Source organism: Gymnogyps californianus, chromosome 16 (genome assembly GCF_018139145.2).
Source record: "Gymnogyps californianus isolate 813 chromosome 16, ASM1813914v2, whole genome shotgun sequence".
Taxonomy (NCBI): domain Eukaryota; kingdom Metazoa; phylum Chordata; class Aves; order Accipitriformes; family Cathartidae; genus Gymnogyps; species Gymnogyps californianus.
The window spans coordinates 15,930,641-16,066,604 of NC_059486.1; the positions used below are offsets into that span (position 1 = coordinate 15,930,641).

At 58.6% G+C, this 135,964-nt stretch overlaps 8 protein-coding genes across 9 annotated transcripts; 4 read left to right on the plus strand and 4 right to left on the minus strand.

Annotated features, from left to right (window-relative positions):
* Positions 1 to 810: 810 nt before the first annotated feature.
* SEZ6L (seizure related 6 homolog like) lies at positions 811 to 19,914 on the plus strand. The gene is given in 16 exon segments (XM_050906521.1): positions 811 to 1,684; positions 1,945 to 2,078; positions 8,744 to 8,936; positions 9,523 to 9,708; positions 10,170 to 10,335; positions 11,185 to 11,351; positions 12,412 to 12,606; positions 12,698 to 12,836; positions 15,331 to 15,527; positions 16,805 to 16,999; positions 17,124 to 17,315; positions 17,556 to 17,750; positions 18,469 to 18,501; positions 18,652 to 18,766; positions 19,026 to 19,128; positions 19,460 to 19,914. Coding segments are annotated over 16 exon segments (3,114 nt in total). The 3' UTR covers positions 19,490 to 19,914.
* A 10,678-nt stretch (positions 19,915 to 30,592) lies between these two features.
* Positions 30,593 to 36,264, plus strand: ASPHD2 (aspartate beta-hydroxylase domain containing 2). Its single transcript, XM_050906853.1, has 3 exons — positions 30,593 to 31,478; positions 34,146 to 34,259; positions 36,085 to 36,264. The coding sequence occupies exons 1-3, from the start codon at positions 30,593 to 30,595 to the stop codon at positions 36,192 to 36,194; spliced, it is 1,110 nt and encodes a 369-aa protein (XP_050762810.1). The 3' UTR covers positions 36,195 to 36,264.
* A 3,744-nt stretch (positions 36,265 to 40,008) lies between these two features.
* Positions 40,009 to 55,592, minus strand: HPS4 (HPS4 biogenesis of lysosomal organelles complex 3 subunit 2). 2 transcript variants are annotated; one of them, XM_050906810.1, is made up of 14 exons: positions 55,519 to 55,592; positions 54,382 to 54,472; positions 53,685 to 53,828; positions 52,560 to 52,667; positions 52,050 to 52,166; positions 51,826 to 51,920; positions 50,084 to 50,156; positions 49,350 to 49,383; positions 48,610 to 48,706; positions 47,219 to 48,131; positions 43,962 to 44,094; positions 42,941 to 43,049; positions 41,148 to 41,359; positions 40,009 to 40,598 (listed from the first exon to the last, which is right to left on the minus strand). In XM_050906810.1, the coding sequence occupies exons 1-13, from the start codon at positions 55,557 to 55,559 to the stop codon at positions 41,188 to 41,190; spliced, it is 2,127 nt and encodes a 708-aa protein (XP_050762767.1). In that variant the 5' UTR covers positions 55,560 to 55,592; the 3' UTR covers positions 40,009 to 40,598; positions 41,148 to 41,187. The 2 variants fall into 2 exon arrangements, with proteins under 2 accessions (XP_050762767.1, XP_050762766.1); XM_050906809.1 differs by having other exon boundaries at positions 40,009 to 41,359.
* Positions 55,593 to 55,716: 124 nt separating this feature from the next.
* SRRD (SRR1 domain containing) lies at positions 55,717 to 57,738 on the plus strand. Its single transcript, XM_050906586.1, has 7 exons — positions 55,717 to 55,841; positions 55,911 to 55,951; positions 56,097 to 56,233; positions 56,320 to 56,418; positions 56,595 to 56,749; positions 56,998 to 57,043; positions 57,317 to 57,738. Exons 1-7 carry the CDS (start codon positions 55,717 to 55,719, stop codon positions 57,539 to 57,541), a joined length of 828 nt encoding a protein of 275 aa, XP_050762543.1. The 3' UTR covers positions 57,542 to 57,738.
* An 871-nt stretch (positions 57,739 to 58,609) lies between these two features.
* TFIP11 (tuftelin interacting protein 11) lies at positions 58,610 to 67,192 on the minus strand. Its single transcript, XM_050906584.1, has 12 exons — positions 66,990 to 67,192; positions 66,558 to 66,711; positions 65,718 to 65,874; positions 65,046 to 65,173; positions 64,405 to 64,557; positions 63,076 to 63,585; positions 62,343 to 62,449; positions 61,944 to 62,112; positions 61,496 to 61,739; positions 60,688 to 60,830; positions 60,245 to 60,410; positions 58,610 to 59,064 (listed from the first exon to the last, which is right to left on the minus strand). Exons 1-12 carry the CDS (start codon positions 67,184 to 67,186, stop codon positions 58,709 to 58,711), a joined length of 2,484 nt encoding a protein of 827 aa, XP_050762541.1. The 5' UTR covers positions 67,187 to 67,192; the 3' UTR covers positions 58,610 to 58,708.
* A 450-nt stretch (positions 67,193 to 67,642) lies between these two features.
* Positions 67,643 to 77,702, minus strand: TPST2 (tyrosylprotein sulfotransferase 2). Its single transcript, XM_050906583.1, has 6 exons — positions 77,640 to 77,702; positions 73,668 to 74,575; positions 71,867 to 72,065; positions 69,899 to 69,949; positions 68,773 to 68,821; positions 67,643 to 68,008 (listed from the first exon to the last, which is right to left on the minus strand). Exons 2-5 carry the CDS (start codon positions 74,501 to 74,503, stop codon positions 68,792 to 68,794), a joined length of 1,116 nt encoding a protein of 371 aa, XP_050762540.1. The 5' UTR covers positions 74,504 to 74,575; positions 77,640 to 77,702; the 3' UTR covers positions 67,643 to 68,008; positions 68,773 to 68,791.
* Positions 77,703 to 88,984: 11,282 nt separating this feature from the next.
* Positions 88,985 to 92,673, minus strand: CRYBB1 (crystallin beta B1). The gene is made up of 5 exons (XM_050906772.1): positions 92,533 to 92,673; positions 91,625 to 91,743; positions 89,724 to 89,856; positions 89,448 to 89,590; positions 88,985 to 89,165 (listed from the first exon to the last, which is right to left on the minus strand). Exons 1-5 carry the CDS (start codon positions 92,671 to 92,673, stop codon positions 88,985 to 88,987), a joined length of 717 nt encoding a protein of 238 aa, XP_050762729.1.
* Positions 92,674 to 97,846: 5,173 nt separating this feature from the next.
* Positions 97,847 to 99,102, plus strand: CRYBA4 (crystallin beta A4). Its single transcript, XM_050906844.1, has 5 exons — positions 97,847 to 97,885; positions 98,011 to 98,129; positions 98,355 to 98,496; positions 98,640 to 98,782; positions 98,955 to 99,102. Exons 1-5 carry the CDS (start codon positions 97,847 to 97,849, stop codon positions 99,100 to 99,102), a joined length of 591 nt encoding a protein of 196 aa, XP_050762801.1.
* The last annotated feature ends 36,862 nt before the right edge of the window (positions 99,103 to 135,964 follow it).

Genomic DNA, 135,964 nt, shown 5'->3' on the forward strand with positions numbered 1-135,964 from the left:
CGAAGGGGAGCACGTGCCCGGGCAGCCCCGGGCCAGCAGCAGGGCTGGGGGCTCGCAGACCCCCCGTGCCCGGCTGGGCGCCCGCCCATGCCGAGGACAGAGACCCTGCATTTCGGGGTCTCGGGCTCCAAACCCTCCCAGGGGAGCTGAGGGGGCTGGAATTACAGTCTTTAAGTATCGCGCATTAAGCGCCTTCCCCTGGCAACTGCTGTTTCCATGGAAAATGTTGACTCTCTGCCTCTCGGAGCTTTCTGCAGCGTTTCGCAGAGCCGCGGTGCTGCTTACAGCTTGTTTTACACCGTGCACCGCAGCCCAATCAGACCCATTGGTGGTGAATAAATCTGTATTTCATGCAATTAAACTCCCTGGCCATAAGCGGTGGCAGTGCAGCTTTGATTACTCTTTCTTTCCCGCACGTTGCTTCGCCCAACACAAAAGGTTAGTGGCTGCCTAAGGAGAGACTTTGCAGAAGCGGGTGGTGTTTTGCCGCGGGAGGCCGGAGGAAGCCGGTTAATCGGCGTCTGTTCCCCGCCAGGCAGCAGCGTGGGGAAGACAATGGGAAAGAGCCGTGGCCTAATCAGGCGCTTTGAAATAGCCATATTTGCTGATGACAATTGCAAAAATAAAGGCTTTTCACAGAGACCGAGCCAGAGCAACAAGCTCAGCAGGAGTGAGTGAACCTCCCTGAACAAGTGACCTCTAGATAAAGAGACCAAATAGCAGCTCTGAAACGGCGAGATAAGGCCACTGAGTTTCAGCAGAAACCCAACTTTCAGGGAATCGGTGCAGGCTCATTATTGCTTTCCCATAATGAGCCCGTTTGGGAGAGCGGCAGGCGTTCAATCAGCCGCAGCTCCCCAGGGGGCTGATTTCGTGCCGCCGGCATAGCTATAATTTCATGTCCAGAATTGCCCAAGTCCCACTTTTCCCCACTTTTTTGCAGACAGCGGATCAGGGGCAGCGCTGGTCCCCACCAGCCCGGACCCTCTCGCTGCGGACGAGCTGGTGGACAAGATGGTCGGCGGAGCTGGGGAGCTCAGGCACGCCACGGGTTCGGCCGGCGGAGCCGGGGATCTCGGGCACGCCACTGCCCTCAACCTGCTGCCGGCAGCGGAGGACGGCACCGAGCCGGCGGCGGAGGAGACGACACTGCTGATGCAGAGCCACGTCCTGCCAATGCCCACCGCCACCCCTGACGCTGATGCAAAACAAACTTTCCCTGTTAAGAAAAAGCCACCTACTCTAAAGCAAGTAAATATGGCAAGGAAGCACCCGAGGCCCAAGCCCACCCTGCCGGGGCCCCCCAGGGCTGCCTCCCCAGCCAGCCCGCTGGGCTCCAGGCTCCCCATCGCCTCGCAAGAGCCGCACACACCGGCAGAGGCAGTGGCCGGGGCGGGGGACGCGGAGCAGAGCCCCCCTGAGCTGCCCTGGGGGGGCCAGGCCACCACCAGCCGCCCCACGCTGCAGATCTCCCCATCCACCCTGCCACCGGCGATCCCTCGTCCCTTCCCCGACAGCACGGGCGATGCCGGCGAGGCTCCGACCATGGCTCCCGCCAGCGCCGCTGTTAACTGGACAGACGGCGCAGAGAGAGAGGTGCACGGCTCCGCGTCAGAAGAGAGCCAAGAAACCACCACGTCCACCATCATCACCACCACCGTCATAACCACGGAGCCCACCCCGGGTAAGCTGCACCGCCCGCACGGGGCCGGGGAGCACGGGCATGGGGTTACGGCAGCTGATGGGGAGCAGCTCTGCGTGCGGTGCCGGCGGCACCGCCTGGCTTTGTGAGGCTGCCTAAAATCTTCTGCACTTCAGCGGGGTCGGCCGCTGGAGCAGGGATGTGGGTGCTGGGTTTTAGGGCAGCGGGAGCCCCCGGGTGCGGGAGGGAGCTGCCGGGTGAGCCGTTCCCCTGGGGCAATCGCTGACGTGCGTTCCCCCCAGTCCTCTGCAGCATGAGCTTCCACGACCCCGAGGGCTACATCGACTCCACGGACTACCCGCCGCTGCCCCTGCACAGCTACCTGGAGTGCACCTACAACGTCACTGTCTACACGGGCTACGGCGTCGAGCTCCAGGTGAGAAGCATGTTGGGGGGGGGATCGCCACGGCCTGACCCCCCTGCTCTGCAGCCGCAAATGATGCAAAGCACCCACGGCCTTGGGCACGGCTGCCCCGGGCACCTGCGCTTGCTAAAAAAACCCCTTCCCAGGGAAAATCTAGATTTTTCTTAGGCTGTGTAATAAATAAACTGTACGAGGGAACTGGTACATCCTGAACGTCAGCGATGATCAAAGTGGTAAAATGCCATGCAATTAATTTAACAACGAGGCACTGGCAGGCAATTTGCAAAAAAGGCACTCAGCCTTCGTGGGAAGGGGCGAAGCAGCAGCGCTGTCTCCAGCGTGGCCACCGGCCCTCTGTCCTCGCTCCCCAGCCTGCCGGGAGGTGTGCAGGCAGCCCCGAGGTGTGCGGGCAGCCCCGAGGTGTGCGGGCAGCCCCGAGGCACTTGGGTGGGCTGTCCAAGTCTCCTCTCCAGCCAGCACTTGCTTTGGACGGGTTTTGACAAACGGCTCCTACACCGAAGCAGGGCCACGTCCCTGACAATTGAAGGATAAAAGCCACACAGACAAGCAGGCATTTTGCAGCAAACCCCAGCAGCAGCAAGTATGCACGCTGCGGCAGAGAGCCAGGGATGAGTTTCTGCAGGAAGGCATCTGTAAATGCCGTGAGCTGGCATGCATGGGAGCATGGAGCTGCGGGCACGGCCGGCGTGGGTGCAGCACTCCGTGGGCCAGGGCTGCCGCCGTGCCGGCGCCGTGCAAACCCATCAGAGCGGGGGGTCTGGCCCAGGCAGACGTGCTCAGTCAGCTCTTCCCAAAACGCCACGTCCCACAGCCTGGCAAGGCTGGGAGCAGGGCAGGGGCCTTGACACGTTTCAAACACTGTCAGTCCACCATCTCCATGCTCTGGTGTGCAATCCTTTCTTGTTCTTGCGTTTTCCCCATGTCACCATTTGCATCCAATTAAAATCCATTAACTTTTAATCTGTGTAATTAAGAATGTGCATTAAAAAGAGTAGTAGTTCCAGCGAGCTTGTTCCCGCTGTCCCTCCGGCAGGCACGAAGGGCTGACCTCCATGGCACGACGTGGAAGCGAGCCCCGGTGCGGAGGTTGCCCTGGGAGCCGGCAGAGCCGGCACAGGGGCGAGCACTGGGATGTGTGCCTCTCTCGGACACCTTTCCGTGGCAGTAACTCTGTCTCCCCAAATCCGCAGGGTGTTAAAGACAGGCTGCTCCACTGTAAATTCGCCTCCGTCCATAATCCATCAGGTGACACCACTCCTGACCTCGCTCCATTGTAAGCTGAGATTTTAATGGAGCATAAAATTAGCCTCTCCACCCCCGAGCTTTGCATTTCACTTTGCTGATGCTTCTGAGCATTTCAGACAAATTAAATCACAACAGCAGGTCCGCACTGGCTGAGCATGGCCTCATCTGGAGCTGGCTGAGCATGCACCGTGCAGCCTGTCCGGCAACGGCTCCTGGGGTGCCCGAGATGCCCGCGGGCGGCCGGGCAGGGCTGAGCCACCCCAGCTGGATGGGCACCGGTGGGACCTGGAGGAAGATGGGCCCTGGGGCTGCGGGCAGCCATGCTGAGCGCTCCGGAGCTGCTGCCTGCAGCTGAGTGCAGCAAAACGCCTGCCTGTGCCCTGCCCCAGGGTGGGCAGCAGCTCAGCAGGGATTACCGAGGAGGGAAGGGGGCTGCCAGTCCCTGCCCTGCCACCCCAGCCGCTGCAGGGCAGCTCTGCCGGTGCCCACGGACAAGGACTGATGTGCTCCAGCATGGCAGCATCAGTGAGTGCCTGACCCGCAGCTGCAGGCAGCGAGCTCTGCAGAAGGCTTTTTAACCATTTAGGCAGCAGCGGTGACATGATTTATGTCCCAAGGAAGCTAGAAATAGCATTCATGGCAAGCAAGACAACAGATTTATCCCCTCTCTTTAGTTCGCGCAAAGGATGTCACACACGATACATGCTGATGGAGGAGGCAGACAGTGTGGTGCAGAAACATTGTCTGTGTTTGCATGCAAACCTGATCTTAAAATGCCAAGTCCACCCTGGACATCATCCCTGACCAGCGGGGCTGGTGCAGAAAGCTCTGGTCCCACATCTCGGACTTTTCCCCACCGTCACGGACAGGCTTTGCCGTAAGGACCTGTGCCCAGCTGCTCCCAACAAGTCTGCGAGACCAGCACGAAAGACCAGCACCCGAGGGAGCCGAACCTGGAGGTGTCCCTGCACAAGCTGCCAGCTGGCAACCAGCCCCGAACGCAGCCAGCCCCCGGCAGCATCCCAGCCCCCGGCAGCGTCCCAGCCCCTCACCCCAGGGCTGGGGAAATGGGGCACAGCGCAGCGGAAGGGCCAGTAATCATGGGGTTTGGGCTATCTCTAACCCTTGCCTCCCCTACCAGGTGCCAGGACCCACAGCAGCGCACGGGGAGAGCGTAGGGCCCCGGCGACCATCCCAGCACCGTGCCTCAGTTTCCCCACCTGTAAAGCAAGACCAATGGCCTCATTCTGTGCTGCTCTCCAGCTTGCACTTTGGGGAGTAATTAGCACAGACATGCTGGAAAGTGGCAGTCCTAATTCTGTATTATTTCCTACCAGAAGGGCTGGGACTGGAGGTGGCAGGGAGGACTGGTGACTGCAGGGATGGCTCGCAGGTCCGGGGTGCAGAGTAAGGGGTGTGCTAGCTGGCACGAGCGGCTGACGGATGGTGGGTACCGCTGCTCGTCCCCGATGTATCAGCCTGACTGGGGGCAATGCCCATGCCCCAGCCGGGTGGGACAGCCATTACCTCCCCGCTGCTCCCCCTTGCTTTGCCTGGTGCTGACAGACTCTTTCCCATCACTTTTTAATTATTTCACCTGTAGAAGCGCTGCAAGCTTCAGTGGCTCTGAGGCTAATTGCATCAGGCAGGTGCTGGAGTAACGCAGTGCACCTTCCTCAGCTGCCTCGCCGTGATGGGGATAATTGGTTAACATCTAAGTGACTTGGATTTAACTCACAGCTCCTGTAATGGAGATGGGCAGGGGAGACCTTGCTGGGTGAGGAGTGGGGCTGAGCTCTCCTGCCAGGATGGTGTGATGCAGAAGTGACCCACGGGGGATTCCTTTTTCTCACGTGGGTTTGCTGGGGCTGAGCTGGGAGCTCTGGAGGCCAGACCTGCTCGGGGATGCTGGTTTGGGAGAAGCTGGGCTGAGCTGGGAGCTCTGGAGGCCAGACCTGCTCGGGGATGCTGGTTTGGGAGAAGCTGGGCTGAGCTGGGAGCTCTGGAGGCCAGACCTGCTCGGGGATGCTGGTTTGGGAGAAGCTGGGCTGAGCTGGGAGCTCTGGAGGCCAGACCTGCTTGGGGATGCTGGTTTGGGAGAAGCTGGGCTGAGCTGAGGGCTCTGGAGGCCAGGCCTGCTTGGGGATGCTGGTTTGGGAGAAGCTGGGCTGAGCTGGGAGCTCTGGAGGCCAGACCTGCTCGGGGATGCTGGTTTGGGAGAAGCCAGGCTGGGCTGGGGAGCGGAGCTGTGCAGGCACTGCGTTGCTCTGTGGTGGGGTGGCGTGGGGAGCTGGGTTGGACGGGCTCTGCGTGGAGCCTGGGCTGGTGCACCCCTCTGTCACGAGTGGTGCACGGTCTCAGTGGGTCCTGCTGGAGGCTGGCCATGAGGAAGGATGCTCTGGAGAGCATGGGGAAGGTCTCCCCCAGGATTCAGCATGCGGCATGAGGAGGGCAGAGCAACTGATGGTGAAGCACTACCTCGTACCTCTGCGAATCTTGTTGAAGGCATCTGCAGGAGAAAAGAGAAGCCCCTGGGACAGGAAGGCGCTGACCCCGCATGGGGGGGGTCACCTCTCAATGCAGGGGCCATGGGAGAGCCTGGTGGTGGCAGGAACGATTGTGGCATTGCAGCCTTGCCCTGAAACAGAGACCGGGAATGCAGAGCCCTGGGGCTGCTCCTGCGCAGCACTTGGAGCCATTCAGGAGGCCACGAGGACCCTCCGCTTCCTTCCCTTGCACCCTTTGGAGTCAGACCCTCGCTTGCTGCAGGGGAAATCTGCCTTTGATGAGGAGCGGGCGCAAAGCCTGGATATCAGGCATGGTCTCAGGAAAGGCTGCCAGCAAACCTGCCTGGTGCTGGGAGCTGCCCAGGGCAGTGAGAGCTCGGGGTCCCCACTGGCTCGCTGCTGGCAGCCCCCCGCATCCCTTGCAGCATCCCGGAGAGAGCTGTGCCTCAGCCTGCCTGCCCCCGTGCCAGCCGGGCTGCACCATCGCAGCCCTGGGAGCCGCGGAGCAGCCAGCCCTCCGAATGCTTAGTTAAATTATATTTATTTTTAAAATTCTTGAATCTTCTTGGCAGGAAATAGAATTTCCCTAAAGAGATTTTCTGGTGGGTGAGCAAGGCTGGCAGCCTGAATCAAGGATCCCTCCTGTCTTCCCAACAGACTCTTTAGGAGCTGACATTGGTGCAGTCTTTGATTAAAGTAAGAACTTGTCCTCCCCAGCCCCTGGCAGGAACTCGCGCATATGGTCCCTCTCGCAGCGGCTGACGGTCCCTGGCGTGAGGCCACTGCATCCGTCTGTACCCACCGGTTACTCCGGAGCGGACGAGGTCCTCTGAGGATGCCTGCCTACCTGGCACTGGCACGGGGAACGGCGGGTCCTTCGCAATGACATCCCTGCTCCGGGCTCTTCTGAGCCTGGGTTTACAGGAGGGGGAGGCTGACAGTGGAGCCGAGCGGCGTCCCCACCCTGCAAAGGGCCGGGGAGATGCCGCAGCGTTCAGCAGCTCCCTCTCTTTTGCAGAGCTCTGCCTGCTCGAGCTGCTCCTCTGAAACTCCTTCCCAGCGGCAGAGCTGGGATGGCACCCCAGAACGTTTCTCTTTCTAATTTGCCAGAGTGATTCGGTGCTAGATAGCGTGCTTGATGCTAGTCATCACCAGAGGAAGCTAGCTGGGGAGCAGGTTTGTCTTTGAGTGATTTCAGAACAAAATGTGTTAGAAACACCCTGGAAATGTCTCTGCAGTGATTCAGACCCAGCTTGGGAAGCAAAACTCTGCCCCAGTGGGAGCTGAAGGGAAGTCACTAGCATTGTAGGTAGCCCATTTAGCATCCCTGGATCCTGCGCTCCAAATAATTCATCCCTAATAACATTTAATTCATTCCATTTATTAATAATTAGATCTGAGCCATCCCACCAGACGTGATGTGTGCACGCTGTGCTGGGGAGGCACGTTTTCAGGACAAAACCTGGAGAAGAAGACATGCCCCGGGGCAGGTCGGGGTCTGGGGCACACACTTGGCCCATGTTTCCAATGTGCTGTGCAGCGCCCATGAGGACCGAGGACTGCTTTCCCCTGCAGCGAGGACCGGAGACTCTCTGCAGTGACCCAGCACCCTGCTGCAAAATAAGGCAAAATCAGCTCCTCCTGGGTTAAAAGCGTGGGCTGGGGTGAACCCAGGCATGCTCTGACCCAGCCTAGGGGCTGCTCAGCCCAGCCCCGCAGCGAGGACCAGGCTTTTCCAGGCACTGTTCAGGGCTTATGGACCTTTGGTGCAAGCAGGGAATTAATTGACGGGGCTGGGGTCGCTTCTCCCGAGGAAATCTGGCTTCTTCCAGCAGAAGGTCAGAGGATGCCAAGTGCTGCGGGTGGCTCTGTGCGTGGTACCAGTGGCCTTGGAGCCGGGCACATCTCTGCCTCGTGTGCCGGGTGGGGGGGGACGGGCACGGTTGTGACAACAGCAACAAATCCTTCTAGTCACAACATCGTCGGGAGCGCTCGCAATTACCGGCTAAGGCTGTGGTGTGTGCTAAATATAGAGCCCTGGTCCTCGCACACTTAAGGAAACAAATGATCTGATGAGCATCTTTCTGCAGAAATATGAGCCCATTTATTAAGCTAAATGGACGTGAAATGCAAATGTGAGGTTACTTTTCAGCTATTTCCAAATAATAATTAAAGCCTTTTGGGACTACTCATTAGACGCATTTGCCGTGTGACTCCCCATCCACTGCCCGGTGTGGATGAGGGATCCTGGGGAGGATCCCTGGTGCATGGGGTGGATGGTGAGCACCAAGCCCTACAAAAGTACCCTGGTTTGGTTGCAGACCTGTGCCAGAGAGCCCAGCCCTGGCTGGGACCGGTGAGCTCAGGCCATGGCCGTGCTCCGTGCTATGGTGCCTCAAGATGCAGGTCGGCTCCCAGGGCTGATGCGGGTGCAGTTGGGGCCCCACCACTACCCTGACCAGCGACTCATGGTACCCCTCCATCTTCCTCCTGTCTCACCCTCACTGTCTCTACCCGCCTGCCCAAATCCCCCAGTTTCCGCAGGAAAGTAGATGTGGGTCAACTTGTGCTGCACAGGAGTATCCAGCTTTGAAACGTGCCTCAAGCGAGCGGCTCTAGCTGCCTGCGCCTGCTGTCCCAGGGGAGGGAGAAGGGGTGAGCGGTCACGGGGGTCCCTCGGGCTCGTGCGGGGCACAGATTGCTCCATCGCCGCTGAACAAGCAGGTCCTGTCCCCAGTGAGCTGCCGGTGCTCAGAGCAGTGCAGAGGGAAGGCTGTGGTGGTGCAATGCTCTGTGGCTGCGGGCTCTGTGTGTGTTTGGGGCTGGGACATGTCTGCTCCCCTGGCACCCTGCCGGGATCCCCGCCTTCGCCGCTACAGCTCACGGGTCTCTGCTCCCACCCAGGTGAAGAGCGTGAACCTGTCGGACGGGGAGGTGCTCTCCATCCGCGGGGTGGACGGCGATGCTCTGGTGGTCCTGGCCAACCAGACCCTGCTGGTGGAGGGCCAGGTGATCCGCAGCCCCACCAACACCATCTCCGTCTACTTCCGCACCTTCCAGGACGAGGTGGTGGGGACCTTCCAGCTCCACTACCAAGGTGGGTACCTCCCCGCCGCGGGCGCGCAAGGAGGGGTGGGATGGGGCATCAGTCCCGCAGGGCTCAGCCCCACCGGGCTGCAGGGGTGGAAGGATGCCGGGCTCTGCACTGCCAGACCAGCCGGGTTCCTGATTCACCGCGTGCCTGTGCTCAGAGCATCGGCTGGGGCGGGGGCGATCAGCAGCTCGTGTCGTGCCCTGGGCAGAGGGTTCAACGTGCACCGACGTCCCGGACCCCAGCGCTGGCTGTGCTCCTCACACCCGCCTTGCCCTGTTTCTGTCCCCATGCAGCAGCTCTTCCTGCACAGACTCAGACTGCAGGTCTATTTTTTCCTTGAAGAGCTATAAAAAATAGATGAGTTCAAGCAAATTCTTTTTGAAATAGAAACTAGGTCTGGGCAAAAGCAGTAACAGGTGGAGAAGCAGCAGCGTGGTGGTTTGTCGGTGCGCCGCGGCCAGCACCCGGCAGCGGGGTCTGTCCGTGGCACCATGGGCACATCCAGCATGTCCTCAGCGCTCCCCCCTCGACTGCGGGGTGACTCGGAGCAAACAAGCCCTAAGCTCTGAAATGTGTGTGCTTGTTCCAGTGTTTATGCTGAGCTGCAACTTTCCACGGAGACCTGACTTCGGAGACGTCACCGTGATGGATTTGCACTCAGGTGGAATTGCTCATTTTCACTGTCACCTGGGCTACGAGCTGCAGGGTCCCAGGGTGCTTACGTGCATCAACGCGTCGAGGCCACACTGGAGCAGCCCAGAGCCGATCTGCTCAGGTACGCTCCTCGTTAGTTAGCCTTAGTGCTAAGAAAAACTAGCATCCCCAAGGAACAAAAATTAGAGTTGCTTTCTTTGTGCCATGAGTTGAATGCGGTCCTGGGAGCGAGTGAAAGCAATGCCCAGCTCTGCACACAGTGCAGCCCGCGGTACTGCAGGTTTTCACATCGGTGGCAGCAGAATCTGCCTCCTAATTAGACAGGTAAGGAAAGAGAATGATAGATTTTATGTGTATGTGTGAACATATACGTTTATGCATAAAACAAAGCAAAGCCAAGCCAGGCAAGAGGTTCATGAATTAAAGACTGGTGAGAAAAGCTGGGCAGGCATCAGTTCTCCGTCGAGCAGAGTGCTTCATCGCCTTTGCTGTGCAGAAGCCCTGGGTGCAAACGCCTGCCCGCACTCTTTGCCTTGCCCTGTCACCTCGCCGTCTCAGCGGGGCTGTGCTCTGTGTCGGCAGCGCCCTGCGGCGGGACGGTCCACAATGCCACCATCGGCCGCGTCCTCTCGCCCAGCTACACGGGGAACCAGTCGAGCAGCATGTACTGCGTGTGGGCGATCGGGGCCCCCCCGGGCCAGAAGCTGCACCTACACTTCGAGAAGCTCCTGCTGACCGAGAAGGACAGGTGAGGCCCCAGGAGCCGCTCGTGTGCCCGGGTGCTGCTGGCCGGCGGCGAGGTCTGCACCGAGCCCGTTTCCCTGCACCCCCGGCACTGCAGAGAGCTTTGCTCTGCCCGGGGTGAGGAGGGGGGAGCTTTGCTGGGTGCTCAATATACCACAGCTTGGAAGCTCCCAGTGGGTCTCAGCTCCCGACCTGAGCTCGGGATGCAGCACAGGGGAGGCTGGCAACCAGGGGATGGTGGGGATGGAGTCAGAGAAGAGTCCCGGTGCAGAAGAGCCGGTCCTTGATTTAGGTGTTCAAGCGCTCAGGAGGCATTACAGGTCTTGGAGCAAAAAGAGCTGCAAGAGGCAGGCGCAGAGCACCGGCCCCTGCTATCCCGAGGCCCTGCGCTTCGTGCCAGGGGATCTTGCCGGTCTCCTGATCCCACTAGCTGCGGGGTGATGCAGTGTGCTGTGTCACACCCGTCCTTTCCTCCCCCCAAATACCCAATGCCCAGCACTGCTCAGCACCACAGCGCAAGAACCTGCAAGTCCCATGCTATCAGCATCCGTAACACAAAGCACAGGCTTATGGTACTGATGCTTGTGTTTAAACAGCATTAACATTCAGTCTGGTAACAGACAGTAAAGCAGGTTTATGGTTTGCAGTAAAATCAAAGAATAAAGCCCCTGTTTATGACACAGTAAAAGAGACTTATCTGGTTGGTGAATTTTTGTTTGCACAATTTCTTTAAAATGCCATAGTCCGGGATCACCAGAGAGCGGGCACTGGTGAGGAGGGGGGGGCCGGGCAGTGCTCCGGGAGGGCTGCGAGGACACTTCTCCCATGTAACGTGCCGTGTCCTCTCGTGCAGGATGGTGGTGTACAGTGGGGACACGAACCAGTCTGCCGTCCTCTACGACTCACTGCGCGCCGACAGCGTGCCCTTCGAAGGGGTGATCAGCGACGGCTCCTCCATCAGGATCGACTTCCTCGCGGAGGAGCCCGCGGCCGCCACGGCTTTCAACATACGCTTTGAAGGTGATGTGCTCTCATTTCAGTACCCCTGAGAGCAGCAGGCCAGCCTCAGCCAATGCTCCCGGGCCTCGGGATGTTTGGGCAATTAACAGAGATACGGCTGTAGGAAGGGTCTCGGCTGCCCCCGGCACCAGCAGACCCGGTGCTCCACTGTGCCACTGTCCCCGCATCGCTGTAGGCACCCATGGCAACCTAAACCTCTCCTGGGGCTGGAGCAGCTTTGGGGAATATGTTTGCCTAGCAAGAAATAGGAAAAGAAATAGTTAAATGCCATTTATTCCAACAGAAATGTTTGTTAGTGAGCTGAGTGTCTCCTGTGCCTGCTGCGGGCCAGCCCTGGGGCAGTGGGTGCTGTGTCCAGGATGGGGCCCCTCCAAACCCAGGCTGAAAAGGCCATTGGTGCCATGGGAATCGCACAGCCTGCGGTGACCATCAACACCAAAAGCCCAGTCTGTCCCCTTCCCTTAGTCCCCGTAGCGCGGCACCACTGGGCACCGAGCCCACACCAGCCGCAGGGACCGGGGCTGTCCCGGCTCCTGCCCTCACTGCACCGCTTGCTCACCAGGCTGCCTTCCTCCGGACCCACCAGCAGCTCCTTCGGGGACGGGGCACTGGGCAAGCCCTGGGCAGCTCACACAGATTTGCTCCAGTTGTCATTTAAGTGCATCCCGCTGCCGGGATCAGTCCCGCGGGAGCCCCACGCCTCTGAGCAAGCTCAATAATGCGCAGTAATCCCAGGGGAGATTGCTCAGCAAATACAGCAACTGGCAACACAGCAAGTGCGTTACTGATGCTGATACACAATGGAAGTGGGGTTTGGTTAAGCCTGCATGGCTTAGGACAGATAAACTGTTGTTAATCCTAATTGCCTGTAAAATACGCCATGGAAGAGGCCAACTGTGCACAGCAGGAATGGAGGGATGGGTTTCTAGCTGGGGATGGCGGCAGAGCCCACGGCTCATCTAGCAAACCCCCAGAGCTGAGGGTGTGCGGAGCAGGGGAAGGCAGAGCTCCCCCCAGCCAGCTCCGTGCCCCTACAGCTAACGGGGGGTTTCTCTTCCAGCCTTCGAGCGGGGCCACTGCTACGAGCCCTACATCCAGAATGGGAACTTCACCACCTCCGACCCCACCTACAACCTGGGCACCACCGTGGAGTTCACGTGCGACCCCGGGCACTCCCTGGAGCAGGGCCCAGCCATCATCGAGTGCGTCAACATGCGGGACCCGTACTGGAACGACACGGAGCCGCTGTGCCGAGGTCAGTCCCCGCGCCACGGGGCGATGCTGGGCAGCGGGTGCGAACACCCCTGGGAGCCCGGCTGAGCCCTGCCTGCCTCTCGCTCCCGCAGCCACGTGCGGGGGGGAGCTGACCGCCGTGGCTGGGGTGATCCTGTCCCCCAACTGGCCGGAGCCCTACGCGGAGGGGGAGGACTGCATCTGGAGGGTCCACGTCAGCGAGGAGAAGCGGCTCTTCCTGGACATCCAGCTGTGAGTAGTCCAGACCTCGGTGCCTGTCTGTGCCCCACCAGTGCTCAGCCCACTTCGCTGCAGTATCCCGACTCCCCCCCACCCCAGGGACCCACACCGTTTCCCTGTTCTCCCCCTCGGAGCTTTCCTAATCCCCTATGACGTACTCATCACCCAGGGGGAGGTCCAGGGCAGTACCGAGTGCTGCTCCCTGAGTTCACAGCGCTGTTACACCATCCATTGCAGTAGTTAATTGCTCCTGAGATGGCTTCTGAACTCCTCGGGAGCAAAGCCGCAGGGAGCAGTGCCACAGCAGCACGTGGCCGCGTGCAGCTCGGAGTGACACGCAGCACTGTCACGAGCTGGTTCATACGGGGCTAGGAAAGCCTAGGGACATCCATGAGCTGGAAACCTCTGCTTGGTCTTTGGGCTGAATGCGATACAGGCACTAAGGGAGGGCGAGGGGCAGGCGGAGGCTCTGCCTAGCCCTCCCTCCTGTGCCCTGCCTTCTTTCTCTTGTGGGACCAATATGTCTTCACAAAATGCATCGGTTCCCCTCCTGACTGCCAGCCCACTCCCGTGCCGTTCAGCGACACGGCTCAGAAAGCTGCAGGGAGCAGAGCAGAGCTGCGCAGCAAGCCCTGGCTGCACTGTCCAGGCACGGCAGCGCTCGCTGCATGTGCCAGGGGTCAGAAGGGTACGGGATTTGATGCCAGGCTGGGAGCCCTTGGCATGATAATGCTGCCGATGCAAAGGGAATCTCCTTCGATGCTATTTTGGGTTTTCAAGAGGAGGGCGTGTTTCAAGCAGGGGCTTAGACTCATAAAGATTTTAAAGCTTTCTGTAAAATCACAAGTCAGAGCTCCCAGTGCACCTCTCCCAGCTTTGTGGGTGCTTGGGCCGAGCAGAACTGGAGGCCAAGCAATTTGAAGTCGTCAAACATAAATGTCACTGAGAAAATCATGTTTGACAGAAAGCAGAGATTTACTACAAATGTCAGCTTGCCATGGGGATTAGCTGGGCGCCTTCCAAGAACATTCTTAATAAAACATTTGGGGATCGGCTCAAGCGTCTCCAAACAAGGCTGAATTAGACAGGCCGACATGCAGGGCAGGGGTCCCGCAGTGACCGAGCACGTCCTGGGCGCACAGGTATTGTGCACGCACAGCCGGCCGGATCCTGCCCATGTGCAGGAGTCCTGGCTTGGCTGGGAAAGTTACTTCAGCCTCAAACCTGATGGAGACTCTTCCTGCGGGGCTGGGAGCATGCTGGTGCTCTCCCCCTGCCCCTCTCCCCCATGGAGAAGGGGAGGACGCCGTGTCCCTGCCCCAACCCCTTGCTGCCCCAACCCCTTGCTGCCCCAGCCCCTTCTGCGCTGCCTGGTAGCAGAGCACTGGGTGCTGGCTGTGCTCCCCAGCGCTGGTGAGCCTTGCCGGCACGCAGGATGAGGCAGGGTGGCGAGCAGGGGACGGCGATGTCCGTGCCCATCCTTGGGGTTGATCTGACCAGTTCACCCACGCTACCAGCACGGAGCAGGCAGCCGGCGGTGGGACTGCAGGGGCTGCAGAGGCAAGAGAAACAGCCTGGCAGCAGGGCTGGCAGCCCCGGAGCAGTGTTTCCCGCGGGGATGCGCAGCCATTGCCTGCCCTTTGCCTGGGAGCAAGGCGAGAGGGAGCCCCTCGTCCCCTCCCGCTCAAGGGGCAGCCGCATCCCTGCTGCAAGCGGGGCGGATGGAGGCTGCTGCCGGTGCTGGCCCTGGCTCTGGAGCCGGGTTTGCTGCCTGCTCGGCGGGATCCCAGGCATCCCCGGCGGAGCCGCTCCGGTTCCCCGCGCCATCCGCGGGCCGCCACTGCTCTCTGCTGGCCGCGGGGGACGAGCGCCGTGCCGCCGCCGGTCCCGGCCGCTCCCGCCCGCCGGGGCCGCTTCCCGGAGCTCACCGGCTGCCGGCCGCCGCAGGGGAGAGCCCCGGGGGGGGGGGGGGGGGGGGGCTGCAGCAAAGGGGGGCCGCCGCGGTGGTCCCGGGCTTTTCCTGCGCCGTGGGGCAGGGTCCCGGTGAAGCCGGTGTCGCTGCATGGCGGGGCTTTGGGCCGCCCGGCCCCACGGAGCCGCCGGCATCTCCCCGGCCTTCGGGGTGGTGGGCGAGGGCTCGCTCCCTCCTGAGCCACCCCCAGCTCTCAGCGGGGAGGATGGAGCCGGGGCGAGTTACGGGCTTGCCGGTTGAAAACCAGCGCTGCTGACCCTCTCGGTACAGGCCAGCACCACAGTGCTTGCCCAGCCTGCCTGGGGGATGGGATGGGATGGGATGGGGATGGGGATGGGGATGGGATGGAGATGAGATGGGATGGGATGGGATGGGATGGGGACGGAGATGGGGACGGGAATGGGCCATGAGGCAGGCTCACTGTACCGCAGTGCTGGGGCAGGTGCTCACCTCACCGCCCCTTGAGCCCGGCACCATCGCGTCCTGCCCGGGCTCCCTGCCCAAGCTGCTCTCTAACCAAGCTCTCCTTTTCAGGCTGAACCTCACCAACAGCGACATCCTCACCATTTACGATGGGGACGAGCTCACCGCTCGCATCCTCGGGCAGTACATCGGCAGCAGCGGTCCCCAGAAGCTCTACTCCTCCAGCCCCGACCTCACCATCCAGTTCCACTCAGACCCTGCCGGGCTCATCTTTGGGAAGGGACAAGGATTCATCATGAACTACATAGGTAGGGAGAGCAGGGTGCTGGGTGCGTCCCCTGCCCTGCCACTGCAGTGCAGGTGGGCACCGTGACACGCAGCCGGACCAGGTTGTCCAGGTGCCGGGTTTGGAAGCAGAGAGAATTGCTGTGACACCAGCGCTCCTCTCCACATCCCACCGAGCTCCTGAAACCCCCAGCCCCACTGCAGGTCTCTGGGTCAGTCAGTTCTGGGGTGTCCCCGAATGTCTCCCCTCTTCCAGGCTGGCAAGAAGGCAGTGGCATTTTTGGTCCCTGTTAGCCCTGGTCTGGCCCAGTGCAACTACGGAACAGAACAGGGAAAGAAATTGCTGGAAATAGGGATGCAGGATCCCCCCACACTCTGTCAGGCATGAAGCTGATGGTACTGAGGCACTGCAGTGAGGTGTCCTCCTAGGAGAGGTCACTGAAGCCAGTCCCCGGGTGGGCTCCTGAGATGGATGTTCCCAGCTCACAGCTCCTTGTTCCAGAGAGGCTTAGACTACATCTGGAGACGTCTGTTTGCATCGTCCTTCGGTGCAGCCATGTCTGCCAGACTGGGGTGGCTGATGCCCAAGGAAGGGACAAGGACTGGGAAGGGCACTTCTTCCCCACGGCTGCCTGTGGTCTCGCTGCCTGCCTCTCCCCTCACCTGTCCTCCCCTGGCAGACTTCTTCCAAGCGTGTTTTCTTTCCACTGCTGACAGCTCTGGTTACGACAAACAGAGAGCAAGCTGCAATGCAGATCACCTGCGAGGCTGCAGGTCCCCTCCTTGGCACACTGCAGCACACGCGGCCAGGCTCAGCCGTGGGCACAGCGCTTGGTGGGCACGGGCACGGGGCTGGGGTGAGCAGGGCAGAAACCCCTCACTGGAGCAAACCAGCCGTGCCGTGACTGTGACATCTGCATCGCTCCACTCCTGCGCCTGCAGCCAGAGCTGAGCCTGGTGTTCCCAGGTTGCTCTTTTTATCCTGACCCCAGCAAAGACACTGCCCTGTTTTCATCAGCACAGCCCTCCGCCTGCTTTTAGGGTCAGGGCTGGTGAGGCTTCAAAGAGCCCCTGTTACCCACTGCTGCCCTGCTGCCCCTTCCCTCTGCCCAGGGGATGCCGCTCGTGGACCGGGCTGCTGGCTGTGGCCGTGCTGTTTGCGGTGTGTGGGGCTGAAGAGCTCTCGGGGAGGGACAGGCATTTGGTGAAGAGCAGCATGTCCACGTGCAGCGGCTCCAAGGAGGGCTGTGCTGCGGGGTCTCACTCAGTGGGTGACAGCCAGCATCTCTCTTGGCTGCAGAGGTGTCCCGCAACGACTCCTGCTCCGACCTGCCCGAGATCCAGAACGGCTGGAAGACCACGTCGCACACGGAGCTGGTGAGAGGGGCCAAGATCACCTACCAGTGCGACCCGGGCTACGACATCGTGGGGAGCGACACCCTCACCTGCCAGTGGGACCTCAGCTGGAGCAGCGACCCCCCCTTCTGCGAAAAGAGTAAGTGCCCCGAGCAATGTGCTGCTGTCCCCATCGCATCCCCGTCACCCACACCACTTCGTAACGGCTGCTGGTCCCCGCTGCCGTGCTGGGGCTCCCTACTCAGACGGCCTCTTTTCCCCAGTTATGTACTGCACGGACCCGGGTGAGGTGGAGCACTCAACCCGCCTCATCTCCGACCCGGTGCTGCTGGTGGGGACCACCATTCAGTACACGTGCAACCCCGGCTTCGTGCTGGAAGGCAGCTCGCTGCTGACCTGCTACAGCCGCGAGACGGGGACGCCCATCTGGACCTCGCGGCTCCCGCACTGCGTCTGTAAGTTCGGGCAGCTTCTCCTGCTCTCCCGCAGCTCGGCTCCTCTGCTCGGGGGGGGTGCCGGGAAGCCCTTTCCTGCGGCCAAGACCTTCCCCAGCCGCGTGGGGTGGTGCAGAGCTTTGAGCTACCTGAAAGCGCGACGGGGTGAGATCTTGGGTGCTTCCCTGCTGCCTCCCACGCTCCTTCTCTCCCTCGGCAGCCCAAGCCCTGGGGCTCACCCCGGGATGTGTTCCCTTTCAGCCGAGGAGTCGCTGGCCTGCGATAATCCAGGACTGCCGGAAAATGGCTACCAAATACTTTATAAGCGCCTCTACTTGCCAGGAGAGTCCCTGACCTTTATGTGCTATGAGGGCTTTGAACTCATGGGGGAGGTTACCATCAAATGCATCCTGGGCCAGCCGTCCCACTGGAGCGGACCCCTGCCCATCTGCAAAGGTAACGGCGGGGGGCGGCTGGGGGGCACGGGAACCTCAACCCAGGACAGCCTGGGGACCTTCGTCCGGCTGCAGACCCCCAGCGGTTCTCTAGCTGGGAGCTAAACTCATCTGAGACCTGGGTGCTTTTCTGGATTTGTGCTGAGCAAGCTCTGCTGCCCCAGGGAGGGGGAGCAAACCCTCTGGCCACCGTGCTGGCGGTGTGGGGCATGCTGGGCGTCGCTTGCTTTTCTTGCTTTGTTGCTTCCCGTAGCGGTTTGCCCAGGCTCAGCAGGGATGGTCTCCTCGGGCACCCACTGAGATGGGAGAGCTCAGCCCCAGGGAACCTCCTAGGCGCTGGTCTAAATAAGGCCTGGGTTTAGTGCGCTTTCTGGACACAGGACAATCCTCCCGTTGCCACTAAACTGCAGAGATGAATTGTTCTTAATTACTACTTAATGGGAATCCGTGGAGACCTTGTCTCTTGGGCAGTGGGGCTCTCTGGAGGGTACCACCGCCCCAGGCAGAGCCGTCCTGCCGGTGTCTTGCTTGCCCAGCCCGCTTGGTCCCGTGCATTCGCTTACAAAGACTGAGAGTTTATTCAAAACCGAAAATTGGCAGCGTGGCTTGGGACCAAATCGGGCAACGAGACCCCCGGCGTGGGCTCCCCACGCAGCCAACAGCTGCCGGCACCCAGTCAAACCCAGTTATGTGCCAGTAACTCTCCATTTCTCTTCCAGTGAATCAAGACAGCTTTGAACATGCCCTGGAAGGTGAGTGACATGCATTTGCTGGATGAGCCCTGCGCAGGGCCCTCAGCCCGAGCCTGTGTGGAGCCTGGGAGGAGGGAGGGGAGAAGCAGAGGCAGACAGGGGATGACAAGGTGCTTGCAGATGCCAACATAATAGATCTTGTCCTTTTAGTAGCAGAAGCTGCTGCAGAGACATCGCTCGAGGGGGGAAATATGGCCTTAGCCATATTCATCCCGGTGCTGATCATCTCCTTGCTGCTGGGAGGAGCGTACATCTATCTCACAAGGTGGGGCGTGCAGTCGGGCTGGGGGGCCGGCGGCAGAGCCCCGTGGGGACATGGCCAGGGCTGGCTCAGCATCGCCGTGCCCTCACCGGCCACACGCCCCGGGCACGATCCTGGGGAGCCGGGCACCAAGCTCCCACTCTGGGGTCCCTGGGGTGCTGACGGGGAGCCGGGATGGGGGGGACGTGGGAGGACGGGGCTGGCCGTGCTTTGTTCTGGGGTCGTGCCGTGCAGCCCGGTGACTCTTGCGTCTCCCCCACAGGTGTCGGTACTACTCCAGCCTCCGCCTGCCCCTCATGTACTCCCACCCCTACAGCCAGATCACGGTAGAAACGGAGTTCGACAACCCAATTTATGAGACAGGGGTGAGTCCTGCTGCACCCGTTCCTCCCTGGGGACTGTCCTAACTGGGAAGCGCGGGTTTTGCCGGGCGTGCAGCAATAGGACGAGTCCAGCCATCCTGATGCGGGAGCACTGAGTCATGGGGCAGGAGGCTCCATCCCTGTCGGTCGCTCCCGAGGGGCCGGGTGGGCTCCAGCAGGCAGGAGGAGGCAGAGGGGGCTGCGGGGTCCTGGCAGGGAGGGCACCGCTTCCCTGGGAGCAAAACAACACCCGGGGCCTCTCTTGCCGCCCGGGAATGGCGAGATTATCCTGAAATGCAGGTGCTGCCCTCAACTGGCTTTTCCTTCTTTTCAGGAAACAAGAGAATACGAAGTTTCGATATAAGGACAGCGGTAAGAGAGTCTCCGGCTGCGAACTTAATGTGCTCTCATAGAACTTCCTCAGTAACTAATCCAGAGACCACGTGGAGTTTGGTTGGACCCCCGGACCTGCTGTTGTCTTTCCTTTTGCCTCTTTATTGAAGATTTTACTGTTTTCTTCACTGTATTTATTCTATTTAAACTGCGATAGGTGTGCTGCAGAGCCCTGGGCGCAGGCAGCAGCGGGAGCTGGGGCAGAGCCGGGTCCCGGCGAGGCCAGGGCGGCGTGGGGGCACCCGCTGTCCCCCCCTGCACGGCGGCACGTCCCGCGGCACTGCCCGCACACACGCAGGGGGGATTTTTGCGGTTCTGATGTTGTTAAAAATTAAAAATGTCTCCATTGCAAGAGCCTGCAGTTGATTGCTGGGAGCTGAGGTAGGCGCAGGGTTTGCCGCAGGGTCCTGCCGGCGCTGCCAGCCCTCCCCAGCCCGCAGGTCCCGGCTCCCCTCGTCCCGAGCGGGAGCTGCAGCCGGGGGCTCGGGGGCTCGTGTGCCGCCGGCGCAGGGACCGTCCTCACTGTGGGGAAGCGGAGCACGGCTCAGGAAAGCTGCCGGCCGGCGCGGAGCCCTGCTTGCCGCACCGGGGAGCAGGGCATGGCCTGGCACGCACGAGGTACATGCCGCTTTCTTTTCCCGCTTTGCTTTGGATGCTGGAGAGGCAGCAAGCCAGGACTCACAGCTCTACGGAGAAGCATTAACCAGTGACCTCCAGCAGCCCAGCCTGGCCGGGCACTGTCGGGGAGCCATGCGAAGCCTCCCTGCAGTGAAGGGGAGCTCCGCAGCCCGTGCCTCTTTGCTCGCGCCAGTTGTTCCTGTTTAGTAACACTTACCATGACCCTTGCCAGGAAAAACCCGGTCCCGCTAACGGCTGGAGGTCACCCTTTGCCCCCCGGTAGCATCTCAGGGTAAGCAGGACGGACTGGGCTCCCTGCCACCGCTCCCGCCGGCTGCGGAGCTCCCCTTTGCTGCAGGAGAGTCCGCTGCCTACTCCGGTGTGCGGGCAGCCACGCCGGCACGGCGCCGGGCAGAGATCGAGGCAGCGCAGCCCACCCGGTGCCTCCCGCCCAGACCCCCAGTGCAGCTCCCACCCAAAGCCCCCCGGGGCTGGCACCTTGCTGGGGCTCGCAGCTGGGCGGGAGACGGAGAGGGGCAGGGGATGAAGGTGGCGGTTTATTGGGGAAGTAAAGGCAGGCAGGCAGCGTGGCCGGGCGCCGGCACAGGATACCAGCCCGTGGGGAGCAGAACAGGCAGAAATCAGCCCATCAAAGCTGGTCCCACCGCAGGCGAACCCCAGTTGGAGCCTCAGCATCCCCTGTGCTCCTTCGCTGCCTTCACCCCTGCCAGAGCCGGACACCGGCAGGGCTGCCCCCCTGTCCGTGGGGACACAGACCCCCAAAAAGGCCATCTCCTCCCCGGGCCCCCCACACCACTGGCCCCCCAGTCAGGCCCTGGGGAGGGCAGCGAAGCCACCGTCGTGCCCTTGGCTGCTGGTGTCTTTCTTTTGTCCTTGTAGAACAGCAATTGTAACCACGGGAGGCTGGTTTAGTTTTGGGATGGTTAGTGCATCTCTGCAGTGTACAGCTGAGACTTAGTTTTTTTCCTTTAAAAACAATGAATGCGTGTTTGTAATTTGTAAAGGTTAAAAAAAAAAAAAGAAAAAAAGAAAAAAATGTGCCAAAAATGTACTAAGCATTTCATTTCCCTTCATACATGTCTGTTTTTATAAGAACAATGTGAAAATTGCTGGGATTAAATATTTTTGAACATGATAAAGTACTTCCGTGGGAAGATCCAGCGTTCAGTATAACCTCAATACAAATTGTTCTGTACTTTTAAATGTCTGAAGTAAGTTTGCAGAGCCTTGGACCGCAGGCAGGCCCATGCTCTGGCCTGCTGCACAGATGTGGGGGCTGCAGCGGTGCAAGAGAGGGTGAGTGCCGGGCAGGTCGCACGCCTCACTGCGGGATGGTGGCCCGATGCCTCTGGCTTGGCTCTGAGTGTGGTTCCCAGGGGCCAGATCCTGCCCTGGTGCAACCCCATAGTGTCCCCCTGCTCCCGTGGGATGGAGCCGGCCGAGCCCTGCTGGGACACGGCGTGAGCTGGCACGGCCCTGGGGACATCTCTCTTCCATGGGATGCCCCGCGGGAGCCAGCACCAGCTCCCCCTGCACCCTCCTGAACCCAGCCTCACCCCTTCCCCGAGCATCGTCCATGCCAGCCCAGCCGCAGTGATGCCTCGCGGGGTGGGTGGGGGTCTGGGTCCTGCCCCGAGGCACTGGGACCCCACTGGAGACCTGTGGCCGTGTCACGGAGGATGTGCAGAAGGTTTGGGGGAGCCCCGCTAGCACAACCCCGCAGGGCAGAGGGCCTTTGGGGACCCATCCTGCCCATGCCCTGCTCATCCTGATGACCCATGGCCATCACCCGGCAGCTCCCATGGGACACAAGCCAGCTGGGGCAGGCCAGCTCCCCGAAACCACAGGGAGAACATGGGGGGGGTGCTGCATCACCTGCCCCCCGTATGGCTCTGCACCAGCCACATCTTGCGCTGCTGCAATGCACAGCAGATGGGCACGGCTTGGCTCGGGGAAGATCTTGGGGCTGGGTGGGAAACCCCCCCCCTGCTGCTCCTGGGAGCCCCTCTGGGCTGAGCTGCTCCGGTGGGGGCTCGTCTCTGCCCCCTGCCCCCCCCATCCGCAGGAGGTTTCCCTCCCCGCGAGCAGCCCTCCAGGAGCTGACCGGGCCCTGCCACATCCCTGGGGAGCAGGGAGTATAAAAAGCATCAGGCAGGCGCAGGGCAGGGTCCTGCCTGGGGGGACCCCCGGGTGCCTGCGGGTCGGCCCCGAGCATGGCCCCACTCCGGGAACGTGGTGGTGGGGTGGTGGGCATCACCGCCTCGCCAAGGAGCAAGGCCACGGGGAAATCCCAGGTTCAATACCATTTCCCGATGCCCGCAGAGTCCCAGGTTTCTCTGGCAGTGGCAATGGCCAGCGGGGAGGGACGGGGACGCACAGCCCACCCAGCGCCCCGGGAAATGCCCTCTCCAGGGGCATCCGCCGCCCGGCCGAGGAAACCTGGGGCCTCCCATCCATCCCTGCACCTCCCCACACGAAACAATAAAATAATCCTGCACTCTGCAAATGTGCTTTTAAAAAAAGCTTATGATGTGACATAATAGCTTTGTTTAGCAACTGTCAGGCTAATGCACAGGGGGGCGAAGGAGCCAAGGCTCTGATGCAGAGCATTCCCAGGGGAGGAAGCTTGGGTTATTTTTGGACAGAGATTGCAAGAGAATTAAAGTGAAGGGGGGGGGGAAATCTTAATGCTGCCGTTCCTCCTTGGTGACGTAAAGCAGGAGCCAATCTCTGGCCTCTTGCTTTGTGCCGCGGATCAGCCTTTGTCTGGGCACAGCAGCCACAGCCATTACCCGCCTCTCCCCTGCAGCGGGTGCGAGCAGGAGGATGCAGCATGCTCGTCCCCTGGCAGTCACGTAGCCGAGGGACCCCTGCGCCCACCCACCCGAGCTCGGGGACAGAGCAGCGGGGACCCCTCGCCTCCTTTCCAGCCGCATCGCAGGGCGGCGAGGCAGAGCATCCCTGCCCAGCCCCGGCGCAGGGGCTCGCGCTCCCCAGCAGGATTTCATGCGGCTGTTCCCCGGCCGCATTCCCGCACCTTCTCCCATCGTGAGGTTATTTCTCAGCAGGAGCCAAAAGCGGTTTGGGGGGAGCCGTACCGAGGATGGAGGGCTGGGGCGGCGGCTGGCCCCCGGCCCCCCAGCTCTGCTGAGGGCTTTGCTCGGCGCCGGGAGGCAGGAACCGGCCATGGGGTGCGCACAGTCACTGGCGTCAGCGGTGACAGAGCCCTGGGGCCAGCGCTGGCACCCTTCAGTGCAGAGTAGGGAGACAGCAGGAGGGTGGAATATGATTAAAGAGCCAAGAGCTGGGGGCTCAGGGCTGGGCTGGCAGAGGGGGCTGGCAGCAGAGCAATGCCCAGGGGCAGAAATGCAGCGGGAGGGACGCAGGGCTGAGTGACAAAGCCATGCTCAGAGGATCCTGCACATTGCCGGGGCACAAGCTGGTCTGGCGGGGACTCAGGGACAGGAGCCTGCGGGGTGTGGGTCTCCTCGGCTCAGGGAGCACAGGGAGGGCCCCTCCAGGAGCACTGTCCCAGCTCCAGCCTAAACGCTCCGGGAAATCCTGGCCCTGCCAGAACACAAGTGCAGTTTTGGCTGCAGCCGCGTCCTGGCAGCGGCTCAGGGGAGGACACGGGGCAGTGCCTGCCCCAGGAGTACATCTCGGGAAAAGGGAGAAGGAACCACTGGAGCCAGGAGGCTGCCACATAGACAGGGCTCCTGCCAGGGTGTCGCTGGCAGAGGCCATGCCAAGCGCATCACAGGGCTGTTCCCAGCCCTTTTCCCGTGGGATGGTTCCTGTGCCTGCTCTTGCTGCCCGCTTGGCCCCTGCCAGACCCTTGCTGTCCCGGCCTCAAGCCCAGTGAGCCTTCCTGGTGTCCAGGGGCCGGCAGCGGGGCTGGGCTCACACCTCCATCCCGCAGCCACCCCATGGCCGTAGGCACCGGCAAGGCGGGGGCTGCAGAGGCAGGGCTGTGGGGTGGGTGCTCCCCCCAGGCTGGGGTCGTGCCTGCAGCGCTCCAGGAGATCCCAGCTGAGCCATCCCAGCCCCGGGACCTGACTCACAGGAATGCCATCTCCCCTGAGCTCCCCAGGCTGGGTGAATCACCCAGGCCGAGGAGGGACCTGCGGAGCACAAACCCCAGAGGGGGCTGGCAGCAGGATGAACCCTCCGGCATCCCACAGGGCAGAGGCATCGCGTCCCTGCACCCCCAGCGTGGGGCAGGCATGGGTGGGGCAGGCCGTGTTGCAAGAAACCTCTGTGCTGCATGCTATGGGCTTAGCATTATTGGGGGAAATGCACACCAGGGAGTCAGGATGAGACCCCAGTCCCTCAGATCTTCCCCCTCCTCTCCCCAGAGCTGTGGGAAAGCTGCACAGCAGACCAGTTGCTCGAGTGGGTGCAGTGTTGAGAAGGGGATTGCTGCACTGGAGGGTGAAGAGCACCAGGCAACATCCTAAAGGCAGAGGAAAGAGCGGGGCAGCTCGCCCCGCAGGGAAGAGACGAGCGGCAGAGCTGAGGAGCAGGGCCTGGAGGGGCCCAACGGGGAGCAGAGAGCAGAAGGCAGACGGAGGGGAGAAAGGATGGGGGAGTCCAGAGCCCAGCACCGAGAGCCAGCAGACTCTGTGACTGCTGACAGAAGGATGCTCTGTCTGCCAAGAGCAGGCAGGAGGTGCGGGCTGAGGCTGCGAGGGGTCTGGGAAAGAGCAGGAAGGAATAAACTCACCCTCCTTTCACCCTGCAACATGCAACGCTGCCAGGGCCCTGCAGGAGCAACTGAGGGGCGGGCTGGGGTGGGGAATGTGCTCATGGGAGCACAGGGAAACAGCGGGAGCAGGCAGGAGGCAAAAATGTGCCAGGACAGAAAACAAGGTGCAGCTTAGGTCTGCAGTAGCCGGGGATGAGGTTGTTCCGGAGCAAGCACACGTACCTGAGGGGCTGAGCAGCGCAGCCCTTAGTTCACTTCTAAAACCCAGCTCGAGCTGTGACGGGGGGAGGACGCGCAGGCTGGCTACCCACAGCACGCAGGCACCGGGTGGCAAAACCTGCGAAACAAGGCAGGGCTTCCCCCGCGCTGGGAGCGGTGACACGTGTCCCACACAGCTCCACGTGGCACTCTGCCACAGGGCAGGGCAGCGCTGCCAGGGCTCTGCCTGCACCCGGGCTCTGCCTGCAGGCAGCTCGGCCCAGCACTTTCTCTGGCACCAGGGGGAATGGTGGAGGGAGGGCTGGGCCCTTGGGGCTCCTGGATCCCCTGCATTTGACAGTATTTGCTTAGGTGAATGTGAAATGGGTTGGGGAGGAAAAAAGCAAGCCAGCAAGCAGGAAGCAGAAAGGCTGAAGGCAAACTGTTTCTCCACCAGCACTTAAGAGTTGTTAAGGGACACCCCAAATTGCTAAAAATTTTACTTCCTCTACAGCCAACTGGCAAAGCTGGTCTCCTCTTTTCCACAGGGCCAAAGCCTGGACGCGTGCAAGGTCAGCTTAGAAAGGGAAGGTTTTGTCAGCCCCCTTGGGCTGGCTGAACTAGCTGGATCCAAGTGTGTGTGGGGCGGCTGCACTTACAGTGTCTGCTCCACGTGCTGAGCTGCTGCTGTTAGACACGGCCGTGGTCTGCTGGGGCTCTGCAGCTCCTGCACCCACTGCCTACAGGGCTCTCAGAGGGAAATCCCAGGAGCTGAAGCTGCCACAGCCCAGGAACCTCAGCCCCAACAGTGCCCACAGCTGAGGGAAGAAGCGCCTCGGAGCAGCGGGAATGGGAACAGGAGACACCAGCAGACAGGTTGGCATTTACCAGCTGAGGGACTCTCCTAACTGGAGGGGCAGGAACTGGCTGTGAGCATGGGGGGGGCTCACACACTTCTGCCACCCCCTGGAAGTGCCCGCATCCCGGGGGGCTGCCTCCCCAGGCGTCTGCATCCATGGTGCTGCATCCCAGGTGCCCCCAACCCCCCAGGCCAGCATCTCCCGCATCCTGGCAGCCAGCACCCCTGGGAACAGCCTCCCCCCCATCCCAGGTGCTGCAGCACAGCCTCACATCCTTGCGGAGGCATCCTCTGGCTGCCTGCGTCTCAGGCATTGCCTCCCTGGGTGCTCCTGTCCCCTGCATACTAAATGCGTGCATCCTCGGGGACCAGCAACCCCTGCATCCTGGGTGCTGCATCCCCAGGTGCCTCTACCCCTGCAGCCAGTACTCCCTGCATCCCTGGGTGCCTGCATCCCTGGAGCCAGCATCCCGCACATCCCAACTGCTGCATCACTAATAGTCTGTGTCCCTGGAGCCAGTATCCTGTCTCCTGGGTGCCTGCATCCCCGGGTGCTCCCACCCCTGGGGCCAGCAACCCCGGGGCCAGCATCCCCTGCATCCGGACTGCTGCAGCCCCCAGTGCCTGTATCCTTGGAGCCAGTTTTCCCTGCGTGTCCTCCTGCATCCCCCCCCCGGGTGCCTCCGCACCTCCTGCATCCCAGCTGCTGCAGCCCCAGACGCCTGTGTCCCCGGGGCCCGTGTCCCCGCGTCCCGGGGTGCCCGCAGCCGGGATGGATGCTCCCCCGCCTCCCACCCGCTCCGTCCTCAGGACCCCCCACCCCACCCCCCCAATCCCGAGTGCCGCAGCCCCGCTGTTCCCGCCCGCCCCGCCCGGCTGAGCGCGGTGCGGGAGCGCGGTGCGGGGGCGCGCCGCGCCGCCCCGAGGCCGCGGCGAGGGGCGGGCGCGGGGGCGGGTGCGGGCCCGCAGCGGAGCGGAGCGGAGCGGAGGTGTGGGCGGGCGGGCGGTGCCTCGGCCCGGGGCCCGCAGGCTGCCGCCCCGGCGCGGTCCCGGCGGGGGCGGTGCGGGCCCCTCCTGCCCGGGCTGCTGGGAGTTGTGGTCCGCGGCGGCGGCGGCGAGAGGAGCGGAGCGGAGCGGAGCGGAGCGGCGGCCCCGCACGGCCCGGCCCGGGCAGCAGGTCGGTACCGCCGCGTCGCATCGCACCGCATCGGATTGCGGGGGGGGGGGGGGAGCGGCGGGGCGCGGTGCCCTCGGTGGGGAGCGCAGCCCGGCTCCGCCCGGCCGGGGCAGCGGGGCTCGGCGTCGGCCAGGCGACACGGCCGCCACCGGGTGACACCGCGGCGGCAGGTGCCACCGCCACGCCGGGTGACGTGACACCGGGGGATGCAGCCACGACCGTGACACCAGGTGACGCCGGCACCGCCGGGTGACACCGGCACACTGGGTGAGACCCGTGCGCTGGGTGACACCGCCGGGGTGGCACGCCGGAGGAAAAGGGCGAAGCGAGCGCCCGTGGATGCCTGGCCGTGCTCCAGCTCCGTAGTAGCAGCCGGCACCCTGCCTCACCCCAACGCTCCTGCATCCAGAGGAGGCTCCTCACGCCGCGCCCGAAGGCGACGTCGCCTGTCCCAAGCCGAGGACAGCCCTGCCACGCGTCCTCATCGCTGCGGGGCCCGCGGCCTGGGGATCCCGGCCGGGCTGAGCGAAACCCGCCTCCTCCGGGAGATGCCCGGGGCCCCCGCCGAGCCGCCAAGATGCAACTTTCTGCTGCATCGAAGCCTCTCTGCCTTCATTATGTAACGCCGCTGCTGCCTGGCACGGTGCTCGCCTCCACGTCCTGCACAACTTCAGTGCAATGTGGAATTGATTTCCACTCTTCTGGACTGGCTCCGCTGTTTATTATTAGCTGACGAGCCTTTTCGTGGACCTCAGGCCAGGGGTGCTTTATGCGACTACCCATCTCGGCGCAGGGCCGCAGCGCTGCATGCAGCCGGGCTGCAAGGGTGACGGCACCGACCGGCCCGGCAGCAGGTCCCGACCACGCAGCGTTCGCCGGGATCGGTGCCGGTGTTTGGGGCCCTGCTCTGCCGCCGCCGGCACAACCCTTGCGGAAGGCGGGTTTGGGCAGGTTTGCATGGGGGCTGCCTGTGCCAGCGCAGGAGGCAGCTGCTGGGCTGGGTCCCCGCGGGAGGCTCTGCCCGAAGCATCGCCGTGCAGGCCAGGGCTCAGCAGCCCGAAGGCTCCCTGGCTGCGAGGCTCTGGGGAGCCTTGGTCTCTTACTGCTCTGACGGTTTCCCCCTGATTTTCTCCCTTTGAGGTGTGGACAGCAGCCCCGGGGCAGCAGTGGGGCTGTGTTTGTGCTGTGCCGCCCTTGCAGGGGTGTGAGTGACTCCGGCTCGGGGACCCCGAGGCTGTCGGACCCCCCAGCTCTGCCCCCGCTGTGCACTCGCTTTGTCAGTCGGCTTCTGAACGAGCCTGGCTGCTGCGCTGAGGCGGCTCCCTGCTCGCCTGTCAGGGTGAGAGCCACCCTGAATACAGATCATGCCAGGGCTCTGCCTGCCTTCCCGGCCACGCTCCGGCACCGTGGAGGAGCGTGGGGGGATTGTGCCGGCCTCGAGGAACACCCCGGGGACCGGCTCTGCAGCTGCGCCCCGGGAGCCGAGGCCTGGGCTGGAGAAGTCGGCGTGTCTGGAGGGATGCCAGCCGGTGGGGATGGAGGAAAGTTATCTTAAAATTCCCAGGAGGCTGTGACGTGCCACGTGGATTGCAGATCCCGGGACGAGGCACGCAGGCGACATGCTACAAGGAAGTAGGATGGAGGGAGGTCGGCTGTGCGGATGTCCCTCCCCGGGGTGTAAAACTGTGTCCCCAGCCCTGCACAAGGTCCACAGCTGCAGGGTCAGGGCCCAGCCAAAGCTCCACCAGCGGAAGCGCATCACCATTGCAATCAATAGGGAAATGCACATTCATTAACAGGCTGCAGGACCTTGGCAGGGAGGGCTGGGAAGGGTTTGGATGGCTTCCCTGGCTAATAAACCCATCCTACTCCTTCAAGTCAATGCTCTTACAGATGAGCTCCCACGGCATCTCCCTTCCCCCTTACCTGTATCATCATCCTTGCTTCACTCCTCCCAGATGGAGAGCTGTTTGCCCTGCAGCTCCTGCCAGCCTGCATCCCCCTGCCCGGCCCCTGCCCGGCCCGGGGCTGTGCAGCGGCTGACGCGTCCAGGAGGTGCAGTCTGGGCGCAGCCCTAGCACAGAGGAACCGGCTGAGAGCCTGTATCCTTCATTCTGCTTTCGGTGCTCCGGGGTGGGCTGTGACCCTCCACACGTGCCCAGCCTGAGCATCTGCTTGGTGTGGAGACCTGACCCACGGACACTCCTGTTCAGCTGCCTTAAATGCCGCACATCAGTAATTACAAGGCTCTCCTTCGGTGCTGGCAGTGTGCCGTAGGCCGGGGTAGCTCTCAGCATGCTTCCCAACCTGGTTTGTGTTTCCCCTCCGTTTCTCACCCATTGCCTTGCCTGCCCCTCTGCCTCCGCTGCCTGCTGCTCGGAGGTGCCCAGGGATGGAGTTTGGGGCGAGCAAACATCGCTCGTGGTTGTGAGGAGTTGGGGCATCTTCTCTTTTCGCCAAGCTGCTTTCCCAAGAGCTGTGATGGTGAGGCAGGACAGAGCTGCCCGGAGGTCATTGAAGAAGGGACAGGCAGCGGCCGCTGGTTGTCCAGCGGAGCTGTCCCCTGCCCGGGGAGGGAGGACAGGCTCTGCTTTTCAGGCTGGGTGTGCGGGGCATTGCAGCGGTGCTGGGAGCCGTTCAGCTCCTGTGACCTGCGAGCCGGTAACCTCTCGTTGGTGAAATCAAACGAGCCAACCCCGACCTGCCACCATCGCCGCCGTGCCCTCGCCAGGCCGGCCGAGCGCTGGGCTCCCACGTCCCCCGAGGGCAGAGCCACCAGGCTGGCTCGGGGCTCTCAGCTCCATCTCTGGAGGGAGAGTCATTTCAGAGCATTTAGATCGAGGCGATAAACTGATGTGCTGCAAGATAGGGCTGTTAAGTGTCTGTTGCCAGCTTTGCCCTGCTGCCTTATCAGCCAGATTTCAGACATGATCAGGCAGCAGAGGAGGAGAGAAATGGGGGGAAGAGCAGGAAGGGAGATGGTCGCCCTGGGGCAGTGGGAGCTGAGGGGCCTGGCTCTCCCCCCTCACCTTCCATTTGGATATTTGTGGAAGGTGCTGTTGGGAGGGGTGGGGGTTTTTCTCAGCATGGGATGATGTTGGGCTCCTGGGCAGAGAGGAGGGCTCCTCACCCTTCATCCCCCCACGAGGAGCCGGTGCCCCGCACAGCCCCGGCACACGGCCCCGGCTGCACCCTGTGCACTGAGCCCCTGCAGGGACCCCAAGGGGAAACTGCCTCCCTAACGCCTCTGGGTTTCTTTCCCCAGAGCCTCCCTCCAGCGCTGCCTTTCAGGATGATCGGCCCGGGAGCACCGGTGGGACCCTCCGGGCACGTCACTGCTGACCCGTAGCACTGGGACCCCCGGGCAGCCTGGCCGCCCACCTTCCCGGGAGCTGCCGGCTGCTGCCGCCAATGCAGAGCTCCCGGGCGTGCAGGGCAGAGCCGCAGCTCCGCTTCCCCATGGCAGCCCCTTCCCCCTGCACCCCGGCCCAGCTGCATGGTGTGGGTGCCTCTGAGGACCACGAGGACTGACCGCCGGGCCCCCCTGCGCGCACCCACCACCCGCTGCACCACCATGTCTTTGGAGTGGCTGATGGACTGGAGCTGGTCCCTGGACGGACTCCGGGATTTCATCGCCACTGGCATCCAGTCTTTCCGGGATTGCGACGCCACCGCCCTCGCCGCCGTCGCCTGCCTCCTGGTCCTCTTCGTGTGGTACTGCTACCACGTCGGGCGGGAGCAGCCCCGCGCCTACGCCACCGTCAACGCCCTGATGCAGAGCGCCGAGGCCAACGGCGTGCAGAACGGGTACGTCTACTGCCACTCGCCCGAGTGCGTGCGCTGCACGCACCACGACGGGCTCAACCAGAAACTCTACCACAACCTGCAGGAGTACGCCAAGCGCTACTCCTGGTCCGGCATGGGCAGGATCCACAAGGGCATCCGCGAGCAGGGCCGCTACCTCAACAGCCGGCCATCCATCCAGAAGCCAGAAGTCTTCTTCTTGCCGGACTTGCCGACCATGCCCTATTTCTCCCGGGACGCTCAAAAGCACGACGTGGAGTTGCTGGAGCGCAACTTCCAGACCATCCTGTGCGAGTTTGAGACCCTCTACAAAGCTTTCTCAAACTGCAGCCTCCCGCAAGGATGGAAAATGAACAGCACGCCCAGCGGGGAGTGGTTCACCTTCTACCTGGTGAACCAGGGCATGTGCGTGCCCAGGAACTGCAGGAGATGCCCACGGACGTACCGCTTGCTCGGGAGCCTTCGCACCTGCATTGGCAACAATGTCTTTGGGAACGCGTGCATCTCCGTGCTGAGCCCGGGCACCGTCATCGCCGAGCACTACGGACCCACCAACATCCGCATCCGCTGCCATCTAGGTAAGTGCCCAGCGGGGTGCTTCATCCTGGCTGGGGGTCCCCCCAGCCCAGAAAAGGCCTCTTGCACCCCATGCTCTCCGAGTTCAGCCACTAATTGCAGCCCCGGGGCCGGCTCAGGCGCCTGCTCTGCTTTGGCCTGAGGGAGATTTTGGGGCTTTGCCGGCAGCAGCCTCCCCAGGAGAGGCCGGCGCTCAGTCCCCCCGGGTGCCTGACCTCCCCGGGGTCCCCAGCTCAGCACCGGGAGCGTTTCGCCTCCTCCTCCCGCTGACCTGGAGGTGTGGGCTCTCGCTGGTGCGAGATATGGGGCTGATTTTGTGCAGGGGTCTCCGAATGACCCCCGCTCTGCAGGCAGCCCCACCTCCCATCACGGAATGCGGGGCAGCCTGGGGTGCTGCTCCAGGGACCGAGCTGTCTCCCAGCGCTGCCCCTCGGGCAGCTCCCCCTCTCCTGGGATTTCGGGTGCTCTACGCATGACACAGGCAGATGGGAGCGAAGATGCTGCTTCGGTGCAAATCAGGGGGTGGGGGGGTGCCGGGGTATCCCCTCCGGTGGGCGAGCGCTGGGCTGGCAGCGCGGTGCTCCCCCACCCCGCGAGCACCCGGGATGGGGAGAGCCCACGCGGCACAGATGGTTGGGACTTTGCCGCGCTGGAAGCGGCGCAGATCGTGCCGGGGGAGGCACCGCACGGGCCCTGCTGGCAGACACCGAACGCGCTTGTTCAGCCAACTCCTCTTGGGTAAACACACTCAGGCGGCGACTGGCCATTTATTTAGAATGGGAATCGGTCTTCAGAGCTGATCCGAGGAGCTCTCCAGGCCGGGGGAGCCGCTGGGGAGCCAGGACCTGCCCTTGCTGGTGCCAGGAGGCAGCCCGCCGCCCGGCCGCCGGCTCTTCCCTCTCTCTGGGGTGCTGGGGAGATGCGCTCTCCTTGCAAGGGGCTGAGAGCGGTTCCTGGGAGGGGGCCAGTGAGGCGAGGTCCAGGCTGGCTCAAACCCACCCTGCGCTGGCAGCATCGAGCTGAGGCCAACCCTCCAGCTGGAGCATGCACGCCCCGGGGAGACGAGCGATGCGGCTCATTCCCTTGTCCTTCCACGTTTTCCAGCCCCATCTGCTCCGCGGTTGCTGGCCCTCCAGCCAGGACACAGCACCGTGCCTGAGGTGTGCCAACGGGGCTGCTCCTGCACTCACCGACATCCCCACCTCGGTGCTGGGGACTCGGTTCTCACTGCGCCCAGGGCACGGATGCGTTTAAGAGACAACCAGCCCTTTCAGGCCAGCTTGCTCTGAAAAGCCAGAACAGCCGTCAGCGTAGCTGAGTCGCTCTCTAGGGTTTACCCCAACCCCGCTGCTGCTCTGCTGAACACACAGGGCCAAGCACAGGCACCAGCTCTGCCCCTCCAAGGGACAGGGCAGCGTCCCCCGGGGTGCGGGTGCGATGGAGCGGCTGCAGGCTGCTGCCCGCCGCCTCCCCCGGCTGCTCAGCTCCCCCTTTCCAGCTGGAGCATCTCCAGCTGAGGCCGTTGTGCAGGGAAATGGCTTTGGGTTTTGTAGGCTTTGAAACCTCCGTTAGAAAATCAGAGCGGCTTTTTGCGCTCCCAGCTCTCCTGGGCAGCTGGGAGTCCCTGCTGCGCTCGCTTGGTTTCAGCATCGCCATCAGATCCGTTCCTGCTCGTTTGCTGCATCGTTACTATTTGCAAGCCACGTGAGCCCTGACCCCTTTCTCCGCCACGGCTGCATCCTCGGGGCAGGTTGACTCTGCACCAGCTCCGGCGGTCCCCGGCACTGCGGGGGGTGACACTCCTGGTGCAGGGCGTGATGGGATCGACCCTCGTTAAACTGGCCTGACTTGCGCTAGTATTTTAGGAAGAGACCCATTTTATTTCTAGGATTGTCCTTCTTCATGTGGCCTTCACAGAGCCTCTTCCCTACGAGGGTTTTGCGACACTCCCCCCCCCCCCCGAATTTCTGTCCTTGCAGCTGCCTGGTGGGTCACCATGTGGCAGCATCTCGGGTGCGGGACCGGGTGACAAGGCAGATGCTGAGCGATGCAAGGTCAAATGGGGAGCTTGTGGCAGAGCCAGGAATTGAGCCCATTTCTCGGGTCCCGGTGCAGCATTTCCTCCTACCCCAGCCTTGCAGTGGGCAGGGTAATTGCAGCAGAGCTGGAGGAAGGAGAGGGCAGGCTCTGCCTTTGGTCTTGAAGCTAGAAAATGCACCAGGAAACTGGTTTCCTACATACACCCCGTGTTTGTAGGCTCTGGGGACTTGGCAGCTCTTCCAGATACAAAAGAGAGTGCCCACGACGCTGAACACATCGGGGTACAGCGAGCGACTGCAGGGGGGTGCCCTGCAGCAGCTGGGGACGAGAGGGGCAGGAGGGAGCGGGCAGGGGAGCAGGCAGGGGCTGAGCTGCATCAGGCTCGGAGTTCAGCTTGCAAATGCAGTGCCAGCTTTGTGCATGTTTTGAACCCTGGATTCTGCCATGCGCCGAGTTCAGTGCAGCGTCTGCTGCTGCTGCTGCCGCTGCTGCTCTCTGGAGGGAAGCGACCCCTCGGCAACAGCGTGGAGCTCGCGTGGAGCTCGCCGGTCGCATTTCAGGGCTGCTCCCTTGTCCCAGGGAGCGCAGCACCGCCTGACCCTCCTTGTCCTCTCTCTTTGTGCCTGAAGGTCTGAAGACGCCCAGCAACTGCGAGCTGGTGGTGGGGGGCGAGCCTCAGTGCTGGGCTGAGGGCCGCTGCCTGCTCTTCGACGACTCCTTCCTGCACACGGCGTTTCACGAAGGTAAGCCAGCCCAACACGCGGCTCGCGGGGCCTCGCAGTCTCATCTCACGCTGACGCCAGCGCTGGGGGGCCGGGGAGGAGCGGGTGGGCAGGGTGACTGCGCCCAGACCCTTCTCCTGCCAAGGCGTCTGCAGGGCTGGAGGCACCTGCATCCCGCGGGGGTCAGACCGCTGCTGCCCTTGGCTTGCACCAGGGAGGGCAGTAGCCCCGTTCCTGGCATGGTGGGGCTCGCCCATCACGCATGCTCCCTGCTACTTCAGGGTGGTGGAGCATCCCGGTGCCCCTTGCCCGGTGGAGCCCCTGGAGCCCCCTCCTCAGCCTGCCCCAGGACTCGCTCCCGTCCTGACTTGCTTGCAGCCCTGCAGCGCTGCCGCAGCACTGCCAGCCCAGCACGGGGCCCGGTGATCCTCTCCCTGCCCTGACAGCCAGCACGGAAAGGCTTCCCTCGTCCCCCCAGAGCTTTGCAGAGCAGCTCAGGCTCTGATGCTGACAGCCTCGGCATCCTCTTGCCCTTGCTTGCGGCAGAGCTGCCGGCTGCAGCAGCCCTGTTGCAAGGCAGCAGCTCAGCGCTGACGTGCCAGAGGCGCCTTTGTCTCCCGTGCAGGGAGAAAAGCTTCGTGCCGGCCTGTTTTGTTGCCTCTCTCCGTCACTGACGGAGGCTGTTCCGCTTCAGCTCTCCCGGATTAACCGGCATTAGTCACTGATGGCATAAAAGCATCAAGCAGAGCTGTTTTACGCAGGGGAGCATGTGAAGAGAGTGGGAGAACAAAAGCTGTTGCTCCCACATCAACCCTGCTGTGGGATTGGGAAGCGCAGCTCAGTGCAGAGCCGCGGGGCCGGGAAGGCTGGAATAGCGCAGCAGCAGCAGCAGCAGCAGCAGCAGCAGCAGCTCCCTGCACGGCTCTGAGACGCAGCTGCAAGGAGGGTGAGCTCAGCATCGTGCAACAGGAAACCTTTGGGTCTGTCGTGGTTTAACCCCAGCCAGCAGCTCAGCACCACGCAGCCGCTTCCCCCTCCCAGTGGGGTGGGGAGGAGGAAAGGAAAAAAAGTAAAACTCATGGGTTGAGATAAGAACAGTTTAATAACTAAAGTAAAAATAAAAATACACTACTAACTAAGAATAATAATAATTGTAATGAAAAAGAATACAACAAAACAAAAGAAATAAGAGAAGACAAGTGATGCACAGTGCAATTGCTCACCACCCGCTGACCGATGCCAGAGCCGCAATCCACCCCCCTGGCCAGCTCCCCCCTGTTTATATACTGGGCATGACGTTCCATGGTATGGAATATCCCTTTGGCTAGTTGGGGTCAGCTGCCCCGGCCATGCTCCCTCCCAGCTCCTTGCACACCTGCTTGCTGGCAGAGCATGGGAAACTGAAAAGTCCTTGGCTTAAGATAAGCGCTACTTAGCAACAGCTAAAACATCAGTGTGTTATCAACATCATTCTCACACTAAATCCAAAACACAGCACTGTACCAGCTACTAAAAAGAAAGTTAACTCTGTCCCAGCCGAAACCAGGACAGGGTCTGATTGCCCAACGCAACCCCGGAGCCCTGGCAGGGAGGACCCTGCCCTGCACCAGCTGCTGGAGACACTGGGCTCCCAGTAAGCAGCAGTTCAGGTGTTTACTGGGCTTGCACTGGGCAGGTCCCTTCCCGGTGCCCGGTGCAGCTGCAGGCTGGCCCTGCTGCGGGTGCACGCTCTGCCTGGGGTGCAGGCATCAACCTCCCGGGGTGCAGCCCGTCACCCACACGCCGGGGCGAGCACTGGCCTCTCCCACGGGAGCGCAGCCTCACCCCGTGCTTGCATCCCACCCAGGTCCCCTGGAGGAGGGTCCACGCGTGGTCTTCATGGTGGACCTGTGGCACCCCAACGTCGCCGCCGCGGAGCGCCAAGCCCTTGACTTTATCTTCGCCCCGGGACGATGACGGCGCTGCCCGGTGTCGTGGGTTCGAGGGCAGCTGGCGGGCGGGTGGGCGGCCGTGCCGGCTCGGCTCCGCCGCGGGTCCAGCGCCGCACGCGGATGCCTGCCACACTGGAAGCTTCCTCCCAGCACACAGCCTCGGGGTCCTCCCTCCCGGGGCTCTTGTAAATGGAAACTGCGACGTGTATCAACGCCCATCTCTTTCCTTCCATTGTTGGCTTCAGGGATTATTTTCCAACATGACAGCGCATCGCCTTCCCTCCGTGGTTAGCTGCAGCACCACTCTCGTACGTGTTATGTTGCTACTGTGTTTTGCGGTGTTCAGAAGTAGAGTAACAAAACCAAGGGTGTTTGTTTGAATGTAATAATGTAAAACTTCTCGTGGTCATCAAAAGAACAACACACACACACACACACACACACCAAAACAGCAAACCAGCCAAACAGCCCAGCGCTGCACTCAGCCTGCCCCTGTCTCGCTTGCAGTCCCCGGATGGACGGACAGACGGACGGACGGACAGACGGACGGACGCCGGGGGCTGCAGCGGGCACAACGCACCCCCGGGGCAGGGGCTGCTCAGGCTGGGGCAGGCAGGGCAGCGCAGGCAGGGCAGCGCTCTGCCCGCAGAGAGCTCTTGCACCACAAGCCCAGGGGCTCCCGCTTCCTCCCTCGCATGCCAGCAGGGCCCCGGCACGCCGCTCCCCGGCCCTCCTGCCTTGGGAAACCTTTTTGCCGCAGGGGCAGGGAGAAGAGCAGCATGCCGGCGCCCCGGCCGCCCTCGCAGCTGCAGGTGCCCCCAGCCCCAGCAAGGCAGCAAGCCCAGGAGCGCCCTGACGTACACCCTGTCGAGGGGACGGCACACGTCGAGCCCTGCTCTTTAATCCGACCAAGGGCGTTATCAATTGCCTAAATCCCCTCCTTGCTTTATCTGCAACCTTCGGTTTTCACAGCTCAAGCTGGGAAGCCCCTGCGGGGGCAGGGACACTGCTTGGGAATGCAGCGCAGGGCTTTTGTTTGTCCGTAGGCAAAGGCCAGGGAAGAAAGGAGGTCAGGCTTCCTTCTGCTGCTCGATCTTCTCCTTTCCTCGAGCCAGGGCAAGCGTACAGAGAGGCAGCTCACGCGTACCTGACGGCAAAGGAAAGGTTTCCAAAGGCAGGGGTTGTTTAATTCTGCAGCCCAAGCAACAAGCCCTCCACCCCCCGGGACTCCTGCCCGCCCAGCAACCAACACGCTTCTCCTGAAGTCGCCCAACATCCAGGGTTTGTTTGGGGGTTTCGGGGTACAGAGCTACCGTACGGTTTATAACATGCTACACGCGAAGCACAGCATGTCGTGGATGCTCACCGCTGTCCTTGCACCTCTGGTTAGGAAGTGGCTGCACCGGGCTCGGTGGTCTCGGCACGGCTCTGGGGACCACTCGCCTCCGCACCCTGCCCGGGAGGGAACGCAGCCCCACTCCCCTACGATTTCTTTACAGATTTTTCAGTGATTAGATTGCAAGATAAGGCAGAGATTTCAAATACATCCGAGATATTTTTTACACCTGTCTTGTTACAGAATATCTGAAGTGCATGATTTCTACACGCATTGACTACCTGGAACCAGACCCTGAGGAAGCAGGCTGGCTTGGTAACTGTCTTACAGTTTGGTAACATTCATACAGTGGATAAGCAAAGATTATCAATAAACAGTTGTGCTGAAAACAGAACGGGCTCTGCCTGCTGGTGTAACTAGTCCAGGGTCAAGCAAAGCACTGAGGGGTTGGGTCCTGCTCACCCCAGCTGGTCCCGGCAGCTCAGCCGGCTGCTGGTGGGGAGAAACGCGCTGGAAAAGCTGGAGGGGATGGGCCCAGGCTGAGTTTGTGGGCGATACGGTGAGCGAGGGTAACGCTTTAAAATACCCAGCCCCATGGCACTTCTGTCCTCCCCAGATACAGCCTCCCTGGCCCCGATTTCACCCGCAGCCCACGCTGCCAAGGAGCACAGGGAATATCTGCTTTGGATCTCCCTGCATCTACCATGCCCCTCCAGTGCAGGCACTGCAGAGCCAGGCAGCGTGCACAGCCCGCAGGTCACAGCAGCGCTGCCTGCACCCAGGGCAGCACAGACCCTCACCAGTCAGCAACAGAAACACCCGCAGCCCTGCCTGCCCCCCAGCTCAGCTCTCCAGGCTCCGCAGCAGGGCCACCAGCCTGCTGGAGAGCCTTCAAACAAACCATTTCTGAAAACGCTTCCAGCTGCCTGCACTGACGCATCAAAGGCAGCAGGCAGCTTCACCAGGAGCAGCTCTCGGGCCGAGGGTGCTGCGCTGCCACTCAATTCCTGCCCAACGGCCCGAAAGCCAGTGCCCGACATCACCCTGAGCGCAGAGCCAGCTTGGCAACGCAAGAAATGGCTCCACGCAAGGGCCCTGGCCCTGGTTAGCAGCGCTCTCACACGCTCAGCCAGGACACAGCCAGTGCAGCAGCTGCTCCTCATCTTGTCCTACTTGAAACGACCAATTTTTAAATATCCTCTCTACAACACAACCATTAAGTCAAGGGCCTGGAGCTCTTTGCTGTACTACCCGAAGACAACTTTCCTCTTAACGATCAAAGGACACAAATAGGTCTTGGTGGCCAGATGCAGTTCAAGAAGCAAAAGGGAATGAAGCCGCCCCAGCTGTTCCACTGCAGACAGACGGCACAGCAGATTGTAGCGGAAGATTCCCAATGACAGCAGGCAAAAGCATCTATTTTGTGCTTTGCTGCTGTGCCAAAACTCCCTCCTGTCCCTCTCAGGCTTTTCCTTCAACTTCTTCGTGTTTCCTGATAGAGCACACAACCACTTCCCAAAACACCCAGCTAGGAGACAGCAGGATCTTCCTCGGGGAGCAGAGCAGTCTGGAGCTGCCTCGCAGCCCTGCCTGCTGTCTCGCTGCTCCTTCTGGCAGTCCGAGGCTTCCTCGCCTCCTGAGCATCGCAGAGGAAACCTGGATCAGGGCTGCCGCCTGTGCAGAGAGGAGACAGACAGAACAGCATCTAACAGAGGGACCCTCTTGGCTCAGCACGCCAGAGGAGCCCAGAGCATCGCAAGAGGGCTGGAGCACACAACCGTCTTTCCTCCTGCTTTCTCCCACCACCTCATCCCTCACCTACACGGTGCCTCTCTGCGCTGCACTCCAGAACCAGAGCAGCTTGTCCGTAACTCGGGGAAGCAGCGCCTTACTCTGTGCCCCCTTCCGCGTGGGTATCAACCAAGGCAGGAGGTCTGCTGGATGGCTGTAGCTCAGGCTTTCCAATGAGGTTTCACATCTACACTGCCGTTAGCCGGCTGACAGTACTTCAGTGCAGAGCAGTTTCAGTGCTACAGTCCCCGCGAGGACAGCAGCAGCAGGGACCAGCGCCACACGGCTCTCCTGCCGCTGAAACACCTCCTCAGCTGCCAGAGCTGGAAGCCAGATGGCAATCCGTGCCCAGCCACCCCCTGAGCAAGCAGTGGCTCTTCCTCCGGAGTCCACTGAATTTCCCAGCCAAGGGCTGCAGAGGAGCCCTGCGACAGCAGAGCTTCCTTGGGAACCGTCTGTCGTCAGAGTGGAACAAGCAGCGGTGACGATGGTGACTTGACCGTGTCCAGCTCCTGGGGGTGCCCTGCTAACACTGACACAAGCCTGCTCACCATTTCACAGTGAAGCCAGTAACGCATCTACCTTTACCAGTCTTCTAAGACCCTGACAAGTAGCCACTTTGCAGGAGTGATGGAAGCAACCCCACCAGTGCAGGAACTCGCCCTGGGCAGGGAGCTAACGGGTCACCCAACCCCAAACCCTCACACCAGGAATCACAAACACGACGACCAAGCAGTAAGTGGGACTCTGGCCGCTGACACATAGTGCTTGGATGAGTCTTGGAGACTCTCTTTTATTTTCACAGTCACAGTGAGGTGTGTGCATGTAACAGCAGCAGGCTTTGAAACGCGGAGCACAGTCAGACGCAGGTATCCATCACTCGGGTTTAAGGAGCCGTCACCAGCAATCCCCCCAGCCCGCCGCTGACCGGGGACACGCCGTCTGCCCGAGCAGAAAGAGAACAGCTGCCGAGGGGCTACCAGGTCTCTTCGGTCCCGTTAGCTTAAGGGGCTCCCACTTGCCTTTTCTGTCAACAGAGCGTAGACAAATTGAGCAGCAAGAGCAAGGAGGTGAAACAAGGAGGGAGGGGAGGAAGCAGGCAGACGAGGAGCAGGCAGGAGGTGTCGTGCATTCATACCATCATCACCATCACCGCGGCCCCTGCGAGAGGCCAGCAGGTTATGGCTGCGTCAGTGGGCAGTGGGGAAGGCAGCGCTGTGCTGCACAATCACCGACCAGGCAGGCGTGGAGGGACAAGGGTCTCCCAGATTCAGCTGCAGTATAAAAGCCTCCTGACAGCACCTGTAGGAGGATTATGAGTTTTGCAGCACTTGTTCTATTCCAGTCAGTCTGAGAACATGCAGGCGCTGTTAATCAAGGTAAGGCGTTACATCGTGGCAGGGGATCATTTCTATAGATTAAGAGATATAAATAAAGCCCAAGTCTGACCAGGGCAAGTGTGGGCACAGAACTCCAGGCAGATGCGGTGTCTGACTGACATCTCTGAAAGCCAGGACTGCCCAGTAGCCTGGTGTCTGTGTAGCTTAGAGCAAGAAGAGGTTTTACTTCAGGTCAAGGCACTCCAGGAGTCTCTGCCTGTGGTGGCAGAACACCACGAATAGTTCTAGAGTCAATGTAAACCAAGCACCCCAACGCAGCTATTTTCTATCTTCAGTCTTTGGTAAGTGCTAATGTCAACAACACTCTGCGCTAGCACAAAATGTGCTGCAGGAACAGGGCAGTAAGGGTGCCCCTTCCTCAGGGCTGGAGACCCCACAGACGTAGCACAGAGCCTCGTGCCGCCTACAGAACAAATGGCTTTGAGATTTTACTTATTGGAGATGAACTAACTTGCAGCACGGGCCGAGACACGTTGCCTCAGTGCATCAGTTCAAAGCAGGTTCACTCCATGCTTCAGCAGCTTTTGCTTGGCCTTGCTCGGCAAGCTGAATGCGCTGTCGTGAGGGTTGGGAACACCCGAGTTGCGGAGCGGAGCACCCAGCTGCTGGAAGTAGGTTTCCTGGACGGGATTCCGGCAGGCGTACACGGCCGTGGAGGCGTTCCTAGCAGGGCAGGAGAGAAGGCAGCGGTCAGGATTTACAGCTTTGTGCAAGATCCACTTCAACTCACCATGCTGGGCATTGGGATGCTTGCGGCACTGGACTCCCAGCTATTGGAGAGGGACTTTTAGGTGTCTCTCAGCAGAGCAAAGGAACACAGAGCTAAAGTGGGCACCAAAACCCTGAGATGCATTGCCAGAAGGCCGCAGGGCACCAGACCTTCCTTCTCAAGGGTCCTGGCATCCTAAAAGAGAAAGTGTCATATGTCTCATCCTCTGGGACCTACTCAGCAGCATTAACACCCACGCATGTGGCCATCCTCTGAGAACTTCCCTTGCAGGCAGACCAGCCCAGTACATCAAGAGCCGGTAGTTAAACACCCCTCATGTTTAACACCCCTTCTTTCCTGGAGGAACCTGTCTCACTGCTGCTGTCCGTAAGCAAATCCCAGCACAGCACCCTGGCAGCAGGAACCATAGGAGGTTGTTTAGTCACACGTGTGATGAAGCTCAGACAATAGTCAGATACTGTAACCACGAAAGCTCAAGTCGTTGATTGAAACCCACCACTCAGTATTTACCTGCAAGAGGGCTGGCAGGGAGCAAAGCAAAGGACTCTGTATTCCTCCTTGACGGAGGAAAGCAGCAACTGATATGTTTGCTGACACCCTTCTGTGACAACTCTCCATAAAATAAAGCAGTTTAAGTCATCTTGTTACTCAGTCTGATTCACACATGGAGTTGCTTTTTTTGGGGCAACACAGAATACGCCAGCTTAGCCGGTATAGGATTTAAGGAGTCAGTCAAACTAATGCTAAACAAGGAGTTCTCCAGCATTGAAGCGTATGATTCACATTCCCTTGGCAAGCTGTGTCAGGGAAGTGAAACAGTGTAATTCCCAGAAGCATCTTTATTTCATCATGTTTTGGACAAACAAGCACGGCCAGGCAAGCAGAATCTCTGTGCACTCACAACGTCACCATCCTCCCCGAGATCAGCTACAGGAACGGGGAGTGCTGTAGCACAAGATCAGCTTTAGCCACGGCTGCGGGGAAGGGCTCTGGCTGCGATAAGACCATCTTGCTTGGCGCATTACAATTGAGTTTGCCACGCACATTACAGTGTGTTTCCAACCCGACAAGCCGTGCAAGAAAACAAAATCTAGGTTGCCAATTCTGGGCGCCTTTGGCTCCTAGCCGAGACACAAATTTATTAGGAACAGCTATATTTAAAACTGCATCTTAGAACCTTATGGTGCCAGGAACTGGCAATATTCTAGCATTACATCTTAATCCAAACCAGTGGCACAACTCAGCTCTGCCTTCAGTTCACTCGCCTTGGTGCCATCCTAGCCTCTCAACACCCAGATCACACTGCAGGCAGAATATTAAGTAGCCCACATCTAAAGAGCAAACTTCAGGGAATACGGCGACATGACTGACCCTTGGCAAGAGACACCGGTGTGATTACAACACGTGCCAAACCTCAGCCAGCCTTAGAAAAGGGGTTCCCCCCTTCTGCCTATCCTGTGCACCACACAGCACTCCTGTGCCTGGAAAAGGAGGGAATTATAAGCACACCTTACCTAATTATCATTTCCGAAGCGGTCGGGAGCTGGTTGAAGTCGGAGTGGATGAGCGTAGCAGCTCTCAGGAAGTGCCGATCCAGAGGGCCAGGCGTATGGGGCAGGTTGGCTGCAGAACAGGAGTAAGGGGGGGGTGTTAAAAGCCCACTCTGCAGAGGAACGTGCCCCCATTTACTGAGCAGGAAAAGGCTGCGGACCTCTCCCACGGACCCTGGATATCTACAGGAGAGCGGCTGGGTGACACCCTAAGCCCCAGCGTGACCTCAATGAAATTAGTCAGTGGCTTGCACCGTGCTCAGCCACGCACAAACAAAAAGCCTCGTGTACCTTTCCACCCCACACATCAGAGGGGTGACAAAAAGGCCCGAGACCTGGGTTACCGAGAATCACTGGGGTTTCTCTCTTTCCCTAAAGCACTTCTAAGCCAGAGAGAGGTGAGACACAGCCTGTGAGGCTGCCAGAAAAAGGGAAACATTAGAATGAACTGGAGCAATACGTGCACAGGGCTTTCTGCATGTCAATGGTCCACCCATCAATCCAGGGCAGCAGTCTCCGAACTGCTGGCTCCTACCTGTTCCCAGTTCCTGCTTCTCGTAGCCAGAAACGACTGACAAACACTCTGTTGCACAGTGGGACAAAAGGCATCACACCAGGGACGAATGCAGTTGGGGGGACGGAGGGTGGGTTTGAAGAGGATGTCGAGTCCTGTCCTCAGACTTAGCCCTTAGCAGAACCCCAAGCAGCACCATTCCGAGCAAAGCACCAGTGGCAGCTGCTCCATCTCCCAGCGGCCTCTGGCTCCCATCCAAACAAAGCGATCAACAAGCCTTCAGCAGATTATAAACTCACAAAAGACAAAGCTTCCTCAATAGGGCCTTATAACCAGGCTATTTTGTAAGAGTTATAGCAAGCAATGTTTCTGAGAAGTGGTCTGAAGCACGAGAAAAGGTTACCATAAACCCTGTTCTCCTCCTTATTCCTTCCTCCGAAGCAGCTGCTGTTCCAGAAGACGAAGGCTTACCCGTGAGTACGTTCTGAACACAGTCATAGTGAGTGAAGCTGTAGGTTGCCTTGGCGGAGGATGAGGAGTCTTTGGGCAGAGTCTCCCTCAGATGAACCTCGAGGCCGTTCAGAGAAGCCAGACTGCTGTGGTACTGCAGACAGGGCAAAAAAAGGCAAGTGTTAGAGTAGAAGCCCTGCTTCGCCTAGACTTCCAAGGAGGTACCGGGGGGAGCTCGGGTGACCGATGCCGATGACAGAGGGACTGGACCCTTCCACGCTCTGCTGCTGCTGCCCAGGCTCCCACCAGGAATGGCTGGGAAACTTGGGCACAGAGGAAAGCAGATGAGTCTCACAGCTTACACATCAGTGAGATGGGGACTCAGAAAAGGGCACTCCAACCTGAAAATAAGCCATTAAACCACCTGATGCTATTAATTACAGGAAAATGCAAGGCTCCATTAATTTACCATCAAACATTACTCTCCAAGGCTCATTTCCACATCCTGGCCATGACTTTCAGCTGCAGCAAGGAATATTCCTTTGCTTACCAGCCCTTATTACACCAGACAGACAGTAAAGCACAGCATGCAGCTTTACACGCTTGGGCTGGATTTAATTGCCTGCAGTGTTTCCCGCAGCACCCTCTCAACACACAAGTAAATATTCTAACGGGCACCCAGGCCTCTGCTCGGAGCTTCTGACCAGCTGCAGGCACTGGGCTATCACCAGAAGGAAAAAAAGAAAAGCCAAGGAAACAGCCTCACTTGTGGGGTAACAACAGGCCCGGCACGGAGCAATGGATTAGCAGAACAACATACTAACATGAAAGCCAAGCTGCTTTCCTGACTGGACTTTCAGTAGCCCGGCTGCCCTGGCCGTGCTGAGGCTCCCAGGCAGCAGGCAGGGCTCAGGCAGGGCTGAGGGGCCCTCCGGCAGTGCTGGGAAGATTAACTCCATAATCCTCCAGCCTGCCCGTGTGCTTTCCTCCGCCATGGAGAGGATCAAGCCTCCATTCAGCAGGACGGCAGCGCCTGGCCTACCCTTCACCCCCCTGGTCACGGAACAGATTTTCTTTTCTGTGCAGTGAAATGAAGGGATAAGACCTAAGGACAGGCAGGAAGCGAGCCTGAAAGCCTCCAAAGCGCCCCGCTCTGCAGGGAAAGCCTGTAATGGAAACCGCCCTCCCAGAGGGATGATCGGTGCTGCCTGCCGTTCTCAGCTGCACAAGTAGCATATTTTACCCTTCTTTGGTGTCATTCAGGGGCCTCAAAGCATTCGACAAACATTAATTATAACTAAGCTTTGACATCCCTGAGAGCTGAGGGTCATTTTTAATCTACAGATAAACAAAGGAACAGACAGGCTGAGGTTACGCCTCAAATCCACCATGACGCCAGCAGCAGAGCCCAGCTCTACCTCCTCGAACAATACTCTTCCTCCTGGGATGACGGGACCCGCGGTGCATCTCTCCTAAGAGATAACAAACACCTGCACCCAGAGGAAGGGTGCAGTCAGAAGAACCCAATCACAGTCAAAATCCAAGCTGTGTGAAAGTACAGTTTTGCTGAGACCCACAGCAAGAGCATGTGAGATGGAAGCAGCATGTTTGGGAAAAGAGGAACCTGAACGGAACAGGACTTTGTCCACCCCGGGGCAATACATATACAGACTGAAACGCGCTGCACCAGTGTCAGGCAGTTGATCTTGAGACTTAATGAACTGAATGACAGATTGAGCCAGGCTGAGCCCACTGCTGGCCTTGCCCAGGCATTTGATGGGAGGAGGACATGCGACGTGTCCCTAGCAGAGCTAACCCCCGCAACAAGGCATTTCATGTGCCAGCTACATCCTTCAGATGCTCCTTCTCATGGCAGGTCAGACGTGAAGCAGAGCAGAGGCTGGTTTCCAGCCACGGGTGCCACATGGGCTACCAGGAACCACACTGCCTCTGAGCACAGCAGAGCTGCACTGCCAGCTGGCCAGACCAGAGCTGCAACCGGAGGAAACCCAGAGAGGCTGAGGGTACCTGCGCAATGAGGATGACCTTCAGCTCTCCAGAGCGTCAGTTCCTGCCTGCCTGCATCCCCCTCTCTCCCCGCAACCGGAGAAGACATGGTAGAGCAGGAGCTGTTGTGCAGCTGCCTGTCTGAAACGAGCAGAAAGGGGACAGAGCAATGTGCCATGTCTGGTGCGAAAGGGCAAGGCTGCACCTCCTGGCCTCTGCCGATTTTGCAGCAATCCCGTTCTGGGCACGCTAATCCTCACGTGCTGTGCAGAGGTGGCATGCCCCTGCTTACGGGGGGGGGGTCACAGCCACAGCCTCCGAGTCCCAGAGCTCGGAAGCAAAAGGAGTAACCTTGAGGCTCTGCTAATGCTGGAAGCCAGCGTTAGCCTGAGCTTCCCTCCACCTTCCAGTCTGACGGTTAAAGAAATTAGGTTGTTCCTATGGCAACTGGCATATCAAACAGGCCTCTGCAGCTTTGACTCAGCTCCCTGGTAGGGAAGCAGAGGCCAGGCAGCAGCTCTGCAAGCTAATGCTTCACCGGGAAACGCCGGCGGCCGGCACGTCCTTCCCCCGCAGCCCCATTAGCTGCACCGCGCCGCTTGGCAGGGAAGCCGGTGCGCCAAAGCAAATCCCACAGCAGAGTAATTTGGGATTGCTTTGGTACAGCACCTATTTGCAGTGCCCAAATGGCACCCTTCGCTCCGGCCCCCGGGGAGCAGCGCCAGGGAGAGCAGGCTGGGGACGCAGGCAGCCAGACTTTCACGTAGAAAGGAAACGCTTCGGGGACTTGCTGCCAGACACGTCTCTCTGGTGCTTCCAGAGTGAGAAGCTGTGACATGCAAAGTGGAGGTTAAACAGAGAACAAACCTTGCTTTCCAAAAAGCACTACAAAACTGACGGGGTTTCCCAACAAATCCCAAATCCGGCACAGGCCGTTGGCAGCCCGTGGGGCTGTCTGACGGTCACACCTACACATTCTGCTCCGGCGCTGCCACTGACAGACAACAACAGGCAACAGGAATCGCCTGTGAGACAACACTCTCACCTCTCAGGCTCGCTGCCTGATGTTCGCGAACAACCTCCCACGTAGCTTTGGTTGTGGTGACGAACCCTAAGCCAAACAGCTTTGCCTCGCACAACACAGAGCAGGTGAGGAAAGAGATGGGAACAGAGATCCAACACTCGCTCTTCAGTTGTAACCCCTGTCCCCACCACCACCAGACAAGCAGCAGTGAGCGTATCTGCAGGTGTGGAAGAGCTTTCCCACTTACCACATCTGCAACGGAGCTCTGGTCCTCTCGGAGGTGATCTTCAGCCAGCAAGGAGAGCACAAGCCCCTTAATGCAGTGAACATACAGGCTCATCTTAACTGGTTTGCACTGTCTGCCTGACTCCACAGCAGCCTGGGCTCCCAGACCGTCCACCTGAGGCAGCCAGCCACTCTCCCTGCTCCTGGGACAGTGCGGGCTCTCTGCTGGGTCACCGGGCAGACTCTCCTGAACCTCTACAGCTGGCAACTGGCTCCTGCTTTGGGGCTCTGATCGTACAGCAGTGGCTGGACAATCCAAACCCTGCACGTTGCCACCAGCCGCACCGCTGCTTTCTCCAAAGATACTATTTTGGCTCAGAGTCCCTTGCTGATCTTGTTCACTTGCCTTCCTTCTGCTCAGCTCTTGGGCAGGAGAGCAAAGAGCTGGACTGCCACTGGCTGCACAACTTTGGAAACTGCGTTGCTCAACATCAGAGTCCACAAGGGATTTCCCCATGCTCTGACTCTCCTGCTCCCAGGCGTAAGGGTTTGGAAAGGAAAAGCCTTCCAGATACAGACCCGTAGTTTGAGCATATTCAGCAGCATGGAGTGTGGAAGGGCTTGGCAGTTGCTTCGTGTCTCTCTCTGACGGGAAGGATGCTTTTCTAGTGAGCTCTGAGCTTTTGCTCTCTGGGCTGCTCAGTTCTGTAGTTGGAGAATTCTTTGCACTGGCTTCCATTTCAGGGAAGCCCTTCAAAGGACCTGTGTTTGCAAGGCTGCCTGATTGCACAGCATCTTCTGGTGCAGCTGTGCTTGAAGCTTGCTCAGGGGACTCCTGCACAGAGATATTATTCAGGTCTCCTGTTGATTCTGAAACTGCCTGGGAGCAGAGAGCATCCTTCTCTCCTCTAGGGCTGGCTGGGGACACGGATGACCTAGCGGGAGATGACAAATTGATTAAACTACTGAGTAGGATCTGTTTGGAGTTATTACATACCTAATAATACTATCACCTCCTGGTAGTGTTCAATAGCTGATCTATTCTCTGCTACAAAGAGCATCTACCTTAGAAAAGGATGGGCTACAGGTGAAAAGCACGGGCCTCTTACACCGCAGACTCCTGGGAACGTCAGTCCCTTACTTACAAAGCACAAAGGCAGTACTGTGAGCTGAGAAACAACAGAACATCGCAGTTCGTCTTGGGAAACAGTTCTGCTTGAGGCTGCTTCACAACAGAGATATGGACACCACAAATTCTGTCCAGCCCGAAAGACCTCAGGCAGCTTTAACACCCAGATGACAGAGTTTGAGTTAGTATCAGAGAAAACAGTAACAACAGCGAGCGAGGACACAGCGCCCCGTGTTAGCTCCCTTGCTGCAAAAGCCTCTCTCTGTGTCAGACTGATTTCCTACCTAGTCATCCACTCCACTGGAAAGTCTCGGAGCGCTGAGACTTCATCTTCTGTTAGGAATACGGGGATGATACGGACACCCTGCGGCAATGGAGAATCTGCAAGAGCAATGGAGGTTTGAGGAGTAAATTAACATGCTCCAGCATAAAGAACAGAAGCCAGACTCCATCAGCCCAAAGGCTTCTGCAGGAGGAGAAGGCATGCTATCATCCTGTATCCTGGGTCACCACAAACTGATCACGTCTGACTAGGCAGCATTTTCCCCTCCTCCTCACACACTTAAAGCCTGACAGAGTTAAATTTTCCCTTAGCGTTTTTTTTTTCCTAACTGTCCTGGCAGAATATCTATAAACTGATGCTCAAAAACGATGACTGAAGGTTTGGACTGAAAGCATCAGCCATCTGTTTTCAGGGCTCCGTCAGTGGCCAAGTAGGCACATGGGTAACTGGAATTAAAGCAGGCATGTTGGGAATCTGCAGAACTGACAATTAAACCCAAAAGAGCAAAGTCCTTTGCTTAGCCAAAGGAAGGAACTAGTTCTGATTACACAACACCCACTGGCACATGCTGACTAGCGGCAGCAACACCCTCAGGGATATACTCCTGCATCCAGCAAGAGCTTTGATGTGAATCCCAGAGAAGCAGCTCGTGCTCTCACTGCAGAGAACGCAGCCCCAGAGGGTTGCCCATATGCTGCTGCCGTGCACTTGGCAACCAGGACTCTGCAGCTGGATGCTCACCAGGCTCCCGCTGCTCCTCACCTCCAGGCTCACTCTGAAAGAAAAGCCAAGAATCAGCTCGGTGGCATGACTCAACACTTGCCACCAGGACATCTCTTCCAGCCTCCTCAGCCTCCCTGTGACTACAGCAGACCCCAGACCATCCCCTTCAGCAAATGCTGTGACTGGTTTACCATGCTGGGCAGTGATTTGTTCCTCAGGTAGCCCTCAAAGTCAAGGGGACTTCCCAAGAACCAAAATACACCTGAAAGCAAGGACAAATACCACGATTTGCCCTTACTGCCTGCTCAAGGCACAAAAACTTGGTTCACTCAACCAGAGTAAGAGCAGAGGCCTTCTTCATATCTGGATCTTGATGGCTTTTTGTAGAAGATCTTGAACCACGTAAATAATTACTTTTGACAGGTTTTAACGGCAACAGAAATGGACCTATTTGTCACTTTCAGACATCTGTTTTGTATATTTAGCACTAAATACCTAAACTTGGGTAAAAAGCTAACCAAAACATCACATAGATGAGAACTCATGAATTCAGTAACTTAAAGACTGAAAAAAAAAGCAAATTCCTAGTGCAGAAGTCTTGAAACCTTACTCAATCATAATTAATAAAAACTTTCAGCATCAATATTTGTCCTTCCCAGTAAGGGCACGCGTAAGATCTATGTGACAAGAGCTCCCAGACTGCATCCTTACAAGCGGGTATCTGCATGCAGGGAACGTGTTTAGCAACATACCTGGCCTGCAGACTCACTGCCTTGGAGGAGAACTTTGGCAGTGAGAGGAGGTGGCAGCTGGGTGCTCACAATCCTAAAAGGACAAAACAAAGTCATCCACGAGCAGAGCGTCATTTCCTGAGGCTCAGCCACAGACTCCCATCACTCAGCGCATCAGGACAGGCAGGGCCAGCAGCAGTGCTCACACCAGACTGTTACTTGTACGCCGAGCAAAACTGACGGTGCTGCAGATCTCCCATTTCACAGCTGGGAGATCTCTGGGGGAGTCTCTAGGGTTCCACCGCACCCACCTCTCCCGGTCCTGCCAGACACTCCGCAAGGGTTGAAGGGCCAGCCCCGGACACGGGCTGGAGCTAACACAACCCCACACAACAGGAACACAAGCTGAGCGACCCTCAGGACTCTCTTCTTTTCTTTGGGTCAGTTCCACTTCAAACTCAGGAAAACCGCCTGCTCGTATTTACTTTTGGCCAACAAATCTGGTTTTGCTGAGTCAAGACTTAAGACAGACCAATCCATACAGGCTTTCTGCCACCCCATGAAGAGCTGTGGGCAGTGGAGAAGATTCAGAAAGACTAGCACTCAAAGTACTGCAGCACAGGCCCCTTTGACACGGCTTCCAACGGTATCCTCGGTCTTTCCATTTCTCAACATCTTGTTGAGATCCACATCCTGGAGATTCTCAAAAGACTCTAAAGAAGGGGAAGTTTAACTCAAGTACAAAGCCCTTTGCAGTGCTGTAGTAACATTCAGAGTTCAGGGAACTCTGATAACATTTGGTGAAAAAAAATCTCTACCAGACAGACCAGCAATACGAGACAGACACGCTGGTGACGGGCAGGCGCAGGACAAGACTCCATTCTCAAGTCAGACGTTCACATCGACTGCAACATGCTGCCAGCTTTAAGGTGCTGCAGTGACTCATGCTCAGTGTCCTGCTTGCATGTATGAGATCACTCCCTTAAAAATGCCTGGGCTGCCTCTGTCAGACCTGGAAAGATGCACACATTGTGGCGAATTTCCAGTGCTCGTAAAAGGTGTTACAGGAACAGTTTATGCCAGAGGAAAAAGGTGCTTGAATGTTATTGCCAAGAAATTCTCAGAATCCCCCACCTCCTGTCTTTCAAGGCCACCTTTGAGGCTTTCCTTGATGTTTTTCAGTGCCACATTTGCAGCACCTTCAGCTATGATTAATCTGCGGTTGAAAGAAGCCAGCATTTCTCATGGGAAATTCTGGCTCATTCTTCTGCGCACTTTCTATCAGTATAGACAGCAGTCCTGGCCAACAAGTCAGTCAAAAATACATAGACAGACAGACAGACACACACGTGCACTGTATTTGCAAGACTGCAGAGAGAACACTAATGGGAAAGAATAATATTCACACATCTTTCTTTTTCTTGGTGACTTCCACCTAAAAAGCCTAAGACGTTCAGTCTTCACGTCCTGCTGAATATCATAGAGACAGCAGATTACTACTAAAACCCAAACCTTGAATTTCTTCATGCTTCCATTTCTCCCACTGACAAAGACAAATAACCATTCAGCCTCTCTGAAATACCACCAGCAGACAGGGATTAACTTGCCTGAAGCATTAATGATCCTGCCAACAACAAACAGCAGCCCTGTGCATACAGCTAGTGCCCTTGCTCCGCTCCCTGGATGCACTCCGGGATCACAGCCCCAGGAAGGGGCAGATTTAACGTGCAGGTTAACCCTTTAGGTAAAGCCTGGTTACTTACAAGCCTTTGTAGAGAATGCAGCCTGCCAAGACATGGGGAGACCGCTGGCAAGTTTGCAAGATGAGAGCTGCTTTCAGTAAAAGCAGGGGGTCCACCTAGACAGGGAGAACCACAAGAAGTTAGGCCAGAGAATCCTGGGGAATGCTCAAGGCAGCAAATTAACACAAAACCATTGGCTCTAAGGCAGCTCTAGAGCCAGACACTGCAGGAGGACAGGCTTTTACCTTGGTTTTGTCCAGGTTCCAGAGAGAATTGAAAATCTTGTGGAGGTCACTCGTGTTTTTTTGGATATGTTCAATGTATCTGTCCCACTGCCTGCCCAGTTCCTCCTGAGAAAATGCCTGCAGACAACAAAAACCCACACGGCTGTCACTGCACAGGCCTTAATGCACTCAGGATGGTTAGATGCAATCAATCCGGGACAGTACCTATAAGTTGCAAACCTCGTGAGGATAAGGAGGAAGACGGTATCGAGAGGAAACTGCTTTAGACTGAACATCTACGAGACTTCTAGTAGACACCCACACTACCTCGGTGCAGTAAGGAGGATGGGCCTGTACGCTTTCCCAGGTCCCGATTCTTTGCTACGTGAGCTTGCTCTGACCCTTGCAAGTAGGAAGACAACGTAAGGGAACATGCCAGCACCTACGTGCCTGGGCAGAGCTCGGCCAACATGGGAAGTGTTTAAGATCTCTTCCTAGGCAGAAACATCACGGTTGCTGATCTTTAATTACCATGTACGCACGGTGCACAGGTCCATTGTAGAAGGTGAAGAGGCTGATCAGCTGCTCCAGAAACCGTCTGCAGCTGACATCAGGGAGCTCAACAGCACAGCCCAGAACCTTTAATACAGAAAGCCATGAATGAAGAATGTTTACTGACAACACCCAGGCACAGCAGGTGAGAACAACTCTTATCGCTTTCAAATGAGCATCCAAGGCGTACAAGCAGTTCTGTGGCAGGCAAACATCCCCCGGATTCACAAGTCAGATGAAAAGGAAATTCAAAAATACCCACAGAAGAGCCCTGGCACAGACAGGATAAATAAATGGTATCAGAAATCCAGCATTTCAGACACACTCCCTTCCCACGTTAGATGACCTAGCTCGGTGCTCTAATGGCTAAGAACGTTTTCCTGAAACTAAGTACTTAAAAATATTCAAATTAACTTGTTATTTACAGCAATGAAGATGTTTCATTTAGTTTTTGAGTTGCCAAGAGAAACAGAAACATCAGGTCTTCTGCCTCAGAGAGAGCCCAGCAAGCCTGAACAGCACTGCCAATTGGTCTGACTGGTCTCAGCCCAGTTTCCAGGGCATGGTTTGGGGCATTTTTGTCACGACTCTGCCGCACGCTGCTCTTTATATACTGAATGTCTGTCGACACTGACAAAGCTCTGCAGCAGGGAATGCTGAGGGTTAGAAGGAAAGAACAATCAGACTATCAAATAGGGAGACTGAGTCCTTATTATAAACTGCAGCACACGGAATCCTGTTTCCAGTCATTGCCAGTAACCCACGGATACACATAGCGATGCAGAGCTCAGTGCTTTACAGCCAGTGCCAGGCACTTCTTAAGAAAACGCGTTGGGTGTGGACACACAAATGAGGTACGTGAAGCTTTTCACAGAACAGCTGCAGTGACTGCCACGACACACGGTTGTAGGCTGCAGCAAACAAAATTTCAGTTACCTTGCAATGAAAAGTTGTGCATTGCAAGTTCCCACCCTAGCTCTCCCCAGGTCTATCTGTGTGCAGCCCATGCCCTGAAAAGAAAAAAAAAGCCCTCTTTGTTTGATACAGTAGTTCAGACTCTCACTGTTTTCGCTCTGCGACTGCCTCCAGATCTCTTGAACTCACCCACAGATAGTCTCCATCCACTACAACTGCAAACTTGAGCTTCCTCAGGCGAACGAGACTTGGAGGAGCTCCAGAAATCTCAGTCATGCAGTGCACCACTCCGGCAATCTGTCCGCACAGCAGTTCCTGCTGGTCGGGGAGAGTCTGTCGAGGAAGGCAGGGAAGAAATGCTGGGTTTTTTTTTTTTTTCCTTTTGAAAGGACTTGGAAAAAAAATCACTACTGTATTCAGGTACAAATAAAAATTAATTACAAGTTTAATTCAATTATAAATCAAATGCAGTAGCACAGGAAAATTTCTGAGGAAAAAATAATTAGACTGCTTTTTTTCAGGCAGCACAAGGGCCGAGAGCTTATTTAGGGGAACTTTCATCCCTCGTGTGTATTTATTCACATCACTAGAACAGACCTAGACTCTGCTGGATGACTCCACTGACCAGAGCCCACAGTGAGGGAGCAGACCGCAACACCACCGTGCCCAGCTGCAGAAGCCCAAGGACTTCCGTGCTCTGAGCCTGGTGGAGTACCACCCCAGCTGGTTCTAGTTGCATCAGTTTCCTTAAAACTTTTGTGAATACTAAATAAGAATTAATCCAAAGCTCCACCTGGAAGCCCAACCATTCCTGAGCCAGAACTATCAGCACTGACTCACAAGACAGGCACTCCTTTACAGGCAGCAAAATAAAAGCAGACGTTACCTGAGAAGGATAAAAATAACAAATCCCGGCACTTGTAGGATCTCCTTCTTCCTTAACCTTTGAACCATCATAAAGGAAAAAGTAATTCCACCTAAAAAAGCAAAGCATTAGCAGAAACGATTGTATATTTGACAACTGTTACGCTTCTCCCTCCCCCTTCTATTATTTCAGGTAGAGCAATAAAAAGGTTATTACAAATGAAGAGAGACACGGTTCATTACCTAATCACACCAAGTTTAGACATGAAAGCAGCACTAAAAGGGTCCCACACTATGAAATTGGACCACTTCTGTGGGTTTAAGACAGATTCTGTAACTCTGCAGCTAAGACACAAGGAAGGAGATACGGACTTGTGAGGTATTCTCCTATCCTGAGCACACAGAATAATCATCATTAAGCATTAACCACGTGCAGCCCAAACAGTTCCCACAACCTGCTGCTTTTAATTCAATAGCTGACTGCACATGACAGGCCTCAAGGAGCGCAAGATGGAGGTTTCCTGCGGAAGATGGCCTACATCGTAACATTATTCAGCTCGTTTCAAGGATGTACGTATTTAATAACGCTTTTTGTCCACTCCTACTAGTAAGTGGCTGGTTACAAGCTTTGCACACAAGAGCTTTCCAGCAGAAACAGATGAAGCCTGGAACAAAAGCAAAAGGCAACTCAAAGGGTGAAACTGAAGAACACAAGTTACTGTCTGGCCAAGGAAAAAAGGCGGAATTCGGCCTCAGACCGTCTCTCCGCAATCCTGGAATGATTCACTGGAGAGAGACGAAGCTGTTGAGACCCTGCCTTGGCTTCCAGGAGAGCCGGGTCCTGCTCCCGGCTTTCCCAGACCCCTGAAAGCACGCCCTGCCTCAGCGCTCCATCTGCAAGAGGGGAGAGCAAGTATTTCCCTGCCCCAAAAAAACGGGACAAACGCGCATTTACGGGGCAGCCGGTCACCCGCCACGCGTGACCGCACGGAGCCCCGCGGGGAAACACCGCGGCCCCGCACGCCCAGCCCGCGTCCACGCCGCAGCCCCGGCCGGGCAGCAGCAGCGCCGGTGTCTCCTCGATACCGACGAGCCGGCGGCGGGAGCATGGGACCGGGAGAGCCCCGCGGCGGCGGGAGGCCCGGGGGATGGGGCTCACCATGGCGCCGAGCCGGGCTCCGGTGCGGCGGGGCGAGCCATCGGTGTCGGGCTGCCGGGCTGTCCCTCCGGTGGGGCCCGCCGCCACCGGGGCTGAGCGGCCCGGCCCTGTCTGCCACCGCTTCCGGGAGACGGCCCGCCGGTCCCATGACAGCGGCACGTGACCGCCGGCGCTACGGCGGCCGGGCAGGCGACTAGCATGGCGGCCGCGGCGGGCGGGTGGCGCGCAGCCGGGCGGCGGCGGCGGGGCCGGGCGGGCGGGAAGGCGGTGGAGAAGGAGGAGGAGGACGGAGCGGTGCTGCTGCGGAGGCTGCGGGAGGCGCGGTGAGTGCCCGGACCCGTTCCACGTCTCCGGGGTGCTGGACCCCGCTGACGCTGCGCCTCTCCCCGCAGGGACGATCTGCTGAGCTCCGGCTTCTGGGCAGCGAGCGCCGGTGCGTGCGGGGAGGAGGAGGAGGAGGAGGAGGAGGAGGAGGAGGAGGAGGAGGAGGAGGGGGGGGGGGGGGGGGGGGGGGGGGGGGGGGGTGAGGAGAACGGGCCGCCCCCCGCCGGGCCTGACGCCTCTCTCCGTGCCCGCAGGAGCCGTGCGGGCCCCGCTGGGCAGCAGCGCGGAGCCGCCTTCCCGCTGCGTCTGCTACGGCCTGGGGCGGTTCAGCGGCTGCCCCGCCGCCCGGCATCAACTGGCCTTCCTGCTGCTTCTGCTGGAGGAGCTGGGGGTGAGGAGCGGGGCGGGGGAAACCGCGGGTGAGGACGGGGACCCGCCGCCCCGGCCCCCGCCCACGGCCGCCCCCTCTCCCCGCAGGTGCCGCCCGGCCGGTGCTCGCTGTTCGATCCCGCCTTCTCCGCCCAGGAGGCGGCCGCGTTGGGGCAGCTGGGGCTGCGGCTCCTCCCGGACAACGAGGTGAGCGGGACCCGAAGGGCTAGACCCCGGTCCTCGGTTCCCGACCGAGCGATCTGCCCTGCTGCCGGCTGGCTCGGCCCGGTGGGGCTCCCGGGATATGGGGAGGGGGGGGGCACCGTCCGGCCTCCGCTGCTGCCGGGGCTCGGCTCTAACGGGAAACGTTGGTTGACGTGCAGGAGGGGAAACACGGCGTTGAGGGATCGGCCACGCTGTTTTACATGGTGCACTGCGGGAAGGCCTTGTACAACAACCTGCTGTGGAGGAACTGGTCCGCAGGGGCACTGTCCAAAATGGTTATCATCGGGAATAGCTTTAAAGGAATCGAGGAAAGGTGCGTGCAGCCCCCACAGGGAAAGGGTCCAGTGCCTCCAGCAGCGTTTTCCTCTCCTTGCTTCCTTTACTCCTTTTTTTTAAATTACTTCTGACAATGATTTCTGTGTTTTGCTCATTTTCAACTTGCTGTCCGGTTTGCAGCCAGCAGCCGCCTCCTGCCTTTTCTGTCCCTGACCCCCGTGCAGAAGAGTTGTCCAAATTCACAGGAGTGTCGTGTCTAACGCTCGTTACCTTGTGTTATTCTAGATTGTTGTCAAGAATATTGGAGAGAGATTATTCTTACATAGCAAAGGTATGAGTCACTAGGTTTTTTAACATTATCGTTTTGTGTTGACAAAGCACCTTTTAATGAGAAAGGAGGGTGGTTATTTTTCAAACCTTTTTTCCTGGCCGCTACCGTATAAAAATTATTCGCTTTAGGATCATTCTACATTATCTGCAGAACACGCTGCACACAGGGGTTTGGCTTAACGTAACACCATCCTCATCTTCACCGACTCTTAACTGAACTTTGCAGAAAAGTTCTTCTGCGTCGTACATAACTTTGTCCCCAAATGCTCTTTAGGTCTTGAAAGGGACGGAGGAAGTGGCACTGCCCGCTCACCCTCGGTACCTGGACACCTTTAACGACACCTCCGTCCACTGGTTTCCCTCACAAAAACTGAAGGAACTCTCCCCTGAGGTCTGGGACTTCGTGGAGGAGCCGACGTACCAAGACTGCGACGACTTGGAGATCATCAGAAAGGAGGACAGAGCTGACCGGCGCAGTCCCGCTGCTGCGGAGTCCTGACTGTGGTCTGCAGCGGGGCAGGGGAGGGGGGCCTTGGGGCTGCGCCTCTTCCCACGGCAGCTTCTGCGCAGCCGAGATGAAGCTCAAGCACCGACAGCGTCGTCGTGCTCCGCCAAAAGCAGCGGCACCCAAACACTGAGCGTGATGGGATGGTTTTGTATCTTAATTATTTAATAAAAGGTAAAGCTGTGCTTTGACTTACACTCACTTAACTACAGCGAACAAATTTAACTAAAACCTGCCTTTTAAACCATCCATACTGCATAATGATTGCTCTTTTCATCCCCTCCCCTTTCGTGAGCAATTCAAAGCCTTTGTAGGTACTGTCCACACTTTGAAGCAGCAGGAAGGGGGAATATTTGAGTGGGGTGTGTAGTTGAAGATATTGGTGTCTAGTTCCGAATGCAGGCTTATAAAAGCTTTTTCACAGGCAGGGGCCTTCAGCTGTCCAGTGCTACTAAAATCAACACTTGATCTGTTCTTCTGTAAAGAATCAGGTCATCTCCCTCTAGGGAAAAAAAAAAAGCCTCGGTTTCCCTCCCTCACCTCTGTGCCCTCAACTGCTGCAGTCCCACAGCACATGTTCTGTGAATTTGCTGGCAAAAAAAAAGTCAGCCCCCTGCCAGCTCTGCGCTGACAGGGCAGAGAGCGCACCCGGAGCGGCTGATGGCCCGCGGGCAGGCACCGGGCTGAAGGAGCCACCAGCACGCCCCGAGAGAGGTGGGACGAGTCCCCGCTGGGCACGGTAGAGAGGAGCCCACTGCATGAGGGACGCTGTCGGGACAGTAACTCGCTGCCAGAGCAGTGCGGCAGGGAAGGAGAAGCTGCGACATCTCTGTTGCTGGAGACCTTCAGGACTTGGCTAGACCAGCCCTCGCTCATCTGCTGTTGGAGCAGAGAATCGCCTCCCGTGGTCCCTTCTAACCTGCTGATAAACCTCTGTCAGAGGTGGCAATTACACAGCTGTCGGAGCCGCTTGTTCCTCCCTTAGCACCGACTTCCACGTGTCATTTCATCTCTTGACACCACCTGAACAGCTCTTCTAAGAAAAAAATCCCAGCATACAGCTGAAGTTTCACTCTATTTACAAATCTGTAACTTCTTTATTCTAAGACAGTTAGACTGAAAATATTAGCAAGATGGTCTTCCCAGTTCAAAGCGGGGGCCTCACTTAGCCATGTCAATGAGACTCTGGAGAGAGGTTGGCACCCAAGTCTTTTCTCCTTGTACAAACACAACGCCTCTGTCGATGTAAATGACAATCCGTCCAAATGTATACAACTGTTTCCCTTCGTGCCGCTTTCCGATCACAGGCATGAAAACAATGTTGTGCTCCTCTGCTTTTGTCTGAATTAGGTCCTTAAAATTCATTGGCACAGAGCTGGCAGCCATGCCGATGCCGCGCTGGGCCATGTTCTCAGCCTCCCGACGCTCCTGCATGGCTTCGTACTGAAAGTCTTTCCTCCGCTCGGTGTGAGTAAGGTAGGCGATGTTCTCTCGAGCGCCTGGCTGCATGTACCCACCTGTTTGGAAAGATAAAACATGTGAAAACAAGGTCCCAGTCTGTTTCTGGTGGAAGGTCTATGGGTAAACTCCAGTCCAGGACACATACAGTAAAGTCAATCAACAATGCTCTGAATCCTCCTTTACACATGCTTATTGGTTAAGTTTTATACTGTTATTGCTAATACAACACAGACTAGCTAGGTGAATTTAAGAACTGCAGCAGAAGCAACAGGACTTGATACAATCCCAAATTGTATCTGAACACGCACAGGGAAGGAGGATGCTGCACTGCTACTGGCAAAGGGAAAACGTGAACAACCAAAAGAACAGCAAGAACAACAACAACAAAAAAAAAAACACTCCTCAAAGCCAAAACCTGGCCACTGCTGGGTTACAGTGACTATTGCAAAGGCAGGCTGAGGATGGAGCGGTACCATACTGCAGGAAGTGGCGTTGCATCAGGACCACTTTCACTATCAGCCCCCAGCTCACTTCTTGGCTGCACGACTACGATGCCAGAAATTTCTCAATAGGTGAATTCCTCTTTGTGCAACGCTTGCCTGTAGTTTTATTGTTTTACCACAGAAACAAACATAACGCTTAAAACGGGCCTCAAGGAATCCTCCATGCTTCTGATGCAGATTCTCCATCACACTGTACAGCAAGCGGGCAAGAGGAACACAGAAAAGGAGTTCACAGTCACGGAGGGCAAGGCAAATCTCAGGTGCTGCTCCCTCAGGCACAGCCTTCTTTTATACAGTTTAATTCCCAGCGCATTCCTAACAAAATCTTTTAGGTTACAGGGAGAGTCATGTGGAAGGAAAGGGCACTGCTTTAAAGCTAGGGAGAACCAGTATCTCACCGTAAAGAAAAAAAACCCAACAAATTATAGCTTCGGAAGTCAACATCTTTAAACAATGGTCTCTCAGTAACTGACATAAAATACACTATAATCAGGCAAGGCTGAAAGAGAATCAGTTGCTTAATGGCACCAAAAATCTGTTTCTGCTTCAGTGAAGCACAGACAATTATTAAGTAGCGCCTTACAGGTGTTATTTATGGACACAGCAAGGTAAAACCCACTTTGAATTTCAGTGCTCACGGGAGCCGCTACAATGCTGATTAGCAGGGCCATGCCTAAATACAGACTCAGAAGAACGAAACGCTGCTGTACTGCCATCACCGTAAGCCACCTACCAACGCTGGAAGAGACAGCCCGGTTCATGATATCAAGAGCTTCATTAAATTTGTCTTTGATCGACGGATGTGCTAACACTTGGTCTGAGAACATGGACTTCCAACCCAAGTACCATTTTGTAATCTCTTCGTAATTGGGGCTGTTACTCAGCCAAGAGCACAGCACCTGCAAAACAACACGACAGATCAAATGCAGAAGGACAGGTACATTTATGGAGGAGAGTCCTTATTACCACTTAGTTTATTACTGAGCTTTCAGTGAAAGAAAGGACTGTGACAGTCTTAGGAAACAGTCTGTTCTCATGTGTGTGGAGCTGTGAGTGGAAATCACCCCATTTGGTACTTAAACCATTTCAGCACTGGGGCAGCAATTACTAGGCAGGAGTCACTAAAACACTTCACAGTGAACCAAGCCTGTTTCCTCAGCCTTGACAGTTTCTCACCTGCAGCCACTTTGGGAAGAAGTGTTTCTCCAGCAGCCCAACAAGACTGGAGACAGAAATCATCCCCTCCCAGTCAATCACCCAGTAGAAGGCATCCATGTGCTGCTGGTGAGGGTTTATGATGAGTTCATTCAAACACATCCCTGGGAAAAGGGGGAGAAGAGTTAGAAAAGAACTTGACTCACAGCTTTGTCAGTGCCCTGACCTATTTCACTAGCAACACACATTGATTTGAGGAGCACCTGTATTGCATATTACCCTAAGGGACACTCGGGATCGCTAAACTGTTTGGCTGATCCCTGCCACCAAAACAGTGCGCTTCCATTTCCAGTGATTACAATTTGCTGCCAGAACTGAGGCACTTACAACGCTCAACTGTTTTTTAGACTACAGAGCCTTTTAGTCAGTTTGCATGGCCGAATGGTGAATGACAAAATCCCATGGTGAAAGCGTTAGCACAGACCAAAGAATGCAGGAGTAAGAGAGACATTTTATAGCTTGGTACTATCTGACAGCTATCAGATATTCCTGTCAGCTGAAGAACAGAGGAATCAGATGATTTAGAGAGATGAGACAGAAAACACTGAGAATAATCAGAGCACTTCCCCCTATTTTCTAAAATGTCTGCCTCTGAAAAAAGCGCATAGTACTAGTAGCAGAAAAGATGATACAAGCTTGGTCTAAATTTACTAATAGTATTCTTTGAAGTAACACTGGCAACCATGTTAACACGTATCTTTTCTAGGTGTAAGGGGGAAGGTGGCAACCAGCAGATGCCAGAAATTCAGCACTGTTTGGCTTGTCTCACCTAGTTTCGGCACGATGTTTTTGACCATGAAAGCCTCCCATGACCCAGGTGTGAACACATCTTTCCAGGGCTGAAGGATAAGTTTGGCGGAGGAGTCACTGGGATGCCACTTCTGCAGTGCATTCGCCAGCTTGTTTCGGATGGGAGAATACAGCGGCTCTAATCGTGCCTGCATCAGGGGAAGCCAGGGATGGATCCACGAATGGATTGGGACTGTGTCTGTCAAAGGATTCCAGCTTTCGACCTTGAGGTAAAACAGAAAAGATTAAAGTAAGTCCATCCGTTAGCAGGAAGCCTTGCCAGATGCAAAAAGAGCCATAATTCAACCCCCTTCCTCCTAAATGCATCGGCAGAAGCAGCAAACGGGCATTTTAAGTGTTCTAGTTGACTGAAATTCCAATACTGGTTCAGAGCATGGCTTCATTCTAACGCAGCCCTCTCATCTTACCTCTTTCTGTAGCTTGGGGAAGATGAGCTGATCCAGAATGTTATCCAGTATCCAGACAGGAACAACATTTACCCAGCTATCCAAGAAATCCACCATCGACCCGCAGTTCCTCGGTTGCCACTGCGCCACTATGTTTCTGACATATGGCATCCAGATTTCCCACATCAGTCTGGGGGGGGAAGTAAATCAAAGTTAAGCTTAAAGCTGTAGCCCCAGGCCTAAATAAACCACATGGTAACTGTTATTTAAAAGCTACTTCGTTTTATATAGCCGACAGCTGGATTTTAACAGACACATCAAGAGAGTCATCTGGAAAGCATGCTTGTATCCGTTCTTTTCCATCCCTGAGGAAGCAGCACTTGAAGATGCTGCACAAAGTGCAACTCATTTGCTCTTTACCTGTGAAAAGCATCTGTTGACAGGTCCTGCCCACTGTGTGATAACAGCTGATCGTTTTCCAAAAGGCTCTTCCACTTGCCTATGATCTCCGTGCCATACGTACAGTCCTGGAAATGATATGGCATGAGCGGCCTTTATCCTTTTTTATTAATTTCAGCTGGTATCTACAAAGAGCAGGCTGATGGTATGCTCGGCTACAGACAGCGCTCTCACCCACTCAAAAGGCAAGCTAGGAGCTTGCAGCCGTGATTAGTAAAGCCCCTCAAGAGGAAAATCCCACTTTATGGATTTAACATACCTCCGGGGGGGAAAGAGGATAGTCTGAACTGTTTCAGGTGTAGAGAGAGAATTCAGACTCTTACCTACTGCAACTGAAATGGCATTAAGAATAGACAGCACATATCTGACCACCTGACAGACAGACAGACCTGCCCTGCTTTTGCTAAAAAACAAGGACTAGAGACTTAGCTTTCATCTACTTTTTCTTCCCAGCACCCATGAAATGGATGGATTTTAACCTTCAAGCTCCTAAATTGCTAGCCACTTTACAGAACAGGAGCCTTCAGTCGTAGCAAATGTCTGAGAGTGGGTGCAGAGTGAGTTTTTGTTTTGTTTTTTTTGTTTCTCTCCAGACTGATCAGGAATTTGGGACAAGGAGTGTGGGGGAGTCAAGATAATAAAGACTACTTAAGCCATCAAGTAAGAACTGCAGATAAATCAAGCTAATACACACCTTGAGGGGATCCCAGTTCTTGAAGTAATCTTTCATGAGAGGATAGACTATTGCTACTGCCAGGTCTACCCTATCAGACATTCTGTACTCTTCATAGTACTTGTCTTGGAGCGTCTCAAAAATCTTTGCACACTCATCCAAGGTTAAGGGATTTTCACAACCGGGCTGCATCCCTCTCTCGCACTCTTCCACCATCTCCAGCACCTTGCTGAGATTGCTAATTGCTGTCTCCTCGTGCGAGAGAACTTCAGACATCTTCTGTATCTCATGGGTCAGGTTGACAACCATGTCTCTCTCGTACTGCAGCTGCCGGTCGTTCTGGATGATCTCCTGCTCTGTGATGTCAATGAGAAGCTGCAAGTTGTGCTCCAGCTCAGGCAAGGCAAACCCCTGGGGCTTGGAGTCTTTGCCCAGTGGCTGCTGAGGACTGTCATCCGGGATATTGTGCTTGTGGCTAATTTGACTGTAGCTGTAATAAACCTTTTGTTCCCGGCCCGTCATGTCTATAACCTTCCAACAAACAAGAACAAACATGTCTCAAAAAACAATTGTATCTCCTGTTTAAAAAAAAAAAGGAGGAAATCCCTTACTCCAAATCGAAAACTGGACCTTTGCAAGTACCTTAATTACTCCAGCAGGCTACTAATCCATACTGGTATTCTGAGTGAGGCAACTGGGGATTGCCTCCAAAAAGGCCTACTCCTGACATGAAGAGTTAGAATGAATAAGAAACAATTTGGAATCAGAGCTGGAAGAGTCTCCTCTTCTGATCTCAGTTTTACCATTTCACTACGTAATTCTACAAGCAGTTATGATGTAAGTAGTATACTATTCATTATTGCATGGAAGTCTTAGGTACTTTTATACTTTTTTTAAAGACACATTAATTTTACATGAGTAATTTTATTAAGTGCATAAAAGACAAATCCCTTACTATCCCTTTTAGGTAGAAGATGGTTCAAGCTATGTGTTTAGTTGCACAATCCCAATAAGGAGAACTGTGCTTTCAGAAGTAGATGAGCATTTTATTTATGACAAATGTGAAACAATTAAATTTGATTTGCCATTAAAAAAACCCCACATTTAAGCTAATTTGCCTTTTCCTGAGGCCAAAGAAGTTGCTTAAAAACACATCCAATGTCCTAGGTGACGCAGTGGTCTATTACATGATGCAGTGATGAGTCCAAGGCCTTGATTTTCATGAGGCTGCAGACAGCCAGTTCTTAGAACTGGCTTCTCTTAAGGTTACCGATCGATAAAAGGAACTCACAATACCAAAGTGGACAAACTGTTTCCCAGAGATGCCACCTCTTGGGTTGTCAACCTTACCTTGACTTGAGACAGCTCCTTCTGAGGGGCTGAAAGCTGCTTGTTGATTCTACCCTTGGCTTTCAGTTCTTCTACTGTCTTATAGCTGTATTTGGGCTTTTTCTTGCCTCCATTAGGATCCTTCCGCCACTGACTGAGCTCTTTTTGAAATTCCTAAACCGAAACAGAGAGGAGTTGTGGCTGCTGCTCTTTGTCACGCCCCAAATCTGCCTCTATTTTCTGCAGGAAAATAATCATCAGATCAATGAAGAATGCTGTACAGCAAAGTAACTGGGAAAGCGGTAAGGCTCAGTGACAAACTGGCTCAGATGCTGCGGCGCAGTCAGCCACCCTATTCACAATGCTAGCAGTATGTTTCTGGTCTTTTTTTTTCTTTAGACAAAAGGCAAACACTATTTACCTGGGGGGACTGTTTGAAGGTGGGGTTCTAGCAAGACTACTGGAATAAACTGAGCCAGAAACAACAAAAAGAACATGACAGTGACGAGAAACACACGTCTAAATGAAATTCACGTGCTATGCCTTCAGCTTATCTAAAATGAGCCCAAACAGTTTTGTATGACACTGAAGCTGATACCAGAACTGAGTTTTGCACATACAACACAACAGGAAAACAGATATACCAAGATTCACACAAATACCTCCTCAGCTTCTTCTTCCGAGTCCACAACAGGGAAGTCTTGCAAAGACTGGCTGGTTCTTTCAGAGCCATATGCCCCCACAGCTCCTTTGCCTTTTCTTTGTTTGGCCTCAATCGGATTGATAATACCTAAAAGGACGGTAGTTAGATCAGAAGGAGCGGTTTGTTCACTGAGAGAGAACAGCAACTGTTTTTCTTACAGTACCCTAGGTTATCAATCAGCACAAACATCCAGCCTGGTATTCTGCCTCTATCACTATGGTATCTTCTACCACTTCACTAATTTCTTAGTGGCTATAAAATCACTTAATCCCAGCACACACCAAAAAAACCCAAAGCAGAGTATTATTCACATCTGCATTTCACTGCTTTTTTGTTCTATTACATAAAATAACATCTCCTTTTCTGTAAGCTGACTGCTTTGGAATTTATCTCCCCCCCTCCTTTTTTTTTTTTTACTCTTTCTCTCTTGCAAAATAACAAAAGCATAAAATTGCCCTATGGTAATTTAAACACAGTTGAATGTGTCATGAGGACCCAGATCACTTGCAAGAGATGCAAGAAAACAAGAACGAAGTTGTAAGCCACCTGGAGACGGCAGTTCTTTAAAGAACCCAATCTCTTCTCCAAACCACTAGTTAACAATAAACAACCAGACACACAATCACAGTACCTTGAGCATTCTTCCCGAGACCTCTTCCGGGGACGTAACCCATCTTCTGGAGAAGCTTCTGCCCAATTCCCTTAGTGTGTCTCTCCCAGCTGCCAAAATCCACGAAAGATTTTGTCCCCCCTACAAAGCCTTTCTGACTTGGCTTGAAATTACCACCCTGTTAAAACAAATAAACAAACAAACAAACCCACACAACCTTAAGGCATCGTAATAACCAAGCTCTCTATAATTTCACTCAAAAGGAAGGTTCTTCCCAGAAGCGGTTCAGTTGTCACCACTGAATGCACAGCTCACTATGTCATGACTTATGCATCCATGTAAGCTGCCCGACACCTAAGGAGTTTCCTGAAACTCCTTAGACAGAAGAGGAAAGTCCTGACAAGCTTAGACTGAGAACCTGACAGTTATTAGGCTCCACCACTGACTTTAGCTGAAGCTGCTTCCTGGTTCTTTCTGTGTTTGGTAACTGAAAATAAGAGTTTGATTTTTAATCTATAACATGCCTAGATTTGTCATACTGTTCTGTGAGATTTAAAAAAAAAAAGGTCTTTGAAAGGCAGTAAACCACGGGCATTCTTTTGTTTTAACATCAATTGACCAAAGGGAATATTAAGGAAGATAAAAGGGAAGATAGAAGATAAATGTTCCCAAGGACACACAATGATACATCAGAATAGCTACAAAAACCAGAGAAAGCACCTCCCTTAACTGCACGCTCTCACATGTGGTGCTCTGGTTTTAATTACTTCTCTCTTTCTTTAGTGCTCTTCAGCGCCTTTGACTACAGCCTAGGTTTCATAAACACATTCCCCAGAACTGAAAACTTCCTGGATAACTCACCGTTTTTAACTTCTTCGGCACAAACTCTTTAGGGATTTCCTCCTGCTTGACAGGTTTTTCCTCTTCATCAGAGTCTTCTTCCGACACATCCTCAGCCGCTGACTTTTTCAGCCCGGCGCTGATGAAGTTCACGGGGGCCGAGTAATCCCTGGAGCTACACCAAAACCAGACCTGTGAGCGAATTCTCTCCCACTGGAGCCGTGCGCATCCCCACGGCCGCCCTGAGGGCAGCCCCCCGTCCCAGCCTGGGCTGTTCAGGAGGCCGTTTACAACCCGAAAACCTCCACGAAACGGGGCAGCCCCCCGAGCCCTGCAGACCCACCAAGCGGGGCACAACCGGGGGGCATAACCGGGGGCCACCAGACGCGCGGCCCTGGGCGGGAGGGGCCGGCTCGGCCCTGCAGCCCCTTCCCTCCCGGCCCCGACCCGTACCGCTTGCCGCCGAAGCTGGGCCGCTCCTCATCCGAGTCGCGCTCGGCCCACACGCCGTAGGTAGCCTCCTCCTTGCTCTGCCGGTGCCGCTGCCGGTGGGGGTTGAATTCGTTCTGCAGGTCCCAGTCCGACACCTCGAAGTTCTCCATCTCGACGCCATCTTCCCCGTCCGTGCCGTAGAGGTGCGACATCGACATGGCGCCCGCGGGCCGCGGCCCACACAACGGACACCCCCGGTACCGGCCCCGCAACTACGCCGCTGCCGCCCGGAAGTGAACCTTCTCCTTCCGGTGACGCACGCCCGGCGCCGCTTGAGCCACGCCCACAACCATAGAGCTAGAAGGAGCGGCCACGCTAGGGCCTCACGGGCAGCGGCTCCTCTATGGTTTGGCGGCCCGGCGCCCCGCACTGCGGGGGGGGGGTGTGAGGCCGGGGCCCCCCGGGAGCAGCGAGGGAGGGCAGAGCCGGCGCTATTAAAACAATACTTTAATGGTGTGCAACAAAGGAAGGAGGCGGGGGGGTGGGTTCATATATTAACTCTGCAATAGCCTCTGTAAGTCACAGTGAAGGGCGGGGGGGGGGGGGGGGGGGGGGGGGGGGGACGACGGCCGGGGGCGGGGGGGGGATGGATGTCACTCGCACGACAAAGGCTGTACAAGGTGAGGACACCTATTTCTGACCCGCGAATTAGAGAACGGCGTTACGAGACATTTAAACGCGATTTAACGAGTCCTCCGGCCACGGCACACGCGAGCTCTTCCCGACGCACGCCATCGCCGCCGCCGCCGAGCGTGAATTTTTCCACAGATGCTTTCCCCACGGAGCGCTCGGAGAAGGCGGACCGACGGGCCTGCGACGCGTAGAGCGTCTGGCCTTTGCACATAAATGCAAATACGTTCCTCGTATAGCAGTCCTTTTGGCAATAGTATTAAGCAAGCAATATGCTTGGATAACCGATTTCCACTTGGTGCCATTGCAAACTCTTCTTTGTTGGACCACAAAAGGCCATTTGCAGCGTTCTGGAAGAGAGAAACACAGGCTCAGGAGCGGGACCCGGTCACGCCAGCACAGCAGGTGCCCGACGAATGGTTTTAAAGCGGCCGCGATACACAGAACGGTTATAAAGAAACCAAGTCCCAGCTCTGGGATGGTGGGCACACAACTTCTATTCTCCCTCAACGCTTCTGATATATATATTTTTTTTTTAAGCACAATATACTGCTTTTACACAGAAACTAGTCTCTAAAGGGTCATTTTTAGTAAGAAAAATGACATTTTATGTTTTGGCGTAGAGGCTAGCTGAAAAGAGAGACGGAAAAACATCCAACGCATCAACGGTTGTATCTGGAGCGGAAACCCAGGGTAGCAGCTTTGTTTTTCCAAACTGACAGCAGATGCGACTGCTTTATCTTCCCTTCCACGGGCCCACGGCACGTCCTAGAAGACAGCTGGGGAGCAGCTCAGCTCGTCTACACATTTCCACATCCCGTTTCAACGTTCCCCGTGGGGACAGTCAGTAATAACTCTCCCAAGCGGCTGATTCAGATTTTGCTGAAGTAAGCCTGTTTCCAGAGCTCAGAGAAGGAATTTCTGAGAAATCGTCTCACATAACAGCATTGTTCTGAAAACCTAAAGCAACTGCGAAGGAGATCGTTCACGTAACAAGCGTGCCTGGAGCAGCCCGGCTAATCCACAGGCACAAGAAATTACACAAGCAAAATCCTACCCCTGGAGCAACGCAGGCAGATTTGCCTGAGTCCCAAAATGAAGTACAAGGTCTTACCTGGAAATCATTAATTTTCTTAGTGAGAAGATGATGTGTTCTGAGTCACCTAGAATAACCCAGAAACAGAAGGGTCAGCTTTAAGCCACCATCTGCAACTCACAACATTCCCGCTGTGTTCCCAGCAGCAAGAAAAGGAAATGTTTAGGACACAGAAAGCAGCACAAGGGCAGAGAACCAGCAACCAGGAGATGCTGCCACGAGATTGCAGCCTCTTGCTTCGCTGCCGTTCACTCAACACGAACCACCCCGGGCGGCCATCCGGGAACGGCCAGCGACACCTCTCGCAGTGAAAGCCGCTACACGCTTGCTTCACCAACAGCCCTGCTTCCTCAGTCCGGGACTGGGCTCTGCATCTCCTCGCCCGACACCGGCGCTGCAGCTCAATCCCCCTGCTTTCTTTAGGAGGCCACATCTGGAGCGGGTAAAACCTGGCACCTTTGATCGAAACGTCAACACCAACCTACTGCATCTCCATACTGTGCAGGTAGCGCTTTCTGGAGTCAGAAAGTGTCTTTTTTTTTTTTAAGTTTGTACATGCAATGGCTGTTGGACCGCTCTGCATTACAAAAGATGGTTGTTAATTGTTTCCAAGCACTGCTCTTTAGGGAGGGAGCCCTATAGTGTGTTTCTGACACCTGAACACAATCACACAAGTACAAGAACTAGAAGATGTATCTGTAACCTGTAAACCAGACAAGCCACCCTTCCCGAAGGCAGGCAAGACCCACGGCAACGAAAACTTTAAGAGTTTTGGAACAGAGAGCAAGGTAGGAAGCGTCTTCAAGCAAGAGAATGAAGAGCACAAGTTTCTGATGCGTGGACACAGAACTCCAGAGCACGAAACCATACACACGAGTGGACCAGGAAGGAGGTGGCAGAGGTGAATGAGCAGGGTCTGAGCAGCACGGAATACACAGGGCATCAACAGTGAAAGCGTGGAGGGCGGGAGCGGTGCACAGCAGGAAGGACAGGCACATCGTCCCCATGGATTGAGGCAAGAGAGCAGGGACATTTCCCGGAGCTGGCTGCCCAGCCTGCACGTGCCCATAAGAGGGAGCAAGGGACCAGGCACCCAGGATTAACCAAACAGGGCTAAGCCCTCAAAGGGACATCAGACTCTTACCTGCAGATGACCTTTCAAATTGGCTGGCGTTTTATAATCCCCCTTTAAAACCTATGGAAAAGAGAAAATTGGAGTGACCCTTCTGGGGTAGCGGCTCTAGGAACATCGGCACGGCCACCTCATTAACTGCGTCCTATGTCCCAGTATACCTGCACCACCTGAAACACCCTGATGGGCGTTTGTTCTACGTCATGGTGCTATATTGGGGCAAAAGCGGGTGGTTTCCTCCTCCTTGCCTGTAAGCAAAGACAGGGAGCGGCATCCTGCTGGGGCAGAGAACCGACACAAGCAATTCTCTGGTTCCCCCCTTAGCCTGGGAGGGGAGAGTATTTTTGTCTTTACCATCGTGCCAGTTCTCCAAAATCATCCCAAGAAGCACAGAAAGGTCCACGTCAGAGACCCAAAGAGTCCCTAACCCTGCCCAGGTGTCCTGGTTTTGGCTGGGATAGAGTTAATTTTCTTCCTAGCAGCTGGTATAGTGCAGTGGTTTGGATTTAGTAGGAAAATAATGTTGATAACACCCTGATGTTTTTAGTTGTTGCTAAGTAGTGTTTATACTAAGTCAAGGCTTTCTCGGCTTCTCACGCCCAGCCAGCAAGAAGGCTGGAGGGGCACAAGAAGCTGGGAGGGGACGCAGCCAGGACAGCTGACCCAAACTGGCCAAAGAGCTATTCCATACCATATGACATCATGCCCAGTATATAAACTGGGGAGAGTTGGCGGGAGAGGCAGATCGCGGCTTGGGAACTGACTGGGCATCAGTCGGCAAGCGGTGAGCAATTGCATTGTGCATTGCTTGTTTTGTATATTCTAATTCTTTTAGTATTATTATTGTCATATTATTATTTTTCCTTCCTTTCTGCCCTATTAAACTGTCTTTATCTCAACCCATGAGGTTTTTTTTCCGATTCTCTCCCCCATCCCACTGGGTGGGGGGATGAGCGAGCGGCTGCGTGGTGCTGAGTTGCCGGCTGGGGTTAAACCACGACACCAGGGCAGATGTTCACCCAAATCACCTGTGTCCTACAACAGCTCTCAGCAAGCAGAGAGCAAGGAGGAGCTGTGAGAGACCAGAGCACTCGGAGCACGGACCAGCTCCAGGGAAGCTCTTCCGACCTTCCAGGCCAGTGCTGCTACTTGCCTGCCTGCCCACGATCTGCACATAGTACCACGGGGACCGGTCCCACCCGTGGGCATTCCCCTGCTCCCACCAGCGTGACAAAGGACACCTCGTCCCACGGCACCGTCACGGGGAGCACATGCAAAGCTGAGGGGGGCTGCAGAGCCCAGCCTCAGGCCGGGGAGGAACCACTCCACCCTAAAGCATGAGAAACTCCCTCTGTTTAGTAACTGCTGTCTGTGGCTCTGCAGCTTCTTCCTTCCAGTTCTGCTCCAGGGACATGAGTCAATATTCTTAAAAAAAAAAAAAAAAAAAAAAGTCTTCTGGTTTTGCCCAAGCGCATGACGAGCCTCCACTCGCATTCCCTGTGGGACTGTGGGAGTGGCTGGTGAGCTGCCCACGGACACAGCACAGCCTGCGCGTCCTCCTGGGGCCAGGCCGGCGTGGCTAGTGCCTACGGCTGTGCACCCAGATAACATCAGCGCACACCAGTAACTCCCACGCCTGGGTTCGAGAGCGGGGCTGGGTCAGGGAGGGACAGGTCAGTATCTGCCACAACAGAAGAAATGAAAACCACCACAAAATCATAGGGAACACCATCAGTTTGAGCCACGCCAGACTCAATCTACCGCGTGCGTCTGTTCTGAAATCATCTGTGTCGCTGCCTGTCTGTCCTTCCCAGTCTCCCAAAAGGAAGAGAGCGTTTGTTTCTCCCCTGCTCTCTTCTGATTCGGTTCCGCAGCCCCTTCTGCTCCAGAGGGCTCTGTGGGTGCAGAGACCCACGGCCCCACGTCAGCTCTCCTTCCCTCCCCGCGGCAGCGCTGCAGGCAGACGGCAGCGACACTCACTCTGTGCGTGTTGTTGACAACTAAGGGGTCGGGGTGGCCGTAGTTGGGTGGGTTGGCGTAGGGGTCGTAGCCGAGCCTGGCGAGCATCGGTGCGATGTGGGCCATGTCCTGCAGCACATCCCCTGGGATGTGCCCGATCCATTTAGATAATGCCTCCATGTTCACCGGCTTGATAACCTGGTCTGTTGATCTTTCTATCCTGGGGAAAAATAATAAAGAAAAAAAAAAAAAACAAAACAAGACACTAAAGTTGGATTTCACACACATACTGGGCTCAGACAGATGAGCCTTCAGCTAGGTTCACTGCCACCTCAACATTTTGCTTCCATTGCCCAAGACATGCGTGCAGCACGAACGCTCAGCACCCAGCGGGGCAGCCCCGGCGCAGCCGCTTCCCGCTCACAGCCCTGCTCCAGGGGAGCGGATCCTGGCAGGGGTTTCCACAGCCCCAGAGGTCGGGTCCCCTGTACGGGGGGATCCATCCTGCGCCGGGGTCGGGGTGTTACCAGGACACCTCCGCTTATTACAGGAAAATAATGGAAGACGTGTGGTCTGCAGCACAGATACACCACACGACCCCACTGAAAACCCAAAAACTTATCTGTTTAAGCAACCTCGGCAAAATTTACTCTGAGCAAATAGGGCTGAAAGCCCTGGAGAAATCACCGCTTCAGCCATCAAGGGTGCCTGCATCTCTCTATCCTACACCACAGCTGCCTTCCTCGTCCGCCTGGGCTAAGGGCACAGGGGCGTGCTCCCCGCTGGCCACGCTCCCTGCCCTCCAAGCCCCCTGAGGAGCCAGCCCCTCGCAGGTACAACCCCCCCCACCCCTGCACCCTGCGGGACGCTGGCCCCGGGGCGAGCAGCCGCCTGCTCGACTCCAGCCAAAGGAAACCGCACCCCGTGCGGCACAGGCGACGTGGCGTCCTAAGAGGGATGGACGTGCACAGAGGCTGCGGATCCTGAGCCTCGTGAGAGCGTCCCAGTTACCGACTGCTATGGCACGGGCAATGCCGCACAGCCTCCCATGGAAGAGCATCTCCGGGCAGAGGGAAGCGAGGCCCGGCTGCACACCCACGGCCGTCACAAGAGACACGGAGCGGCTGCGTGCCGACAGCCGCCCTCACCGCTCGGGCACGAGCAATTTATACAAAGACGGCTTGTACGGTTCCCTTACGCCACTGATTACATTTTGCGAAGTTAGACTTAAGCCTCCATTTAGGAAATAAAGCGCATTAAAAGAGGAGGAGAAGGTGGGAGAAGGCAAGCACCGCCCTGGCACCCAGAGGTACAGCCAGCAAGGAGGGAGTGCTGGGGTGTGTCTGCACGGAGCAGGTATTTCCTTTATTCTGCAATACCAGCACCAAACCTGGCAAGAATTGCTGCTCACCGCTGAAAGCCATTCATTAGCAGCAAAACTAATCGTGGTAAGGAGGTATTTGAGGACGGGTGGAGAAAAGAGGCATTAAACAGCTCACATTTCAGAGTAAGCAGTTCTTTTCAAATTAGAGACCAAATTCATTTCTGCACTGTCAAGCCAGACGAATGAAGCAGTCACTTGCTCCTAAAATCCTTGCCTGACAAGCTGCTCTGTTGGGTAGAACAGGTTGCTAGTATTCAAGCCATCTTCTACTCAGAAACACAAAACCTACTGCAGCAAAACTGGACATGCTGCCACTTCTGCCCCTGAAAAGCATGCATAAACACAAGCGACGCGTCTCTGACCCTAGTTTTAGCCTCGACCTGCTTTGTGTAATGAAAATGCTCCTCAAAAAGCCGAGGCAGGAGCTGAGACACTCACTTGGAAAGCGACACCCCGCCGGGCTTCCCTATCAGCTCCTCGTGGTGCAGCACCGTGTCGCTCCAGGAGATGCCCAGGAACTTCATGATGGCGTGCATGGACTGCTCGGGGTGCAGCACCAGCTGCTCGTAGTAGACGGGCAAGCACCGGGACCGCCCGATCTCCAAGCACTGGGAGTACATCACCTCGATGGCTTTGTTCCACTTGGTCAGGCAGTCTCGGTAGCTGTTCAGGTCGAAGCCCGCGATCGTCACTTTCCGCGTGATCATGGAGTGGACCGAAGCCCGGCCGTCTCGAACCATCAGGAGGAATTTGGAATTGGGGAACAGCCTGGACAGGTAGACAGAGGACTTCAGCGTGAAGGGGTCCTTGTTACACAAATACCTGGCTGGCTCGCCGTGCTTGGCGATCACTTCCAGTATAAAGGCCTGCATAGCGGCGTCCAAAACTTGGTCCGTCACCCCCGCTTCGTCCAGGCGCATCTTCTCTCGCCCCGATTTGGACCAGGCCTGCCGCATCGCCAGCACGCGGGGGATGATGCGGGTCTCCTCTCCGCAGCGCACCTCAGGGTGGGCATCGAGCATGGCCCTCATCAGCGTCGTGCCGCTCCGCGGGACCCCGCCAATGAATATCAGGGGCATCTCCTTGCTGTAACGGTACTCGACGTGGTTGGAGTCCACCATGACCAGCTCCTCGTTCTCGGGTCTCATCAGCCTGTGTCTCCTCTCGCTCAGGACCTGCTGGCACTCCAGGACCTGCTGGCCGAGGTGCAGAGTCACCATCAGGGCGACCACCGAGCCCACCACCAGCAACACCCTCCTCATGGTGACCCGCATCCTGTTCTCCTCCCCACAGGCTGGTGGCCACGCTTCAGCTTTCAGCTAGCAAGTGTTCAACCCGACGGGCATCTGCAAGAGAAACACAGCACGGTCAGAGGAGCAGGAGTCGCAATCCAGCCGGGCGGCACCTCAGCGTCCAGCCTGGCTCCTTCAGGACGCTGACACCATCCCAGGCTTTCATCATTTCTTTCACTTATCAGCAACTTCCAGGCTAAGTGCCTTCTGTCCACAAGGTAATTAAAATCTGTCTCAGAGCACACCCAAAGAGATTATTTCTAGACTGTTTGTGTACCCAGAAACACAGGTTTACAGCTGAAGCAAAGCTCCAGGAACGTTTTGGAGAGGAGGGGCCAGGCATACCCAGTCAGTCCTTAAAAAAAAAAAAAAAAAATCTTTACAGAGAGTCTGTTCCATCCCAGATGAAGCCCAAACCCTCCCTGCAGTTCTTCCTTCCAAAACTCAGCTCAGCACACCACCGCCGTCTCACTTCTCTCAGCCCCGTCTCCTTCCTGCATTTTCTTTAGTTTCAATGTGCTGTCACAGGGGAGGGGGGGAAAGCTGAAATAAGAGAAAAAACAAATGTCTCGCATGCAAATTTTAAGGGTCTGAGTCAGGAGAAGCAGTTACCCATTAGAATGAAACACTTTGAGAAATTAAACCACCTGAAGGCTAACAGCAACACACAGAGTCAGCGTTAAACGCCCTTCCTCCGGAGGCTGACCTTGCATAAAAATCCTTGAAGACTTCACCTGGCATTAAGACTTTCTGGGTTTTCTGCGTCCCGGTGGGATACCCAGCAGGAAGGCTGCAGTTTCTGCAAGTCCCCTGCTCTGCTGCCTACCCGGGAGGGAACTCCTGCGAACGCTGGCACTGCTTCCCACACCCTCCCCCGCTTCGGCTCCATTTGGAGCAGGGGTTTTGCAATCCTCCCCTGGGCTCACCCAGGGATTTCAAGTTCTTTGTGATTATGTGGCCGGGGCGGGAGCTGAATGGAGTGGAAGGAACGGGACGTCCACGCGTTTTCTTTTGCTGACAATCCAAAGAACTGCTTCAGAAAAACCTTTTCTCCTCTCGACTCTCTCCATGAAAGAGCGCATTTAGCACCGGCCCGTGCAAAGCCCCTTTGCGGCAGGGAGCAGGCAGGAGAGCAGGCAGGCAGCCTCCCTGCCCCTGCCCTACCTGCCGGCACAGGCAGCCCCAGAACCGGCCGGGTGCTCGAGGACTCGCTCCGTTCCCCTTCCAGCCCCCGACATCCCGCTCCACCTACCCGGACTGGTGAAGTGCTCAGCTGCTCGCCATCCACCCGCTCTGCTTTTATCCACTTCAGCTCATACCATCGGATTACCACGGCACGGAGAGGCAGTGCCTCTCTGCCTGCCCAGGTACGTCTTTTCCCATCCCAGCAGCGAAGTACCACCACCACCAAAATTCTTTTTGTGGCTCCACCATGGTTAACATCCTGGCCAACTGCTTGGTTAACAAAGAGTTTCAAATGCGTGCCCATATACTATATAAAAGTCAAAAAGTCAAATGCTGGTCCATTTGTTTAGATGTAAATCAGAGGGAACAACAAACACCTCTGGCGTTTTTGCAGCACCAAGGGCAGAGTCAGGTCCATTAAAAAGACAAGTGCTCCCCTGCTCCTTCCTGCTATCTTGATCTGTTTCAGTCATGTAAATATATTCAAATGTTCACCCTAAAAATAATCGCAAATGCTGCAAGACCCATTTCAATGCATGGCAGTTGGAGCAGTCAGGATTTAAGGCCAACTGGAATAATTATGGCTATGCAGACCAAGACAGGCTAATTAGCAGGAAAGATCTGCAGTTTAAAAAGAAGGCTGTGAGCACAGAAGTGCTCTGTTCTTTGCAAAAAACGGCTCACAGTGAGCGTTTCCCACCAAGATGCTCCCAGCAGCTCCGCTCCGAGTGCCGCGGGAGGGGAACAAAGGGACTCACTCATTTTGCTGTGCGAAGCGGGAGGCTGGCTGGGAGCCTGCGGTACCGGCCCCGCTCCGGCAGCACCCGGCAGGACAAAGTACCGTGTCCTTGGGGATCATCCTGCCTGCCCGGCCAGGGCAGACACGCAGCCCCCACCACTGCCCATCCAACGCCACCAGCACGGGGAAGCTCTCGCTCTGCTGTGGGGCAGGAGGAAAGGCAGAGAGGGAGGTGCAGCCGCCGGGGAGCACAGCTTCTCCCTCCTGCTCTGCTCTGGACTCTCCCCGCTGCTGCAGCAGCACACCACTGCTCCCGCCAGCAGAACAGCCCCGCTCTGCCTCCTGCACGGCAGCCGCAGGCACCAGGAGGGCTGAAGCGGAACAAATTTCTCTGGTGGGATGACCCCAGTGTACCCAGGTGGGCTGAGCAAGCATCCATGAGTGTGCTCGGCAGAGGTCTGCTGAGCGACCGCAAACAATCCCGGCTTATTTTCAACGCTTTTGTGCAATTCTCCACCAACAATTTCCCAAAATTTATGGGGCTTTTTAGTCTATGAGAGAAGAGGGATGGATAGTTTCCTCCACAGCAGATACTCTGGTGGAAAATATCATGGCATAATTAGGCAGCACGGCATCAGAGACAACCTTCTAGTCCTTCCGATGCCCAAGCTGGCTCTGAGAGCTTTCCTCTCCAGCAGGAATTAGGGAGCTCCCAGGGGCTTCCCTGGCACGTCACGGCAGGGACTGAAAACCACTGCAGCTGGTGACAGGGAGTGGAAATCAAAGTGCCAGCAGCCGGCCCCGGGCTGAAGCCCCCGAGCGCAGCTCGGACACTGCAGGACAGGGATGGGCTGTGACCCACAGCCAGCGGCTCCGTCCCCAGCTGCGATCAGGGCAAGGCTGGCACCGAGAGCGGAGAGCATGGGGGAGGAGGGGAGCTGGTGGAGAAGCAACAGCAGAGCAGCGACAAACAAGGACACAAGAGGTTTTACACGCAGAAAGTCTTCCTTATTTTGCATGCTGATCGGACATTAGTATAAACAAGGCTTAAACCGTTTGTCAGCTTGCGAAGGCAATACAATATTAATGGGGCATCAGTGGCAGCGTGGACAGACGTATGAAATATTCACCAGCCCGCGCCCAGCATCACAGGGGAATCAACTGCTCTGGCACGTGCCACCCGTATGTGCTTACCTTCCCCCGGTAAGTTCATTTTGCTGCTAGCCAAGCTTCATGCTGAAACACAGGCGGCCGCGAAAATACCTAATGGGGAAGAAAAGCCACAAGGTCGCTTTGTTTATTTATCGCAGACATCTGCGCGCGCGGTGACGAGCGATGCTCTCTTCCTCGGCACCTTCCCCTCCCGCACGCACCCCTCCTGCCCACAGCATCCCTCCGAGCCCAGGGGAAAGGTGGTCCCGGCGGAGCCAGCAGTCCCAGTTCACGGTCAGCGCTGGCAGCCAGACGCAGCATGCCTGCAACTCGGCCACCCGCCCCGAGGCACCAGCACCGCTCCGCCATGGTGGCATTCGCAGGGCTGAGCCAGAAGGAGAAACCGAGGGAAGCGGGAAGGTGGCTGCTCTTTTAGGAAATGAAGCCTCCTGGAAGGGAGAAGCCTAAGGGGGACAGGAGCAGCTGGGATGTTTACAACCCAGGGGACGACAGTCCAAACATGGCACGCTTCCATCGCACACAAGCGACCGGTGCAACAGCCCATCCCAGAGGAAGCAGCTCCAGACTCGCCTGCTGCAGGCTGTGGTACAAATGCTGAAATCAGGCAAAAGTCAGACTATGGTCAGAGTCCCCAGACCAGTAACAGCAAAAGGAGATGGGGCCCAGAGGACTCCCCGGGTCTGGCAGGTCACGCTTGTGCCTCCAGGCAGGGTCACAGGGATGCCTACCTCTGCACTAGGAGCTGCCCACGCTGCCGGGATCTCCCCAGCTCCAGCCCAAGGAACAAATCTCTCCCCAGCCTCACCACCCGCCCAGGCAGCAGCACCGGCCCCTCACGGCATGCAAACCCCGCCAGGCAGGGAACCAAAATCCGCACGTCGGCCCGAACGCCACGTTTCCCACAAGGACACGACACCTGCACCCACGAGGACTGCACCCATCCTGGGAAGCCCAGCGGCCACCCGCACCGCCTTGGCTGAAGCTGTCCTGCAAGCCCAGAGCATCCCGGTGACAGTGCGCCTGTGCAGGGCTCCTGCCTGCATCCCGCCGGCGGTACGGCAGCCGTGTCCCTGCAGAACACCCTCCTCCAGGCACAGGAGGGCAGCAGCAGGGGGGACCCGTCCCAGCAGGGCTGCAGCTTTCCAAGCAAAGCCGCCGTCTGGGGGGCCGTGCTGCAGCAGAGCACCCCGAGAGGCCAGGAGCTGGCAGGCAGGCAGGATGGCACTCTGCTCCGAGGCTCACAGCGCGTGCACAGGCCCACAGCCAGCTCCCCCTTGATGCACGATGGCGTCCCGGCCTCAGAGGATGTTTTTGAGAACATTTCAAGTACAGACACTAATTGTTATTCCAGCCACCCAAGAGTCTCCTCCTCTCCTGCCCAGCTGCCATCAAACATCACGCAGCCCCTCCACTTCAGCACTAATTAGAAACCAGAGGGAAACTCCACCCAGAACGAACTTTGTAAGAGCTTATCCTCAGTGCACGCATCGCCCTCCTTCCTTGCAAGGCTTTCTGCTCGACCCCGGCCTGGCCTCCATCGACCATGGGATTTCAGGCCCGGACAAGGCTGCAGGTCCGCGGAGCAGCAGCTGCATCCCTGGAGGAGCTTCTGCAGTGCCACGACTGAACTGGTGCACGGAGCAGCGGCGGTTTAACAGCCCAGCCCCGAGACACCCTGCTCCGGAAACGGCTCCAGCTCTTGCCCATGCACACAGACACACACACAGACACACACACGCTTGCAGACTTCCTTCCTGACACTGCAGCGTGCCACTGCACGGCCGCTCCGCCGGCCGGGCGGACGCTGCAGCCGACCGAGCACCATCAGCGAGCACCAACCGACTGCAGCCTCCACATCCTCCTTCACCTGCTGTTGTGAAACGGGTAAACCACCACCATTGCCGCCGCTGCCGCCGGAGAGCAGCCCCGCGCGCCGGCAGAGTGTGGCGTCGGTGCAGCCGGGGCCGCCGAAGCGAGGGAGCCGTGCACCATCTGTGGTGATGAAGCAATGTCTCAAGTCCGTTTTCCAAAGCAGCCAAGTGTTACAAACAACCAACAAAACCAGTTTCTATGAGAAGCTCCATACGATCAAAAAAAATGCATTTTTCTTTAAACCATCCCCAGAAACAACTGCTATTAACTGCAACTTCCCCAAAAGACATAGGTGTGGCCTGGAAAATTTTAGCTCAAATCATTGGTGCTTAATAAAAGGATGAGGAACTGCAGACGTCTTTGTGGCAGGACAGTAGCAGAAGCTGTGGTCAGCAAGAAATATCCTAATATATCTAGCTCGCATCTTTAAAAATCAGCAAAATTTAATTACTTAGTTGATAATCTCCAGTTAATTCACAGGCGGCATGCAACACAAAAATAAACACAGCTTGCCTGAGGGCGACCGCTGCCATCCCAACCTGAGCTCAGACAAACGATGCGCCCAGAAGCGCTGTCACACCGAAGGCAGGCGTGCTTCTCACGGTCTCTCCTGGTGGCAACTCGTAATGCGCATTTCAAAACACCCGACGACTCCAAGGCATCTCCCTTAGCAAGACAGAGATGCTCACGTCCCGAGGAGGCAGCAGCAAACAGGAGAGGGGTCAAACGAGCCCCAGGAGAGGAAATCTGGGAAGAGCCGGCGGGGGCTGAGGGCGAGGAGTGGGAAGGGACGGGCTGCTGGCACACAGACGCACGGGGTGTTTCTCCATCTCAGTTTCAAAGCAGCCCGAGCGAAAGCTGATCAACAAATTTTAAAACATTCACCAAGAGGTCGATGAGCAGCCCTGGAAAGCAGCAAGCACGGAGCAAGCACCGGTCTCTGCCTGCTGCTGCGTGCCCATGGAGGCAGCCAAGGGGACGGCTGAGGTTCACCCAAGTGCAGCGTCAGCCCTGTTGCACAACCCATGGCTTGCGCTCATCCGCCCACAGCAGGGATCGATCCCCGCGGGGACAGCCAGCCTGCGGGAGCAGGGTCCAACCTATGCTGCGGTTTGCTGCCCACCCCAACCGATGCTGCAGCTGCTCGCAGCAGAACGGGAGCTTTGTACAAACCTCTGCTGGAGGTGAGCAACGGCCTGAGGCTCCGGGCGGTGAGAGAAGAGCCCACTTCTATGTGCATGAAATTAAGCTGTTGAACGGCACCTACAGCACTCAAAAAAAAAAAAAAAAAAAAAGTAGTTCCTTTCAGGCCACCAAGTGTCGAGAACAGCAACATCGACAGCAGAACAGTTTTTGCTTATTAAAGCTGAAGATGCACTGCAGGCCACAAACCCAGGTGCATCTACAGGAATCAGAAGCCAATCCCAGTAAAAACACATGGATTTTAGAGCACTTCAGGGTTATGTGTCCCTTTGAAAATCCCCGAACAGAACAAACAGCACTGTGGCTTGCATTTGCACCGCTGACATCATCCCAAGTAAAACTGGAAGAAATAGTCAAAAGACTGCAAGAACGAGTGTTTAAGCACACATCTTAGCACCCAAACCACAAGGAGGGTGTTTAAGCTTGCACCTTAGCTCCCAGCCGCCTCAGCTCACCTCCGAAACAGCTGCAGGGCACGCTGCCGCTGCCGCGCTCGCAGGTCCTGCCCCGTTTCCTTTCAGTTGAGCGCACTCAACGCCATGCACCAGCCAGAGTCCCTGCAACGACGCCGGCTCCCGAACAGCCCCTCTTCGCCTTCCGCTGCAAAAGGCGCTCGCCGTGGCTCTGGCAGCTCTGCTCAGATGCTGAAGCCACCCCAGCAGCCGGGCATGAGGGTCCGGCGGCACAGCCCACCGCCACGGCGCAGCTCCCGCTCCCCGGCACCACCGCAACTACCGCATTCCTGCAGCCCGGAGGTCGCTGGCTTGGACCTGCAGGGGCGAGGGGGTTTTGCAAAAAACCTTTTCTCTCCCAAAGCACAAAGCCCTCCTCCTGGGGGGGACATGGGGGAATTTATTCTCACTGCTGAGTACCTAGAAAAATAAACTGGCAGAATTTGATGCCCCGAGGATTAAGGCAGCGTGCACCGGCTTCAGATACCGTCTTTCTCACTCAGAAAAGCCTGCAAGGTGGAAGCCCTGAGCCACACAGCGTGTTCCCAGCTGAGCACCCTGGCATGCCATCCCTGGAGAGCCTGGCCAGGGATGCATGCACAGCCCGCCAGCCTGCTTTAACAGGCTCTAAATCACATCAACAAAGAATCGACAGACATTTCACAGCACAAATGTACTGTCTGTTTATTGCCTCGAGGCTGTTATGATTAGAAAAACATTTTATTATCCTGCTCAAAGCTACAATGTTCCTGAAATAATAAAAATCCCACCAATTTATAGCATCTTCACTCCGCCCGCCTCTCATTCCAAGCACAGCGATGGCATTTTATCGTCCGGCGATGGAAACCACAGTATCCACTTCTGCCAACCTCTCCGTAAGGCAACAGCCTTTGTCTCAAACTGGCTTATTAATTATGAAACGCCCGAAGTGAAAGCTGCTGGCAGAAGGCGGTGATGGAGGCACCCACCTCAGCGATCTGGCACAAGCCACCGTACCCACCGCACCCCAGCAAAGCTCCAGCAAAGCCAGGAGGGAAGGGGCTCGCCGTGTCCCCCCCTTGGCTGAAGGAGCAGGGCCGGGAGGCACAGCTGCTGCTGGAAGGACCGAGCCGAGTGAGGGGGTACAGGCAGGGAAGGGAGACCCACTCGCCGCCCCGTGCCGCGGGCTGCGAGGGATGGGCGCCGGAGCAGGAGGGGTGTCTGTGTCCGTGACCCCCCCAGCGACGGATGGGGCCACCCGCCAGATCGGCTCGGTCTCCACGTTGGAAGCGCTTGTGCCAAAACGGGACAGGAGCTCCGCGCTTCAGAAGGACGCTTCTGACTTCTAATCAACCCGCAGCTCCAATTCACAGAGCTTTACCTTTCCTTAATTACTCTGCAGTCGCTGCCTCGGGGGGCACAAAGGCAGCGGCAGTGCCGGTGCCACTGCACGAAGTGACAGACAGACAAACACACTCCTGTGCTCGCTCCCCTTGCACCCTGACCAGTGGCCCCGTCGTCCCGCTCCCTGCCCAGAGCTGGACGAGGGGGCTCTCGGGAAGCACGGGGCTGTTCCCCCGCTCCTCCAACCGGGGTCCCTCCAACTCCCACCCCTGGCCCAGGGTAGGTCCCGGGGAACCCCACCGGAGCGGGGCACAGGAGCACTGCCTCCGCGTTAACTCACCATGCCTGGTACAATCACGACTCTTCCCTCCCAAAACTGAACAAAGATTCCCCGCGTGACTGTGGGTGGTCAGAGCCCGCCATACAACAGGGAGAAAAAGAAGTCAGAGGAACCGCTAGAAAAAATACTAAGTATCTTCAAAAAAATATTTTCCAAATCCACATGCCAAACCGTAAGTCTCAACAAGCTCCATTCTTGCATGCACAAAGATCAGGATTTGCAAATAAAAGGTTGTTTCTGCAAGAGAAACCCCAAAACCTCAAATTTGCTTAAGAAACAAAATCAAAATATTTTATTTCCCCATGCAGCAACACCAGCCATCTCCAGAGCTGAAGGCACTGACTGAGGAGAGGGTAATGTGGACAGAGAGGCATGCCGCACACCCCTTGGGCAGCAGGGTGAGGGAGAAACGCTGCTGCACCCCATCTCCCCGCAGCCCTCTCTGCTCGTCCCTGCCCCGTTTCCTGCGGCTCCCGGTGCGGCGCAGCCCTGCAGGTACACGGTCCTCAGTGCAGACCGGCCCGGGGATCTCCACCGCGGCCCAGCCGGGCTCAGCACATCAGCTGCCACAAGGGCAAGCATTCGGCGTTTTCACAAAGCCAGTAATTTTGGGAAGGGCACAGAGCGCTGCCCAGCACCCACTTCAGCAATGTGTGAATACGTGGCCTCCCACTCGATGCGGCACAAAGCTCGTGTGCCTGCACAGCCCCCAGCGAGGACGTGCAATGACCTCCCACCAAGCCCCGGCCCAGGAGAAGCTCTTCTTGTGAAACTGGATGGAAGAAAAGGAACCGGGTCCTTCCGAGACGTGCTGCTCCGTGCGTGGCATGGCGGACCCGTAAGACAAATTACCCTGAACAGCACATCCGAGTGCTTCACGGCTCGGTTCCTGTCTTCAGAAGCCCAGCTGCGAGCCCTGGGTCCTCTGCTGCCATTTACATGTGCAAATGCTGGGCCACCGAGGGCTGCCTCCGCACGCTCTCCTTCCTCTGCATGCTCTCCTTCCTCTGCATGCCACCCGGCCGCGCTGGCCCGCAGCCAGCTGTGAGCACAGCTGCTCGGGAAAGCGGGGAGGGGGGGCGGGTGCTCTCCCACCACCCTTGCAGTGTGTCCGGGCACAGCCGCTGCCAGACACGGTCCACCCTCAGCACCGAGCAGGAACAGCAGCACTGGAAAAACCCCAGCTGCTTCTCCCTGCCCCGCTACAGCAGTCTGCGATTGCAGCTGCTCCAGAGCCGATGAGCCGGCAGTCATTTCTCCATGGAGAAGCACGTCGATGCCGCAGCCACTTGTGGATTCCCTGGGCTCGGTTTGGGGTCACTCGCTTGGGAACGCGTGATGGGAACCAGCCGCTTGCTTAACTTCCGAGCGCTGCAGATTGAGCAACGCTCTGCTGCTGTCAGTGGTCCTTGTTTACAGACCCTGCGAGGGGGCTCGGGGCTGCTCCTCAGCGGGCCTGCCGCACGCTGCACGGCTCCTACGGGCAGGGCCAGCCCCAGGCAGTGCTGCCAGCCCACACTCCTGCCTGCACCCGGCACTGTGAGGCCAGCACAAAAGGACGGACTGGGGATGAAAAGGGGAAAAAAAAAAGCATCGTTCACCATTAGACAGGATTTCTTTTGAGGAGAATCCCTGTGATACTGGAGGCAGACAGGGGTTTAGGAGAACTGCACAGACTAAAGGCTTGCAAAACGGTATGAAACAAAGCAGGCAGAGGACAAGGCAAGCTTCTCCCACCGGCCCGCACGCTCGCTGCCTGTGCTCGGAGGGCTGCGAAATCCGAAGTGGAACACGCTCTGCTGAGGCACGAGGCTGAGGCTTCCTAAACGCATCACAAATTCATCAGAAGACGCAACTGTACGGTGCCAAATAAAACGACCTGCTGGGTGTTTTCTCTCTCCAAAAGTGTTCTTGACAGTCACTGCATTTTATGGTGCTCCTGCCATCCCGCACACCCCCTGAAGGCTCAGCATATCTGTAATGCAAACTGCCTTTGGAAGTATCTCCTTAAAATAGCAAAACAAATTACTAATACAGCTTTTAAATCCTACAGGTAGAGAAAGGCAGCGGCATGAGCCTGCTCATCCTTCTGGTGAGCCCACCAGTGAACCACGTCCTGGAGAGACCCACGGCAGCTCCTGCCTCCCAGCCTGGGACATCTCACCAGCACCAGCGCAGAGGGCATAATTCTGCCCGTATCCCCCCGCAGCAATGCCCCCCGCCGCCAGCTGCAGCACCAGCTCCGGGCGATGCCGGGAAGGACCCATGCGGCACCGTGCCCGGCTCAGCCACCACGGGGGGCTCGGAGCATGGTGGTGGCTGCCCCATCTCAGCTGACATGCCATCAAATGCTGAGGCATGGAAACTGGCTCTCATGGCCAGGTCCTACCAGCAACGCTCCGGTCTTCTGGGAAACACAGAGCTGCGGACAGCAGCCAGCCGCTGCTCCCCCGGAGAGCGGCACTGCCCCCCGAGCGTGCACACAGGCACAGAAGCAACTTGCAGGAGTGGAGAAAGCTCAGCACTCAGGACCAGTCTGCTGGGAGGGCGACCACTGGTGCACCAGCAAGATCCATGTCCTGGTTTCGGCTGGGATAGAGTTAATCTTCTTCCTAGTAGCTGGTATAGTGCAGTGGTTTGGATTTAGTAGGAAAATAATGTTGATAACACCCTGATGTTTTTAGTTGTTGCTAAGTAGTGTTTATACTAAGTCAAGGATTTTTCGGCTTCTCACGCCCAGCCAGCAAGAAGGCTGGAGGGGCACAAGAAGCTGGGAGGGGACGCAGCCAGGACAGCTGACCCAAACTGGCCAAAGGGACATTCCATAACATATGACGTCATGCCCAGTATATAAACTGGGGGGAGTTGGCTGGGAGGGACGCGGATTGCGGCTCAGGAACTAACTGGGCATTGGTCGGCGAGTGGTGAGCAATTGCATTGTGCATCACTTCTTTTGTATATTCTAATTCTTTTAGTATTATTATTGTCATATTATTATCATTATCATTAGTTTTCCTTCCTTTCTGCCCTATTAAACTGTCTTTATCTCAGCCCACGAGGTTTTTCTTTTTCCGACTCTCTCCCCCATCCCGCTGGGTGGGAGGAGAGTGAGCGAGCGGCTGCGCGGTGCCGAGTTGCCGGCTGGGGTTAAACCACGACAATCCACCAACCCCTTCCTCGAACACCACCCCCGCGGGTTCACGCAGGGACCGTGGGTCAGCGCTGGAAATCACCCCTCAATCTCAGGGGCTGCCTCCCCTGCGTGAGCACCCTGCAGAGCCCTGGCTCTCTCTGCGGGCAGCATGTCTGGTCCTGCCAGGTGCCACACGCGGGCAGCCACCGAGCACAAGCTGCAGTCAGGCACGCTATTACAGAACCCTGCTTGGAGGAAACATTTGAACCTGCGTTGGCACTTGATAAGCTCCCCTACGAGCACGCTGCAGTATTCCCAGAAAAGCAACGTCAAATTTGGAAACTTGTTAGCACAAATCATTTTAATCTCGCCACTCAGTACCCGAGCACGAGAGAGCAGCACAGCTGTGCAAAGGGGAGACTCGCTGCCCGTACATTAAGTACAAGCAGCTGCCGGGGCCGGGCTCCCACTCGCAGAGGAAGACGCGCGAAAGGGTTTCAAGCTGTGAGATGTTTTTTGGACAGAGCCCGAGCATGCAAACAAACACAGCGAGGGACAGAACAAAGGCCCGCCCAATGCAAACCATACCCTTCCCATGGAAGACTGCGGCCCAGCTCGCACTGCCGGCAGTGGGAACGCGCTGCCAGCAGCGCCAGGGACTGTGACTCTGGCCACGAGTCCCAAGGAACTTGAGCTTGCTACAGAAACAGCGTGGATCTCACATTCCCCACCATGCAGCACCGCAGGGCAACGGCCCGGCGACAGATGGGCGCAGCAGGGAGAGCGTTGGTGTTTTGGGCTGCAAGGCACCAACACAGCCGCTCGGGAGCCTGTCTGCAACCCCCCTGGGCCAAGGGACCCGCACCCCGCAGCCGCCCAGCAGAAGCTGCAGCTGCCCAGACCTCAGCAGCTGCCAAAACCTTTCGTGCCAAAAGGTGAGGCTAACGCTGACCGAGACCCACGGGAACAGCCTCTCACCGAGCGCTCACTTGCCCAGGCCGCCGCGGCACAGGCAGCCATGCTTGCCCCAGCAGAGGAGGGCAGCCCCGACCCCCGGGCTGAGCCCCAGGTGCCTGGACGGACGGACGGACGGACGGACAGCCCCAGCCCGTGGGTGCCTCCTGATGGGCGGCATGCCCAAGCCTGCTCTCTGCAGCACTGTCCTGTACGGCGATGCAGGGGTGATGGAGGGCACAGCGTGATGCCGGGCTCCCAAAGGGATGCCAGGGAGACCGGGGCCAAGGGGAGCGTGCCACAAGGCAGGAAAGAGAGGAAAAAAGGTACACGGAGCACCCTGCACGGAGCACCCTGCACCACACGCCGTGAACCCTGCGCTGTGTACGGTGCACCGCCTGCTGCGCACCAAGCACTAGCCTCCGCACACCGTGCGCTGCACCGCATGCAGCCCGCACCGCTCCGCGCACCGAGCACCCTGCATCCCCCGCGCACCGGGCATCCCACGCCGCTCCGCGTACCGTCCGCTCTGCACCGCGCACCGCCCGCCGCGCACCGAGCACCTTGCACGCCACCCACCGAGCACCGAGCGCTGCCCGCGGTGCTCCCGGCGCCCGCACCGCCCGCCGCTACCGAGCACCGCCCGCCCCGCAGACCCGCCGCTGTCACCTGCCGGCCGGCGCCGCGGCGGGGGCGGGGGGGGACGCGGACACACACCGTGCCGTAGCCGGTGCCGAGCGGCGCTGGCGGCACACGCCGCCCCCGCCGTGCCGTGCCGTGCCGTGCCGTGCCGTGCCGATCCCCCCCCCCCCCCGCCTCACCGGGGCCGCCACCGCCGCCGGCCCGGAGCGGCGCGAGACGCGGCGACGTCACGCGCACGAGGGGCCGGGATCCCCGCGCCGCCCCACTGCGCATGCGCCCCGCCGCCGGCGGGCGGCACCGGGCGGGGTCACGCGACAGGCGTGTGCCCGTACCGGGGTGCGTGTGTCTGCGTGTGCCCGGGACACGCGTGCGCTCCACGGGCGACACGGGGAGCCCGTGCCGGTGCTGGGACACGGCCGTGGCCGCCCAGCCGGTCCCCACCCCGCGGCCCCGCTCCAGCAGCCAGCAGTCACCCCCCCGTGATTTTTTTTGCACCAGCAGCAGTCACCCCCCCCGTGATTTTTCTTGCACCAGCAGCAGTCACCCCCCCCGTGATTTTTCTTGCACCAGCAGCAATCACCCCCGGCCCCCAGCAAGCCCCCGGGGTGCTGCTTGCACAGCGCCCGGTGGCACTGCAATCACTGCAATCGCTAACGAGCAAAGCGGGAGCGCAGGAAAATGCCACCGAAGGCGCCTCACCGGGAGGGAAAGGGGATGGGAAAGGGGGAATGAGGCCCGAGGAAAGCGGGGAAGCGCCTGGTGGGGAGGGACAGCGTCCGAGGGGACAAAAAACTCCTCGAGAGTGAATTGGTCTTCGATTGACGGCAATTACTGCTGTTAATTATTTACCGCTCAGGTGAATCCCACTGCACGCTGCTCACAGACCTGCCTCTCGGCGCATGTACCCACTGGCAGGGCCCCGGGAGCCCCCGCTGCCCCCCGGCCCCACAGGCACGGAGGGAGCTGGGAGCCCCCCACAGTCCGGCAGCTCCCGGGGTGCCCTGAGCCCCCCCAGCCGCAAGAGACCCCGCGGGGGCTGGTGAGGCCAGGCTGGAGGAGCCTCCTGCCACCCCCTTTCCCGTGCATGCTCCTGCTTTCACCGGGGTCTCCCTTGTCCCCGCTGCAGCCCCAGTGTGCGTGGGGGGGGTCCTGCCTGAGAGCGATTCCCCTGGGAAAATCGCCCTCCACCACATCCCACCCGGCTTCCAGCAGGAGGCTCGAGCAGGACGGAAAAGCAGAGCCGACGCAGAGCATCCCACGGCCACGCTCGCGCACCGCCGACTCCTGAGCAGCTCTAGTCTTCTGGGTTTTTTTTTTAATTTGCCTCACAAGGTAGAGTACATCCAGGGAATGTGCAATGTACAAGGAAAGTGCTGAGCAGGTGAGCGCGAGGGGAGGCGGGGGTGCCCCACGGGGCCCGGGACTCGTTAGCTAGCAGGCGGCACGCTCAGTCGGAGGGCGCGTCGGGGGTGACAAAGGTGCCCTTCTGGTCCCACTGCATGTCCCGGATGCGGCGGATGGACTGGATCTGGGGCTGGAAGGCAGACCACTCGTTCCAGTGTCGGAAGTCGCCCGTCTCAAAGAGGTACTGGTAGCCTCTGTAGCCAGGGTACTGGTACCCGACCCAGCTGCAGGGAAAGCAAACAGAGGGCACCTGAGCGGGGTCAGCCACTACGGGCAGCAGTGACACGGCCGGCACGCTCTCGGGAAGCCGGCAGAGCCCCCCCTGCCTCCCGTGTACTGGATGCGACCCCCCGGGTGATGGGATACGCCACCAAAACCAGCCGTGCGGCGCTTTCTGGCTGCCCGAGAGTCCCGTGCGGGTGCTCGGGATCAGCGAGCAGCGAGCTGGGGTGCGGGGGAGGACGGGGAGCCTGGCAGGAGGCAGCTCCCGCCACGGCCCGGCTTACGTTCCACTGGGCACCTGCACGCTGCCCACGCGGTCGCAGAAGCCGTAAGCCCAGAGGCTGGGCACGTCGTCCTCCTGGATTTCCATCTTGTTGCCCTTGAAGTCAGCAGACTCGTACAGAGAGATTTTGTGGTCCTCAGCCTCCTGGGGAAGACAGAGGGAAGGCGCTGGGGTGGCGTGGCCGAAGCCCTGGAGCTTGCTGCAGCGAGGCATCGAGCAGCACGGATCCAGCCCTGGCCAGACCCCGCTGGGCGCTCTCTGCTCCCGGACCACTCACCATTTTGATGGGACGCATGGACATGAAGCAGTCACTCCGGTAGCTGCTAGACCAGGTGTCCCAGCGAGGGTACTCGCCCTTCTCCAGGATGAACATCTCCCCGCGCATGTTGGCCTGTTCATAGGCCACCCAGCTGGGGAGAGGGGTAGGACAAGACAGCGGGTCAGATGCCACCCAGCAGCTCCTCTCCTGCTCAGCCAGCCTGCAGGGCACCGGAGCCGGGCTCCCAGCACCCAAAAAGGCTGCGGGTGTCAGGAGTGGCCCCACCATCCTTCTCCCACCTTTCTCCCAGCCCAGGCACTATGGCACGTGCAGAGCCGGCAGCTGATGTGGAGCACTGAGGTGGCAGGCTCTCAGCTGAGTGCTCGCTGGTGCACGCCTCCAAGGCCGGCAGCAGACACCAGCGTCCTCGCAGCACTCCCCTTCCTCAACCCGGGGAGCGGCAGGACCCCGAGGCAGCTGGCGAGCCCTGCACGCTGCGCACCGGAGACTCGTCCTTGCGTTATCGCAGGACTTTGACTGTTTTCCCTCTTGCACCACCGAGCCCGGGCCAGGGCTGCCCAGGCTGTCTGATCCTGGCACGCTTGCATGCTTCACTGCAGCAGCTTCAGCCAGCTCTGGCATTCATCCCATCACCAGGGTGCAGGCGATCAGGGCTTATTCAGCTGCAATGTCACCTCTTTAGCGATGCCACGAGGTGCTGCTGTGCTGGGAATGTCACAGGCTCCAGGCTCCAAAAGCCCTCGGCACCAGAACAGCCCTGCATTTGCTGCTTCCCATTTCCCTGCAAAAAGGGGCTATTTCTGCAGATGCCAACGGGTATTTTCCTAATGGCAGGAGACATGTTCAAGTACCACAGGCAGTGTGACCTTACACTGACTTCTAAGGCTCAGCATCGTTGATTTTGCTTTTGTCTTTCCCTAAGTAAATTTTTGGGCACAGAGTCTCCCCAGTGACTCTCAAGAAGGCTCTGAGGACTGAGGACCCCAATGACACGTAAGTACTCTCTTCTCCAAGTTTCACCCTTCCTATATCTGGTGCAGCTCCCCAGGCATCACACCTGAGCTCCTTCAGGGCTGCTCCGTCCCCCTTTCGTTTCAAGAAGAGTTGGACATTCTGGGTTCCTAATAAAAAAGTTGTCATCTGTGCTACGTGGTGTCATTCAAGGTGACCACAGGTCCCCTTGCCTAGTCCCTCAGGGCTGCTGTCAAGGCAAGCTGTGTCCCGTGCATCCTCCCCGCAGCACTGCCAGCCCCCCCGGCTGTCCCACTGCCGCCAGGCTGCCTTCCCGGGCACGGAGCGTCCAGCCGGGCACGGCCACGGTGAGATGCTCTTTCAACACACAGATCATCCGTCCGTTCAGTTATCTAGTTTGGTGATCATTTTTGTCCCTGCCTGTGTCAACTGTTCCCATGGCTTTTGGACCTTCCTTTATCGCTGCTCAGCTGCCTGGGCGCAGGCAGGCGTGTGGGGCTGCCTGCCTGCCCTCCCCTGCCCGCTCCAGCCTTGTCTCTGCGGTGGCCCTGGCTGCCAGCCTGGTCCAAGGCACCCGCCTCGTTTCACCTTGGCTTCTCTAAAATCTACAGGTCTCTTGCATTTCATGGACAGCTTCAGGTAGAAGATCTGATGGACACCTTTCCTCGGCCTTCGGCTTTGCTTCTAGTGTCCTTTGCTTTACAAATGGCCCTGGCATCCTTCCCACCTGCCCAGGCCATCCTGCCCGCCTCGAAGGAGACCCGGGGTCCCCAGCTCCGCTCCTGCGCTGGCCCTGCTCCACTCTCTGCCCAGGCTGCAGGGAAATGCCCCTGCACGTCACGCTGTGCCTGGCACTGCTCCCCAGGACCCTGTCCCCACCTCCCCGGGGCATCCCCAGGGACACGGTCCCCTCCATGGTCACTTACGGTCCAGAGATGACGATGACACTGCGCACCCGGTCGAAGCCGCGGTCCCCCAGGTTCAGGCACTCAGTGGTGAACTCCATCTGCCTGCCCTGGAAATTCTCCTGCTCGAAGACGACGATCTGGGGGCAGAGGGAAGGGGTCAGACAGGGACAGGCATGCTCGGGGAGGGCAGGGCGGTGCTGCGTGTCCCTGCACAGACCCTGCACGCACGAGCCCACTGCCCCACGTGTCCCCCTCGGCTCTCCAAGGCTTCCTGCAGCTTTTCAGGTCTGGTGCCTGGGCAAGCTGAGCTGGGCTCTGTGCATGAGCAGCCCTGTCCCAACACGGGCTGAGCACAGGAAGGTCCTCTCCTGACAGCCATCCCTGCTCCGAGATGGCCTCATCCTGCCCCCAGTTTTGCCGCTGCCAAGGCACGTCTCCCTGTGCTGATGCCCACATCGGGCCCCAGCCGGGCTGGGAAGGAGCTGCTTTTCCAGGAGCTGCATCCATGCTGTGGCCTTTGCTGCCTGTCACGTGCAGAAGTGTCGCCGTAGCCCTCACATCGCTCGCCCCTTGTCCCCAGCCTCCTCCACCCCTCCGCAGCACCGCAGGACCCCTGCACGTGGAGGGCAACTGGAAGGAGCGGGTGGCAGCACCCAGCCCTGACGCCATGGCCTGAGGGAGAGCGTTTCCAAAGCCTGCGATCCCCAACGAGCTGTCCCAGCCAAGGGGTACCCGGAGCATCCCTCCTGCAGCAGCCCCGCAAGCGCCTGCCCAAATCCTGCACCTAGAGAGCTGCTGCCCAGCAGAGACACAGCGGGGAGGGACGGCATCGCCTGCGCTCTCCTCCTGCTGACTGCCCCAGAGATGCTGCCACCGTCCCTCGCCCCTGGACTGCATCCCTGCATGTGGGGAGCAGCAGGGCTTACCCTGAAGGCTTCTGTGGAGGGCTCCTCGCCCTTGCTGTTTGCGACGGGAGCAGGGTCACGGGATGGAGTTGGCGCTGGGGCCGCCTTCTCCTTCTCCTCCGCAGCCTGGCCGGGAGCAGCAGGTTTTGTGGTCTCAGACATCGCAGTGTTGGGCTCAAGTCTGGGACAGGGCACCAGGCGGAGATGCCAGCAGCAGGTTAGAGGGGATGCATGGCCGTGGGCACCCACCACCCACCCCGGCCCTCACCCTGCCCTGGGGACAGTTGCATTGGGATGGGGGGCTCAGCAATGTGGTGGGCAGCTGGGGCCAGGAGAGGAGCTGCCGGGAGGTTCTCCAGGCAGGTACAGGCAGGGGGTCCTGCCTTCACCAGGAGGACCGCGGGAGGTCCCGGGTGCCCACACTCTCCTTCTGTGGTCAGGAGAGCCCTGAGCCTGGTCCCACCACTGCAGGGGTGCCCAGGGCAGCCCCGAACACTGGTGCCCAGCCGCTCCCTGCTCTCCCCAGCCAGGCTGGGGCCTGATGCTGCACTGGGTGCTGGGGCCATCCCACACGGGGTGTGCCTGGGAGCCCGGCTGGGCACCGGGGCAGCGTGTGAGGGGGTGGGGAAGGGGACAGCTCAGTTTGCATGAAGCCCTCCATGCAGCCCATGAGTGTCACCAGCGGCTGCCGGGGGAGCAGAGGGCAGCGGGATACTGAGCACCAGGGTGCTCCCGGACGTGGTGGCCACAGCGGTGGTCACGGCTGAGACCCTGCGTTTCCCTCTCCCCCCCCTCAGGTCCGTCTGCAGCCCGGTGCCCGGGGACTTTGTCCTCTTACCTGGGCAGCTGCTGCTTCTTGTTGGAGTGAGCGGGCTTGTGTTTCAGGGCGCAGCGAGGCCCCCACTTTATAGCCTGGCAAGGGCAGACCCCCGGGCGGGCGCACAAAGGAACTGCCAGCTCATCAGTGTCTGCGCGGCCGCCCAGTCATCACATCCTGCAAAGCGCTGGGCGAGCTGGAAGCCTCTCCCCGGCCCCGTGCCCAGCCGCTGAACCCAGCACTTTCCTTTGTGCCCGCGGCACAACAGAAGACCTGATCGTGCCACTTTGCAGCGTGCGGCGGCACCCGCTGCCCCGCGTGCGGCTGCCCCGACAGGACATATATAGCCCTCACACGGCCCGGCCGGCACCGGCACGCCGCCCTCCCCTGCCCACCACCCGTGGTGCCAGACCGGCACAGGCACCCAGCTCCAGTGCCGCTGCAGCCGGGGAGGGTGCACCAAGCCCGTGCCCCGTGGCTGCGTGGTGCCCAGCCCTATGGCTGCACCGCGCTCATTTCTCCCCTCTAAACCCTAAATCTCGTGCTTTAAACATCACTCCATACCCGCAAACGCCTGAGTGCGCTGCCCTGAAGATGCCAGGATGCAAGACTTCAGTGTCTTGAAATGCTTCAGGAGTTGGGGTTTTTTTTCCAAATGAGGTGTAATCGAAGCTGACACTTTCCAAACCATCTCAGTCCCTGAAAATGGTGTTCTCCTTCGAGGATGTCCCTGCTCACTGCATCCACTGGCATGGACACTAGCTAGTTTTTAGCCCATTTAACCTGTGCTGTGCTCATTCTGTACCATCCCTAGTTTTGCCATCGCCACGCTGCACGGTACCAAATCCCCCGTGGCGCTTTGGTGCATCAGTGCTGTCTCTGACTGACGGCAGGCGGAGGGGGCCACGGGGTGGCTGGCCGGGGACACGCTGGGCACCGGTCCCTGCGGTGGCTCAGCCTGCAGTGCTGCGTCTCCTGCACCCCACGGCCGCTCTCCGCACCGGGAAGCACCTTGGGGGGACCTTCCCCTGACACCCACCGAGCCGCCGATCAGGTGCTCTCCCTCTTTGCCTGCTGTGATCCTGTTCATCATGGAAATACCTGCACATTTGTCTCCTCCCAGTCCTTTCCAATACACCCAGTGTCCCGTGGCATCCAGCACCAGCACTCCTGGGCTGGCTCTTCATCACTGGCAGCAGTAAATCACGCAAGGCTGCACGTTCAGAAAGCTCAGAGCTCTCAGTTTTGCCGTCATCTTTCGTTCCCCTCAAGTGTGAAGTGTCAACCAGCAGCGGTGGGATCCAGCTGCACCCTCTGGGCTATTGCCCAAAATCCTGAACAAAAAGCATTTATTGATCCCTTCTTCTTTTCCCGCGTTTTTTTGGCGGGCTGTGCCGTGCCCGCAGGCAAGGCCACGTGCGGGTGCTGCTGCCCCGTTTCCCTTGGGCACTCCCCGCAGTCTGGTCTCTCACCTTGACGCTGGGCAGCTTTTTATGATTCATGGCTTTCAATTTGCATTCATTTTCATCTTTTTTAGACAGATTTCTCTTTTAAGCTGCATTCTCTTCCTCTCGGAGCCAGGGTGGGTTTTTTAACCGCACTGCCTCGCTTGTGGCTCCTGGGCGTTCATCAGCAGGTCTCACCCACCCCCCAGCTTCTGCTGCCCTGCTCCCGGCTCCGCTTTCCCTCCCAGCAGCACCTTTGGACTTGGGCATCGGAAAACGGTGCTCGGAGGGACCGAGCTCTGCTTCTGATGGCTGCTCTGCGCTGCTTTGGCCATTACTCCGAGGACTCAGCAGCCCAGTGATTTTCCCTGAGACGGTGCTGTGGAAGGGCTGACAGCAGGGATCTGTCCTCGGCAGTTCCTGAGCCCCCTGGACACAAAATCTCTGCCCTCCTCACTGAGCATCCCTGCCGCTGGCTGCAGGTGCTTTGGAAAGCCCCTTGCTGCACCATCCCGTGCTGCACTGTCCTGCCCCGGCACCGCAGGGCAGGTGGGATGCACAGCTCAAACACAGCAAAGAGTTGCCCAAGCTTCGCCCCGGGTGCAGATGGCTGGAGCTGACCCAGCTCGGCCCCGGCAGGCACAGGCACAGGCACGTGCCCAGCGCGAGGGGTTTGTTCTGCCCTGGTGAGTCCTGCTGTCCCCTGCCCAGCACTGAGCGGCACCGTGGGTGCACCCAGCCGCAGCGTGGGCTCCACACAACCACGTCCCGGTGCCGGGGCACGTCGCAGAGAGCGAGGAAGCTGTGGTCACCGCGCTGGTGTGGCCAGCAGCAAGCTGAGTTTAGCTCAGGCCACAGCGAGAGGCTGGGGGCAGCTTGTGCCAAACGCACATTTGCTGCGGGCTGCAGATGTCGGGGACAGCCAGCGCAGCCCCACTGCGACCAGGAGCAGCTGGTTACATGTGAGCCCCCCCGGCTGCCGTGCTGGCCTGCTCTGCCTCCCCCGCGGTGCCCAGGGCTGCCAGGGCTGCAGCTGCACAAAGGAAGATGCTCCAGCTCAGCCACCCAACAGTTTCCTGGCAAATGCTGTCCCAAAACACAGCACTACCTGGGAACACGGGTTTTTCCACTCGGCCCAACAGCCTCCTTTCGCTGCTGCCCCACCGCTCCCCCCTCTGACAGGCAGGCTGCGTGGGTGCCTCTGCAAGGTGCCCAGCCCTCGGAGCCCTGCATGCTCCCAGCACGATCCTGGGATGATTTGGTGTGGGGGTGTCACCGTGAGCAAAGCTTGACGGTATTTAGGTACCCAAAACGTGGATGCAGCAGGCTTTTTCCAGGTCCCTGCGCACAGAGGCAGGAGGCTGCTGCAGCGCTCCATGTCTTGATCCGCATCTTTAGTCCTTCTAATGCCTTTGCAAACCTGCCCCTTGCTTTCCCCGTGCCCCCGGTCCCTGCTTGTTACGATTCTCCATGGCTGCTGTGTGCTCAACCTGCAAAAGAGCTGCCCAGGCTTTCGGGGAGAGCTGCTCTGCCCTAGCAGGGAGAGCAAGCACTGCTGCAAGTGGAGATGCATCTTTCCTCCTACTTCCCAGAAACACAGGTGAGAAAACCTCCCCGCACCCCCAGCCGAGGCACGGGGCAGGCAGCGCTGCTCGTGCACAGGAGGAATGCTGCCAGAGCTGGGGGGCATGGTCCCAGCCCGGAGTGCTGCCAGAGCTGGGGGGCATGGTCCCAGCCCAGCCCCACGCCAGGGCAGGGCACGTGGCAGGAACGCCAGCAGATCCCGGGGGTGATGTCCCGGCTCCGGAGCTGCGGGGCCGGGGGTCACAGCCCGTGCCCGGTGGGCCAGGGAAGCGGGAGCCGTGGCGTCCCGGCTCATCAGCTTCTCTGCTGCATCGCCTTTGTTCTGCCCGGTCCCTCCTCCCCGCCATGTGCTGAGTTAGGGTTTTCAGTAATGCTCTCCTGGGCTCTGTCTCTATCTGGAGGCTATAAAAACCCAGCCAGAGGGCTGCGGGACATGTCACCTCCCCGGGCACCAGCGCCTCACCCCAGGTAAGCACGGGAGCCTGGCGGCAGCTGCCCCTGCCCCGCATGGCTGGGTCCTGGGAGCAGAGCTGCCACGGGGATGTGTGGAGGAGGATCTGAGGCCGCTGGCATGGCGTGGCTGGGGGCTGCGGGGTTCTGCAGCCGGGGTGCAAGACGAGGGCAGCCGCCGGGGACGGGCTGCGGTGCTGCTCTGCTGTCACACGCCTCGGCACAGGGGGAACGGTAGTGGGGGGATCGGGGGCATCGCTGGCCGTGGCAGCGGGGCAGGGTGCTGCTGCTCAGTGTGGGCATGCGGCCACCTCTGCAGCGCTCCTGGCTCAGCACTGCCCTGGCTGCAGCCCCGGGCGCTGGCCCTGCCTGCACGTGGTGAGCATGCCTGGGGACCTGCACGGGGCTGCCTGCGCCGGGGCTGCCTGTGCCAGGGCTGCCCGTGCCAGGGCTGCCCGCACAGAGGCTTTGGCTCAGGGATCTGCCTGCAGGAGGAGGAGTCTCCCTGGGCACGGGCAGCTGTGGGCAGCCCCACGCATGGGCAGGCAGCGTGCTCACCCCGCTGCAGTGCTGTGCCGTACTGCCAGGACGGCTGCCAAGGCCGCGGCTGCCCTGCCAGACACCCGCTGCTCCGCACGGCCCAGATAGCCGCCCTGGGTGGGCTGGGAGAGCCCCGGCCCGTGCTCTGTGCCTGCTCTGGTGTGGAGCAACCCCATCGCTGCCTCCCACGCCGCCGGTGAAGGGACGTGCACAGGGTCCCGAGGGCAGTTTCATCAGGGCAGAGGCTGGAGCAAGCCCCGCAGAGCAGAGCAGGCATCTGCAGGCTCCTGCCTCCATCTGCCTGCACTGCTCATGCAACGCATGGCCTGAAGCCCGGTCCCGGGACGTGGGAATCCCAGGGAAGGGCCAAGCCCCCAGCGCAGGGCTGGTGGGTCTGGCCAGGCTGCAGCGATGAGGCCAGGCTTGCAGGGGCCAGCGATGCACCAGCCTCGGGGCAGGCTTTAATGGTCCCGTTCCCCTGTGCCCTGGCAGAGCCACTATGACCCACCGCTGCAGGAGATCCTCCGGTCTCTGGAAGGTACGGGAGCCTGGGGAGGACCAGCGACGCAGCCTGAGCCCCGTGAATGCCCGGGCATGGGGTTGCAGCGTCTGCTTGGGGCCTCTGCACCCACGGAGCCCCCTGACTCCCTCCATCCTCCCCAGATCGTGGTGTGGGATGAGGCTTTCTTCCAGGGCAAGAAGCGCGAGTTCACCGCCGACTGCTACAGCACCCTGGAGCACGGCTTCAGCACCGTCCGCTCCTGCAAGATTGAGAGCGGGGCGTGAGTGGGGGTCACAGGGGGGCTGCCACCCCACAGTGCTGTGGGACCCCACGGATGGCGGGGGGTTGGAGAACGGAGGTCTCCAGTGCCTTCTGCCACCCAAGCCACAGAGCTGCCTCCTCCGGGGAATGGCCAAGTCCCCACAGGGTGCAGCGGGCTCTGGCTCGGGTGTGAGCGGGGTGGTGGGTGCTGCGGGGGTCTCACCCCCCCTCCCATCCCTGGCAGGTGGGCAGGCTTCGAGCACTGTGGCTTCCAGGGGCAGCAGTTTGTGCTGGAGCGTGGCGAGTACCCGTGCTGGGAGGCGTGGAGCGGCAGCAACGCCTACCACGTGGAGAGGATGTGCTCCTTCCGCCCCATCGCCTGCGCCGTGAGTGCCACCGCCCCAGCTCCCCGCCACAGGGCCGGCCCCCAGAGCCCACCGCCGGGCTGGTTCTCAGAGCCCACTGCCGGCCACCGGCCGGAGGGCCGGGCAGGGCAGCCGTGCCGACGTCGTGACCCTCTCGGCGGCAGGACCGCGGGCACAGCAGGCTGATGCTCTTCGAGCAGGAGAACTTCCAGGGCAGGCGGGGGGAGCTGAGCGATGACTGCCCCTCGCTGCCCGCCCTGGGCTGGGGCAGCAGCACCGTGGGCTCCTTCCTCGTCCACTCCGGCACGTGAGTACCCCGGGGGCTTGCACCCTGCCAGGACCCAGCACCGGGGGCACGCATCGGAGCTGAGGATGCTCTGGCAGCTGCCGGCACCCTGCCCGCTGCCCAGCACCCGCAGCACAGGGTGCTTCATGGTGCTGCCAGCCCTGAGCCGCCGCCGCTCTCTGCTCTGTCGCAGGTGGGTCTGCTCGCAGTACCCAGGGTACCGGGGCTTCCAGTACCTCCTGGAGAGCGACAGCCGCGCGGGCGAGTACAAGCACGTGCGGGAGTGGGGCTCCCACGCACAGACGGGCCAGGTCCAGTCCATCCGCAGGGTCCAGCAGTGACCGCCGGTGCCGGAGCCACTGTGCCACCGGCCATGCGCCCTGGGCACCATCTCTCCCGCGGGGCAGCGGGGGCAAAGCTCAATAAAGGCTCAGTTGTCAAAGGCGGCGCACTGGCAGTTGGGGAGGGGGTGCCATGGGGGTGCGTGGCTGGGAGTGATGCTGTGCCCAAGGGCAGAGCGGAGGCTCTGCAGGGGCAAGGATGGGATGGGATGGGATGGGACGGGATGGGATGGGATGGGATGGGACGGGACGGGATGGGATGGGATGGGATGGGATGGGATGGGATGGGACGGGACGGGATGGGATGGGATGGGATGGGATGGAACGACCGTCCTTTTCTGCCCCTGCAGCCAGCACAGGCATCCACATGTCCCCGTCGCAGGCAGGCGAAGCCCCCGCCCGGCTCACATATGGAGCTGCAATGCGGTGCGATGGCCTGCCCTCGGCCCCGCTGCCAGCCCCCCGAGGAGCTGCGGGGCCAGGGGCCAGGGCACGGTGGTCAGGCCCAGCGCAGGGGTGAGGAGCTGGGCGCTGAGCCAGCGGGAGCAGCAGTGCAGCCCTTGCCCAGCGCTGCACATCCCACGGGCAAGGACCGTGTCTGTCCTGTCCCTGTGCCAGCCCGGCTGCTGGCTCAGGGGCTCTGTGGGACCCACACATCCCTGCCGCCCCGCAGAACCCATCCACTCTGCCGGTACCTGCCGGGGGCTGCGCTGCAGCTCCAGCAAGGCTGAGGAGGACACCGTGCGGCCACTGCTGAGCCTCAGCCTTGCTCGGGAGCTGGAAGGAGCTGCAGGATCCAGCAAGCTGCAGCTGCACGCTGTGCACCCATCGCCCCACCCGTGCACACCCCTGCGCCCATCCCTGTGCTCATGCACACCCATGCGCAGCCCTGCACCCACCTCTGCGCTCATGCACACCCCTGTACCCCTGCACGCACGCACCCCTGCACCCACACCAGCTTGCAGCACCCGCCAGCCTTGCGGCACCTCCCATGCCCTCCGCAGCGGTGCAGAGCACCCGGCCAAGCCGTGTGCCGGCCCTGGAGCAGTGAGGTGACACCGCGGGCTCACAGCTCTGTGTTTGCCCTGGCAGCACAGCGGGCGCAGGCAGGGCCTGCTCCTCCCTGCCTGGCTGTGGGTTGTTGCTGCAGGAAACCTGGGGCAGCAAGAAGCCGTCGGGAGCCGCTGACAGGGAAAGGCTGGTTTGGAAAAACTTCTCATTTCATAAGAGCTCTGGAGAAAAGGTTTGACGCGATGACAATGTCCCATTCCTGACATTTGCAGCAGAAGGACCACCATCGGAGACAATGCTGCCCAGGAAGGGATTCTCTTCGCAGGAAATCATAGTTAAAAATGCAGAATAGGAGAAGAAACAAAGAGTTTTGGGATGGGCTGAGTGAAACCCTCCTGCTGCCCCAGGGCAAACCCATCTGGGGCCGCCAGTCAGCGAGACCTGGAGGAGCGGAGCTTCCCGGCCCCTCCGTGGCCACATCTGGTGGGGAGCCCCGTCCTGGCCAGCCCACCCGGCCCCTGCCCAGCTCCAGAACCCTGGGGGGACACAGGGGTCCAGGAGCGGGGCCAGCACACAGCCAGGCACGGTGGGCAGCTGGCAGTGGGACCAGTGGGTCCCTGGGGACTCGGTGGGGACCTGGAGACCAAGGATGCAAGAGCCCAGCAGCTGCAAAGCACTGCGGAGGGGCCGCCCCAGCCCTCCGGCCCCCGGGATGGGGGTCTGCCCTGCTGGGCATGGCCGGCCAGGGCTGTGGTGCTCCTGGGCCCCCCCCACATGCTGGCACCGCGGCCATGGACATGTCCCCAGGCTGGGCTGGTCTCTGCCATCCCATCCTCCCCACTGAGCACGGCCAGATCCTGCGCACCATGTCCCCAAGTGGTTTGCCCGCAAGCGCTGCCTGCCCAGCATCCCCTGCCCCGTGTCCCCTACCCACATCCCCTGTGCCACCCCCCACGGGTATGGGGTGCCCACGCCACCCCAAATGGCTGTGGGGAGCCCGTGCCACCATGGCGGGCCGGTGTCCTGGTGGGGACGGGACGGGACGGTGGCCTTTGCAGCGGGGGCCGTGGCCCGTCGCCACTGTGGCCCGGCTGCAGAGGGGTGGGTGTCCCCGGGGTCTGCCGCAGCAGGCAGCAGTGAGGGGCCGCGGGCAGGCGGGGGGCGGGAAGGGGGGAAGGCGACTCGGCCGCATTTCCAGCATTAAAATTTAATGGCAGTTGCAGCATCCTCCTGAGCCGTAGGTAGGGCCGGGCGGGCCCGGCGGGGGCTGCGGGGAGGAGGAGTTTGCATGGCAATGTCTTTCTCAGGGATGCTCTCTGGAAAGCTCCAGCACAAAGAAGCTGCGCGGCGGCCAGGAGCGTGCGGAGCCCGGCGGTCCCCGAGCCCAGCCCTCCCCTGAAAAGCAGGTAAAGCCGCGCTTACATTTCTCTCTGCTGTTTTCCGGATGGAAATGTGGCTCCTCTCCAGGCGCTGGTGGGGTCTGGGGGCGCAGCCGGAGCCCCGGGGGCCGCCCCCCACCTCGGGGCGTGATGCACGGAGAGGAGCAGGGAGAGATGCTGCTCCGGGACAGGGCTGGTCCTGCGGGCATCGCTCCCGGGAGGCTGCGGGGCCGGCAGGCACTGCTGCTCCGTCCGCTCGGCCTCCAAAACAAAAAATGCCCCCCCCGTCCCTATATTCTTATTCCCTGGTTATAAATAATTCCCACGCAGACCCACACGCAATGGCAGGAGCCACCACCTTCTCCTGAGGGGTGCCAGGCTGGGGGCAGCCTGGGCCCCGCTCCCTTTGTTAGGGGCAGGAGCAGCAGCGTGTTCCTGGCCACAGACCCGGCCCGGTGAGGCGATGCCTGGTCCAGCTGACGGCACCCGGGCAGCCTGGCTCCTGCTGGGCACCGTCTGCAGCCCCCGTACCAAAATTAATATTAACTGATGCACCACTTGTTTGTATTTTTTTTTCAGAAACCTCATCAAGAATAGGGCTCGAGACAGGTAAATGGATTCTTGCCTGATTTTCAATCCTCCTGGAAGGAAATGTAGCCAAAATGCTGGTTTACTTCTTTGTCTTGAAACCACCATTTTCTCCTAAACCTGGTGATCTTAGGTAGGGAGTTAGAGGAGAGGCGGGGGCCAGCAGCCCTCCAGGGCGCTTCAGCACTGCCCTTCCCCTGCAAAGAGTTAACCTGGCAGATGCTACCCCGACTCCTTTTGGGGAGCCATTTTCTCTCCCTCATTGTCTCACTGCCTTTTGTGTGTGAGTACATCCTGCCCCGGGGAGCCAGGAGGAGCCCAGAAATAATCAGATTTTCAGTGCTTCTGGGCTTGCAGGGAGCCTTTCTCCCCCCACCTTCTCCCAGGGCTGCCCAGGCTGCCCAGCCCCGGGAGCTGCAGACAAAGGGAGGCAGCGCCGGCACTGCTGCGGCAGCACCAGAGCCCGGGCTCTGCTGGAGCCTGGGCTCTGCCGGGTGACACCAAGGGATGGGCAGTGCTGGCAGGGCCGAGGGCAAGGGTGCGTTGGCCCCCCTGCCGGGAGCTGGGGATCGGGGGTGCCCAGATGCCGCATCTCAGAGATCGCCTCTGCGGGCACGGGCAGCAGAGCAGCCGGCACTGTGCCTGCGGCGCGGCAGGAGCACACGGGCAGCTCGCAGCGGTGGCGTGCCTGCTGCATGCGGGCAGCTTGCCTGCTGCCCTCACCTCCCTGCTCCTGCCTGCAGCGGAGCTTGTGCTCCCCTCCGTCCTCCTCCTCACTGGAGGGGGTTTTTAGCCCCTGTTCAACTCGGGTGCTCCTGGGTGCTCAGCCCCGGGGGCACTGTACGTGCCACCAAGCCCGTGTGGCAGGGGCAGCTTGAGCTCATGGCTGGTGATCGTCGCTCGCCATGCATAAGACGAGCATTTGGTTAAGTGCTGCCCGCACAAAATTGCTTTTCTCCCCCCGGTCTCCTGGGATGTGCTTCATTGCCGGGCGAGAGAGAGGCCATCCTGCGGCGGTCACCCCGTGCAGACATGTCCTCCCTGCCCCACCACAGGCACCTCCTGCTCGGATCCAGGCAGGGAATCCATTTGCCAGATGCTCGATGGCATCTCCGGTGCCTGCCGCTGCCCGGCCCCCCGCCGAGCCCAAGCCCGGCTCCCACTGCCTGGCCCCACGGCAGCTGGGTTGCAAATGCTGCCTGGACGTGCTGTCCCCGCAGGAGGGACTGTCCTGCAGGTAGCACCTGCAACTTGGTGCTACGGACAATGAACCGTGGGATGCAATAGCGGCTCCGCAGCTGAACTGCAGAGTCATCGCGGCCCAGCTCCTCCGGGACCTGCTGCCACTGTGGTTTTCCCATGCAGGCAGGGCAGGAGGAGAGCAGGGCAGGAGGAGGGCAGGGCAGGAGGAGGGCAGGCAGCACAGGCAGGCTGTGGGCACAGGCTGGCTGCTGGTGCTGGCCGCATGTGCCCACATCCCTGCAGAGGTGGAGCAGCACCCAGTGCAGTGTGGCTGTGGCCGCCGGCTGCTCCGCTACAGCCAGTACGTGACCCAGTTTAACCACAGGGCAGAGGCCGTGGCAGAGGCAGCAGTGGCAGTGGCAGTGGCAGTGGCAGAGGCAGAGGCAGTGGCAGGCAGTCCCTGCTCCCAGTGCAGGGAGTTCCAGCAGCAGACAGGGACAGACGGTTTGGGGCATTGCCACCATTTCTGGTGTGGTCCTTCACGGTGTCCCCCTGTGCCTGGTGGCGGGTATGGCTCCCCACCGGCTCTGCCAGGGGACAGGCACAGGAGAGAGAGGTGGCATGTCCTTGGGCACTGGGTGTCCCTGAGCAAGCGGTGGCCAGCCGAGCAGACCCACTCAGGGGGCGAGTGCAGGTCCCCACGGGGAGCGTGGGCTGGAGCTCTCCCACCTCTGCCCTGCCTGCCTCTGCCCCGCTGCTGCCTGCAGCAGAGCCCAGCACCGGCTGCCTGCAAGCCGCAGGAGCTGCTGTGAGCACCTGGGCGCTGAGGTGCAGTGCTGGCTTTGGGGGGGCACCCGCAGGGCAGGGGGCTCACCCGCTGCAGGAGGCAGCTGGGCATTGCCGTGCTGCCCTGAGGCAGCGCCAGGACAGGGCTGTGAGTTTGCCTGAGCTGGGAAGACGCCTGGGCCGGTCCCCGCTCCCCAGGGCAGCCCAGCGCGCAGGAGGGGGAAGCCGCAGAGGGCAGGCTCAGCCGCTGGCACAGCATCTCCCCCTGCAGAGGTCTTACATCCTCATCCCACGGGATCTGGCCCCTTTCTTTGTCCCCAGCTTTGGGCAGCGCCCAGCCACCCTGCGGGGACCAGGAGCGGTGCCAGCAGCGGTGGGGTTCAGAGCAGAGGATGCTGCCTTGGGGCTTTAACCCTGCAGGGATGGGGAGCCGCAGGGATGGCGGGGGAGCCGAGGGAGGTTCTGCCTGCATTCCTGCCTGCCCTGCCTGGCCCTCCTGCCAGGCTCCCAGCGGCACGATGCATCCCCCGCCGGCTCAGCTTGGCTCGGCTCAGCTCTGCCCGGGGATGACGGCGCCGTGTTGCTCTCCCTTGCTGCGTTGGTTGCTTTCTTTTGCAGCTGCTAATGACTGACCTGAGGTCTGTTCACACACAGTCCCCTGCGTGGCCTCCGCGGCGGAGCAGCCAGACAGGACGGGGGGACATTGCACGGCACTCGCATAGCTGGTGACCACAGGTAGGACCCCCGGGGGACACGGACGGTGCCAGCCCCATGCTCTCCCCACCCCTCGTGACCCGGGAGGGCTCTGGGCAGCCGGGAGCAGCTTTCCTCCCTGGGCTCCCATCCCCTCACGGGCTCTCCCCGGGCTCCAGCTGGGTCTGTGGGGTCACACCGTCCCCAGGGCCACCTGCATGAGAGGATGCATCCCCCACGCATGCCCAGCGGTGGGGAGGGGTGGCCGCTGCGCTGCCCAGGCTCTCACAGCATCTCTGCTCCCCAGTGCCACCAGCCCCGGGGGCACAGCCCCAGCTCCTGCCCGGCCAGACCGGCTGTGCCCAGAGGGGAGCCGGGGCTCGGGGAGCTGCTATCGCCGCCTGCGCATGGATGCCAGAGCCGGGCCGGCCCCAGCAGAGCAACCCAGTGCCAGCTGCCATGGGCTGGAGCCACGAGCCCAGCCACTGCGGGGGACACGGCCGAAGAGATGGCGGTGGTGACACCTGAGGACACGGGTCTGCGTGTGCACGTGGTTTTCCTGCAAGGTGCTGGGGTCCCCTTCCCTCCTGCCGCTCCATCCCAGCCAGACCCAGTGCATGGGTCTCCCCATGTGCCCTCCCCAGCAATGGGCAGGGCACGGGCAGGATGAGACCCGTCCCCTTCACTGAATGCAATGTAGGAGGAGGGAGAAGGGGAAGGGGACGGGAGCGGAGCTGTGCCAGCTCCTCAAGGAGACACAACAGCCAGAGCCCAAAGGGACCCTGGTTGTCCCCACAGACCCTGCCCGTCCCTCTGTCTGTCAGCAAAGTCCTGGTGCTTTCTGCTCTGGAAGTGCCCTGCGCTGCTGGTGCCACGTCCCGGCAGGACCCTGCCTCTACTCTGCTTTGAGAAAACGCCTGGTTTGTGGAGCAGCCTGGAGCACGGGGAGGGACACGGGCAGCGCATCCTCCTCCCGAGGCACCTGTGGCATGGCCTCTGCGGGGCCGCGTGGGGCCAACAGTGGCCCTGTAAGTGGGTGCGACCATCGCCCCACCGCCCGCTCCACCAAGCGTCCCCCGGGCAGGCAGGAGGGCTGGGCGTGCAGTGGGCTGGGGGCTGAAGGCAGACGCAGCTCGTGGCAGGCTTGTGGCAGGTGTTACAGCCCCTTGAAGTCCAAACCAGAGAAGCATCCTCATAGGGACCAGAGGGACCCAGTGCTGCAGGAGGAGGTGACCCAGAGGAACACAGGGCAGAGGGTGCCCTGGGTGCCCCTTCCCAGCCTTATTTCTTGGGGCACGGTGCAGAGCCGCTGCTCCTGCCGCCCCTTGGAAATCAGCCCTGCTCAGCTGCCTGTCCCTGCAGGCAGCCCCGTGGAGAGGCAGTTTCTGACGGGGAGGTGATAAGCTATCGGCACCTTTCCTCTGCTCCATGGCGTGGTTTTCCCTGCCGGGCCTCCTCCTCCCTCCACAGGCAGTGGGACCTCGGTGGAGACCCAGAGCAGTCGTTGCTGTCTCCACAGAAGCCCTGCTCTTGCAGAGCTGCCTGTAGCCTTGCCCCAGGCACCCCTTCCCTCTCTCTGCTTCTTCCAGCCCCTTTAGCACCCTTACCCTGGAGCCTTGCAAGGCCAAGTCACAGGCCGGCACTGCCGGGATTGTCTCCTCCCCGCAGCCCATCTCTTGTCTTCACCGGTACTGGGAGTGGGAAACGTGTTGCGTGGGGGTGCACGCTGCTCAGGGCATTTTGTATTTCACCAGCATGGATAAATGGGGCAGATCCCTGCAAAGCATTTAATCCAGAAAGCAGGTTACATTACGCAGGCTAAACCCTCTGCTAACACCTTCCCAAATTCAATCCAGTGGCAAAGCCCAAAAACGCCTCCTGCTCTCGTGAGCCAGAGCCCCGCTGCTTCCACAAGAGCCAAACAGTCCCATCCCCGGGAAAGCGCTCCTCCGCCGGCGAGGGGGCTAACCGGGACCGGGACCGGCTCTGCATGCTGCCGCCGTGCTCCGATATTAACCTACTAACCCGCCGGGACCCCTGCCACCCCCTCTGTGAGGGCTGCCGAGGGCTGCCGAAGCCCCAGGCGAACGGACTAACCCACTAACCGGCTCCAGCGCATGCCCTACTAACCGGCCTTGTCTCGCCTCCCACTAACCGCCGACAGCCAGCCGCTGTCTTTAAAGGGGAACGGAAAAGCTGGGTAAGTACGTTTGTAAGTGCCGGGTGTTGCTGCCTTGGTGACAGGCTGCACAGGCAGGGCCGGGCAGCCCGAGCCCCGGCAGCGGGCAGGAGAGGCGGCCGGCAGCCCCTGCCCCGCGCAGGCAGCCCTCGCCGGCACGAGGAGAGGGTTTCTCCCCGCACGCCGTGCCCGGGTCTGCCTGTGGAGTCTGTTGCTGACTAGGAGCCTAAAACGGTTTTATCAGCAGAAGCTTTTCAGTTCCTTTTTAAGCCAGTAGATCTCTGTTACTAACACATTCCTGAACTGAATTAAACAAACTAACCGTTGCTGCTTTTCTCTTCATTTCTCTTCCAGTATGTATGTCCTCTAAGTCAGACCGATTGTGCCATGCTTCTGTTACTAACCGCCTGTACTAATCGTTCCTGACTTGTTTCTCTATTGCTACTAACAAATACTCTTTGCACTTTAACTCTCGGATGCTATTCGCCATGACAAGTGAACGGTGGCCTCCTCCAGGACTCTTGGTTTTTAACCCACAGCAGCCCCATTTTCAGTGCTGCTGAGCACCTTTGTCTCCCATTCAGTGCGATGGAAAGGAAGATGCTCAGGCTGGGGGCTTTGAAAATTTCCCTATTGGCCTTCCATTTTCCAAGAAATTTCATGTGGCCAAATGCGGAAAAGAGGAACAGGACAATGCGGAAACTGTTAATAACAATCAGTAATGGCCGTAAAGGTCCAGCAAACCCAGTTTGCAGAAAGATTCAGCCAAAGAGTGATGCTATTGCCATGAGCCCCACCAGAGCCCGAGCTCGGGGCTCTCCTGGGGCCCCAGTTCACCCGTCATGGGGAATGGTCTCGTGTTGCTCCCCGCACCAGCACGCGGGCGCCGAGGCGGCTGCAGGCTGCTGCCGGGCTCCTCTCTTCACTCCCTTTGTCTCTCCACAGTTTATCTTGTGACCCTGATGCATGTGGAAGCCATTGCCAGCAGCGTGGTCCTGACTAACCGCACGGCGCCGAGGGCTGCGTCTAACCGCTGGGTTGGTACTTGCAGGGTCCCCCCCCACCGGCCACGAGCCGAACAGGCAGGAGCGGGCAGCGGGCGGTGGAGGGTGGCTCTGCTGCCGGCTGCCTGGCAGAGCCAGGGCACTGTAAGGCTGTGATGGGGGTGCTGCCCGTGCTTTGCTTTCTGTCCGTCTGTCGGTCGGATAAATATCCACTGCCTCCACAGGGATTCTGCTGGGGTTAAGGCTCCAGGATCTGGCCCATCTGTGTGGGTTTGGCATGCAGGCTAGCCTTCTGTGGGAAGACACCATCAGCAGTAAGCGCTGGCTGGCCCAGCAGCAGGGCTGCAATGGCCTGCGGGGCAGAACCAAGCCCTGCGTGCCAGGAGCGGACGGTGGCCCCGTGCTGCTGGCTGGGACAGGGGCTGGCTCACGAGGACATCCCAGACCGTGGCTGCTGGGGGACACAGCAGTGGGGTGGCGTGGGGGGGCTGCCTCAACCAAGGGTCAGGGCAGCTCTGTCTGGGGGGTGTGCAGATCCAGACAGCACCCAGCTCTGGCTGCTCTCTCGTGGCTTTGGCTTGTGCTCACCAACCCCGTGGCGAGGACCTCCCCAGATAACCCAGTGTCACTAGCTGGCTTCAGTCTCACCCAACAGCAGCTCTCCTGCCCGCTGTTGGAAGGCAGAGCCAGAGCGGGATCCCCTGGGCAGCCGGGTTCATCCCGTGACGCTGCCCGCCTCCCCTTGGCATCCCCGTCTGCACCGACCACAGCCCAGTTCTTCAGCTGGGGGGTCTTGCTGGGCTTTCATACTGACAGGGCTCCCCTCCCCACCCAGCTCCATGGCTGCCCGACCTCCACCTTAACCCACTAACCACGCGCCTCCCTTTCCTCTGCACGGCTGGGACCAGGGGGGATTTTTGGGCTGATGCTCCTGTGTTTGACTGAAGGGGGAGGCAGGGCCCTGCTGCGGGCTGGGGGCAGAGGGTCGAGCAGAGGCGTGGGGAGAGGAACGGGGGCAGGAGGAGAAGCGGGGCTGGGCGCAGGGCAGGCAGGTTCAGGGCTCCTGTACAGGTCAGGATCGCCACGAGCACAGGGCTGGGGTTGCCAGGGCCCACTCATTGCGAGGGACTGCCCTCCCTGCCCCCACAGACCCCCCTTTCAGCTCCAGAGCAGCCTTCCAGCCAGCCCTGCACCCAGGGGGACCTCCCCAGGCTGGTCACCGAGGGGAGCGATGGGACCACGAGTCACTGAGATGGCCCAGAGGATGCACTGGCCAAGTGTGACCCTGCACAGGCAGCAAGTGCTGCCCATGGACCCCTTGCTGGGGACAGGCCAGCAGTGCCCGCCGGGTGGCTGCTCCCCCCTGCAGAACCACCACTCCTGAACAGAGAGGGGCTTGGGTGGTGAGAGAGGCTTCACAAAACAGCCAGGTTGCTCCTTCGCTCTGCCCCAGCACCTCAGGGCTCCCTGCCCCTGCTCCCCATTTCCCTCGGCTGGCAGAGGAGTCAGTCTGTCTGTCTGTCTGTCCCCCTTTACTGGTGCCCCCAGAGCTGTCTGAAGAGGGGAGGCGGCAGCACAAGCGGGGCATGATGTGCAGATCCCCCTTTGCCAGCTGCAGCGATGGCAGGCGTGGGGCCGGGTCACCCCAGCAGCGATGCGGGCAGAAGTCCAGGCATGGCGCCCGGCCCTGGCATTCACCGTCCTGCCCAGGGCACGCCAGGCCAAGCCGGGACCCTGCTGCCGCCCCATGCCCAGCGCGGTGGGAGCAGGCACGGCTGCGGTGGGGCTGGGCGCAGGAGTGGGGCTGACTGCTGGCGCGGGGTGAGGATGCTCTGGGGAAGGGGGTCCTGGGGCTGCCTCCGTGGTGCGAGCGGGAGTCCCGCGGGTCCCCACAGCCCCGAGGATGTCCCTGCTGCCTGTAACGTCTGCTGTGAACATGGCAAGTGTGCAAACAGCCTGCAGTCTGATGTCTTTCTGGGGCGTGGGGGGCTGGGGGAGCCGAGCGAGGATGGGCTGGGGGTGCCCCAGCTTCCATGCACGCCATGCCATGGGGCACGGTGTGGGGCGTGTGGGGACCAGGCCAGGCAGCTCTCACCGTGGCCATCTCAGCATCCCGCTGAGCAGGCAGGGCTACCCGATGGGGTGGCAGGGCAGGAGGGGACAGAAATGCCACGGTCCCTGGGTGCCCGGCGGGGAAAAGGGGCTTCCTCCCGCGGCAGCCGGGGCAGGGAGGGGGCAGGAGGGGCGTCACCTCCCCGGAGGATGGCCCTGGAGCGGGGAAGTGACATCACCCGGCGCAGGAAGCGCAGGCAGCGCAGGCAGGACGCCCGGGCAGCGCGGGGTGCGGTGCGGGAGCCGCCGGCGGGCACAGTCCCCAAACCGCGCTCGCACCCGGGACCCACCGCGGCGGGGACGCGCCCGGGGTCCCGGGGAGGGGGGGGGGGGGTTCGGCGGAAGGGAGCCGCAGGCAGCGCGGGGCCGGGGCGGGCAGCAGCCGGGGGCTGCGGGGGCACGTCTCCCGGCCGCGGGGGGGTGGGGGCGGCCCGGGGTGCGGGGTGCTGCCTGCCCTGCCCGGCCCTGCCCGTGGGGCGCTGGGCACCCGCCGGTACCGGCCCGGCCCGGGAGGGTGGCGGCAGGTGGAGCTCGTGCTCCAGGAAAGCCCTGCCCGGAGCCCGGCGGAGCCCTGCCCGCAGTCCTGCCTGCAGCCCTGCCCGCAACTCGGCGGTGCCCTGCCTGTAGCCTTGCCCGCAGTCCTGCCCGGAGCCCTGCACCGGCAGCCGGCGGCAGAAGCCAGGGCAGAGGGACCAGTCCGGCCCCCGCTCCCGCAGGGCAGCCCCGGGCGGAGATGTGCCACTGATGATGTGGGGTGCACTGATGTGCCCCAGAGCACCCCAAACCCCCCGGGGAAGGGGCTAATGGCCAGCACCCCGGCTGCCCCGCAGCTGCCAGCAGCTCCCGCAGGCTCCTGCCCAGCGCGGGGAGGTGGGGGTACGGGAGCGGGGGGAGCCCAAACCCGTGTCTGCAGCAACGGCTGCGTGAGCGGCAGCGCTGGGGCCTGTGCGTGTCCCTGCCTTGCTCCCAGCGGGGTCAGGCTCAGCCCAGACCCTCCCCGGAGCGGGCAGGGGAGCACAGCAGGGACCTGCCGGAGCTGGCAGAGCGGCAGCCCGCATCCTGCACTGCCCGGGGTAAAGCACAGACACACCACAGCGGCGGAGGAGGCGTTTCGGACAGGGTGGCAGCTCCAGCCCGAGGCATGACGGTCACGCAGAGCGGGGACGCGGCACTTGCCTGGCCCTCTGCTTGGAGGGAGGCTGGAGAGCCACCGGCTGCCGTGGCTGTGGGGAGGGGGTCCCCAGCTCCGGCCCCTGCCCGGCCATTCCCGGTGGTGCGGGAAGACAGCAGCCAAACCGCCGTGTTTATTTTCCCCCCAGTAAGCAGCATTTTGACTTGTCACAGCAAGTCTCTCAAACACATGTTGACAGAAAATGTGTACAAGCAAGAGAAATGTTGTTCATTTGCATCAAATTGCGAAGCGATTCTGCGAAACTGATAGGTGGCATTTCTGTGAGCGGCTGCGAGCGGCGCGGGTGCCTCTGCCACCGCAGGCAGGGAGCCAGAGAGGGTCCCGGTGGGAAGGGCTTTACCAGTGGGATTGTGAAAGCCCCGGGCACCACCGGCTTCCCACACACCCCAGTGCTGGCCATGGAGCTGCCGAGGGATCTGGGGAGGCGGGCAGGGTGCCAGCCCGGTGAGCGGGTCCTGGGGCAGCATGCGGCAAAACGGCCATGTCCGGAGCCTCGAGAGTGCGGGAGGCTGCTGCTGCTGTGGGGAAAGGCTCAGCCCCACCAAACGCCTCCGGTCCTGGGTCTCTCCCCCTTCCCCTGGCTCTCACACTGCCCAGCTTTGCCTGCGCTGGCCCTGATCTCCTGAGCGGGTGCACAGGGAGCCAGGGGGGTCCCGGGATGCTCGCTGGGGGTGGATGTAGCTCAGGAGCTGTGAAACATCCCGGTGCCCGCAGCTCTGCCCAAGTCCCAGCTGCACCGCGCTGCGTGGGGAGGTTTAGATTCTCTGTTCCCAGATCTGCAAAAATGACATTAAAAAAAAATACTAGTTTTCCATTTCTCTCCTCCCCACCTTCACTCTGGGAGGCAAATAGAGCCGTGCTCACCCTGCGGGCGCTGGAGGTGGCTGGCCGTGGCAGGGCTGTGACCGTGCAACGCACCCATCACACTGACCCTTGGCGAGGTTTTTCCCCAAGTCCTGGAGCTCGATCCTGGGCAGCGCCGTGTGTTTGCTGTCCCCAACAGCTCGCAGGGACACCACGGGGGGACGGTGTTTGGCCCAAGTGTTGCAGTGTGGATTGAAATGCGGCTGCACACGCGGCCTCTTGACCTAACCTCATTAGGAAGGTGGAAGTAATACTAATTAAAATCATGAAGTCCCAAACTGCGTTTCTCTCCTGGTTTAATTTATTTCTGGCCACTTCTCATTCCCACAACTAATGCTCCACTGAGTTAATATTCTGAAAATGATAAAAAGATGGGCAGTGCAAATTGAAACATGTTTCAGGAACTTTCTGGGTGCCTTTTAACGGCGTTTACACCCAGGGCTGTGGTGGTGCCAGCTGGGGAAACACATCTGCATCAGCTAATGCTCTGCCTCCTGCATCAGCAAGCCCCATTTCGGAGCAAACCCGGCAGAAACCCATGCGCTGCCAGGAACCGTGCACCGCCGGGAGCTGTGCCTGGGACGGCCGGGTCGCCCTGCCCGCTGTCCTGGCAGGGTCTGCACGGAAATACCCCTGGAAACCAGGGGAGAGCAGGGAAGGGCCAGTGCACCTTAAATGGGAAAACTGTTGTCTGTGGTGTGCAGGCAGGGATGGCATCTCCCTGTGGGGAGGGTTTAAGTGGGTGCCTTGCTGTCCCGGGCTGTCGCATGGCTGCTTGCCTCCGGGCAAGGAAGAGCCTCCTTCCACGAGAGCCGTGCCGACCGGCTGGAATCCACTTGTTTCCCAGATGGTTATGACTATTTCATATCTTGCAGCAAACAGAGCTGAAGGCCATGTGTGGAATAATGAGTAAAGCTGAAGCTTAAGACAGGAGATCCTGGCACATCTTGAAGCAATTAAAATATCAGTTACAAACTTCCGCGCGTGCAAAGCCACCATCCTTTCTTCTTCACCTCTGCAGAACAAGGCGGTGCCTGCGACTTGGTCGGGCACCAGGATAGATATTTAAGTCCTGCCTGGAGCAAAGCGCACCGTGGCTGCTGGGCGAGCATCACCCCACGGCACCTCGTGGGGACTCGCCTTCCCGGCAGGCAGGGATGCTTTATAAAGGAAAAGCCTCTTGGTCGCCCAGCCGGGTGATCAGTACTGGTGATAGATCAGCCTGGCTATTCCCGAGTGAGAAGCCCACTAGGCGAAAACCCAGTTCCCACCAGCCCGGCAGATACGGGTGGCCCCGGCAGCAGCGGTGCCTGCGGCGCAGCGGGAAGGGCTGGAGGCGATTTCTGGTGAACAGGCTTGGTCGCCCTGCCATGGGGTCCCCTGCGCCGTCTCCCTGGGGCACGGTGCCTTCAGGAGCGGCGGTGGCTGCTCCGGCCGGCCACGCTCGGGCTCTCCCCTCTGCCGAGAGCGGGCTCCTGGTCCGCGCTGCCGCGCGCTCTCATTAATACATGGGATTGTAAGGTGATCCATAATTAGATGCTAACTGAGTTTTCTCTAAGTTGGGTGAGGAAAGGTCACCAAGGTAGGACTGGAGTCAGCTTATTGTTATTATCAATCAATAACCTATTTATTTTCCAACATTCCTATTAACCTCTGCAAGCCACTCGCCGTTTCCATTTGAAAGGGCTGTGCAGCCGCTTTGCTGACTGGACAACTCTGATTGAAAGTGTAACAGTGACCTGACCCCAAAGGCAGAATCCAATTAAAATCATTTTCATTTGTAGATTAATATTTTTTAACATGTTCTACATTCCTTGCTTCAGCATTTCACACAGGGACTGCTGCCTCATTACACGGGCAGCCCGTATCAATAGTGCCATAAGAAAATAATTATAATTCATTAGGCACAGAGACAATAGGACCGTCCTTTTATGGGGAGCGAGGGACAGTGTTCAGCTGCGATGTGGCACCCCCGTGGCGGTGGTGACTGGGATGCTCATGGCTGGCGGGACAGGGCTGCTGTGCTCCCCGGGGAGGAGAGGGATGGGGTGGTCTCAGCCCCTGGTTCCTTGTTCCACCCTACAAGCATCAGCCCCAGGGAGGGGGGCGGGTGAGGGTCGCCGGTGGTCTGGTCTGTGCTGGTGGAAGAGACCAGATGCCCCGGTGACGGGCACGTCACAGCGGGTCCCGTCCTCCCGTGGAGCCTGGTGCTGAGCGCTGCTGGGGGATGCGAGGGAGCACAGTAATTGGCTGATGAAGCTTGGTCTTAATGTAAAGTCTGTTATTAATAATGTGATTTTGATAATAAAAAGATTAAAATTAAGTTTATGGTTTGCTGACTGCCCTTTCCACACTGTAATCATCTCTCATTCATATTCATGAACCACTCATTAGTAACCACTGCTTACAAGCAGGCTAAACAGCCAAACCGTTCAGCAGCCACCATCTCCTTAACTGCTTAACTTGCTCACTGATTACCAACATCAAATTAACTCTGCAGAACGGATCTAATAAGCTTCCCAGTGGCTTCAAACCTCCTTGAAAATTGCTCTGATGTCTCCATGGGGCCCTATTAAAAAAAATTCTTCCCCTGCGAATATTGCGCTCTTGCGCGGGTAATGCATCAGGCTGCGGCTGCGGCGCTGCTGCCGCCCCGTCCCTGCCCGGCAGCGCGGCCGCCGGTGCCCGCGGGCTGCAGCACCAAGGGTGCGCCCCGCAGTGCCGTCACTGGGGCGGCCCCGTCGTTGTACGTGGGTGTCTTTGCAACGCAAACGGCTCTCGGAACTGACGGGCTGTTTTCCTGGGAGCCCACCCACTGCCCGCTGCCTCCACTCTGCTTTTCCCAAATCTGCCTCCTGATAAAACATGAGTTTCTTCCTCAGCAACAGCAGCCACTAAACTGCTGGCTGGGGAGAGCTGTGGGGCTGCCGGCTCCCACCCTCCCCTCGCCCCGGGAAGCATCTCCCCAGCATCTGCCCAGCCCCGGAGCAGCCCCATGCCGCTCCCCACCCAGCCCCTGCCTCCAGCCCCGAGCCTTCCTTAAACCCTTCCGAGACTTAATTTGACTATTTGATAGCTCAGGGCTTGCGTAGCAAAGGAATAAATAAGAATGACCTTTCCATTTAATTACTTTTTTTAGATGTGGGAAATACATTGGCTTTCCGGCAGTGCGGCGTGGGGAGGTTTGGCGGTGTTTAGGAGGAGCGGGGTACCAGCCCGATGATGCTTTGCCGCCGCAGGGATGACTGGCCCCGACCCGGGCCAGGTTTGGGGACACCAGAGCTCCCTACACTGCCGGGGACAGCGCAGTGCCATGGAGGGCAAGCCGTGGGCTGGGGACGATGCTGTGCCGGCAGCTGCCGTGCTCAGCACGGAGGATGGGGGTGGCTTCCTGGCAATTAGCTCTGATTAATATTTCAGTGGCGGCCCGGCAGCGTGGCCACGGCCATGCGGAGGAATGCTGGCGCCGAGCATCACGGGAGGCGAAGGGGAGCCTTCCTCTCTCATTGCCATGGCAACCGCGGCGGAGCGGCTGGAGAGCTGCGAGGGGCACGGGGGGGGATGCATCCCTCCCTGTAAATAGACCCCCCGGCTGGGGCGGCTGCGAAGCCACCCCCAAAATCCCCCTCTGAGAGATGGGCTGCACCCAGCGGGATGCCATGAGCCCCCCATCACCCTGGGCCCCCCTCCGGTCCCCAGCCCACCTGGGGCTCGGGGCCCCGTGCACGCATCCAGACCCACTGCAGCCGGGCGGGATGCAGAGATCCAGCCCCAGCTCCCCCCCCAAGCAGTGGGGCTCATCCCCCCGGGACAGCGGGCAGAGCTGGCTGTTCCTGCCCTCGCCCAGGAAAGGTCCCGGGTGTGCAAGGTGCACACGCGAGAGGCTGAGCCCCCGGGCCCCTGCCCCGCGCCCCCCCAGCCCCCCGGCACGGGAACCTCCCACCCCTGCCCAGCGCTGATGGAGCGAGCGAGGCGGCTGCAAATTCCCGCACCCAGCACATATTTTCTGCATGCTGGTAAGCGCGTCTTGCAGCAAGTCAGAGACAGGCGAGATTTAGTAGGCTAGAGGCGGAGAATTTGTGTATCGGCTCCTTGCTTTATGGCACCGGAGTCTGGGAGGTGGAGGAAGGCAGCAGCCGGCAGCGCGCAGTCCCCCAGCCCCGCATGGCCATGCCGCATGTCCTGGACCCCTCGCTCTGAGGCTACGAAGGACAGGGACCCTCCACTTGGTCCCGAGCCCTGGACCCCCACGACTTTGGGGTTAATGCTGTGCTGTCCCCAGAGCCAGCAGTGTCCCCCTGCACAGGCAGAGGTGTCCTGGACCAAGCTGCATGCCCCTCTCCTGCCCCAGGGTGGGCAGAGGATCCTGCAGCCCTGCCCCACACCAGCCCTGCCCCACACCATCCCAGCACGGTGCCGTCCCTGCCCCAGGAGCTCATCGCAGCCCCGCTCCCTGCGGAGGAGCCCCCAGAGCCGCAGCAGCATCATTTCGCTGCAGGGCAGGCAGGAGGGGCCGGGCACGCCGCAGGCTGGGGCAGGGGGACATTGCCACCGGCTTTGGAGCAGGCGAGGAAGGGGGTTCCTCAGCCTTCTGCCCAGCCAGAGGAGACCTTCCTCACCGGACCCCCGGCACAGCTTAGAGACGGGCCGCCTCAGGCGGGTAGAAGCCGTTCTGCACTGTAACCCCTTACTTTTGCTCCCCATCCCTTGCCCACACCCCTCCTCCCTCCCTGCATATTATTCCCAGATCTGGGCTAGAACTGATGTTAATAATGGCTTATTTCAAGTTTTCAGCCCACTTTCTCCCAAGAAAATATTTATACTGAGCTCCATTTTCCATTTCTTTTCAATTACCACCATGTCTGATCACCTCCCCACAACTCTCCTCTTTAGCCATAAACACAAATCCTACTACCTTTTCTCTTTCTGTGTATTTGCCCTTTGATTTAAGCTGCATTTTCTCCTGTTTTCATCAGTTCTGGACCTCTCCCACTGTATATCTCCCTGTTTATCTACTTTCCAAAGGCCGCCTCTTATTTCTCCAGCCCTGATCAATACGGCTGCAGAGCTGGCTGGCAGCTCCTCTCCACTGCTGCCTGTAGTTTTTCTTGGGGGACTTGTCCAGTATTTCTTGTTAAGCTTCTGTCTCAGCTTGTTCCATTTCTCATTAGGTTTTAGCACTGGCATTGTAGTATTTCTTGTATTTCCACGCTGCCCAGCGGATCTCTTGTAATTCTTAACGGCGAGGCTTAAAGTCTCTCTCTTTAGTGGACTCCCGAGTCCTTTCCGGCAGGGTTTGAAGTGGCAAGCAGTGTGACACTTTTATTTTCAGGTGGAGAAAAGAATGTCTCTGGTTCCAAGCCAGGCCATGATTTTTTCTAACAAAAGGGGCAGTGGGGATTATTTGTATTTTATGGCTGTTATTCCAGGGGATGTATTTCCCGGGGCCGTGGCGGGTGGCAGCCCCCGTCCCTGCAGTGCCGGGAGGGTGGGTGGCAGCACCCAGAGCTGGGGCACCTCGGTCCCGAGCTGAGGCGCGGGAGTGAGGGATGCGCTGGGGACACGACTGCAGCGCTGCCGGCAAAGCAGAGCTGGGCAGCCCCTGCCGAGCCTCCTCTGTGCCCCCCGAGCACCCCCAGACCGTGACCCTTGCATCCCTGGCCAGGCGGCTTACAGCTGGAAAGCATCCTGGCTATTTTGAAGGGTTTTTTTTTCATCTGCATCCTCTCAAAATTTTCCTTTTGAGAGAGAAGCTGCTTTTAAAATACACCCCAGCTTTCCAGCTGTCAGGAGCCAGCAAATGTATTGCTCTCCATGGCTGCATTTCTGAGTATTAAACATGACGCGCAGTCGCCGCTACACAATATTTCCTCAGATGCCACTGCACCGCGGGAGCCAAACAGTGTCCTTTAAAATAAAACCAATTTTTCCTGTCTCCTCCACAGAATAGTCTTATTTATACGCACTCAAACAGCTGTTACTGCAGGTTAACCAAAGGTTGTAAAAACATTTTTCAAATGCCCTTAACTTCGCTTGGTTTGTTATTGAAATTGTTAATCTTGGGTTTAGATTTTTTCCCGATCACACTGGTGTAAAATAGGCAAAAGCAGCCCTTCTCTGGCCCTGCAGAGCTTTCTGCCCCCCTGCAGCGGCCCGAGCAGCAGCTCGGTGCCTTCCCGGGCAGCGCCGGGGCCATGCACCCTCTCCACACCGCCCAGGAGGGATGGAGATTGCCATGTCAGCTTGGTCCTTGCGTTTCCGTGTTAAATTTCTGTCTAGCCAGCTCCTCTGTGCATCCAGACGTGCACACATGCACACGCACACCTCTCTGCCCTGGCTGCGTCCCTCTGCGGTGGCCGGGGACACTTTGGGTTTGGCTGTTGAGGCTTTTCTTACAACCTTGCAAAACTCTCGTGATTACGTCAATGTCTTCTGTTGCCTCGACTCCCCCCTAGACCGGTGCAAATGGGATTTGCAGCAACTAAACCTACTTTTAGCTTAATTGCCGATGGAGACGTTGCCTGGCAAACCCGCGCACAGGGCCAGCCCCAGCGAGCGGGCAGGGCAGCGGCCCAGGGACCAGCACTGGAGCATCCCCCTGCCAGCAGCAGGGACGTGATCCTCCGGCCTGGAGAGGGACCGGTCTCTCCTCCAGCTGCCTGCGCAGGGCGTGCAACCTCACCTGGTGCTGCGCGATGCTGTGCAATGCAGTGCTGCGCTGTGCAATGCAGTGCTGCGCTGTGCAATGCAGTGATGTGCAATGCTGTGCAATGCGATGCAATGCTGTGCAGTCCAATCCGATCCAATCCAATCCAATCCATTCCATTCCATTCCATTCCATTCCATTCCAATCCAATCCAATCCAATCTAATCTAATCCAATCTAATCCAATCTCCTCTCTTCCTCCCCGCCTCGCTGCCTCCACCTCTCTTACAGCAGCTGAGATCGGCCCAGCTGGGGCATGCCCCTTCCTCTCTGCTCGGCATCAGTTCTTTCTCCCTGGCCAGCCCCTCGGCTGATGCCCCCAAGGGTCACCCACCCATGCAGTACCGGGATGGCTGCCCCGGCTCCTGCACCTCTCCAGGAGACCCGGCACAGCCGGGTCAGAGCCGGCGCTGCTCGCACGGCGGATGACTGATCGCCGTCCTCCTCTCTCACCCTGAGAACGCCATTTCTATGCAGATGATTCTCTCATCTAGGAGTGGAAAACCAAGGCTGATGAAATCCAATCTCATCTTCAGTCTGATTGTGATAATTTGCAACGAGCTAAGGAAAAGTGAATTATTATTAAATGCAAATAAAAGTTAAATAATGCTGTTTGGGAGCTGCTCTATGTCGCACCATCCGCATAAATCAGGGGGATGTTTAACCCAGGGTAATATATCACTGCAGGTAGTTACCACCTCTAAATACCTGGCTGTGTGTCCAGAGCTGCCCAGACCCTCAGTTACCTTCCCGTTAACCGGGGCCGGTGATTGCACTGCCGGGGACGTGGCGGGGAGCTGCAGCTCTGCCGCACCCCCGTGCACAGCAGCTCCCGGAGCGCAGCCGGGCCGAGGGCCGAGGGATGGCAGCGGGGGACGAGAGGTGGCCGGGGAGCGGAGCCAGCCGACCCGCGCCGAGGAGCCGCGGAGCACCCCGGTGGTTTTATGTCCCTGTAAATCGTCTACCAAACCAAGGGCTGACAGAGATGTATTTTTAGCTGCTGCAGCACAATTAAGTCTTCTTGTTAGTGTCTCAGGAGGAGAAGGAGGTTGTTGGTTTACTTGCAAATGCTTGAGGTAATTCTCTAATGGCTCCTCCACCATTACACAGACACTGTTTTCAATCTCTTATCATATGTAATCCCTAATGATTTCTCTGTTATGTCCTGTTTTATTAAAGCGCCATTGAACTATAGCCTATTGATTTAGATTTCACAGACAATTGAAATTTAAATTGACTCCAAATTGAATGTCTCCGTGCAATCTGTGTTCTGTACTAAAGATAGATAAAATGCTTCTATTTTTGATAACAGCTTATAGCGGAGGCACATTTTAATTTCGGGAAGTGCGCAAGGGCGTCAGGATTTCCATGACAATGTCAGCTGGCCAGCATGGCAGCAGTTTTCTGACCCACGTGGGCATTTACCATCGCCCCGGGGCTCGGTGGGAGCTGCCGGAGCCCAGGCAGCGTGCTGCAGGTGAGCGTGCACGCGTTCCTTGGAGTTTTATTTAGAGAAAAATTGAGCTTAATGCCATGAAGGATGCGGCTAGTGAATTCCTAAAGGGCTCTCGGCTCACTGAGCACGAGCTGAGCTGCCCACACCGGCTGCCCGTGCTGCCAGCGGGGTGCTTGGCCACCGGGATGCTTTTCGGTGCGCGGCAGCGCCGGCAGAACCGACAAGCGGCCGGCACAGCCGAGTGCGCAGCCGAAACCCCACCGGGTCCTTAAATGTCTTCCAGGTTTTATTCGCTCCCGCATTATTCACAGCGAAAGCAGGGCTCCAGGCGGTGCACAGACCTTGGCCAGGGGCAGGATCCCATCGCCACGAGCACACAGGAGGAGCTGCGGCTGGATCCGGCACTGCAGCTCTCTGCTCCCCGTGCCCCATCCCGGGGTGGCCGGCGAAGCACGGGGCAAATGTGGCTGTCCCTGCGGGCTCTGGGGACCCGCGCCTCCGCCTCCCAGGAGCTTCGGTATAAATAATAAAGAGTTACAGGCTGCTATCTGCCACAGGCTCTACTTATATGCCTCCCGCTAGTAATAATGTCTGTGTTACAGCCGACCTTAATGCCAGCAAAGATAATTCTTTCAGTGCAATGAACTGTTTATTGGCTGATGGATACAACCCTGTCACGCAGGGCGATCCCCGCAGACCTGCGAGCCCGCAGAGCCCCTGCGCGGGGACGGGAGCACGGGGGGCCCTCGCCGTGCCTGGAGCATCCCCCCGACATCCCGCAGCAGCGCCAGCAGCCCGGCCCCTCTCCAAGCTGTGCAGTGTGCCCGCCGGCATCTTCGGAGGCGAGGGCTTGGGAAACCCTCCGGAGCAGACCCTGGGGGCAGCGTGCTGGCCGCGGGGGGTGGGAGATCAGCCCTGTCCTGCCCGAAACCTGCCCCTGCCCTGAGCGTGGAGGCAGATGCCGATGCCGCTTCCCCGTCCCCTGCCCTGCCCTCGGTCACGGCCCGTCTCGACGGCTCCGGAGCTGCTGGGAGCGGGCACCGAATCCAACTGCAAACGGCCCAGCGTGCGCACGCATGGCGATGTGTGTGTGTGCACGTCGGGGGCCGCGGCTGATGAAGTGTGCTGCGTTCCAGGCTTTTAGAGACATTTACGTTTAATCTACGGTTTAACATTCCTAGCGGGAATACTTCCCAGCTGAAGAATGTTTTCCCCCAGCCTTTAGTCTCATTTCTGACATTTCACCTGTCATATTATGTGCTTTTCAGGGAAGCGAAATGGCAGCTTGTCTCCTTAAAAGCGATGGACACACTGTTTGTCAATGAGACGAGCTCTGGGTGCCGTCCCCTGCTCATTTAGAAACAAAACTCACCTCAAACGGTGGTTTGAACAAATAAGCCGCCTTGCCAGCCTCTTCCCAGCAGAAGACAGGGGGGATTTCCCGGCCATTGGGGCCGGGTGCTGCGTGTGGGGAGGGTGCTGCAGGAGGACGGGTGCCTGCTCTGGGGACGGGGAGGTGGCAGGAGACCCGGTAGAATCTGCTAACATTAGTGCTGCCCGCCTGGAAGGACAGCCCACCCCCAAGTACCTCTGGTTAAAATAATCATCTGCCTTTAAAGCCCACCTAAACTCCTACAACTGGAGCTGTCACCTAATTTATCAGGTTACTGCGGTTTTCTAAGAATGATAGACAGTAATTAAAACTAAGCTAATAACCTCCTCACTCTTGACATTTCTACAGGGGTTTTGTTCACCATTATCTACATATAGATTAAAAATTGTAATTGGACCAGAGATAGGGTTAGAAAAATCAACCACCTTCCAACTGATAGTTTGCTAGTGAGTGACACTTTGAAATTTTATTTAATCTGAGAAAATTGAGTTGAACTCCAGTAAAGTTGAGTTGTCGTGAAGTCCCTGCATTGGGCAGAAAATGCACTCGACAAAGGTGCGGGAGGGAAGCGCGGGCAGGGGGCTAAAGCAGCGAAGGGGACCCTGCTGCGGGGCTCCAGCAGCGCTGCCCTGCTGCAAACCGGCCAGGAGAGTATGCACTGTGAAAGTTTCCGTACCAAAACAAAAAATCAAAGTGGAGCAACTGACGATGCTGGCAGCGCCGGGTGCTTTAAAGCCTCCTTGCAGGCGTTTGGAGCAACCTGCCAAGCTGGCAGCTCATCCAGTCTCACCCAGCTCTCCCCAATGGACAGGGCATCCCTGCAGAGGCTTGCTGCTGCTACCCGCGGGCATCTTTGGTGCACGAGTGCAGGCGCTGCAGCAGGGAAATGCTCACGGGAATCTGCTCCTCACTCCTGCTTTGCCAGCGCTTAGGCAATCTGCCTTTTATTGCTGTTGCTGGTCGTCTTTTATCCTCCCACCTTTTGCAACGGGGCTTATTCGCACGCTGAGCCACAGCACAGGACCTTCCTCTGCACAAGAGCTGTTGCTTGGGTGACATTTCCCTGGAGAAATGTGCCCGACCCAGATGCTTTGGCAACAACAGGGAGATGGCAGAGATCTGGTTGTGGGTGACCCCTCCGAGGAGAGGGATCCCCATCCAGCATAGACTGGGGGGAGTTAGCAAGGGTTGGTGTTAGCTTTGGATGGCTGATGCTTTCCTGGGATGCTGCAGGCACTGTGCATCCTCCCACCCAGCACAACCCACGGGGATGCACATCCCACCCAGAAAATCCCTCCGTCTCTCCGGCACCGTGCCGCGCAAAGATGCTCGAGCGCTTTGGGGGGATGATGGCGGCAGGCGCCGGGCTGCGCCCGGATTGCCGGAGCGGCACGGCGAGGCGACTGACATGCCGGGGCGGGCAGGGGTCAGCGAGCAGAGCCGCTGCTCATGAATTTCATCGCGCCGGTGCAGACAAAGAACATCCCCACGTCAAGCTGTCTGCTAAGACTCACCTCTTCCTCTGGTGGCTATTTCTCCTGCGTTATTTACAGTGATTTTTATTCCGATCTATGGCAATCCATGATCACTATAGACACTTAATTATTACCGCAATAATTATTATAACACAGTATTAGTAATGGAGTAATGACAGCATCTATTTTAAACTGTGACATATTAACTAAGCAGGGCAGTATTAATTGCAATGGTGAATTATTCTCATAGACACTATTTCAATTATTATTTTGTCACTATTACGTTTATGACAGTAATAATTACATATCTAATATACTCATTATTGTTAGATATACAGAATAAGTCTGAATAAATGCAGCAATTAAGGGATAATGTTCCTGGTGGGGAGTTGAGGAGCAAGAAATGACTTTGGTGGCTGGTTTTAAGGCCAGAGTAAGGCAGGGACTCTCCTGATGGAGAAGACCTTTGGTGGCTCAGCTGCCGGGAGTGCTCTGGCACTTTGTGCTGGTTCCATCGGCTGTGCTGGGGGATGAGGGCTCGGTATGGGGAAGCCTCCTCGTTGGGTCTCTGGCACGGTGATCACATTGCCCCGAGACTCCAAAGAGACCTCAGCTCCTGGAGGTGGGGTGGTTCGGGCAGGGATGCCTGTCCAGGGGGATGCCCGTGAGCAGGGGGATGCCCGGGGATGCCTCACTGGCACCGCTGGCTCTCAGGGGATGAGTCCAACGGCTCCCCTGGCCGTGGCTTGTCCCCTGCCACCCAGTGCCTGTGCTCCTCTCCCTGCAGGCGCCCTGGGCTGGGGTCCCTGTGCTGCTCCCTCCATGCCCGCCGAAGCAGCGAGCGGGGCTGGGTGCCACACACCGAAGCAGCAGCTTCTCTCTGCTGTTCTTCTCCCCTTTGTGTGTGTGTTTTTCTTATTTTGTCTCCAAGGAAGCGAGATCAGCTCCAACAATAGCAGCAGCAGCAGCAGCAGCGGCAGCAGCAGCAGCACCAGCCAGTCTCAGCTAATGCCCCAAGCGCCGTGTCACCATCTCCTGTGCCGGCTGAAAGATTTGGGTTTTCCCCTTTTTAAAGCCTGGCTCTTGCCAAGGGGAAAGGAAATAAACGGTTTGTTAATTGAAAGCTTTGCTTAATACTCAATGTTTAAGATGCTCTAACTGCTTTCCTTCTTTTCTGTGCCTCTAATAAAAGCCTAATGAGATTTTTAATGTTGATTGTTGCCAGGGGACTGAGCCAGCTCCAGTCGCGGTGTCTGACCCCCCACCAAACCTCGTTCAATCAACGCGAGGGTGGCTGCAGCCCCGGGGACACCTCGGCTTCCGTGGGGCCATTGAGCATAACGCAGAGGGAGGAGGAGAGGCTGCTGCAGCCAGGCTGCGGGACCCCCCCGCCGGGCCTCCCCGGGGGCACGCAGCCGCGGGGCTGCCAAGCCGAACACCCGAGGGGGTGGGAGAGGGAAAGCTGCCGCTCCTCCTGCGGTTGTATCCCGCCGGCACCACAGCTCACGTTTTCCCACGTCGCCTGCATGTCTTGTCGCATTGGTCTCTCAGCGCTCGCTGCTTCCCCTGCTGCGGGGCAGATCCCCAGGCAGAGCCGCTCGGGACCAAGAGTCATTTCTTTGGAAAACCTGTTTTTTCTGCAACAGCTCTGCTGCAGGCTGGTGGCACCAGGCGCCGGGCAGTCAGCGGGGGCTCGCCAGGGTCCTGTGAAATGGCCGCAGGGTCCAGCCAGGCGACCGGCACGGCGATGCCTCTCCCTTTACCGGCAAGCGGCGGGGAGCAGCAGCTTTCTGCTCTGCAAATCCAGGAGGTGACTGACAGGGGTGGGAGAGATGTGCCACAATATTTGGAAATCATTCCTCTCCTGCACAGCAGAGCTGCCAGGCTGTGGGGAGGCCCCGTGGCGTGGTGCAGTGTGCGGCAGTGCGGTGGAGCGGCACGCTGCATGCTGCATGCAGCATGCGGCCTGTGGTGTGCAGCGCTGCAGCCGTGCAGTGTGCAGGGGTGCAGCATGCAGCGTGCGGCGGTGCGGTCTGCGGCGTGCGGTGTGCGGCGATGCCGCGTGCGGCCATGCAGCAGCGCAGTGCTGTTGCAGCGTGCGGCGGTGCGGCCCGCGGCAGCGCGGTGGTACGGCACGACGCATCGCGGTGCATCGGTGCATCCCCACACGGTGTCCCTCTTCACCTGCGGCATGGCCGCATCCCGCCCTGCCAGCCGCCGCCATCCATCACCGCCGACCCGCCAGTCCTCTCCCAGACAATGAGGGAAAATCGGCCTTTTCAGGAGAGCCACTTTGTTGTTTATACAAAGGAGTTTGGCTGTTAACACATGTAAGGTAATGGGATCCCCACCGGCTGCTCGCAGGGCCTGCGCAGGGGTCTGCCTGATGGATTACCCACACCATTCATCTAAATTATGTCACAGGCAATAAGCAACTTGCTTAATCTGTCTAAATGAAGGGCCGGCTTGGCTGCCGCTGACACGTGCTTAACGCTCCCTTCCTCATGATCACCGGCAGCGCGGCCCGATGACAGCCCCTGTCTGCACGGTGCCGCGCTGTGACGGGGCCAAACCCCCCTCCCGGGTGTAAGGGCTTCCTGCCCAGCCACCCCACGGCAGCACCTTGCAGCGGGGCGGCTGGGGTCACATCCACCGGACCAGCTCCCGGGGTGCAGGGGGGGTGCCAGGACGCAGGGAGGATGCTGCCGACATGGATGCAGGTACAGGCAGGCATGCGGTGCGCGGTGGTCCTGCCCCAGCTCCGGCAGGCAGAGAGCCGCCTGCGGTTGTACACGCATCCAGAGGCTCCATCTCCATCTTGGCAGCTGCCTGCACCAAGGCTTTGAATGCAAAGTCCGGGGGCAGATCTCACCAGCAGCAAAGGCTTTGCACCTCTCCGCCATCCACACCAGCTGCTCCGGCCGGCAGAGCCAGGGGAGATGCCTGGGCTCGGCTTGCTCGTGTGTGTGAGCTCCAAGGGCCAGCTCAGTGCCTGCTCTGGGCGCAGACCCTGTGCCATGACGAGCACGGGTGTTCCCCTCACACACGAGTCCTCTCTCGCTGTCAATCCCACCAGCGGCGCGGCACAAGGTGGGTTTTGCCGTGGCGCAGCTCGGTGAGAGCAGCAGCCGGAGCTTGCTGCCAGAGCGAGCTCCCCCGTCACCGCGCGCAGAGCCGCAGCGTGTCACCGGCGTGGGAACGGCTGGCACGCATCAGCTCCCTTGCTGTACAAACTCAAGCCGAGACACGGGCAGCGAGCTGGAACGCTCCTCGGCGGCACGAGCGGCCGCACCGAGCCATGGCTCGCTCCGGCCCTGCAGCAGGCACAGAGCAGGGGGGTCCTGCTCGTGGCTGAGGATGCCTCGGGTCCCCAGCCAGCGTGTGCGAAGCAGCCCGGCGAGGTAGGTCCCCAGTCAGTGGTTTCCTGCGGCAGCACAGGGGCTGGGGAGAGCGGGAGGCTGCGGAGGGACAAGGGATGGATGCGGCAGCTGCAAATCCCGGGTTCATCCGGGGTGTGCGGGAGGCTGCATCCCTGCCTGGCTGTGCCGAGCATGACACCGCTTGGCTGCCAGCTGCTGCTGGGATTGGGAGCAGGTTCCCGATGGGCTGTTTCCACCATCCCAACGCCGAGGGCCCGGGAAGGGACCAGTTCCCTGATGCACTAGGTGCTGTGCGAAGACGTACCGAAGCACAGCAAGCTCTGTCTGGAGAAACTGCCCGCCTGAGTGACTGCAGGGGAGGATTTTCTCAAAAGCCAGGAGACCTTTTGAAAGTTCTCGCCTGCTTCGGCTAGGGCAGGCAGGTTTGGTCACTGCCTGACCTCCTCAGCAAAGCCAGCAAACACTCCTGGGTCTCCTGAGCTGACACGCACAGTGTAAGTGAGAGGAATGATTCATAATCATCCATTCAGTCATTAGCATCTATCCTGCACGCTTCATGAATAAGACAGAAATTGGCATAAATGCATGTTGATTTGCTGGGATAGAGATTAATTCTGCCCGGGGGCTCTGCGGGTGCTGTCTGTATCGCCCGGGCCCTCCATTTGCGTGGGGCGAAAGCGGGTGCGTGGGACCGCATGGCACCGTTGATCCGCTCCGAGGAAGAGGGAAGCAGCTCGAGCTCCCGGGAGGTCTGGGAAATGCCAGCAGTGGTCCAAGCACCGTGGTGCTGCGGGGAGCCGAGGCCACCGCCGCACGGCAGTGGCAACCCTGCTTTCCCGGCCAGGGGGGCTCGTTTTGAGTTACTTCTCGTTTCCCAAAAAACCCCAGGAATCCCAAACCCCGTCTTCAGAGTGGAATTTCCCATGACTTTGCTGATGCAGTTCATGCATAGTCTTATCTTTTTTTATTATTCTTTTACAATAAAAATTTTAGTATTTTTGCAGCCCAGACTACCCGGATCAGATGGAGCTGCTGAAGCTCCAGCCCCGGGGGCGCGTGGGGGCCAGGCGTGCCGCAGCCGTGCATCGCACCGCCTGCAGAATGCAGATTAACAAGGACCTGAACACTGAAACCATCATAACAGCGTCGAATGGCAAGAAAATCCAAGTTGCGGTTGCAAAAAATTAGGAAACTAAATGTATAAGGAAAAGAGATGCATGATGTAATTCATATTCATGTAAATTCTTCACATCATACTTGTGGTTTATGCTAAATTTTCCAAAATCCTAGTGAGAATGGGCATTCCTGACGTGTGTTTATTTCTCTTTATTCTGCGTCTTCTTTTGTGTTTATTAATATTTAGAAAGAATGCAAGCTTACCATTAACAAGATTCTTAGGAGAGGGTGTTTCCAAAGTCCGGCTGCTGACCCTGAACCACGCTGCTCCCCGCTCTTGCCCCGCTGCGGGCACGGTCCCTGCGGCGGGTCCGTGGCACACACAGCCCTTGGGCCACCTCGCCTCGTTAGAGCTGCTCCGAGCCTGACCACGCGTGGGGAAGGGCTTCCAGATGCGTGTGGATTAAACGCCTCCTGCCCCATCCAAGCAGACGAAACCCCACATGTGCAGAAGAGGCAGCGGCAGCCGGGCAGAGGACGTCTCTGTCTTCCAGGGTGAGGAGGTCCGAGCCTTTCCCCACGCCCTGGTTCGGAGGATCCGGGGGTCACTGCTGCGTGCAAGCCAGCTCCGCTGCATCCCTCCTGCTTCTAACGCCAGCCTTGCCCTGGGCTGGGAGAGGGTGCCCCTGCCCCGGCAATACACATTACACTTCGCAGCAAAATGGAAGATGCTTGCAAAAATGCAAATGTAATAGGTTTGGGCTCTCTGCGGTGGGTGCTGGACTTGTAAACACGGGCGTCTGCAGGAACACGGAAAAGCTGAGCACTGAACTGCCTAGTTCAGGCAGGTGAGAGAGAAAGAGATTAGTGCCGGGCTTTGGAAGTCTTAACAGCCTTCCCAGTGCGGTGATAGAAATTTAAAAAGAGAAGCAAAAAAAGGAAGAAAAACAAAACAGACAGTGCTTTATTCTTGTGGTATCATTAACCCAAAAGTGCTAAAAAGCAGCTACGGGCCATCAGCTGGTGCTTACAGCCGGATTAGTCATCCCCGGTAGCCGGGTTACTCCCAAACACTAATGACTGGAGGGGACACAGTTTCATTGCAGCAACAAGACATTATTTAGTTTCTCTTGCTGCTAAAACACTGCTCTATTCCAGATAATGAGAGACCTTCTGCTTTAGCATTGTTATGAGATTTTGCAAACCCGTCGCGTAGCCAGCAGGACCAGCTCTGAGAAGTTTCCCACTGAGAAAAAGTAAAATTTCGGGCCACCGGTGAGCCTCGGTGAGGGACGCCTCACCCCGCTCACCCCGCTCTCCGGCCAGCCGCCCGGCTGGGGCTCCAGGTATCGCCCACGTCAGCTTCCAGCGGAAGGCTGCAATGAATCCCCCGGGAATATTCACACCAGTTACAATAAACGGGGTCCATCCCTGCTCATACGTCCCGTGCTGGGGCTGCGCAGCATGGGTGCCCACCAAGAGCTGGGCAGCTCTGGCAGCTGTGGTCCCTGTCAGCCGCTCTTGCCAAAGGAGGACTCAACCCGGCTTATTTTAGAGGTGAAGGGAGAGGACCCAGCTTTTCTCCCAATTCAGTGCCATGCTAATGACCGGAGATGGTGGTTAATTTGCCGAGGCCATTGGTCCTGCAGTGATGGTGCTTGACTTTTTGACTAATGACAAGGGCTGAACTCGCTGTTAATGCAGCTTACAGTGGAATAGCTCTGGGCGATCACCCAATCATGTATTCAAAATGTTGCAAAGTAAGTTGTCTAATAAAGCAATAAAGTAAGGGACTTGCTAAATGATTTGTCTTTTAACTATTGTAATGGAATTTTTTTAACATTGTTTTATGTTGGAATGCAAAAATTATTACAAATAATTAGAGTCATTTCGATTCAGATCTCTGCTTGGGCTTGACATATTTTGCATACTTCCACCCCATATAACAAGTCAGCTCATAAAAATGCAGGCAGCTTGCGAGCTTCGCAGCTCAGGCGAGAGCGGAGGTTGTCTAAACTAGCGTAAAGCTGCCTTCGCTTTAGCGCGAGAGAAGGGAAGGGGGGGGGGAACCCGGCACCACGTAAATTTATTTTGTCTCATTAGGGAGCAAGGAAAAAGCGAGATTCTGCATCGCAACAGAGCCGCAGCATCCCCTGCTCCCCGCCGGCTCGGGAAGCACCCGCAGAGCCCGGCACCGGCACGGCTCCTGCCGGCAGCCGCAGCTCCCCGGGCGCTCGCACCCCCAGGAACCAGGCTGGAAGGGGAACATTTAGTGTTTCATCCTGATTCTTCAGCTATTCTGAGCGTGCACAGACACTGACAGGCTCTAAGCATATATTTATCCACTCCGCCTCAAAAGCAGGTGTGTTTTAGCAGAAAACCTTTGGGGGAGGCGGGGGGCTTGCCAGGCACCCCTCTTATCTTCCATGGCGTGATGATGGTCTCATCAGCATTTTAATAACACTATAACTAATCGAGTCACACCCAGGCCTTTGCACAGATCACCATCAGCTTTGCACGCACGAGCCTTAGTACAGCTGCTGCACCGAGGGCATCGCTCCCTGCGGCATCAGCCACCCCCAGACAGCTCTGCCCAGGGACGAGGAGGAGCACGGGGATTACAGTAACTTTACAGAAAGAAGGGAAATCCTATAAGGCAACACTCAGCCGCTGCAGGAACAGAGTTTACCACAGACCAGGTACCTCTCTGCTGGTACCAGGAACACGTAGTTTTACCCTGACTGTCAGGTCTGAGCTGTCGCTGTGTTCAGATTTCCATCTGACTCCTGGAGCAGCTGCGGTGGGCTCAGCCCGCGGTGCTGCCTGCCCTCCCTGCCTCCCCTGCCCGACACAGTCTGGACCGGCTGATAACAAAGTTCATAATACCCGAGACGTGAGTGGTTTCACAGGCAGAATAACAGCAGCGGCAATAGCAATAGGGTCAGTCCCAGCAGAGTGGGAACCGCAGGCTGATGGTGCAGGAGGGCTCTGCACCAGGCTTTGTGCCAGGCTGCCAGACTTCGTCCTCAGGTGTCGGGAAAGCCGCCGAGGATGACTGGTCCGGCTGCATGGTGCCTGTGCCGGGGCTGGCCGGGCTGCTCGGGCCCCCAAGGCTGCGGCGGAGGGGAGATGCTGCCGCTCAGCTGGGGCCGAATCCTGCTCGTCCCCCTCCGGAGGGACTGTGCTGTGCTGACAGCACCGTAGATCTGCTCCCGACAATCAGATGGGATCTTTTACCCGCCGCTTTATGTATCACACCCTGTATACAGCATCTCAATACCAGATCTTATTCTTTCTATTTGTCTTGTTTGAAAGCCCCTGTGTAAGAGAGACAATTTTTTAACTGTAAGATAGATTGCCTGGAGCTGTGCGACAGCAGGGATGGGGAGGCAGAGGATGATGGATAACGTACAAATGATTAGAGGACAGGCCGCACAAATTCAGATGGAGAAAAAACGGTTACCAGCAATGTCACGCCTCTCTCCCCTCTGGTCAGTGCTTGCACGACCGGCTGGCTGCGCCCGCGGCTCCTCTGCTCCAGAGCTGGTGGGGTCTGACCCAAACCTGCATCTCCTTACGGCCGCAAAACGGCACCAAATGTGATGCCTGCGTTGCAGGATCCCCCCCAGCCCCGCTCGTCGAACCCTCCTCCGGTGCAAAGGCACGGCTTGCCAGCGCAGGGCAGCGGCACGGGCAGCTCTCTGCAGGGTTTCTTCCCCATCCTTGTCCTGCTCCCAGGGGAGTCTCGGGGCTGAGAGGATGATGAGTGCCAGTGAGAGGGGGCAAGGGCAGCTGGAAGGAGACCCTCACTGCCCGATCTGGCAGGAGCATGGCTTTGCGATGGCAGGGTAATTGTTAAGGGGCCCTGGCACAACCTCCTGGTACAAAGATGGGGCCGAAGCCCACGGTGCGCTGAGGATGGTGCACAGCCACTTTCCAAAGAGGATGCTCAAGCCTGGCCCCGTGGCTACCACCGTCTGGCCCATGCAGAATCCCACCCGTGAGCCAGCCCCGGTGGCGCGGTGCCTTGCTCAGCACCGAAACAGCACGTTCCCCCTGCCCAGCCCCGGGGTGTGTGCAGGGGACCACCGGCCATGCGGCACTGCCGGGGGTGTGATGGCACGGGCTGTGCTTGGTGGGACAGCCCCGCCACCGGCAGCAGAGAACCCGTGGCTGCGGTGGGAAGAGAGGACGAGCGGCAACACGGGGCGAGGGCTGGTTACCGGCACGCTGCTGGCTGGCACCGCCACTGCCCAAGGACATGAAGGCAGCCGCCGCTTGTGAGCCCGGCTGCGGCGCGGCGCGAGTTGCCAGCAGAGCCGCGCTGGGCTTTGAGTTTCCTCCACCGTCTCATTAATCCTGATTTACAGAAGAAGGCAGCACGCTGGGGCCCTCTTAACAGGCTGTCCAGGCTGCTGATTTGCCTTCGCTGAAGACAACGGTGCCCCCGAGACGAGGCCACACTGAATTATTCAAATCAGCACTGGGGAAGGGGAGCGGGAGCCCGCCGGTGCGGCAGCGTCCTGGCCGTGGCACAGCCCCGGCGCTGTGGCTGCAAACAGGGTGCCAGCGGGGTGGTAGCTGGCAGTCCCAGCACATCGGTAACGGCGACCCAGAAGAGGGGAGCAGCGTGGCACAGCCCCCCCGGGGGTATGGTGGGGTCCTGACCCCCAGTGCTGGCAGCGAGCAAAACCTGCTGTGGCCGGAGCTGCCCGGCATTCAGCACACGAGACGGCCCCTGTCACTGCTGCCAGCTGCACCTCGTGGCACGGTGCGGCTCCTGGCCCTGCGACCGGGCGTTCGGCGCAAGGATGGGATCTTCCCATCCATCTGTTCACCAAATACAGATGCTAGCACCTTATTACACCTCTGTTCAGCTATTTTTCAACTTAAAGGGCTAATAATGCCTTAATAAAACTGTTTAATTACAGAAAATGTCCTTTATTAAACATAATCACCATATGGTTGCAAAGTACTTATGGCCACATTCATTATATGGGAAAGTAAAGCTTCTCCGGTGACACCGGCGGTGTCATTAATAGGGCTGCGTTTAAATTATTTCTACACGCACCCATGTTAATTCCTTGAAGACTAAAGAAAGCATTTGTCACGAGGCAGGAGTGAAAGCCTTTACCTGAGCTGCCGCCAGTGCAGCATCTGGCCACGTCGCTGTCACACGAAGCCCGGCTGCCCGTTACAGCAGCCCCAGGCTGCGGGCACACAGGAGCGTCCCCTGCGCGGGCGCAGCCTCTGGACCCGCTGCGGTTCCCTGCGGCCTCGTGGCTTGGGACCAGCCCGCTGCAGCACCGTGGCACCAGCCAGGCACCACGAAACCATGTTTTGCTGCAGACGGTGGTGCCGGGTGGCCGGGCGCAGGCGGCTCGGCATGGGGCTGCAGCCCCTTCCCTGACACCCTGTTGCAAACTGGTCAGCAGCGGCCAATTAATCTATTACCTAGAGACACATTTTCCATTAGCTGCTGAATCACTGACTTCAAAGCAATTAGCAAAAGTAATGAACTTTAGTGCTGTGGCACTGAAGGGAGATGTTAACCCCTTCTCCTCCGGACAAGGTGACTGGAGATGGTGGCCGATGAAAACCTCCAGACCCGGTGTCCCGACCCTCCCAGCTGCACCACGTGGGCTGCTCACGCCCGTGCAAGGTGCGAGTGACACAACCGTGCATCTCTTGCCTTCCTGCGATAGCCCACCCAGAGGGAGCTGGGCAGCATTGCAGCCCTGCCAGAAGGTGAGCCCTGACGTCCCCAAGCGCACCCATCCCTCTCCGGGACAGATATCCCTCTCCTCTCCCAAGCCCCCAGGGATCAGCGCAGGGTGTCAGGGATCAGCGCCATCTGCACGGGGCGATGTTCTGCATTGTGGACTCATTTAATCCTCCAGCAAACAGGGATTGATTACTTTGCGCAGCAAGCAGCACATCACAGACACAAAGAAACGTCCCTGCCCGGTCTAAATCAGAGACGCGAGGCAGCTCCGCGCCCGCGCCGGCGCTGAGGACCCAGCAAACGGGCCCTGCGGGAGAGGTTTGCCGAAGACGAAGGGGGCTCTGGGGAGGGTTTCCAAACACAGGGCATGGTGTAAAGGAAGGGAAAAGCTCTGCCACGCGGCTCTCTGCACGGCTCCCGCCACCTCCCGGCACAGAGCTCGTGCCAGGCTCTTGCACACACCCGGGCTTTGCCTCTCGGATGCCGGTGGCGTGGCCGACCGGGGGGCAGGGGGGGCCAGCTGCTGCGGTGATGCCTTTGCACCCCTTGTCCTCGGTGAAGGCTTGGTGCAAAGCTGGAGGAGAAAGAATTGCACTCATTTTTCAGCTGCCGCAATTTTACATGTAATTAAGTTTATTAATTGTGTATATTAGTGATGAAATGGAGACACATGACTGTCGAAGCCCGCCCCAGCAGGCATTCATCTCGCAGGCTTCTCTCCCGGCCCCTCATGCAGAGGAATCGCAGCTCTCGCAGCCATCTGCTGAGAGGTCCAGCACATCCTCAGGCTACCCTGCTATCCTCCCCTGCCCTGGGGAGCAGGGAGGATGCTTGCTGCTACTGAAGCTTGTGCAAACGAGCCCCAGAAATGCCCCTGGAAGGATCCTGGGGTTGTGTTGGTGGAGGCTGCTGGTGGCTGCCGGGAACGGACCCTGCCCAGCAGTGCTGCAGCAGAACCAGCGATGCTGGCCGTGAGGATGGGGAGGTCTGTACCTGCTCTGTCTGGGATGTGTCCGTGCCCCTCAGCCTGGCAGCTAATAGACGACTGTCTAAAGACAACTAACTCCTAACCAGGCTTGCAGTGCGTCCCAGGAGCCAGCCAGTCCCAGATGCCACCCTCGTGCTCGGGTCCGTCCCCGAGGCAGCAGTCAGGCTGCTTGGCTGTGGAGCCTGGCTTCAGCCTCCACGGGTGCACGGACAAGGAATGGCCCTGGGAAAAGGGGAGAGGGGAGCGTGGGGCTGCGGAGAAGTGGCTGGGAGATGCCCAGGAGCAGGGGCTGGAGACACCAGGGGCGAGCAGCTCAGACGGCCAAGTTGGCAGCCAGGAGGGAGGAAGAGCGAGCCACTCTTCTTGCTTCAATACATCCTGCGCGGCCAGAGGGAGCTTCACTGTGGGGTGTGGGGAGAGCTTCGCTTTGGCAGTCCCGGGTTATCATTTCATTCAGAAGCCGTGTTAATTGCTCCTGTTTGTGCTGTACCCTCGGCAGCTGCTACAGATACTATTCATCAGATGCAACATCATAATCCATTTGTGCTAACGAACCGCTGTGCAAGGCACTGCTCTGCTGCAAGAGCGATGAACTCGGATAGCCTGAGGAGAAGGAGGGAGACAGCGCAAACGTGGATGGGTGGAGAGATGGACAGATTGAGGCATCCAAAGAAAAGCCAGCTATGATTATTATTCATAATAAATAGGCAAAGTCTGTTAATTGCAGCATTAACCTTGCAGTGTTGCAAAGTCCCTCTGCCCCGTTTGTGTCTCAGCTTATTCACAACTTCACCTCCTGGTCTGTGCTGCTGTCAGTTCGGGGCTAGCAGGGTTTAGGGGACCTGGCTGGCCACCACCCGGGACGCTGCCGGGGCCGGGGCGCAGCGCAGGAGCAGCCTCCGGCAGGTTTTCTCCCTTCAGCTGCTTGCAGAGCTTCAGCCCTATTAGTGATTTGCTGATCTTCATTGCCCTGGGTGAAGCCAGAGGCTGAAAACTCCTCATTTAACCAGCGCCAGGATCCCTGCACACAGTTATTAGCCCTCCTTGCAGACCGCTGGCTGTTGTTTAGATGCTGCCTTGGCCTTTTGTTCTGATTGGATTTAGTTTTTGCCACTAAAAAAAAATACAAGAGACAAGAGTGTAAAAGCGCAGATGCTCTGGGGCTTGCCGCATAATTTGCACTAACTGGCTCCAGCCCAGCCCGGACTCTGGCGCTGCTGCCACTGCTCCCAAACCGCCTCCGGCTCTGCCGGGCACACAGCTCCGGGGGGGCATGTACCTGTGCGGGTTTTTCCTAATGCAAACAGTCCGCAGTGGCAATTATCATTTGCAGGGGAAAAAAGAAGTCATCACCTGCCCTTAATCTCACCCGAGAGCTCCTCAGCCCTCAGCTTAGCCCCAGCCCCGGGGAGCCGGCTGGGTGAACTGAAGCCGGGGGCTCCGGTCTGGTGCTGGGCTCCAGCAAGACCCCCTCGGGCCCCTTGTCCGGCAGCTCCCTCCAGCTGCAGGGGCAGGAAAAAGGGTTAAAATGGCAGCAGGTTGGGTACATCCACTATCACCGGCACCCACCGCAGCCCCACTGGGCACGCGGCCGCCAGCTGATGGAGGCGGCCGGGGCAGCGTCGGTGCGGACA

What these genes read in the sequence shown, in the direction of transcription:
- ASPHD2 (XM_050906853.1), top strand. Translation starts at nt 30,593, where the DNA reads ATGGTGTGGGTGCCTCTGAGGACCACGAGGACTGACCGCCGGGCCCCC. An exon ending in CCGCATCCGCTGCCATCTAG is followed by an intron (nt 31,479 to 34,145) that starts GTAAGTGCCCAG and finishes TTGTGCCTGAAG; the next exon opens with GTCTGAAGACGCCCAGCAAC. An exon ending in GCACACGGCGTTTCACGAAG is followed by an intron (nt 34,260 to 36,084) that starts GTAAGCCAGCCC and finishes CATCCCACCCAG; the next exon opens with GTCCCCTGGAGGAGGGTCCA.
- HPS4 (XM_050906810.1), bottom strand. Translation starts at nt 55,559, where the DNA reads ATGGCTCGCCCCGCCGCACCGGAGCCCGGCTCGGCGCCATG. An exon ending in TGGATGGAGACTATCTGTGG is followed by an intron (nt 52,668 to 53,684) that starts GTGAGTTCAAGA and finishes TCTGTATTAAAG; the next exon opens with GTTCTGGGCTGTGCTGTTGA. An exon ending in CCAGTGGAGTGGATGACTAG is followed by an intron (nt 48,132 to 48,609) that starts GTAGGAAATCAG and finishes ATCTCCCGCTAG; the next exon opens with GTCATCCGTGTCCCCAGCCA.
- SRRD (XM_050906586.1), top strand. Translation starts at nt 55,717, where the DNA reads ATGGCGGCCGCGGCGGGCGGGTGGCGCGCAGCCGGGCGGCGGCGGCGG. An exon ending in CGGAGGCTGCGGGAGGCGCG is followed by an intron (nt 55,842 to 55,910) that starts GTGAGTGCCCGG and finishes CTCTCCCCGCAG; the next exon opens with GGACGATCTGCTGAGCTCCG. An exon ending in TTTAAAGGAATCGAGGAAAG is followed by an intron (nt 56,750 to 56,997) that starts GTGCGTGCAGCC and finishes GTGTTATTCTAG; the next exon opens with ATTGTTGTCAAGAATATTGG.
- TFIP11 (XM_050906584.1), bottom strand. Translation starts at nt 67,186, where the DNA reads ATGTCGATGTCGCACCTCTACGGCACGGACGGGGAAGATGGCGTCGAG. An exon ending in TGCCGAAGAAGTTAAAAACG is followed by an intron (nt 65,875 to 66,557) that starts GTGAGTTATCCA and finishes TTGTTTTAACAG; the next exon opens with GGTGGTAATTTCAAGCCAAG. An exon ending in AGAACTGGGATCCCCTCAAG is followed by an intron (nt 62,450 to 63,075) that starts GTGTGTATTAGC and finishes TATCATTTCCAG; the next exon opens with GACTGTACGTATGGCACGGA.
- TPST2 (XM_050906583.1), bottom strand. Translation starts at nt 74,503, where the DNA reads ATGCGGGTCACCATGAGGAGGGTGTTGCTGGTGGTGGGCTCGGTGGTC. An exon ending in TTGTCAACAACACGCACAGA is followed by an intron (nt 69,950 to 71,866) that starts GTGAGTGTCGCT and finishes TCTTTTCCATAG; the next exon opens with GTTTTAAAGGGGGATTATAA. An exon ending in ATTTGAAAGGTCATCTGCAG is followed by an intron (nt 68,822 to 69,898) that starts GTAAGAGTCTGA and finishes GGGTTATTCTAG; the next exon opens with GTGACTCAGAACACATCATC.
- CRYBB1 (XM_050906772.1), bottom strand. Translation starts at nt 92,673, where the DNA reads ATGTCTGAGACCACAAAACCTGCTGCTCCCGGCCAGGCTGCGGAGGAG. An exon ending in GTCATCGTCATCTCTGGACC is followed by an intron (nt 89,857 to 91,624) that starts GTAAGTGACCAT and finishes CCCTCTCCCCAG; the next exon opens with CTGGGTGGCCTATGAACAGG. An exon ending in GTGCAGGTGCCCAGTGGAAC is followed by an intron (nt 89,166 to 89,447) that starts GTAAGCCGGGCC and finishes CTTTCCCTGCAG; the next exon opens with CTGGGTCGGGTACCAGTACC.
- CRYBA4 (XM_050906844.1), top strand. Translation starts at nt 97,847, where the DNA reads ATGACCCACCGCTGCAGGAGATCCTCCGGTCTCTGGAAG. An exon ending in TGCAAGATTGAGAGCGGGGC is followed by an intron (nt 98,130 to 98,354) that starts GTGAGTGGGGGT and finishes CATCCCTGGCAG; the next exon opens with GTGGGCAGGCTTCGAGCACT. An exon ending in TTCCTCGTCCACTCCGGCAC is followed by an intron (nt 98,783 to 98,954) that starts GTGAGTACCCCG and finishes GCTCTGTCGCAG; the next exon opens with GTGGGTCTGCTCGCAGTACC.